Source organism: Scardinius erythrophthalmus (genome assembly GCF_964197995.2).
Source record: "Scardinius erythrophthalmus genome assembly, chromosome: 21".
NCBI lineage: Eukaryota > Metazoa > Chordata > Actinopteri > Cypriniformes > Leuciscidae > Scardinius > Scardinius erythrophthalmus.
The window spans coordinates 35,846,357-35,968,565 of NC_138241.1; the positions used below are offsets into that span (position 1 = coordinate 35,846,357).

Genomic DNA, 122,209 nt, shown 5'->3' on the forward strand with positions numbered 1-122,209 from the left:
CATTGACAGCCACTTAAAAGTAGCCATGTGTTTTGACAAATTGATTTCTTTGCAAGTCACATAATTTGAAATCAGGGCTTTTTGAAGGGCTTTTAACAGCATGAAGCAGACTTGTGTTTTTCCTGATCAGTCACATGGCATTTACAGTACAGAGCAGGTGATTGGCTGTCACATACTTCTTGTGCCAAATGAACAACCGCCAGAAAACTCTCTAGACCTTCATGCTGGTGTGTACCTGTTACTCTTTTACAATCCAATCAACTCCCGGTGGATAAAATCAAGCCCTGACATATTTTTTTCCTCATTGAATATCCTGGTTCACTCAGAAGTGCATCACATTACAGATATACAATGTGTTGAATATGCTGTTTCATGTTGGCTTGGACTGAATTAGATTTAAAACAAACAAAAACTGCAACAGCTCTGATTAATAGAGTGTTTTTTTATATAAAAATTCTCTAATAGTGAATAAAAAGCATGCATTGCAAGTATGGTATTCTTTCTGCTAAGCAAGACAATTAACATCAAAAAGCTAGAGGAATATTTCTGGTTTCTTTTGAAACAAGGCCAAGAATCGCAAAAGAAATGAGTCATTAGACAACACTTAAAGATGAAAACACACACGTCTGCTGAGACCCGTGTTACTATTACAACACCTGTCTCAACCCACACGCCTGACTAACCCGCCCACTCCAGCCGCTTCCAGCCAGTTAAAGGGATCGTTCACCCAAAAATGAAAATTAGCCCATGATTTACTCACCCTCAAGTCATCCTAGATGTATATGACTTTCTTCTTTCAGACAAATACAATCGGAGTTATATTAAAACACGTCCTATCTCTTCCAAGCTTTATAATGGCAGTGAATGGGCGTTTCTGTTTTGAAGTCCATAAAAGTGCATCTATCCATCATTAAAGTGTATCTATCCATCATAAAAGTGCATCTATCCATGATAAAAGTGCATCTATCCATCATAAAAGTGCATCTATCCATCATAAAATTGCATCTATCCATGATAAAAGTGCATCTATCCATCATAAAAGTGCATCTATCCATTATAAAAGTGCATCTATCCATGATAAAAGTGCATCTATCCATTATAAAAGTGCATTTATCCATCATAAAAGTGCATTTATCCATGATAAAAGTGCATCTATCCATCATAAAAGTGCATCTATCCATTATAAAAGTGCATCTATCCATGATAAAAGTGCATCTATCCATTATAAAAGTGCATTTATCCATCATAAAAGTGCATTTATCCATGATAAAAGTGCATCTATCCATCATTAAAGTGCATCTATCCATGATTAAAGTGCATCTATCAATCATAAAGTGCATCTTTCCATGATAAAAGTTCATCTATCCATCATTAAAGTGCATCTATCCATAATGCATCTATCCTATGGGGCGCCGTTTGTAAAGCGGCTCACGCTGAAAATAACAGCAACATTTTGTCACATTTAGCTTCAAACAATGTTTAAAAAACTGGTATGAATTTTTGACGGTCACTTTTTACCACATTTACAACAATATTTGTCAACTTAGAGATATTTTAAATAGTTAAATCTAAATATTAAATGTTACACCTAAATGTTAAATGTTAAATCTAAATGCTAAATCTAAATCTAAATGCTAAATCTAAATCTAAATGTTAAATCTAAATCTAAATGTTAAATATAAATATAAATCTAAATGTTAAATCTAAATATTAAATATAAATCTAAATGTTAAATCTAAATGTTAAATGTTAAATCTAAATCTAAATGTTAAATCTAAATATTAAATCTAAATCTAAATGTTAAATCTAAATGTTAAATCTAAATCTAAATGTTAAATCTAAATGTTAAATCTAAATCTAAATGTTGAATCTAAATCTAAATGTTAAATCTAAATGTTAAATCTAAATCTAAATGTTGAATCTAAATCTAAATGTTAAATCTAAATCTAAATGTTGAAACTAAATGTTTGGGGTGAAACTAAATATTTAACTAATATGCAAATTCAAAATGCCGGTAACAGGAAGTGCCAAAATAAAAGCTCGAGGTGGTCAGTGTGTGTTTATAGCATGGTTTATAGTGTCAAATAACGAATAAAAACCATCTCATCCGAGGAAATGGACTCTTGGACATAGATTATCGTGATAATAACTACCTAAAATAATAAACACGTTTGGAGAAACTGTATTTGAAGAGTAGGCTAGTGTCACTTTTATGAAAAGTGCGGGACTTATGACCTGTAGCCATAATAGCCAGCCACTAGGGGGCTCACTTTGACTGAATGTCATGTCATCGCTCTGTCATCACGAGACTCTACAGTTTCTCCAAACGTGTTTATTATTTTAGGAAGTTATTATCGTTATATTATAGTTATTATTATGAGATGGTTTTTATTCGTTATTTGACACTATAAACCATGCTATAAACACAGACTGACCACCTCGAGCTTTTATTTTGCCACTTCCGGCATTTTGAATTTGCATATTAGTTAAATATTTAGTTTCACCCAAAACATTTAGATTCAACATTTAGATTTAGATTCAACATTTAGATTTAGATTTAGATTTAACATTTAGATTTAACATTTAGATTTAGATTTAACATTTAGATTTAGATTTAACATTTAGATTTAACATTTAGATTTAGATTTAATATTTAGATTTAACATTTAGATTTAGATTTAACATTTAACATTTAGATTTAGATTTAATATTTAGATTTAACATTTAGATTTAGATTTAACATTTAGATTTAACATTTAGATTTAGATTTAATATTTAGATTTAACATTTAGATTTAGATTTAACATTTAACATTTAGATTTAACATTTAGATTTAGATTTAACATTTAGATTTAGCATTTAGATTTAATATTTAACATTTAGGTGTAACATTTAATATTTAGATTTAACTATTTAAAATATCTCTAAGTTGACAAATATTGTTGTAAATGTGGTAAAAAGTGACCGTCAAAAACTCATACCAGTTTTTTAAACATTGTTTGAAGCTAAATGTGACAAAATGTTGCTGTTATTTTCAGCGTGAGCCGCTTTACAAACGGCGCCCCATACTATCCATGATAAAAGTGCACTTTTATCATGGATAAATGCACTTTTATAATGGATAGATGCACTTTTATGATGACAGATGCACTTTTATGATGGATAGATGCACTTTTATGGACATTCACAGCCATTATAAAGCTTGGAAGAGATAGGACATGTTTTAATATAACTCCGATTATATTCGTCTGAAAGAAGAAAGTCATATACACCTAGGATGATTTGAGGGTGAGTAAATCATGGGCTAATTTTCATTTTTGGGTGACCTATCCCTTTAACCAGTCCTGCTTGCGATTGCGGCTCAAAGTTTGTTTTCGACGTGACACAGACCTTCACAAATCCCTACATATCCCGAGCTAAATCTGCAGCTCTGCATCTCATTGTCCTCATCCCTCCCTGGTCTCCCGCTCCTCGAGAAGCTTCAGCTGTACAGGACAAACTCCGGCTTTAACCTGCAGGGAACGAGCTCTTGTGAAGCTCTCGAAGCCAGTCGCATGAAGCGCTTTCTCTCCGCTGTTATTAAGAGGGTCTCGTCTCTGCCGCGAACACTCACAATGAAGAGAATTCATGGCGGGGCGTTTGCTTGTTGAAGCTCGTCGTCATAAACTATAAGCAAATGCCACTTTTTGTCTCACAATTCAGACTTCTTTTCTTAAAACTGTGAGTTTATATCTCGCAATTCAAACTTTTTCCTCATAATTCTGAGTTTACATCTCACAATTCAGACTTTTCCCTTCATAATTCTGAGTTTACATCTCACAATTCAGACTTTTCCCTTCATAATTCTGAGTTTACATCTCACAATTCAGACTTTTTCCCTCATAATTCTGAGTTTACATCTCGCAATTCAGACTTTTCCCTCATAATTCTGAGTTTACATCTCACAATTCAGACTTTTTCCCTCATAATTCTGAGTTTGCATCTCGCAATTCAGACTTTTCCCTTCATAATTCTGAGTTTACATCTCACAATTCAGACTTTTCCCTTCATAATTCTGAGTTTACATCTCACAATTCAGACTTTTCCCTCATAATTCTGAGTTTACATCTCACAATTCAGACTTTTTCCCTCATAATTCTGAGTTTACATCTCACAATTCAGACTTTTTCCCTCATAATTCTGAGTTTACATCTCACAATTCAGACTTTTCCCTCATAATTCTGAGTTTACATCTCACAATTCAGACTTTTTCCCTCATAATTCTGAGTTTACATCTCACAATTCAGACTTTTCCCTTCATAATTCTGAGTTTACATCTCACAATTCAGACTTTTCCCTTCATAATTCTGAGTTTACATCTCACAATTCAGACTTTTTCCCTCATAATTCTGAGTTTACATCTCGCAATTCAGACTTTTCCCTCATAATTCTGAGTTTACATCTCACAATTCAGACTTTTTCCCTCATAATAATTCTGAGTTTGCATCTCGCAATTCAGACTTTTCCCTCATAATTCTGAGTTTACATCTCACAATTCAGACTTTTCCCTTCATAATTCTGAGTTTACATCTCACAATTCAGACTTTTCCCTTCATAATTCTGAGTTTACATCTCACAATTCAGACTTTTCCCTTCATAATTCTGAGTTTACATCTCACAATTCAGACTTTTCCCTTCATAATTCTGAGTTTACATCTCACAATTCAGACTTTTTCCCTCATAATTCTGAGTTTACATCTCACAATTCAGACTTTTTCCCTCATAATTCTGAGTTTACATCTCGCAATTCAGACTTTTTCCCTCATAATTCTGAGTTTGCATCTCGCAATTCAGACTTTTCCCTTCATAATTCTGAGTTTACATCTCACAATTCAGACTTTTCCCTCATAATTCTGAGTTTACATCTCACAATTCAGACTTTTTCCCTCATAATTCTGAGTTTACATCTCACAATTCAGACTTTTCCCTTCATAATTCTGAGTTTACATCTCACAATTCAGACTTTTCCCTTCATAATTCTGAGTTTACATCTCACAATTCAGACTTTTTCCCTCATAATTCTGAGTTTACATCTCGCAATTCAGACTTTTCCCTCATAATTCTGAGTTTACATCTCACAATTCAGACTTTTTCCCTCATAATTCTGAGTTTGCATCTCGCAATTCAGACTTTTTCCTTCATAATTCTGAGTTTACATCTCACAATTCAGACTTTTCCCTCATAATTCTGAGTTTACATCTCACAATTCAGACTTTTCCCTCATAATTCTGAGTTTATATCTCGCAATTCAAACTTTTTCCCTCGTAATTCTGAGTTTACATCTTGCAATTCAGACTTTTCCCTCATAATTCTGAGTTTACATCTCACAATTCAGACTTTTCCCTTCATAATTCTGAGTTTACATCTCACAATTCAGACTTTTCCCTCATAATTCTGAGTTTACATCTCACAATTCAAACTTTTTCCCTCATAATTCTGAGTTTAGCCTACATCTCGCAATTCAAACTTTTCCCTTCATAATTCTGAGTTTACATCTCACAATTCAGACTTTTCCCTTCATAATTCTAAGTTTCTCACAATTCATACTTTTTAATCGGAATTGTTAGTTTACTTCTCAAAATTCGGACTCTTTTTTTCTCGGAATTCTGAGTTTACATCTCGCAATTAAGTTTTTTTTTTTTTTTTTTTTTTTTTTGTCGCTATTACCTTTTTATTTTTCGCCTATTCCATGGCGTAAATAAGGAAGGAAGGATAAACAGCGATGCGTTTTGTTTTGTGATATCATCTCTCCGGCCTCTGCTCTTTCCCATGAGCCTTGTTTGTAATTCTGCTGCAGAACCTTGACTATGACCAGAGGAACTCCATATGCTGTGATGCACTATTCATCAAAAACAAGAACTATGAATTATTCAAAACCTGCAAACAAGTCTCAGCAGCATGTGCATGTACCTGTATGCGCATAAGTGTGTGAGTGTATAATGTTGAGTGTGAATGTGCATTTAATGAATGTATCGTATATCTGCAAGGCCAGTGCAGAAATGTCTTATTATACAGTAAGATGTCCGGATCACATATGAATGCTGAGCAACATGATACTGAAGGAATTCGTAGATTTTTGAGAGACATTTCTCTTTTCTGGTTGTGTTAATACATGAGATTTTCAAATTTGAGGCCATATAGTACTGTACCATGCTTGAATACCATAGTACCATAGTCATGTACCACTGAAGAATATCACGGGACTACCATGTTTTTAGACTTTTACTAGTAGGTCTATGATATTCAGGGTGGTACCATGGGACATGTAAAAAAAAACAAAAAAAAAAAAACATGGTGTTGCTTGGTGTCACATGCCTGTCCTGTCTTGTGCTGCACATGGGTGTTTTTGTTGTTTGCCATGTGTTCTTGTTTATTGTCTAGCCCCTCCCATCTTGTTATCTGATTATTTGGTTAATTTGTCCCACCTGTTGTGTTCGTTACCCTCCTTTGTTTGTTCCCCTATTTAGCCTCCTTGTGTTTGTAGTCTTGTGCTGGCTCGTTGTCCGTGTTACCTGTATTTGATGTTCCTGTGCTGTTGGTATCTGAGTTCTGAGTTTTTGTATTTTGTCTATGTTTGTTTATTAAATCTTCTCTGCACTTGAATCCTCGTCTCTCGTTCAGTGTCCCGTGACAGAACGAGCCAGCCAAGTATGTGGATTCAGCAGAGCGAGATTTTTCCTCCGGGGGAGAACAAGGGAAACTCCATTTCCCTGTTTGAATATTTTGCCAGGTGTGCTCAGAGAACTTTGGAGGAGGAGAGCACCATGTCTGACGGTGATCAGATCGGAGGAGGTGGTTCGGTGGTTTCGGAGCCGGTGGTCAGGAGACGGAGGAGGAGGAGAAAGGCGCCACTTCAACGTCACGTCACATCTGCCCAGCCAGAGACTGTTCACGTCACGTCTGCCCAGCCAGAGACGGTTCACGTCACGTCTGCCCAGCCAGAGACGGTTCACGTCACGTCTGCCCAGCCAGAGACTGTTCACGTCACGTCTGCCCAGCCAGAGACTGTTCACGTCACGTCGGCCCAGCCAGAGACTGTTCCTGAGCCTATGTCTTCGGACAAGATGGTCGTCGCTGCCGCCGAGCCTGTTCAAGTCACGCCTGCCGAGCCTGTGTCCCCTGACAAGATGGCCGCCGTCGAGCCTGTGTCTTCGGACAAGATGGCCGCCGCTGAGCCTGTTCACATCACGCCTGCCGAGCCTGTGTCCCCTGACAAGATGGCCGCCGTCGAGCCTGTGTCTGAGCCGGTGGTGTCTGTTCCTGAGCCTGAGCCCTCTGTGACCGCGACACTGGCCATTATGGCCACAGCCATGTTGTGTGTGTGGGCTACGCACACACTTGAGCCGGTGGTGTCTGTTCCTGAGCCGGAGCCAGTGTCTGTTCCTGAGCCGGAGCCAGTGTCTGTTCCTGAGCCGGAGCCAGTGTCTGTTCCTGAGCCGGAGCCAGTGTCTGTTCCTGAGCCGGAGCCAGTGTCTGTTCCTGAGCCGGAGCCAGTGTCTGTTCCTGAGCCGGAGCCAGTGTCTGTTCCTGAGCCGGAGCCAGTGTCTGTTCCTGAGCCGGAGCCAGTGTCTGTTCCTGAGCCGGAGCCAGTGTCTGTTCCTGAGCCGGAGCCAGTGTCTGTTCCTGAGCCGGAGCCAGTGTCTGTTCCTGAGCCGGAGCCAGTGTCTGTTCCTGAGCCGGAGCCAGTGTCTGTTCCTGAGCCGGAGCCAGTGTCTGTTCCTGAGCCGGAGCCAGTGTCTGTTCCTGAGCCGGAGCCAGTGTCTGTTCCTGAGCCGGAGCCAGTGTCTGTTCCTGAGCCGGAGCCAGTGTCTGTTCCTGAGCCAGTGTCTGTTCCTGAGCCAGTGTCTGTTCCTGAGCCAGTGTCTGTTCCTGAGCCAGTGTCTGTTCCTGAGCCTGTGTCTGTTCCTGAGCCTGTGTCTGTTCCTGAGCCTGTGTCTGTTCCTGAGCCTGTGTCTGTTCCTGAGCCTGTGTCTGTTCCTGAGCCTGTGTCTGTTCCTGAGCCTGTGTCTGTTCCTGAGCCTGTGTCTGTTCCTGAGCCTGTGTCTGTTCCTGAGCCTGTGTCTGTTCCTGAGCCTGTGTCTGTTCCTGAGCCTGTGTCTGTTCCTGAGCCTGTGTCTGTTCCTGAGCCTGTGTCTGTTCCTGAGCCTGAGCCGGTGGTGCCAGTTCCAGTGCCCGAGCCTGTGGTGCCAGTTCCAGTGCCCGAGCCGGTGGTGCCAGTTCCAGTGCCCGAGCCGGTGGTGCCAGTTCCAGTGTCTGTTCCAGTGCCTGAGCCGGTGGGGTCTGTTCCTGAGCCGGTGGTGCCAGTTCCAGTGCCCGAGCCGGTGGTGCCAGTTCCAGTGCCCGAGCCGGTGGTGTCTGTTCCAGTGCCCGAGCCGGTGGTGTCTGTTCCAGTGCCCGAGCCGGTGGTGTCTGTTCCAGTGCCCGAGCCGGTGGTGTCTGTTCCAGTGCCCGAGCCGGTGGTGTCTGTTCCAGTGCCCGAGCCGGTGGTGTCTGTTCCAGTGCCCGAGCCGGTGGGGTCTGTTCCAGTGCCCGAGCCGGTGGGGTCTGTTCCTGAGCCGGTGGGGTCTGTTCCTGAGCCGCCCGAGGGGCCGTCTCCGCCCTGGCCGCCCGAGGGGCCGTCTCCGCCCTGGCCGCCCGAGGGGTCGTCTCCGCCTTGGCCGCCCGAGGGGCCGTCTCCGCCCTGGCCGCCCGAGGGGCCGTCTCCGCCCTGGCCGCCCGAGGGGTCGTCTCCGCCCTGGCCGCCCGAGGGGTCGTCTCCGCCCTGGCCGCCCGAGGGGTCGTCTCCGCCCTGGCCGCCCGAGGGGTCGTCTCCGCCCTGGCCGCCCGAGGGGTCGTCTCCGCCCTGGCCGCCCGAGGGGTCGTCTCCGCCCTGGCCGCCCGAGGGGTCGTCTCCGCCCTGGCCGCCCAAGAGAGAGTCTCCGCCCTGGCCGCCCAAGAGAGAGTCTCCGCCCTGGCCGCCAGATGGACGGTCTGCACCGCCCTGGACTCTCGAACTTTGTGTCCCGCCCTGGTCTGTCCCTCCCGTCCCGCCCTGGTCTGTCCCTCCCGTCCCGCCCTGGTCTGTCCCTCCCGTCCCGCCCTGGTCTGTCCCTCCCGTCCCGCCCTGGTCTGTCCCTCCCGTCCCGCCCTGGTCTGTCCCTCCCGTCCCGCCCTGGTCTGTCCCTCCCGTTCCGTTCGGGTCTTGTGGAGCGTCTGGTAGCCGCTCCGTAGGGAGGGGGTAATGTCACATGCCTGTCCTGTCTTGTGCTGCACATGGGTGTTTTTGTTGTTTGCCATGTGTTCTTGTTTATTGTCTAGCCCCTCCCATCTTGTTATCTGATTATTTGGTTAATTTGTCCCACCTGTTGTGTTCGTTACCCTCCTTTGTTTGTTCCCCTATTTAGCCTCCTTGTGTCTGTAGTCTTGTGCTGGCTCGTTGTCCGTGTTACCTGTATTTGATGTTCCTGTGCTGTTGGTATCTGAGTTCTGAGTTTTTGTATTTTGTCTATGTTTGTTTATTAAATCTTCTCTGCACTTGAATCCTCGTCTCTCGTTCAGTGTCCCGTGACACTTGGTTCATGTACAAAATAACAAAACATGGCATTACCATTACATGTCCAAAGAAATACCATGATGTTACCATAGTATTTACCTAAGAAACATGCCCAAAAAACATGGTATTTATATGGTGCATATCCAAAAACAGAACCTTTTTCTTCCTAAAATTATTATTATTATTTTTTTGTGGTAAAATAATTGACTGGGTATTTATAATAATAGCTTTACTTTTAGTTATTACAATTTAATTGTTTATTTATTTAAAGTGTTATGTTAGTATCGAGTATCATTAATATTTTGAATTTATTCTAATTTTTGCATTTTTTATTATTGACTTTATACTAAAATATGTTAATATACAGTAGTTTTTAGTAATTTTATTTTAATTAGAGTTATATTAGTGCATCAAGTTAAAGGTGCCATTGCATGGCATTTTAGAATGTTTCCTGAGGTGCCCTTATAATGTTAGTATGTTTTTTAGATCAAAATTTGTTATAATTTAGAAATAAAAGGCATTTTTCCTAGCCTGATTTTAGCCTCTGATTTGAACGCTCTGTTTGAAGAGGTGTGTCTGCTGTGAGACTTCAGTGTAAACGCCCACTGCTGTGATTGGCTGCTGTGAGACTTCAGTGTAAGCCTGTTGATCACGTGAATGAAGATCTTATCATTACAACGCAGTTTCTGCACTCTCACTAATGATTTCACCAATGCAAACATGAGGTAAGTACAGTAAGAGCTTCGTTGTGCAGCGTAACAGCGTAGTCGATTTCATAACGAGTTTTGGAAAGTGTCCAGATAAACTCGTGCTGTGTGATTGACAGCTTGGGCGATTGGAAAGGGATTGTTCTTTGATCGCTTTCTGTATATATATTAATCACAGTTTAAGTAAGATTATTTTCATCCTACTAAGAGAAACGACGTGAAGTTGATTGTTTAGTCACTGGCTTGATTTACTGATGCATAAACAGTGTTGACCGACTTTGAGAGAAAGATTATCTGTCTGAACTTGAACAATTACACATCAGACATTCACATAACCCACTGGTTCTTCAGAGGCTCGGATGAAGGAACTAAAAAAATACCTTTGTGTTCATTTGTACATCCAAACACTGAGCAACTGCCATGCTTCGCTCCTTTGCAAGCCATGATGTCTCTCGAAGAAAAATGACTCAGACGATGATTCGGCTGCGCAGTTGCGCCTGGCCTTGAACATGGGCTGGCATATGCAAATTTTTGGAGGCGTACATATTAAAGGGTTAGTTCACCCAAAAATGAAAATTCTGTCAGTAATTACTCTCCCTCATGTTGTTCCAACCCCATAAGACCTTCGTTCATCTTCAGAACACAAATTAAGATATTTTTGATGATATCTGGAGCTGTCTCACTTCTCCATAGGCTTCTAAGACATTATAACTTGCTGGCCCAGAAAATGTATTAAAGACATCGTTAATATAGTCCAAGTGACTACAGTGGCTCCATCTTAAGTTTATAAAGCGACGAGAATACTTTTTGTGCGCAAAAACAAACAAAAACAACGACTTTATTCCACTTTTCATTTCCTTCTCTCTGGGCCTCGAGTTAGTTCACGTAGTGTTTTAGCGCAGCGCTTCTGTGTTGTACGTCACACGCATCACACACATGACCAGCGTCGGCCAATAGTGAGCCTATGTGTGACGTACAACACAGACGCGCTGCGCTAAAACACTACGTGAACTAACTCGAGGCCCAGAGAGAAGGAAATGAAAAGTGGAATAAAGTCGTTATTTTGGGGGGGTTTTTGCGCACAAAAAGTATTCTCGTCGCTTTATAAACTTAAGATGGAGCCACTGTAGTCACTTGGACTATATTAACGATGTCTTTAATACATTTTCTGGGCCAGCAAGTTATAATGTCTTAGAAGCCAATGGAGGAGTGAGCCAGCTCTCAGATATCATCAAAAATATCTTAATTTGTGTTCTGAAGATGATGGAGATTCGCCTATTTTTCAGGGGTGTTTTTCAAAAACGAGATTTAAATAAGAAGGAGAAAACAATGGTGTTTGAGACTCACTGTATGTCATGTCCATGTACTGAACTCTTGTTATTTAACTATGCCAAGATAAATTCAATTTCAAATTCTAGGGCACCTTTAAAGTAAACGAAAATAAGACAAGGCAAGTAGCAAATAGACGTTTTTTATTTATTTAAGTCGTTAAGGTTATAGTTTTAATTTACTTTAATAAGCGTGATTTATTCCTTCTTTCCCGGTAGAGGTCTGCAGGTTGCAGACAGACGATGGACATTGTGACGAAGGATCTGTAATTAAGAACAAATTACTCAGTCTGAGGCCACAAGATCACACTTTATCTTCTCATTTATCCCTCGAGGAAGCATAAAGTTATTTATAGCTCAAAAATGATGAAAATCTATCTGAAAAAAAAGAGAGAGAGAGCCATGATTAGAGTCCTGTTCCCTCCCGAGAGCAAAATGAGCCATTAGTATCTCTTCAGTTCAGTGGTTAATACATGAAGTCCCAAACCTTTGAGAAGAACTCGCTGAAGTTAACACGCTTCCTCCGGCTGCTGCAACAAAAGCTTGAGAGGGAGTTTCTTCCTTCAGCTCGACTCTTAATTGTCACATTACATGAAAGGCTGTAGAGGACAGTGATTAAGACTTTTCCACAGCGAGAGGCTCATCCACCCCCGTCAGATTCTCTCACATGGCAAATTGCAGGCCGGCTGTACCAGAACAAAACGGCCTGAGCAGAAATAGCACAGAGGAGAAGATAACATTCAATTAAAGGGGGGGAACAATCAACTTCTCTGACGACATGCGAAGATGCCGTGATTTGTGAGGGAGGAAAGGAGCTGGGTTGGAAATAGGAAAAGAAAAGCTAAATATTTTTGGCCCATCAGAAGAGTCTGCGATCGAATATTTGTATATGCTTCACCATTAAACGTCATACCTCCAATAGACATCATACCATGAAAGTATGTACTAATAGCTTATAGTTTTATCAATAATTTAAGGTAACACTTTATTTGACAGTGTGCTTGTTACATATGTTACATGTACTTACCATAGTAATAACAGTAAATTATGCATCATTACATGTAACTAACCCTCAACCAAACCCTAATCCCTATAGTAAGTACATGTAGTTGCTTAATATTACTTAGTACTTACATATATAACTACACTGTAACAATGACACCTTAAAATAAAGTGTAATATAATATAATATAATATAATATAATATAATATAATATAATATAATATAATATAATATAATATAATATAATATAATATAATATAATAATTCTTAAACACATTCTTTTAACATTTCTGTTTTTCCAAAGATTTATATTTGGTTTATACTTTTGGCAATATAGTGTATCTTAGCCATTTCAGGGAAAACATCTTAGTTCATCAATTTTAATACATCTTTTCGTTAAGGGAAATGTAATGGGTCAGATGTTGCTCACTCACATCTCGAGAGACTTAAAGGTGACCTATTTATGCCCCTTTTTACAAGATGTGATATAAGTCTCAGGTGTCCGCAGAATGTGTTTAGCTCAAAATACCCCATAGATCAGTTATTATATGTTGCAAATACTCATTTTTGAGTGGAAGGAAAAACTTGATTTTTCCGTGTGTGTACTGTATCTTTAAATGTAAATGAGCTGCTGCTCCCCGCCCCCTTTCCAGAAGAGGGCGGAGCCTGTACAGCTCCTGCCTCGGATACTCTGCCAAAAACAAAAATATCTGTTTGTTTTTTTATTACCATCTCTATGACGTGACATTACAGTTCTTCATCATCATGAAAGTTTATTATCTGCGTGTGTTTTAAAGCCATATCAGTCTAAACTTCTGATATATGTTTTTGAAAACGTGCACACATCCGAGTCTGGAAGCTGGATGACAGATGAAGCTCTCTTTCAAGTCTTATTGCGCTTAAACTGTCAAATACACACAAGGTTATGTCAAAAACACACAAAGTTCACATAAACACAGTTACTACTGTGAAACAGCAGGGGAAGAAATCACATGTGTATATTAGATCTGTGTATTAAAGTGAAAGCAGTGTAAATATACAGTATCTATATATGCTGTTAATATGAATCAAACAACAAAATAAAAACAGAAAATCACTCACTGCTCTTGACTGAATAACTTTAGTAGCTTTAATAAGAGTACTTGATTGCTCTGGCGAGGAGATAAACATGGCGGACTGTGTACAGCTCACTGAGGGGCGGAGCCTATGCTAATAGGGCGGAGTCTGTCAGCAGTCGTGGGCGGGGCCTAAGCATATGTAACATCACAGATGGCAGAATCTCCAAACGGCTTGTTCTGAGACATTATGAGTTATGGAGATTAAAAAAAGAGGAGTGGGGGGATTTTTACCATTACAGAATGGTTGTGCACACACACTGCCAACACACATTTATGTTCAAACACCATGTAAAAGTGAATTTTGCATAACAGGTCCCCTTTAATGAAGTTTGTCTTAAATGTTTTGTCCTAAAATTCTTATAGACAAAGTTTGACAAAGACCGGATGGAGTTTTGGTTCGATGGTTTTGGAAGATGACAGCACGGTTTTCTCCAGAGCGGCTATATATATGTAAATGAACTAAATTAATAACTTTTTTACAACAAAAATGAACCATCACTGACCTTACTTAAGCCAGAATGATGCTATTTTCTTCAAGAAACAAACTTTGTTGCATTATTTTCCTGTTATCTCTGTAAAGCTGCTTTGAAACACTCTGTATTGTAAAAAGCGCTATATAAATAAAGCTGACTTGACTTGACAAAGTCCGAGACATTATTGAGACGTATGTGAGATTGCATATGTTGAAGATCTCTAATGCAGTGTCGTGTGTGTGTGTGTGTCCGGTCTGTCGGGAGAGACTGGCGAATGTAAAGCGAACGCTGATGTAAAATCCTATCAGCTCTTGTGGATGTTCTTGTCTTACATGCACCGATAGCTCAGTTAGATGAATGAGCAACACATCAGCCGCCTCGGCAAAATGGTTTCACACGAGAGTGCAAACACTGATAATGGAATAATGGAGCGTCTCCTGAGTGTGAAGTGCTTATTTCTGTTTGAGGTAAAGGCTTATTTTTCCCCTTTAACCTTCTATTAGGACGAGAAGAAAACGTTTTTGGGTGATTTTTGTTATCTGATTAGAGCGCTATCCTCCTACGTGTATTGATTTGTCTGTCTGTACACATGCCATATCCATTCCCAATTACAGGGAGACCCTTGGGTCCTCTACGCTTTCTACCTTATCGGCGGATATAGAATTGCAGCTTTGTGATGTTTCAGCATCCGCCGAGAGTCAGACGGGGGGAAACAGGAAGAAAACGGCTCTAAAACCAAAACATTTTTATAGTAGAACGAATGTCCTCCAGGGTCTGAAGTCTACGCCGCTTCAATTCGCTTGACATTTTGACAGAGAAACACACAGAACTTTAGGATGAGGCGGTGTTATCATCTGAAAAGTGTCTGTAAAAATACTTTAATCTAATTTAACATTCTAACATCAGACTCTGAATCAACTGAAATATGCATTAGAGAAACATTATGAGATACCTTGTGTTGGCCAAATGAAAGCAGCATCACATGTATCCCATAATGCATTGATGTTCTGTGTATAAAAAAAGTCAAGATAAATATTGGTTATAAATATGCATTGAGTAAAAAAAAAATGTATGAGTAAAAAAAATTGTTATACATAATTGTACTTTGTAACTTTGTGTAAATCTAAAGTTTAATGCAATATAAAAAATGTATTGTGATGATTAAATGGATAAAGGTAAATATTGAAATATGAAAGTAAAAAAAATCAGTAAAATAGTTAAATCAAACAAATATATATATATAAAGTATATATAGATGCAAAATATAAAGAAATATGATTTCAGTTTACTTGATTTTATCTGTTTAATTTTAGCATTTAATTTAGATTTGTCTTAGATTATTTTAATATATTAATAATCATTTATTTATTATTTAAGCCCTAAATATATAACATTAAATTATAAATATTATTGACTTATTGAATTATTTTTAGCCATCCTGTGTCCTAGTTTAGATGTGTTTTCTTGTTCAGCTCCAAAATATACAGTTACATTTCATTTAACTGTGTAAAAATAAAGTTTAATATAAACTATGCATACTTTGATTTTTTCATATCATTAGCTTTGCAAAAGTCAAACTCCATTGGAATCAATTATGAACCAAGTCTTGAGTGCGTTTGACTAGAGTTTCAAATCCGGTCCTATTTCAATCGCTAATCTGCCTATGTAGACGGCAAGGCAGCTCCCTAGGTTAGGAAGCGAGTGTGTGTCTGACGTGACTGAGAGTGTGTGAAGAACCGTGCTTTCAGACGTCAGCTCACAAATTATTCATCTGCATTTGTGAGTGTGTTCTCACACCATTGTCAGGGAGAGTTCATAAGTTCACTTCAGCAGGAGGAGCATCATAACCTACTTTACACACAGCACTACCGAGGCCACATCTGGCTCCCTTCATCTGTGGACGACACGAGCACTGGAATACTACGAGCACAAACATACCTCTGTTTTTGAGGATGTACCTTGGTAAAACAAGCAGGATTCATGGAAAGTTCATGGAAAACCTCAACTTTCTGTTTATATTGTATATATATATATATTTTTATCCAACTTCATCCGCATGCATTATATATATAGCAATTCTCAACTGCCTCATTTTTTTTTATTTTGTTGCATAATGTAACTGTATTATCGCCCAGCTCTGCATATAAACTTTATTCTCACAATTATTCGTGGCACAGATTCAGACACAGTACTGCTGTGCTTTTTATTATTTATTTATGGGATAATTATATAACTTTAAATGATAAATATATTATTATTTAAACACTTAAAAGTATTAAAAGTAGTACTGTCAAATCAATTTAACATAAAAGTTTGTATACATACATATATATGTGTACACACACACAGTGTGTGTGATTTGACTTGTGTGTGTGTGTGTACTGTATGTATATATATATATATATATATATATATATATATATATATATACATACAGTACACACACACACACACACACACACACACACACACACACACACACACACACACACACACAAGCTTTTTTGTTACTGTAGATGTGATTCTTGTTATGACTTGCCTACTTCAGCTCTAAAATAATTGCTCCATGTAAGTGCAATATTTTAAAATCCCATATAATTGATTGGTCAAAAGGGGGTGTGAGCCTCGTGTACCATGTTTTTGGACACATACCATAGTAATACCGTGGTCTTTGGTCATGCAAAATTCCTTGAAAGTATTTGGAGTGCCATGTAAAAACCTGGTACATGAATCATGGTACTTGGTACTTTATACTACTATAATACTGAAAGACATTTAACATGCTATTTACATGATTTTCAAGAATACATGTAAAAAACATGGTAATACTATGGTACTTTGAGATACACCATGCTACTAATATCCATGCACCATTTGTTTTCTTGTCGACAGCATTAATGTAAAAACTCTTTGTGTTTGCAGTTATATCTGCATTAAGCGCTTGTACATTATCAGTGAGAGTGTTTACATTCTTGACAGTTTGACAATTAGCATTTATAATTTAATACACACTTTGAGAAACGGCACTTCCAGACCTGTCACCGCCCTTTACTTTCTCTACCTCACACTCTCTCCAGCTCTTCCCTGGTATGTCTCCAAATGATAGTGTTGATGTCATGTAAAGGGTGTTGCTGATGATTTCCAGTTGGACAGGTGTGTGTGTGTGGTGTGTGTGTGTGTGTGTGTGTGTGTGTGTGTGTGTGTGTGTGTGTGTGTGTGTGTGTGTGTGTGTGTGTGTGTGTGTGTGTGTGTGGACGTCTCCATTCCCTTTGGACATCTGCCATCTGAAAAGCATCTTTCAGTAATTGCTGATTGTACGGATGGGAGGAGCTCGTCTCTGAGACTTCCAGACGCTTCCAACTGAACACGGGCAGATTTGAAGGCTGTGTGTGTCCAGCTCTCCCAGCTGCTGCTCAACAATGACGACTGAATAATTCAAAGCAGCGCAATCGCACAGCTACATCATGCTCTCCATACAGAGACTGAGAGCCTGCATGTCGTGATGTGGTTATGAGGATCGAGGTCGGACCGCAGTGTCACACATGTGGACTTGACTGATGTGATGTGATGTGATGTGAAAAAAGAGCCGTGAAATGTTGGCTTGATCAATCCTGGCCAGAAAGTGACTGAAGTGCTTTGAAAAGCTCAAAGTGTGAATATTTTTAGTCTCTCATTTTAGTCTGAGAATTTCTCAAGACAACATTAAAATGCATATGTTGCATGTGCCATGCTATTGCTCAAGATTGAGAGAATTAATGGACTTATGTATGCATACGAATGTAAACAAATGAGAAAATAGCTGACATAGTGAATACAGAGCTATGAAGTATAAATCATATAAACTTGGACAAATTGAATGAGAAATGTTGAGAACTTTGAAATTGCTAGTGAATTTCACAAATAATTACAAAGACACTGCAAGTAACAAGTAGAAAGACTGAAATATTTTATAATCTTTAATTTTATATTTTATAATAACACCAATAATCATAACTTCAAAATATATATATATATATATATATATATATATATATATATATATATATATATATATATATATATATATATATATATATATATATATATATATATATATATATATATATATTACAGTCAGAGACAACTGAGATATTAATTGTAATTTTTCCTTTCAGACTCAGGGTTAAAAAATAAAACATGCATATCACTTTTCATGTATTTTCTTCTTAGCATGCAATAATAATGACTAATGAATTAAAATAAAACTGTTTACTGAAGTTTCTGAGTTGTATTATATAAGTAGTTTTTCTTCAGTGCGTATTGAATCATTCACTCAGTTCTTAAAGCATTAGGGAAAATTATTCTTAAAGCTGAACAATAATCACAAAGTTGAAGATTCATAATTTCTGCATGCATAACCATAATTTTACTCTTGGCCAACATCACTCTGATGCGATATTCAAATCCCAGCATGCATTAGTGTATAAACTAATGTGTATTTTTAGAGAATTGTGCATGCATCAAGTTTACCAGTAGATCATCAGATCATCATAGTTATCAGATTGATTTCTTCAGTGCATATTTAATCATTCACTCAGTTCTTAAAGCAATAGGGGAAATGATTCTTAAAGCTGAACAATAATCACAAAGTTAAAGATTCATAATTTCTGCATGCATAACCCCCAGCATGCTTTAGTGCATAAACTAAAGTGTATTTTTAGAGAATTGTGCATGCATAAAGTTTAACCAATAGATCATCATATATAGTTTTCGGACACACAAGCAGATTCAAGTCAAGTCAAAGTCAAGTCAAGTCAAGTCAAGTCAAGTCAAGTCAAGTCTTCAAGTCAAGTCAAGTCAAGTCAACTCAAGTCAAGTCAAGTCAAGTCAAGTCTTCAAGTCAAGTCAAGTCAAGTCAACTCAAGTCAAGTCAAGTCAAGTCAAGTCAAGTCAAGTCAAGTCTTCAAGTCAAGTCAAGTCAAGTCAAGTCAAGTCAAGTCTTTAAGTCAAGTCAAGTCAAGTCAAGTCAAGTCAAGTCTTCAAGTCAAAGTCTAAGTCTAAGTCTAAGTCTAAGTCTAAGTCAAGTCAAGTCAAGTCAAGTCAAGTCGTCAAGTCAGATCAAGTCAAGTCAACACTGTAAAAAAATGCTGGGCTGTTTTAACCCAATTTTGGGTCAAATATGGACAAACCCAAACATTTGGTTAAAAATGTAATTTAAAGATTTAACCCAACGGCTGGGTGTGTCAATATTTGACCCAAAATTTGGGTTGAAACAACCCAGCATTTTTTGAAGTGAAGTCAAGTCAACCTTTATTTATATAGTGCTGTTTGCAATACTGATTGTTTCAAAGCAACTTTACAGTGATAACAGGGAAATGTCTGTCAGTCGCTCTGAAGACACACAAGTGATTGTCTCTCAACTCAAACGTGCCTCGTTCCTGCGAACTCTGGGACGCTGTGTGTTCTTTTGTGAGAGTGTTAGCACACAGTGAGAAAGAATAAAAGTTGTCATTTCCAGTGCTTTTGCGATGCCCTAGGCCCCAGAAAACATCAAAAGCCTAGATACGCCAGAAAGGAAACAAAAGACAGACGGTGGAAAATGTAGAAAATGGTCCTCAGCTCCAGAATGAAAGCTTCACGGATGGATCTTTTGTTTTCTGTATAAAGATATCAGTTTGGTGGCATTGCTGAGCGATTGAAAACTATGAAGGTGATCAAAGCGGCCTGGACCGCCGCCAGACACGACCAGATAACATTAGCTGGCAGGAATAATTTAGCATAGCGGCAGAACGCGTTTTGCTATGCAGACATTATTAATTCCATTGTGTGACAGCGTGTGCGTTTGCAGGCGAGAAAGCGGCCGAGCAGAACGAGCAGAAAACATGCGAGACTAAAGCATGCTGGGAGTTGAATATCACATCAAAGAGATGTTTACTGAGAGAGAGAGAAATGATGATTATGCAGAAATGACAACGCTTTAAGTTTTTGTGACGTGAGTGTTTTTAACCAGGAGTCCTAGTAAAGAAAAATCACAATTGAATTGATTTAAAATCTTAGTTGTTTCTCTGATTCGACGGAGACTTTGAAGTCTCAGATGTTTCTGAGCCCAGTAATCTCACACGTGTCTCCTCTACAGTTTCAGGAGAGATCTCAGCAATGTCTCAAACTGTGCACTGAAGTCTGCAATCAAAAGTCAGATATTTAGGCCTGAATTTAAGATTCATGTATTTGAATTGCATATAAACACAGTTTTAACATGAAATAACTAATAATGTGATGCATATTGTCAGTCATTCATAAATTACACATCAGGTCAGATTTCTGCATGACTTGCGTGAATCGGTAGGCGGGGCTAAATAGGCAATGATGTAGAAGTGGGCGTCGACCTTCTTCTGCAGAGGCGGTCTTTTGGCGCACTATGACATCATACTGAGATGAAATCCGAAACAAGTTGTATTGTTTCAATTAACAAGGAAGTTCTGAGTTCTGAAACTTAAAGGATAGTTTTATACTATAATGACCTCTTATATGTCAAAAGATAATTTGATTTCTCAATTCATGGCCCCTTTAAGATTTATGTTGAATTGCATATGAATTTCCCATCTTATTTGGATTACACAGTTTTAACATAAACAAACTAATAAACTTGATGCATACTTGTCAGTCGCTCATTAATAAAACTGCACTCGAAAATCATGGCATAGTTCATTATTAACACATATTTGATTTTATTGAAATTATCCTATTTTCAAAATGCGTATTTACATTGCTTAGAATCAGCACGAATACATTTAATTTACATGAACATGGTTAAAATATGTACAAATGTATGAGATTGAAACAAATTTGTTTATCAATGACTAATATATAAACCTGGTTATTGTGTATTTCAAACACATTCAATTTATTAGTACTATTACAGAAATCAAACCTGCTTCATTTTGGTATATGACTGACAGGGTTAGGGTTAGGGTTAGGGTATATGCATCACATCAAGTTTATTATTTAAAACTCCAAATTGTATGTGCAATTCAAATCTCAAATGATCTGAACATTAATTTAGTTCTGTGTATCTGACAGTTCAAGAACTATTGACTTATTTGTGTCTTTTTAAGTGCTTTATTTGTGCGTCGCGTCTGAGCGCGTTGTTGTCTTTGGAGCTCCATCGATTGATTTATAATTCTTGATTTCTCTTTAAACTCACTTACAACGAACATTTTCTACTTTTCCTCACCTCATAGTTATAACGCGGATTGTTGAGCAGACGCGTCTCAAGCCTTGTGATCCAACGCTGGATACTCTTATAGGTTACGTCCGTGGATCACGGCTGAACGCGTCTTCTCCGCACTCATTTAAGTTACAAACAAACATTTTTCACCTATCGTGCGTCTACTCTACACCCGTACCACTGAAAAGACGGATTATATCCAAGACTTAAGCCATAAATTAGTATTAATATTGATAGCACCACTGGTAGCGTCGTTGCTAACTTAACTTACTGTCCATCTGTTAAAATGGCGAATATATCAAATGTAAGTAGTCTACCTTTTGGTGCAGGTGAGGACACATTTGAGCTGCACGCGGTGCAGTCTGAGCTGGAAGCTGTTGAGAAACAGATCCACGACCTTTTAGTAAGAAAAGCCGAGCTGATAGACCGGCGTTTGGCTCTCGAAACATCGCGCGCCGAGGCACACAAATCAGAGATTAATGTTACTAACCCGCTGACTCCGACCTCGTCTACTCCGTGCGTTCCTCAACATCGGTCCCGAACGTCGAGGTCGCGATCAGCCATGGTCTCGTTCACTCCGGCTCCAACATGCCATCACGAAGCCTGGATTTTTCCGCAGCGGAAGTCGCGAGTCAGGTCTAGACCAAGAAAACTCTCTCCGACCCTCCCGGTTTTCGAGATATCCACACAAAACCGCTTCTCCCCTCTTCGCGAAACAGAACGCGATGCTGTGATCATCGGCGATTCCATCGTTCGACACGTACACGTTACGTTAAATAAAAGTAAGGTGCATAGTCACTGCTTTCCTGGTGCTCGTGTTTCCGAAGTCGCTGCTCACGTTCCCGAGATTCTGAACGAGCGCGTCGGAACCGTTGTCCTGCACGCGGGAGGGGCCGACATCAGACTGCGCCAGACGGAAGTTTTGAAGAAAGACTTCAGGAATCTGATCGATACGGTACGCAGCACATCGCCTGATATAACGATTATTGTGTCAGGACCGCTTCCCACGTACCGACTAGGTCATGAAAAGTTTAGTAGATTATTTGCGCTTAATGAATGGTTAATGTCATGGTGCAATGAGCAGAAACTTCTCTTTGTAAATAATTGGAATCTGTTTTGGGAGCGTCCTAGGCTTTACCGTGCTGATGGCTTACACCCAAACAGATTCGGATCGGATCTTCTGTCAGATAACATCTCCAAAATGTTAAATACCTTTTGACTAGTAAACAAAAGTCCAAATCATAGTCTCTGCTGCACCAATTTAACTGATATAAATAGTGTAGAACATTGCATAGAAACTGTGTCTATTCCTCGTTTAGTGAGATCAAATCATAAATCTACTGCAGGATCTAGAAAAAATCTAATTGTTATTAAACCAGAAAATGTTGCTATTGGTAATCAAAAACAATTTTTAAAGCTAGGTCTTTTAAACATTAGATCACTCACACCTAAGGCAGTTATTGTAAATGAAATAGTCACAGATAATAGCTTCGATGTACTTTGCCTTACTGAAACCTGGCTTAAACCAAATGATTATTTCGGTTTAAATGAGTCTACTCCTCCTGGATACTTCTATAAGCATGAGCCCCGTCTGAATGGTCGTGGCGGCGGTGTTGCAACAATCTATAGAGATTTTCTCAATGTTACTCAGAAAACGGGTTATAAGTTTATTTCATTTGAAGTACTTGTACTAAATGTTACGCTCTTAGATGTTCGAAAAACATCCCTATTATCTCTAGCCTTGGCTACCGTATATAGACCGCCTGGGCCTTACGCTGATTTCCTAAAAGAGTTTGCAGATTTTCTCTCAGACCTATTAGTTAACTTCGATAAAGCATTAATTGTTGGAGACTTTAATATCCATGTAGATAATCAAAATGATGCGTTAGGGGCTGCGTTTACTGATTTATTAAACTCCTTTGGGGTCAAGCAAAACATTACCGGACCGACTCATCGATTTAATCATACACTCGATTTAATTATATCACATGGAACCGATCCAACCGATATAGATATCATTCCACAAAGTGACGATGTCACTGACCATTACATGGTAACTTGCATATTACGTACTCCTGTAATATATCATGCTGCGCCGCGTTATCGATTAGGCAGAACAATCCTTCCATCCACCATAGATAATTTTTCAAACAGCTTATCGGATCTGTCTCAGCTGCTCAGTGAACCCAAACAAACAGATGAACTTGAGGAATTAACTAGCACTATGAGCACCATTCTCTCTGGATCATTGGATATTGTTGCGCCCATTAGATTAAAAAAGGTCAGAGAGAAAAGTAAAGCACCATGGTACAACAGTACTACGCGTGTTCTAAAGAGAGAAACCCGTAATTTAGAGCGTAAATGGAAACAAACCAACTTAGAGGTCTTTAGAATCGCATGGAAAGACAGTATGTCACGTTATAAAAAGGCCCTAAAAGCGGCCAGGGCTGAGCATCTACGCAAACTAATAGAAAACAACCATAACAATCCTAAGTTCTTATTTAACACCGTGGCGAGACTAACAAATAAACAGATGTCTCCTGAACAAAGTATTCCATTACAGTTTAGTAGTAATGATTTCATGAAGTTCTTCACTGAGAAAATAGAAAACATCAGAACCACAATTGTAAACGTTCAATCCTCAATCGCGCCTTATAATTCAGCCTCAATTATCACGCCGCAAGAACAATTACAGTGCTTTTCAACTATAGAACAAAAAGAGTTAAATAAATTTATCATTTCCTCTAAAACAACAACATGTTTATTAGATCCCATACCAACTAAACTATTGAAAGAAGTGTTACCTGTAGTGGAAGAGCCTCTCCTCAATATTATTAACTCGTCTTTATCTTTAGGTCATGTTCCAAGAACATTTAAATTGGCAGTTATAAAACCTCTCATTAAGAAACCACAATTAGATCCGAATAATCTAGTAAATTATAGACCCATTTCAAATCTACCTTTTATGTCTAAAATACTAGAAAAAGTTGTGTCCGCTCAACTGGGCTCTTTCTTACAAGAAAATGACACCTATGAAAAGTTTCAGTCTGGGTTCAGGCCGCATCATAGCACTGAAACTGCGCTCGTTAAAATCACAAATGATTTACTTTTAGCTTCTGACCAAGGCTGTATCTCAATATTAGTTTTACTTGATCTTAGTGCTGCGTTCGATACTATAGATCATACAATACTCTTAGATCGACTACAAAATTATACTGGTGTTCAAGGACAAGCATTAAGCTGGTTTAGATCGTATTTATCTGACCGCTACCATTTTGTTTATTTAAATGGAGAAAAATCTATCATAACTCCAGTAAACTATGGAGTGCCGCAGGGATCTGTGTTAGGCCCTCTATTATTCTCAATATATATGCTGCCACTTGGAAATATTATAAGGAAACATGGAATTAGTTTCCATTGTTATGCTGATGACACTCAAATCTATATTTCATCACGGCCAGATGAAAACGCTAAATTATCCAAATTGACAGAGTGTGTTAAAGATATAAAGGATTGGATGACGCATAATTTTCTTTTATTAAATCCAGACAAGACAGAGGTACTACTTATCGGTTCAAAAAACCACCCACAAAACCTCTCACAATACAACTTTAACATAGTAGGATGTCCTGTTACTTCATCCTCTACAGTAAAAGACCTGGGTGTTATATTAGACTGCAACCTGTCTTTTGAAAATCATATTTCATATGTTACAAGAACAGCCTTTTTCCACCTTAGAAACATTGCTAAGCTACGTAATATGCTATCAGTTTCTGACGCAGAAAAGTTAGTTCATGCATTCATGACCTCGAGACTAGATTACTGTAATGCGTTATTAGCCGGTTGTCCTGCATCCTTAATAAACAAGCTACAGTTAGTCCAAAATGCCGCCGCTAGAGTTCTAACTAGATCAAGAAAATATGATCATATAACACCGATTTTATCATCCCTACATTGGTTACCTATAAAGTCCCGTATTAATTACAAGGTATTGCTACTGACTTATAAAGCCCTAAACGGCTTAGCTCCAGTCTATTTAACCGATCTTCTATCGCCCTATAATCCATCGCGCTCTTTAAGATCACTAAATTCGAGGCTTTTGGTCATACCTAGGATATCCAGATCCACCAAAGGAGGGAGAGCATTTTCACATTTAGCACCAAAACTCTGGAATAGTCTTCCGGATACTGTTCGTTGCTCAGACTCACTCTCCCAGTTTAAAACTAGATTAAAGACGCATCTCTTCAGCCAGGCATTCATATAATACTTTTAATCCTACAGTTAAATCCGACCTCTAGTTCATAAACGCCAGAGGAGAACTGGCCCCCGACTGAGCCCGGGTTCTCCCAAGGTTTTTTTTTTCTCCATTAGGTCACCTGATGGAGTTTTTCGGTTCCTTGCCACTGTTGCCTTTGGCTTGCTCAGTTGGGGATATTTGGGGATATTTGGGGATATTTAATTGAATTAATCAATCAACGATACTATTGATCAGCATTACCGAACATAGACGTTCCACTAGAAACAAACATTGATGTATTGTTCTAATTTATTACTGTGAAGCTGCTTTGATACAACCTGTGTTGTGAAAAGCGCTATATAAATAAACTTGACTTGACTTGACTTGACTTTTTAAGATGTTTTAGGAGAAACGTCTACTGTAAGGAAACATAATAATCTTATTACGTTTCCTGAACTATGAATGAGCATCAGCTGAGCAATGAATCTTTCCTCGTGGAGGTCAGATCTGGAAAATAATCTTCAGCTTGTCATGTTTCTGAAAAAGAACAAAGCATAATAAATGATGAGATGCGATTAAAAAATTATGCAAAATATGTTAATGTTCAAAATGTTTGCTTTAAATGAATGCAGTGTATATTTAAAAGCAGTTTATCACCTCGGCTGCATGTTCTGAATGTGTCTGTGAAATTATTTAAAAAGATGCACATTAAAATATTATGATACATTCAGGGTTGTAAAAATGGCACATCATGAAGCAACTCCCGCACTGCCGGATATGAAAACAGCTGTATTATTATAATCAAGGGCTTGTTCTGTGGCTTATGAACTCAGATGAACCTCACAACTCTTTTTAACTCTTTTTATTTCTTTGCTATAGTTTAAAACTTGATTGAAACAGTGTTTTAAATCCACCGTCAAACCATCTTAAGATGCTTCTTTCATGATCCTCAGAATGAAAACAAAGAAAAATGGAGAAAGATTTAATCAGTTTTTGAGTCTAAATTTTTTGGACTCCATAAAGATTTAAATGCATTATGCAGATTTCCCATAAATCAGAAAAGACAAAGAGAGAGAATGAAAAAAAAAATCTGTGCTTTCATATGAATTCCACTGCCACATAATCTTATATATTCTTATATATTCTAGTATTCAAATGAAATTTGGTTTGGTTGCACTAGTATTGTTTCCCTCGCTTTAATCACTTCTGTTTCTATTAAGTCGCTTTGGATAAAATCATCAGCTGAACGATTAAGTAAATAAATGTAAATGCAGGGATAAAGATGAAACTGATGTGACAGTGAAGAGCTTCCATAACGTCTCATCTTCAGAGTGAAACTCACACAAACGTAGTCATTCAGATGTGCTTTTATGAGGCTGCATTTGTCATTTGTGATTTCAGTCTAGAACATATAAAGAAGTTCAGCTCTGTTCTTTTCCCACTGTGCGGTTTAATGAAATGTTTTTCTTAGAGCAATGATTCAGTCAGTCTTAAAGGGACAGTTGGAGCGCTTCACGGATTTGCGTGTCATCCTTTCGCAGGGGCCATGCTAATCTTTTTAAGTGTGCTGGATCAAGTAGGGGAAAATGTACAATTAATTATCTCAGGAGACTTTAATGCTAGAACAGGTAGTGAATGTGATTATATTGAATGTGATGATTCTGAATATATAGCATGTGGTAGATATTATACCAATGATTATTTTAAATGGAATAGAAAATCAAAAGATAAGGCTATTAATACTTTTGGTCGTTGTCTTTTGGATATGTGTCGTAGCTTAAATATACATTTTGTAAATGGGCGAGTTGGAAAAGATATCGATGGTGATGTTACATTTGTCTCTGCAGCTGGATGCAGTGTGATTGATTATTTCATCATATCTAGTGAACTGTTTGCACATGTCAGGGATTTTGAGATTCTACAGGTGGATATTTCTGATCACTTTCCATTATTGTATAATATGAGAGTAAATAGGGTTGATTCAAGGATTAAAATGAAGAATAACAGTCTCGCTAGACCCTGGATAAGATTTAAATGGGGAACTGATGGTGAGAGGCAATTTCTGCAAAGACTATCTTATTTATTGAATGAAAACTTTTTTAATAACTTTTTTACTGCAGTGGAAGAAAATATTAATGTAACCGTTATGATTTTGACAGATTGTTTACATGAAGCAGGTAGATTTTTGACTAATAAATTTATGTCGAAAATTAAACAACCAAAGTGGTGGGATAAAGACTGTTCATCTCAGAAACTTGTAAAAAATAATGCTTTAAATCAATTCAGAAGAACTGGTAATGTGAGCAATTTGAACAGTTATGTTCTTGAGAGGCAACATTTTAAAAACTTATGTAATAGCAAGAAAAAGCAGTGCAACTCTAATGTTTTAAATAATGTGTTACAGAATGACATGAATACACAACAGTTGTGGAAGAAAATCAAAAGTCATGAAAAATTTAACACAAAGACAAACGATATTAAGGACGGCAGGTGGCTAGAATATTTCACAAGGCTTTTGTCCGATTCAAAATCTAACATGGACAAAGACTTTGAAAATGTTGTAGTAAATTGTTTAAACACTTATGAAAGTTCAACTTTTTATCAAGTTGAAACTTTTAAACAAGTTGAAGTTCTGGAAAGCAACATTACTTATGATGAAATACTTAAAACTATTATGTCTATGAGCAATGGAAAAGCCCCTGGTCCTGATGGAATTATTATTGAGATGATGAAATCAGCATTACACACGTTATGTCCTATCATGCTTTCTCTATATAATAAAATATTAGACACAGGAGACTTCCCTGAGACCTGGTGTGAGGCCGTGATTTGCCCATTATATAAAGGTGGTGATAGAAACAATGTTGAAAACTATAGAGGAATCTCATTGCTTAATGTACTTGGCAAAATCTTTACAAAGATTTTGAATAGAAGATTAACAGTTTTTGTAGAAATAAATAACATGTTTCATGAAGAACAATCAGGTTATAGGTCAGGTTATTCCACAATGGATAATATTTTTATCCTACAGTCAATCGTCCAGAAATATATTACGAAGAGAAAAGGAAGGATGTACTGTATTTTTATCGATTTCTCCAAAGCTTTTGATAGTGTCCAGCATAATCTCTTGTATTTTACACTCATTAGGAATGGTATTGGTGGAAAAGTTTTTGGTGTACTGAAATCTATGTATTCTAAACTTAAATCATGTGTGAAAGGAATTGATGGTTTAACTGAGTATTTTGGATGTACCATTGGTGTACGACAGGGCTGTATGGTGAGTCCTCTTTTGTTTATTCTTTTCCTAAACGAATATATAACTATGATAAAGAAAAGCTGTAAGGGTAAAGGTATACAGATTGAGGATATCACAGAAGTGCAGACCTTGTTGTATGCTGATGATATGGCCAATGTTTCAGATACAATTGGTGGATTGCAGAAGGAAATTGAACAGCTCGAAATATTCTGTAACAGATATGGTATGAGAGTGAATTTGGGTAAAACTAAAGTTATGGTTTTCAGAAGAGGGGGCGTTTTAAATAAGAACGAAAAATGGTATTTTGCAGGGGAACAGATTGAAGTGGTCAATGCTTATAAATATCTGGGTATGTGGTTTACACCAAAATTGTCTTGGTGGAAAACCAGACAACATTTAGCAAACCAAGGAAAGAAGGCAATGCTTTCTTTATTAAGGTTTGTTCGTAAGCAGAAATGTAGCTGTAACCAAGCGCTGTACTTGTTCGACCATATGGTTGCGCCAATCTTATATTATGGATCTGAGATATGGGGCTTTGAGCCTGTGGAATGTATTGAGAATGTTCAGTTGACCTTCTGTAAGAGACTCTTATGTATTAGTTCGAGTGTGAGCAATGTAGCTGTTCTGGGCGATCTGGGTAGATTTGCATTATCCATTACCTATATAAAAAGGTGCATAATGTATTGGATAAAATTAGTGTCCATGCCTAATTACCGGTATCCAAGAAAATGTTATAATATGCTCTTTCAGTTGGATGAAGTAGGTAGAAAAACATGGGTTACCTGCATTCGAGTTCTATTGCATCTCAATGGTTTCTCTAGTGCTTGGGAGGCCCAAAGTGTAGGTGATACAAGAATATTTACATCTATTCTGAACCAACGATTAAGAGAAAGAGCACAGAATGCATGGTACACATCAGTCTTAGATAATAATAAGTTGAATATATATTCACAATGCAAGTCAACGGTGGTACAGGAGAGCTACATTGCATCTGTATATAACATAGAGTTGTTACGATCTCTGTTGTTATTCAGATGCTCTGGACACTGTTTGGCTATTGAAACGGGTAGATGGAGTAATACACCAATGACAGAAAGAATTTGTAGTTATTGTAAACTAGCTAATATCTTTGCGATTGAAGATGAGAAGCATTTTTTGTATGACTGTTCTCTGTATATGGATCTGCGTAAGAAATATCTGAGTGATCTCACACTTGTTGGTGATGTTTGTGTTGATGTGTCACAGGTTTGTGAGTCAAAGCATGCATGGAGATTAGCATTGTACATATATCATGGAATGAAAAAAAGAGCATCTATCATGCTATTGTAACGTTGGAACTATGGGCCGAGAGGCCATGTATTCCTGAAAATAAAATACTATATAAAAAAAAAAAAAAATAAAAAAAAAAATAAAGGGACAGTTCACTCATAAAAGTAAATTATTTCATCGCCCTCATGTCATACTGTGTGATTACTTTTATCAATGAAAGACAACAGAACACTATTGTCCTCCATCGCAGCTCTTGAATATCAATATAATATATATATAGAAGCACTTCTTTGCTTCTGAGTTTGCACACAAAAACACCAACGCTGATCTCCTTAACTTAAGTGAGAGTATTTACTGAGGTTATAAGTAATATTAAACTCCAATGGAAAAATTATTGTTTAGATGTTTAGATGAGATGCTTTAGATGTTTCATGCAGAACTTGTGCTTTTTTCAGATATTTCTCCTAAAACTAATAAATAAATAGACACAAATGAGTCAATAGTTGACGTATTGTTGGAGTTTATAATATGGCAAGACAGAAGCACAGATCAGCATGGAAGAATTTGATGAGAAACATATGAGTTCATATTGAGATCTCAGGCTTGGAAGAGAAACATGAATGATTACTAAAGTTTTAATATAATTTAGTTTAACAGGGAATGTTCTCAGAACGTTCTCTCAAAGTTTCGAACAAATGTTCCTCTAATAGAAAGTGATCTGGTGTTTGATAATGTTCTCAAAAACATAAGCACATTAATTATACGTCATCCTCTAAGCATATTTTTTCTCAAACTTTTTAATTTTTTAAATGTTACAAGTTTTGTTACAATGTTACAAACTTTCAAAAGTTTGAGAATATATATATACACTACAGTATATATATATATATATATTTAAATATATATATATATTTATATATATATATATATATATATATATATATATATATATAGATAGATATATGAGAGAGAGAGAGAGAGAGAGAGAGAGAGAGAGAGAGAGAGAGAGAGAGAGAGAGAGAGATCAGATCTGGAAAAAAATCTTCAGCTTGTCATGTTTCTGAAAAAGAACAAAGCATAATAAATGATGAGATGCGATTAAAGAAATATGCAAAATAGGTTAATGTTCAAAATGTTTGCTTTAAATGAATGCAGTGTACATTTAAAAGCAGTTTATCACCTCATCTGCTTTTTTTTTCTTTCAAAGAAGAACGGTTATTTTGGGGCGTACTGTCCCTTTAAGAAATCATGCGGACAGTTCTGGAATATAACCTTCGAATGAAATCTAATCAAATCAAGAGAAATGAGTAATGCTCATTAATGGTCAATGGAGGATTGTTATTGTGAACTGCTTGCGTTCCTTACATTTTCCTCGAGGATGAGTGCATTATTTCAGCCTGGAACAAATATCTTACATTGCAAAAATACCATTGGATTATTCAGAAGGTCACAATGAATCATTGGTTTATCCAAAGAAACAGCTGCACAAACTAATTGCTAGTTAGTGGAAGCGAAGAGAACTTAATTATCTGTGTTTGAGAGAGTTTCCCTGAGCTCTACTATTAATCAAATCTGGGAAACAGGTCTTAAGGCGGGCGTACACGGTGCGATTTTTGCTGTTTTTACGAGCTCGCAGATGATTTTTTTCACTCGGGAGAAATCGAGTGGAATCGGTGATGCTCGCATGGTCGCGGCTCGCAGCGTGTGAGAGGAATTACGAGCCGAGCCGAGCACGTTATAAGCACCTCCCCGACCTTCCGATCATCTTTAAACATGTTTAAAAAATTCGGGGAGTCGGCCCGATTTTCACCAGCTGTCCCCTATTTCCAAATTATACACAACCACGTGGGGCTATACCTCAGTGGCAGCAACCATACAGCGTGCGCATACACTGTCTCTCTCACACTCTCATACACACACACACACACACACACACACACACACACACACACACACACACACACACACACACACACACACTTCTCTCAATTCAATTCTGTTCAATTCAATAAAGCTTTATTGGCATGACAAAAATACAATTGTATTGCCAAAGCATCAACACAGCATAGAAAATTATTTTGAACATTGTACTACAGAACATAATAATAATAATATTAAATAAAAATAATAAAATAAAAATAATAATTCTCTCTCTCTCTAGTTTTTATGTTGAATGGCTACTGTTCTCTGCTTTACAACAAATCATTTGCACACACATTTCTGTCATTTTTTCTATCTGAAGCTTTGCCTGCATGCAATATTGACGGTCTCTGTGTTTAGCGCGAAAGCTCACGTGATTGCTGATAAAATTCGTGCAGGACAGTCGTGCCGTGTACCAGCTGCATTGACGCGATTATCAGTTAAACTGACTCGCAACGTGTGCAATATCTCACGACCTCCCGAGTGTCCGATCCTGGTCCGAACTCGCACCGTGTACGCCCGCCTTTAGATATTAATGCATAAATGATTCTGAGCCAGTCCTTTTACGCAATACATTTTATTATACCATGGGCTGTTTAAATACTCGATTCTGATTGGCTGAAAGGTGTGCAGTAAAACCGTTTAATGTACAGGTAGTTCCAGTCAGTTTGATTACAGTTCGAAATTAATCCGCTACATTGGTAACCATAGTAACACAGATACACTTGCAAGCAGAGTGAGAGACGCATATGAAAACGTTTAGGTAGGCTAAATGGATGATTTTTGCATATCGTTTAATTTGTATGGTGAATATGGCAACTCTGAGAAATGGGCCCAGAGCCCCAGGCACAAGACGAAATAGAAGACTTGGAGAAGACGTTGAATGACAAAAAGCGGCACAAAGAATTAACAATAAATAAATGACATGATTAGTTCAAATAAAGATTGCCTTGTCACTGTCAGTGTTGCCTGTCATTCATAAATAATTGTAATAAATCCATTAAAGAATCATTAAGTTAGCTATATGCTTAAGCAACGAGGGGACTGTAGCTGCTAGACTTTAAAGAAGAGATCGACACACACAGGTAACGTTAACTCGCGCACGCATCTCTCTCTCTCTCTCTCTCTCTCTCTCTCTCTCTCTCTCTCTCTCTCTCTCTCTCTCTCTCTCTCTCTCTCTCTCTCTGTTCCTTCTCCTTCAGTTCTCTGTCTCTCTCTTTTAATAATGAATTTAAATAAATGTGAATTCATTCAAATAAAAGCAATCCGGTGGCTCTACTTTATTTAAAGCGGACGGAGTGCAAGAACTGACGAGCCTAAACTTAAGAAATAACCGTCATTTCTACACGTCTGTTAAAAAATTACACTGTAAACATCAGTTACAGCTTTAACTTATTTTTAACTTGGCAAATAACCAAGGTATAAGCGGGATAATCCACGGCTAGCCATGCATTAAATAATTTTAATGCACTTCGTAGAGGCAACCACCCGCTTCGCCTCTACGTCGTGCATTAAAATCCTTTAATGCATGGCTAGCCGTGGATTATACCTTACATGTTCCCATCATATATATTTTAATACACTTATAAAATATTCAACAAATGCATAAAAAATGTGTAAACAGTGTTGAATTTAAAATAATAATTGTGCTTCTTTGGTTTGAGTGGATGATACATGTAACAAATGCCTTCCTTTATGACATCATCCTACAGGAAGTGACATCATGTTTGGTGAGAAAATTATCTGTCAGTCATCAAACATAAAACCAAAATCAGTATTTCAAAAGAAGCTTCAAAATATGAAAATGGCCTGTAAAATACTGTAACTTTAGTACTTTGTGTCTACAGGAAAGCCACACCTGTAGAAATGATTTGAATTCTTGTTTTATATTCTGCTGATTTTCCCTCACTGGTCTCACATTATGAACGAGCAAAGGAACATTTCAGCCTCTGCATTTACATATATTTACATATTTAGCATGATCCACTCTCTGTGTTTCTTCTTCACACGTTTTGAAACATACTGTATTAAGAAGATTAACTTTTAAGATTAAGTTTTATCCCCTTCTTCCTCTCCAACACACTTTTAAAGTGCTAATAACTGCATAAAGTTGCACTTCAAACTTCAAACTGCGAGTTTAACTCACTCTCCACTAATTTAAGTTGTTAAAGCAGCTTTCGAGGACATTAGACTCGAGTGTCGAGGAAAAGCTCTTTTTTGCTTCTGAGTTTGCTCACATATAAACACCAACGCTGATGTCCTTAACTTAAGTGAGAGTATTTACTGAGGTTATAAGTAATATTAAACTCCAATGGAAAAATGCATTGTTTAGATGAGATGCTTTAGATGTTTCATGCAGAACTTGTGCTTTTTTCAGATGTTTCTCCTAAAACTAATAAATAGACACAAATGAGTCAATAGTTGACGTATTGTTGGAGTTTATAATATGGCACGACAGAAGCACAGATCAGCATGGAAGAATTTGATGAGAAACATATGAGTTCATATTGAGATCTCAGGATTGGAAGAGAAACATGAATGATTACTAAAGTTTTAATTTAATTTAGTTTAACAGGGAATGTTCTCAGAACGTTCTCTCAAATAGAAAGTGATCTGGTGTTTAATAATGTTCTCAAAAATGTAAGTGCAAAAACATTATTTATACCGAATTAACTGCATCAAGCAGAGGGGCGTGTTTTACTAATAATTTGTTTATTTTTGCACAAGGCACTACATCGTTTTAATTATTTTGGTGTTATCAGAATACATAACACTGTATTTGTGGTTGTATGGAATACTATTTTATAAAGGTTTAGAGGAAATAAAAAAGTCAAATTACTCATAAATAAAAAGTCAATTTATAAATATTGTTATTTTTAAAGTTTAATGTTAACTTATTTCTACTCAGTTTTATTTAATAATGTACCAGATGCTTACTCAGATTTACTACATTTTTTAGAGTGTATCCTCCATCTGTTTGCATCTGTAGATTTCTTCTAAATTCACTAATTTAGATTTCTAAATTTCAGGGGGAAAGACTCATGATGTAAGTCATTAACTGGGGACATTCTGTATGCAAATTAGGCGTTAACAAGTTAAAATACGCACATTTGCATCTAATTGACAGGGCAATGCAGGTAAATAGGATAAACAAAATAACTAAAGCATATCAACTGGTGGTGATATATACTTATTTTATTAACTTATTTTATTACATGGCTTGGTTGAATTCCAATGTAGAATGCGGTCTGTTATTTCTTGATAACAAACTGCTGTGGCTGTGCGGAGTATAAAGGCCCGTTCACACCAAGAACGATAACTAAGAGACCGTTGCCATGAAAAACAGAGCGTTGCTATGGACTCACAGGATTCTAACCGTAGAGACGGAGCGCACTATTTTCTTTAGTGGAAGCAATACAATCGGGTTCAACAATCGGGGGAGAGGGAGAAGGAGCGCTTCAGAACTCCTGAACTGATATTTAGATACTATTCCTCATACTTCAATAAATATATTTGTTTGACAGGGAAGCTGTGCGCAAACAGAAATATATATTATTTTTCAAAAATAAAAAAAAAGCACCCCAGAAAAAAGGGCACTTTCTCTCCAGGAATAAAAAGGGCAGGTGCTCACGCCCCCTTTGATGTCTATGTGTGCACGTGCCTGATTAAAGGGGTGGTGTAATGCCCTTTTCACAAGATGTTGAATAAGTCTCTGATGTCCCCAGAATGTGTGTGTGTGTGAAGTTTTAGCTCTAAATTCCCCACAGATATTTTTATATAGCATGTTAAAGTTGTCCCTTTTTGAGGGTGAGCAAAAACACACCGTTTTGTGTCGGTCTCTTTAAATGCAAATGAGCTGCTGCTCCCGGCGCAGGGGGCGGAGCTTCAAGAGCTTGTGTCCTTTTACCTCACACACACATGCACTGAACAATTCAAAAACGTTTAGCCTTTTATGTTCAAACCGGAGTCAGAAAGATGGAGAGACTCAAGAAGAAGTGACAACATGTAGAAGCAACAGGACATTTCTGAATGGTTTGTTGGTGAATTTATGTAGATGATGTGTAGTTATCTTCTAGTCATTGATTAGCATATTCTGTCTTGATAATCTATAAATCGTGTTCAGGGGGCGGGGTTTATGTAAATTCTAGGGTTGGTGATGTCACTAACCCGGGAGGAATGTGGTGTAGTCTCTACCAGCCGTTTGTTGTAGTCCTTAAAAACAGATTTCTGTAAAAGCAAATATCTCCCTTTGCTTTGAACTTTGAGCGTTGTAACTTTGCAGATGTTGTTTATGCTCAAACAGCAACATTACACACTAACTAAAGTTAGAAAAGTCAAATCATAATCAACCACCCCTTTAAAGATGAAATGCATCAGCGTCACATGTCTGGATTGATTAGCTCACTTCTTGTGTCCTCGAACTGCTTGTTGAAAACATTTTGCGGCTAAAATATCTCACAAAACCAACACAAGAATTCGTCATGTAAAAAATTATTTGGTAACACTTTACAATAAGATCTATTTTGGTTAATGCATTAAACTAACAATGAGCTATATGTCTTTTTTTACAGCATTTATTAACCTTATTTGTTAATGTTAGTTATTAAAAATGTTTAAGTTAGTTCAGATTTGGATCTTAAAAATGTAGTAAATTTTGAGATTAACATTAAGACTAATAAAAGCTGTAGAAGTATTGTTCATTCTTGTTAACTAATGTTCACAAATGAAGCCTTTTTCATTTTATTTTCACCTTCATTTGTGCGTTTTACTAGAAAACACTATTTCAGTCTTTCTACTTCAAAATGTCTCATTTAATTACTTGCCATTTCTTTGTGATTGATTTAGCAATTTCTGACTGAAGATTGTGTCCAAGTGAATCCCACAATTCTTACTAAAGTTGGAAACGAGGAGCGAGACAAGAAAAGTATGAGAAATGAAAGTCCTGAAATGAGGGACAGACAGAAAAATATATATGTAAATATAGTGAGGGACGGAGAAGAGAGGGAAAATGAGGCGCTGATTACATTCCTTCCCTGTCGAGAGCTTGATTCTCAGAGGCGGCCCATTGTTACAGACGAAACTAAATGAGTCTCCCGGGAGAGCAGACATTACCCGACCAAATGACCCTCGATTGAGGCTGTGGGGCTGCGAACGAGAGTCAGATGTGCCGCAGCTCAGGCTTTTATTTACTTATCTCATTTTTAGACCGAACGCTGGTTTATTCTAAGCAGATGTACAGGCCTGGTTTCACAGACAGGGATTAGCTTTAGTTTAATTAGGACATTTAAGAAGCTTTTATAAACGTGCCTTTGAAAAACATTACTACTGTGCATCTTGCATCTCACAATTCTGACTTGTTTTATTGCAATTCTGACTTTTTTTTAAATCACAACTGCAAATTTATATCTCGCAATTCTGACTTTTTTCTTGCAATTCTGACTTTTTTATTGCAATTCTGACTTTTTTTTAAATCACAACTGCAAATTTATATCTCGCAATCCTGACTTTTTTCTCACAGTTCAGACTTTTTTATTGCAATTCTGACTTTTTTTTATCACAATTGCGAATTTATATCTCACAATTCAGACTTTTTTCCTGCAAATCTTACTTTTTTATCACAATTGCGAATTTATATCTCACAATTCTGACTTTTTTCTCACAGTTCAGACTTTTGTATTGCAATTCTGACTTTTTTTTATCACAATTGCAAATTTATATCTCACAATTCAGACTTTTTTCCTGCAAATCTTACTTTTTTATCACAATTGCGAATTTATATCTCACAATTCTGACTTTTTTCTCACAGTTCAGACTTTTTTATTGCAATTCTGACTTTAATCACAATTGCGAATTTGTATCTCGCAATTCTGACTTTTTCTTGCAATTCTGACTTTTTTAATCATAATTGCAAATTTATATCTCGCAATTTTGACTTTTTTCTTGCAAATCGTACTTTTTTATCAACATTGCGAATTTATATCCCACAATTCCGACTTTTTTCTCGCAGTTCGTACTTTTTTATCTCAATTGCAAATTTATATCTCACAATTCTGACTTTTTTTCTCGCAATTCTTACTTTATCACAATTGCGAATTTATATCTCACAATTCTGACTTTTTTTTAATCGCAATTCTTACTTTATCACAATTGCGAATTTATATCTCACAATTCAGACTTTTTTCTCGCAATTCTTACTTTTTATCACAATTTGCGAATTTATATCTCACAATTCTGACCTTTTTTTCTCGCAATTCGTACTTTTTTTTCACAATTGTGAATTTATATCTCACAATTCAAACTTTTTTCTTGCAATTCTGACTTTTTTCCTTGTAATTCTCGAGATGAAAATTTCCAGATGTAAATTCTCAATTGCCTTTTTTTATTTTTTATTCAGTGGCGGAAACAATCTTCCATACAAACCTGATGTGGCCGGCTTGATTTGATCTGAGAGCTGCATGTATTGGAGGAAAACAGTGCAGATTGTTTTAAGGCCTGTTCGCACCAAGGACGATAATTACAACGATTCAGTTCTAAAAGGAGTTCTAGAAGAATAGCAGAGTTCACATCACAACTATGACGATAACGGCACAGAGAAGAACTATCAGAACTATTTTCACAGCTAATGAACGATAAAACATTGACAGCCAATCAGAATCCATCCTGCTCTAAACTAAAGAGCTCAAGGATTTAAAGCGATATTTACAGTTTTTTCCAATTGCTGACACACTAAAATGTCATGCACAGCACAATTATTTAATCTGACACACACAGAGCAAAACCTCTTCTCAAGTCTCCAAAAGTCTTTCCAAAACACATTTTCTGCTTTACACACATTTTGCAATTCAAAATGGCACTTTTTAAACACACTGAACACGGTTCCCTGCATAAGACACAACAATCTGACATAAGGTCGCATGACTGCCATTTCAAAACACTGCCATTCAAAATGACACTCCATGAGCTGATTGGCCGATACATGTGTCACCTGACCAAACACCTCAATGCTTCATTAACACATCACTCTTTTTTTCCAGTTTACTGTTTTTTGTGAGCATATTTTTTTTTCAGTCCAATGTAGGCTAAATATTTCTGCTGTGCATATGTTGCACTGACTTGTTTAGTGAATAATAATAATAATAATAATAATTGTTTCAACAGCATGTGTGTGTATCTGCAAATATTTCTGTGCATGTGAACAATCTGATGAATTTTCTACAATTTGAACTATTTTAGTATTATGGCAAAGCATACTAAAGATGAGAGTACTCTTCATTACGCCCAACAGTGTGTCGTTGATTAGACAAAAATCTGCTAATATGAATGAAGTGTGTGCCATTTCGCGCAAAAGTTTGATTTTGATAATGCTATATGTAGTTTTGGTTGCAGTGCTTCATTTTGCAGGATATATTAGGTATTTTGCAGTTTGGGTGTGTGGTTTTGTGAATTGTGTTAAGTATATTGATAAAACCAGTCTAGTCTGCAAAGTTGTGTGTTAGCAATTGGAAAAAACTGTAACAATGAAGCATTGAGGTGTTTGGTCAGGTGACACATGTATCGGCCAATCAGCTCATGGAGTGTCATTTTGAATGGCAAACATGTGACCTTATGTCAGATTGTTGAGTCTTATGTCGAGAACAGTGTTCAGTGCGTTTAAAAGGTGCCATTTTGAATTGCAAAATGTGTGTAAAGCAGAAAATGTGTTTAGACTTTTGGAGACTTGAGAAGAGGTTTTGCTCTGTGTGTGTCAGATTAAATAATTGTGCTGTGCATGACATTTTAGTGTGTTAGCAATTGGAAAAAACTGTAAGAAGCTTCTAAGTGCCTGGGAAAAAAACATTACAAGTGTGCATCTTGAAACATTGATTTTAAGATATGCATTTTAGACTGAGACTAGACTTATGGGCCTAGGATAATGTTGTAAGATTGTAAGCCCTACGGATGTATTTTTCTCAACAGGTGCATGTCAGAAACACACCGCTGAACTCATTTGCATAGCAAGTGATATTTCCATATGAGGTCGATTGTTTGAATGGCAAAATATCGACTTGCTCTTCATCTGCATTCAGCAGAAGGAACGACTGTCATCTGTAGTCGAAACCAAGACCAGAGTGTGTTGAGACCGAGGCAAGACTAAGGCCAGAGTAAAAACAATTCAATTCAGTTCAATTCACATTTATTTGTATAGCGCTTTTCACAATACACATCGTTTCAGAGCAGCTTTACAGAAAATGCATGAGTCCATATTACAATTTACATTGATCTGTTATCAGAGGAAACTTTTCAAGTTATGCATTTCAGAAATATACATATACAAATCACAGTTAGCTAAACATTTATTAATTTAAACAATGTAATAAGGCAGAAACAGTGAGCTCATTGAAGTAATGAATACTTGTTTGTTATCAACTGATTATGACATATAGAAAATTGTAGCATTGTAGCAAAACAAGACTTTTTTTGCAATCATATCTATTTAGGGTCATTTGTTTTAATTTTAGTGACATTTTTGACAGAATTCCCCGTTATATTCTGACCCGGCAGAACAGTAAAAATAGAAATGAAATTAGATTGCATGTTGAAGCAGGAAGTTTTACATCCAATCACTTTAATGATGTTAACTAATAAATCAGACGATGCATCTGATCGCAAAATCCCACGTCTTCTTAGACAAGACCTTCAAATAATGGTGTCAAGGCCGATCTCGAGTACAACACATCATTTGTTCGGACCGCAGTGTGCGATGTCAGGGATATGTGTGTTTTGCCTTTGTTTTTGGATTTGTCTTCCGTGTTTTCCGTTTGACCCAGTTTTCCTCGTGTTTCATTAGTTAATCCCATTCACTGGTGCCTTGTCAATCACCTCGCTAATTATCTCGTTTGCTCCCTTGTTTGCTGTGTATAAGCCTTTCAGTTTTGTCTTTGTCCTGTATTAATGTTCATGTGTTCCTCTCATGCTTTTGAATTAAAGATTATTGGAATTGGATCCTTCTCTTCAGCCACTTAACTGTGACACACGATGGGTTGAACAGACTTACATTACAGTAACACTTTAGTTTAGAGTCCAATTCTCACTATTATATAGTTGCTTATTAGCATGCATGCTAGGATATTGGGTGTTTATTAGTACTTATAAAGCACATATTAATACCTCATTCTGCATGATCATATTCTACATCCCTTAATCCACCGAATACCTAATTTAACAACTTCCTTACTAACTTTTAATGAGCAGTAATTAGGAGTTTATTGAGGCAAAAGTCATAGTTAATAATGAGAATTGGACCCTAATCTAAAGTGTGACCTAACTTCCAATAAAGGAAAACACATCAAACATTTTAATTATAGAAAGCAAACATGCTGTAAACAGTAAGGTGTATAAAGGGGTGGTTGATTATGATTTGACTTTTCTAACTTTAGTTAGTGTGTAATGTTGCTGTTTGAGCATAAACAACATCTGCAAAGTTACAACGCTCAAAGTTCAAAGCAAAGGGAGATATTTGCTTTTACAGAAATCACTTTTTAAGGACTACAACAAACGGCTGGTAGAGACTACACCACATTCCTCCCGGGTTAGTGACATCACCAACCCTAGAATTTACATAAACCCCGCCCCCGGAACACGATTTATAGATTATCAAGACAGAATATGCTAATCAATGACTAGAAGATAACTACACATCATCTACATAAATTCATCAACTATCCATTCAGAAATGTCCTGTTGCTTCTACATGTTGTCACTTCTTCTAGAGTCTCTCCATCATTGACTCTCGTTTGAACATAAAAGTTTAAGACATTTTCAGTGCATGTGTGTGTGAGGTAAAAGGACACAAGCTCTTGAAGCTCCGCCCTCTGTGCCGGGAGCAGCAGCTCATTTGCATTTAAAGGGAAAGACACAAAAACGGTGCGTTTTTGCTCACCCTCAAAAAGTGACAACTTTAACATGCTATATAAAAATATCTGTGGGGTATTTAGAGCTAAAACTTCACACACACACACTCTGGGGACATCAGAGACTTATTCAACATCTTGTGAAAAGTGCATTATACCCCCCCTTTAAAAGTGAGAAAAGCTTTGTCTAAAAGTGTGAGTGGTGCTTGACCACATTAAACTCACCACCGGTTGTTTGCATGTTTCTCTGGTGCTTTGTGTTGCTAGGTGTTTCTTACTGGTCAGAGTCACAATACGCCCAACCTAGTTTCTTTGAATCTCTGGATTTGAACATGTACATTTATGCATTTAGCTGACGCTTTAATCCAAATCATTCAAGGCATGTGTTTTATCAGTTCATGCATTCCCTCACTCACTTTTAAATGTCCGTATGGCCTTAAGCCATATTCAAGACTCAATATAGCTTTCTAATCAAATCCGACAGAGTTTTTGGCTTGCAAATGAAAATCTCTGTGTGTGATCTGCACTAAGACAAACTTCAAACACGGATCGCAGTGTTTCTGCTCGATTTGCATTTCCATCCTCTCCATCTTCAGCTGAAACTAGACCAATCCATTATCTTTTGTGTTTATCTAGACTCCAGTGTTCATACGAAACGATCTCTGCACGCCGCTGACATTTCATCCAACTCTTTCCTCGCTGCATTTGAGGTTTTCACTGCTTGTCAACTTGCGAGTGCATATTGTTGGCTCTTACGCAGGTGTAAATGGCTCGTGTCTTGTTGCCAGGTGTAAATGGGTCTAGAAATCCCATAAAGATTTTATAGGACAGATTTCATGCCACAAAAACTCTCCTATGAAACCTGGGAATCCTGAGATACTCTTGTGAATATCATTCGAGGTCACTGGATATCCACGAGCAGAGCTTTATACGCCACTTTATGTGTGAAACAATCATTTTAGAACAAGAATCTTCGAGGTTCTGCTAAACATAGAGGTTTGATCACAAAATTATCATTTTTGGATAATGCAATTATTCCTTTAAGCCTCTTGAAAATAAACAAGGTTCCATGAAGAAACTTTAACATCCATTCCATAGAAAAACGTTATTGAAGAATAGTTATTTTACGAAACTGATGCATTTCTTTTTTATGCATTGCTGCGAAAACCTCTTTTTGGAAACTCATAGTTTCTGAATGAAAATACAAATGCCCTAAAGATTAAAATGAAAATTTTTTATCTAAACGTGTGACCCAACAGGGTTGAAACTGCCAACATCAGTGGATTAAATCTGAAGCAGAAGTGAATCTGTTAATGTAGATAAAATATTACTTTCAAGTAGGTTATTATAGTAAACTAAAACCATAAAAAACTAAAACAAAGGTTAACTGGAATAACTATTTTCTAGTAACATTTCTCATTTTCTTTAGTTTAACAATGTAAAAATAATAATAATTTTTTACCTCAAAATATAAAAATCTCCTTATTTTGAACATAAATTCAGCATAACACTGCTTTGAAGGACATTTATATCCCATCTTCACTTCAGAACAGCTCTTTTCTCCTGTTTATGTGGAAGTTTTGTTCTGTTAGACTCTCAGTAGAGACATGATAGCCGTCTGAACGCTTCTTCTGTAACAAGAGGGAGACATAAACACATTCGCCACACTCTCTCAGGTCATTTCATTCCCAAACACAAACTATTAAATAAACATTAAATGTCAGGCATTATCTGAGAGGAGCTTAAAGATAAAAGTTCACTCTGCAAACACCATCCATTTTTAATTGGCTTTTAATTAGACCCATATTTCAATGGCGCTTTACTGCTAAAAAACAAAAGAAGAATAGAAAGTTTACAGATATACGAGCTCACCCTGATCTCTAATCGCATTTTATGGGAATAAAGACAAACTCTCAGTTGATCCGATTATCACAGGTGTTTTTGCATCTGATATCAGCATGGGTTACAGCAAACTGACTGTAAATTAATCTGGACCACTAACCTTTTTTGTTTTAAATGCTACTTTTCTACTCACTCTAAACTTGAAATTACAGAGAAAAAAAAAAAATATATATATAACTATATATTTCTGTAATTTCAAGAATATATATAGTAAAAATATTATATATTTGTAAAAAAATATATATATATATTTATATATATATTTATACACTCGCCTAAAGGATTATTAGGAACACCTGTTCAATTTCTCACTAATTCAATTATCTAATCAACCAATCACATGTCAGTTGCTTCAATGCATTTAGGGGTGTGGTCCTGGTCAAGACAATCTCCTGAACTCCAAACTGAATGTCAGAATGGGAAAGAAAGGTGATTTAAGCAATTTTGAGCGTGGCATGGTTGTTGGTGCCAGACGGGCCGGTCTGAGTATTTCACAATCTGCTCAGTTACTGGGATTTTCACGCACAACCATTTCTAGGGTTTACAAAGAATGGTGTGAAAAGGGAAAAACATCCAGTATGCGGCAGTCCTGTGGCCGAAAATGCCTTGTTGATGCTAGAGGTCAGAGGAGAATGGGCCGACTGATTCAAGCTGATAGAAGAGCAACTTTGACTGAAATAACCACTCATTACAACCGAGGTATGCAGCAAAGCATTTGTGAAGCCACAACACGCACAACCTTGAGGCGGAAGGGCTACAACAGCAGAAGACCCCACCGGGTACCACTCATCTCCACTACAAATAGGAAAAAGAGGCTACAATTTGCACGAGCTCACCAAAATTGGACAGTTGAAGACTGGAAAAATGTTGCCTGGTCTGATGAGTCTCGATTTCTGTCGAGACATTCAGATGGTAGAGTCAGAATTTGGCGTAAACAGAATGAGAACATGGATCCATCATGCCTTGTTACCACTGTGCAGGCTGGTGGTGGTGGTGTAATGGTGTGGGGGATGTTTTCTGGGCACACTTTAGGCCCCTTAGTGCCAATCGGGCATCGTTTAAATGCCACGGCCTACCTGAGCATTGTTTCTGACCATGTCCATCCCTTTATGACCACCATGTACCCATCCTTTGATGGCTACTTCCAGCAGGATAATGCACCATGTCACAAAGCTCGAATCATTTCAAACTGGTTTCTTGAACATGACAATGAGTTCACTGTACTAAAATGGCCCCCACAGTCACCAGATCTCAACCCAATAGAGCATCTTTGGGATGTGGTGGAACGGGAGCTTCGTGCCCTGGATGTGCATCCCACAAATCAACTGCAAGATGCTATCCTATCAATATGGGCCAACATTTCTAAAGAATGCTTTCAGCAGCTTGTTGAATCAATGCCATGTAGAAATAAGGCAGTTCTGAAGGCGAAAGGGGGTCAAACACAGTATTAGTATGGTGTTCCTAATAATCCTTTAGGTGAGTGTATATACATATACATATATTCTTGAAATTACAGAATATTCTGTATGCAATTCAAATACATACATCTTAAATCTTAATATTCTTCTAAATGTTTAATATCAGAGTGTATAGTGGTCAAACTCAGCCGTCTGTAAATACAACCCGTCTCGTCTTTCTTATAACACTATTTTCTATGTATTGTGCCGCTACACTGCTTCTGTCTTCCTTTTCTTTTCTTTATGGTGAGATTTTCATTTCTTGCTGTCATCGTGACTCGCTCTCCGCGTCGGCTGACATCTGTTTACTTCCAGGACATGCAGCGGAGCGCAGGATCAAACTGTTTATTTACGGAGGGGACTGAAATATTACACTAAACAAAGCATGATTTATAGATTCATTATTTTTATGACTCACTTAGATGTAAAATGCATTGATTCAATTATATTCAGTTGTAGGCCCCAGAATCATTCCCACCCTTCATCCCTTCAGCTGCGACCTTGAGACTTCAGTGAGGTCTGAGCATTCATCACAATCGACACCAGCGCATGTTGATATCAGGCATACAGCCAAGATTCAATCAGATGATTAGGTTGTTTTTTAAAGGAATATTTTTAAAATATTTTTCCAAACCTGTGGAATCTTGTTTCCACCACGGAATAAAACAATTTAAAAGATAATTGCAACTTTTTTCCTCACATTTCAGACTTTTTTCTCATATTTCAGACTGTTTTTTAATTTTATTTGTGAATTTTTTATCGTAATTCAGACTTTTTTTATTGCAATTCTGACTTTTTTTATCGTAAATTCAGACTTTTTTATTGCAATTCTGACTTTTTTTCTCACAATTCTGACTTTTTATCGCAATTTCGTGTTTAAATCTCGCAATTCAGAATTTTTTTTATCGCAACTGTCTTTTTATTGCAATTCTGACTTTTTTCTCACAATTGGGACTGTTTTATCACAATTTCGTGTTTATATCTCGCAATTCTGACTTTTTTCTCGCAATTCAGACTTTATTTTCTTGCAAGTCAGACTTTTTTATCTCTCAAGTCAGACTTTTTTTTCCTCCCAATTATGAATTTTGAGATGTAAATTTGCAATTGCCTTTCTTATTTTTTATTTTCTCATAACACTATTTACATTTGCACAACAGTTAATGCAGTTCCCTTTCAAGGGAACTCCCGTTGCGTCGAGAATGACGCTATGGGGAACGCTTTGCGTGATGACGTCTTGAAGCACATGTAAAATCAGTCCAATGGTGTGGCGGAACGTCAGAGGCGGGTGACGTCACGTACCAGGAAGCTATAAAGCCGGCCCGAAACAGAAAACGAAAGCTTTCTGAGTCTTCAGTTGCGCTCTGTGTTGAATCTGTCTGTTTATTTGGTGTTGTCTGTCTATATATATATATATATTATTCAGTATGGCGAGCAAGCAGCAGTTTAGAGTGTGTGTCCATCCCTGCCCGCGTTATTTAACGGGAGGTGACACACACACTCTTTGTGTTGTTTGTTTGGGAGAGGAGCATGCCCAGTCAGCACTCGAGGGTGGTGACTGTGTGCATTGCTGTGCGCTTCCATTGCGGACGCTCCGATCCCGTTTGGCTCGGTTCAATCCCGACCACGTTCCCCAGGGCTCGGGTCCCGCCGCGGCTGAGGCTCGGCGGCGATCTCAGACCTGGGGTTCGCAAATGGATCTGTCAGTGGATGTTGAGACGGGCTCTGCCTTATCTCAGCCTCTTACTGACAGATCCAGTGCCTCTCATCAGGGTGTGGAAGCACGCGCGGCGGTTTCTTCCCCCCCGATGGAGGCACCAGTACTGCAACTTTCCAGCTCTGAGGAGTTGGATGTTGTGAGTATTGATGCTGAGTCTGAGGATTCGCCACCTCAGTCTCATGCGTTTGAAGAATTGCTTGATGTTATTACTAGAGCTGTTGACAGACTTTCTATTGAGTGGCCAGAGGATAGGCAGGACGTTCGTTCGAAAAGTAAGCTCGACGAACGCTTCCTGCCATCTCGTGCGCAGCCCCAGCGCAGGAGCCTGCCGTTTTTCCCCGATCTCCACACCGAGGTGTCGAGATCGTGGGGGAAACCAGTGTCTTACAGAGTTTATACACCACAAACATCACACTACTCCTCAATATATAAATATAAAGAGTATGGTTATGGGGAGATGCCGAAGGTGGAAGAGACGCTTGCGGGCTATCTCTCTCCAGCAACGGCATCTTCCCTGAAGGCTCCTACACTCCCCTCTAAGCCAGTTAAAGTAACATCTTCCCTGGTTCATAAATCATATGCAGCCGCTGGTCAAGCCGCAGCGTGTCTGCATACGATGTCAATCATGCAAGCATATCAGGCTGAGTTATTGGGGGATTTAGAGGAGGGCGGGGGGATTGGTCCTGACACGGTGGCCGAACTACGCAGAGCCACAGATCTGTCTCTCAGGGCCACCAAGGAGACCGCTAAATCTATCGGGCGGTCTATGGCAGCCCTGGTGGCCACTGAGAGGCATCTGTGGCTCAATCTAAGTGATATCAAGGATAAAGAAAAGCATGTCCTCTTAGATGCTCCGGTCTCCACTGTTGGTTTGTTTGGCGATGCAGTTAACGTTGCGGTAGCAAAATCACAAGAAGCCGCTAAACAAGCAGCTGCTCTCCAAAAACTTCTTCCCCGCCGTTCTTTCTTTGAGGCTGCTGAGCGGGAGCAGCCTCACTCCTCTAAAAGAGCGCTGATCATCGTGCCACTCAGAAACAGAGTGTGTCCTCCCGTGCTCCCCCACAAAAATCTCGGGGACACGGAGGGCGCGCTCAAACCCAGCAGTCTTCGAGGGGTAGAGCGGATCTGCGGACCGTTATTACCGCCAAGAAGGCTGCTGGGAAGAAATCCTGATGTCCGAGGGCTCAGGACATATGAGGGTAGTCCCCCCCGAAGCAGAGCGGTTAACACCTCTTTTTACGGTGCCCGTCTCTCTTCGGTACCCTCAGGGGACCGTTCTGCCAACCCTGCCGCCTCCGGTGTTACAGGGCGCAGCGGTCTCCGGCGAGCACATATCTCAAGGACCACCCGGAAACGTAGTGGCCTCGGGATGCCCGCCCCCTCCGAGGAGGGTGTTAGAGCAGTCTGTTCGGTCGTTCCCTGCCGGTGCGCCGTTACAGGGCGACGAATTGACTACTCAACAACAACGAAATCCAGAAACCAGTCTCGAGAGGCTGGTACCTCTAGTAGAATCTTTGACAGCGTGGAAGCTACTGTCGAATGTTTCTCGTTGGGTCCTGCAGACCGTGGAAAAAGGGTATCAGATACAATTCAAAAAACGCCCACCTCGGTTTATGGGGGTCCTGCCCACAGTGGTGGGCCCCGAGCAGGTTCTGGTTATGGAACAGGAAGTAAACACTCTGTTAGAGAAAGGGGCCATAGAATATGTACCTCCCTCCAACAGGGAAACCGGATTTTACAGCCGGTATTTCATAGTTCCGAAAAAGGACGGGGGATTGCGTCCCATTTTAGATCTTCGAGTTCTGAACGAGTCAGTCATGCAGCTCAAGTTCAAAATGTTAACATTGAGACAGATCGTGCCACAGATCAGGTCCGAGGACTGGTTTGTCACGATAGACCTCAAGGACGCATATTTCCATATTTCCATCCGTCCGTGTCATTGGAAGTTCCTGAGGTTTGCTTTCGGGGGGCAAAGCATACCAATATCGTGTTCTTCCATTCGGCCTAGCTTTATCACCCCGCACTTTCACCAAATGCATGGATGCAGCTCTGGCGCCGCTGCGCCTCCAAGGTATTCGCATCATGAACTACATCGACGATTGGTTGATTTTAGCTCAGTCGCATCAGTTGGCGGTTCAACATCGAGATGTTGTTCTCGCCCACATGAAAGAGTTGGGGTTACGGCTGAACGCCAAGAAGAGTGTGCTTTCTCCACTCCAGAGGACCACTTTTTTAGGCGTAGTTTGGGATTCAGTGTCGATGCAGGCGCGCCTGTCACCGCCACGTATAGAGTCCATCCTTGCAGCTGTGAAAAGTGTAAAGCTAGGCCAGCTACTCACTGTCAAACAGTTCCAGAGACTGTTGGGTCTCATGGCAGCAGCGTCCAACGTGATACCTTTTGGACTGCTACACATGAGGCCCCTGCAGTGGTGGCTCAGGACCAGGGGGTTTTCCCCGAGGGGCAACCCATTTCGCACAATCAGGGTCACGCGGCGATGCTTACGTGCCCTGGTTATGTGGAAGAAACCTTGGTTCCTGTCCCAGGGCCCAGTGTTGGGAGCTCCTTGTCGTCGCAAACTGCTAACGACGGATGCTTCCCTCACGGGTTGGGGAGCGATCCTGGAGGGTCGCTCAGCTCAAGGTCTGTGGGAAGACCATCATCGTTCCTGGCATATCAATCGCCTAGAGATGTTAGCTGTCTTCCGGGCTCTGAGGAGCTTTATCACAGATCTCAGGGGACACCATGTGCTAGTACATACGGACAACACGTCGGTAGTCGCCTATATCAACCACCAAGGGGGTTTGCGCTCGCGCCCGTTATCCAACTTGGCACGCCATATCCTCTTGTGGTCCCAGGGGAAGTTACTGTCACTCAGGGCAGCTTACATCCCCGGGGTCCAGAATATAGGAGCAGACACTCTGTCGAGGCAGGGGCCGAGGCCCGGGGAATGGAGGCTCCACCCCGAGGTGGTGGAGCTGATATGGAGGGAGTTCGGCCAAGCACAAGTGGATCTGTTTGCGTCTCGAGAGACTTCTCACTGTCCACTTTGGTTCTCCCTCACGCATCCAGCTCCTCTGGGACTGGATGCTATGGTTCAGACGTGGCCGAGGCTACGTCTGTACGCCTTTCCCCCAGTGGCTCTGCTCCCGGGAGTTCTGGAGAGAGTTCGCAGGGACCGGGTTTGCCTGCTTCTTATAGCCCCGCGTTGGCCGGGCAGAGTATGGTTTCCCGATCTGGTCTCCCTCCTCGACGGGCATCCTCTGGAGTTACCCGTCAGGAGAGACCTTCTGTCCCAGGCAGGGGGCTCAATATTTCACCCCCGCCCAGAACTGTGGAACCTGTGGGCTTGGCCTCTGAGGGGGCCCAGCTCATAGAGTCAGGTCTCTCAACTGAGGTTGTTGAGACCATTCTACAGTCCAGAGCTCCCTCCACGAGGAAACTTTATGCCCTGAAGTGGAGAGTCTTCACTTCTTGGTGTAGTGACCGTCGGTTGGACCCAGTTAACTGCCCAGTTGGTACAGTGCTGGAGTTCCTGCAGGACCGGTTCACAGCAGGTCTAACCCGGTCCATTTTAAAGGTTTATGTGGCGGCCATAGGTGCTTACCACATTCCTTTGGGTGGAATGTCTGTGGGGAAAGACCCTTTGATATCTCGTTTCCTTCGTGGCACTTGGAGGCTGAGGCCTGCAGTTCGCTCTAGGGTGCCACCATGGGACTTGTCCATTGCGTTACAAGGTTTGTCCCTGGCCCCCTTTGAGCCAATTGAGGAGGTTCCTGAGAAGTTTTTAACGCTGAAAGCTCTTTTCCTTCTTGCTATTTCCTCTCTCAAGAGAATAGGGGATCTCCAAGCGTTGTCGGTTGCTCCGTCCTGCTTAGAGTTTGCTCCGGGTATGATCAAAGCATTTCTTCATCCAAGACCGGGCTATATCCCCAAGGTCCCCACTAATGTGGTCAGACCTATTGTTCTGCAGGCCTTCTGTCCTCCTCCCTTTCAAAATGCGGACCAGGAGGCTAATAATTTGCTTTGCCCTGTGCGGGCGTTAGACGCATATGTCCACAGAGCTGCCCTGTGGCGAAAAAGTGATCAATTATTTGTGTGCTTTGGGTCCCCTAACAAAGGAGGTCCAGTGTCTAAGCAAAGGATGAGCAAGTGGGTGGTCGAGGCTATCTCACTTGCTTATGAGGCGGCTGGGCAGCCTTCTCCTTTGGCTGTCCGGTCGCACTCGACGAGGAGTATGGCGGCCTCTAAGGCCCTTATTTCAGGAGTTTCTTTACAGGACGTCTGTGATGCGGCAGGCTGGTCCTCACCGCACACTTTCGTCAGGTTTTACTCTCTGGATCTAGACTCTGCTCCAGGGTCTCATGTTTTGTCTTCCTAGTGCTGCTCTCCAGATTACACACAGGACAGACATTCGTAGCTATGGAGGCGTTGGTATAGACGTTCCCCATAGCGTCATTCTCGACGCAACGGGAGTTCCCTTGAAAGGGAACGCCTCGGTTACGACTGTAACCTCGGTTCCCTGAAGAGGGAACGAGCGTTGCGTCGCCTTGCCATATCTCCTTCATGCCTGTCAGCTCGACTTCAGACTTTTACGAAGCTTTCGTTTTCTGTTTCGGGCCGGCTTTATAGCTTCCTGGTACGTGACGTCACCCGCCTCTGACGTTCCGCCACACCATTGGACTGATTTTACATGTGCTTCAAGACGTCATCACGCAAAGCGTTCCCCATAGCGTCATTCTCGACGCAACGCTCGTTCCCTCTTCAGGGAACCGAGGTTACAGTCGTAACCGAGGCGTTCTCAAAACAATTAGTACAAACTGCAAAACCTAGTTGATAACCTGCAAAAGCGTGTCACTTGCTCAAAATGGATAGCTCACTCCTCAAAAGCAAGTATTTGTGTCAATGAAAGTGTCAGTGTCATCAAAATAAAAAGTCGTGACACCATCATTTATGAACAAGATAGTCAAATGGCTTTGTCATGTTTTCATTATGACAGTTTACTCTGTAAATGTTTTCCAATGATAAAAGTCAGATCTTGGTGACACTACCTGAAAATGCTCAAGACAGCACTATATACTATTTGCACAGCCATTTGAAAAAATACAGTAAAACTACACATTACTGTATTTATGAGGTAACTGAGTACAAGACACTGAATATGTATGTTTCACATTTTTACTGCATATGCTCTTTGCAATTCTAATTTGTTCACAGCATTGTGCAAAATAAAAAATACACCATTATTTACAACGAACATAAACTCCCTGTGCACAACTGTACACAATATTGCAGTAGGCCTATATACTGTATTGGAACTGAACATACAACATACATAGGACTGTAATCATTCATGCACATCCAGACGTTCCTCTCTGTCTGGTCAAATAATTTAATCTACATCACAGCGAATATCATCTCTTGCTCAATTGCAAATTGTTCAATTTAGGAGACTTTTTTAGGATTTTTTTTTTTTTTTTTTTTTTTAATGACAGATTTTGACAACTAGTTCAACATTTTTGTATGTAATGACTCAAGCAATGAAATTAGGACTATTAGTTTTATATGGAATGACTATTCAGCATTCACAAGTATAGTTAATTTTGACTGACATGACATAAGCAAATGATAATGTTATAAAACAGCAGAGAGTTGTATGAAAGTATTTGATGCATTTCCAAAAGCATTTGCAATTTGTTGGAAGGAATGAGAAACTGCTACTATGATGTGCACAAATGACTAAATGTTGTGGAGGTTGAACTAACTGTTGTGCAAATGTAAATAGTGATGTGAGAAATGCACCAAAGCGACTGAGAAAAACTGTAAAAGCTTTCATTGCAGTTTCATGGAACCAGTACATTACACAAAGTCTTTTTATGTTCCATGGAAAACAAAAAAGTCATTCAGGATTGACAACATTTACAGTAAATGATGACAGAATGTGCATTCTTGAGTGAAAAATTTGAGGCATGAGTCAAAAAACAACAACAACAACAACAACGTTGCTTGTAAAATCAGAGTTGCTCTATCTGGGCACAAAATACTCTTGGACCTCTCTTTTACTTTCCCTGACGTTTTTCCGTCAGTATTTCCAAGAAACAGCCATTAGTATGAGCAAATGCATTCCCAAAGGTATTGCCAAACTCTGCCTGCCTGTATTTCCAATGAAAAATTGAGAAGAGCTTTGCGTCTTGAGCGGCTATCGCTCAAGACAGGGCGAATCCTCCTACTGAGACCACTGCGCCACGCAAGATTACGGTCACCAATCCATCCGAATCACTCACATATGTGCACAGTGCGGCCAGTGCATTTCATCAGAGATATCTCTGACAACAGCCTCGGGGATGGAGAGAAGCGTGTTATCAGCCCTGAGCGCTGCTGTCTGATGTGTGAGGCTATTACGGTTATCTGGGGCTTTCTTCATGCATACAGCTGCTGCATTGAGTATTTATGAAGCCTTCAGTGTTTCAGTTCAGAGACTTTTTGTATTCATCTGAGTGAAATATAACAGGTTAACAGTAACTTGATCATTGCAGAATACTGAAATATAATGGGATAGTTCACCCAAAAAATGGAATATACATCATTTATTTTGGTCCAAAAACATTTGACTTTCTTTCTTCTGTGGGACACAAAAGGAGATGTTTAGCTGAATGTTCACGCCGCTCCTTTACATGTCACCGTATCACCGTCAGGAGCTGTCAATCAAACTTCATAAGAATATCAGACCAGTTGAACAAATCAAAAGCAAATGTAAAGTGAACTAATCTAAAAGAAATGTGCATATAAATTAATCTCTAAATTGTTATTTTCTAAATTGTTTAATTTACTGTACAATTGTAATTTACAACAGTAATGTCTTCATTTTTAGAATTAATTAAATCTACTCAGGGCCGGAGTGGGGCCACTTTTCAGCCCGGGACTTTCAAGCCCAAGACCGGCCCACTTTTTCCATGGTGGAATTCCAAATTAGCACTTTTTCTAAATTGGATAAATGAAGCAACAGTTCAGCTCGTACTATTGTGTAGTTTGTATTAATACCATGGGTTAACAAATAATGTAGCCTTATGGTTAAATAATAATTCACTTAGACTTTAAGCAATTGCGACTTTATTTCACACAATTCTGACTTTTATATCTCACAATTCTGACTTTATATCTCACAATTCTGACTTTATATCTCGCAATTCTGACTTTATATCTCACAATTCTGACTTTATATCTCGCAATTCTGACTTTATATCTCACAATTCTGACTTTATAACACACAATTCTGACTATATCTCGCAATTCTGACTTTATATCTCACAATTCTGACTTTATATCTCACAATTCTGACTTTATATCTCGCAATTCTGACTTTATATCTCACAATTCTGACTTTATAACACACAATTCTGACTTTATATCTCGCAATTCTGACTTTATATCTCGCAATTCTGACTTTATATCTCACAATTCTGACTTTATAACACACAATTCTGACTTTATATCTCACAATTCTGACTTTATATCTCACAATTCTGACTTTATAACACACAATTCTGACTTTATATCTCACAATTCTGACTTTATATCTCACAATTATGACTTTATATCTCACAATTATGACTTTATAACACAATTGCGACATTATTTCACGCAGTTCTTACTTTATAACACACAATTGCGACTTTATTTCACGCAATTCTGAGAAATAAAGTCAGAATTGCGAGATGTAAACTCACAATTGTGAGATAAAAAGTCACAATCATCCCGAAAGTGAAGCGGCCCACCGGGAATTCTCCCGATTCTCCTGATTACCCACTCCGGGCCTGAATCTACTACTACTAATAATAATAATAATAGAGACCCTGAAAGAGGTTAGTTTCATTTTCATGTCATATCACAGTTAAATTGCAGTATATGACAAAATAATTGCAATTACATTTTTTTGGGCTAAGTTGTGCAGTCCTAAAAAAATAAATAAACTGCAGTCTCAAAACACGGTTTGAAATCGCTGGTGTTTCTGACGTCACAAACTACCTTGTAACCAATCAGATCAACGTGTGATCGTCAACCAGTGGATCTCTGAGCTGAGTGAGTGAGTGGAGGCGGGGCTCATTTGCATATTCATAGAACCGCGAATACTAAATGAGGCAAGGGTGTCGAGTTACATTCAAGATATTTTAAGGCATGAAGCATTTTTTTTCAAGGAAAAAATATTTGAAATTGTCATTTTGGTGATCAAAGATGAGTTTTAAGAGGTGAAATGACTTTAAAAATCATTCATCTAATATATTTTTCAGATGTATTCTCCTCTGCACTTGACCGCCAAAATGTTCTCTGTTTGCATTCTGTCCGCACTGACCATCCTCAGCTTTACAAACCGCGTTCAGTCTGAAGCAGTCAAAGTCTTCATGATGTTACTTCCCTCACAACAGCAGCGATGTTTTGAAAAATGAATGTGGCCTCCACTTGCCCTCTTCTCTTCCATTCACCGCAGACGTGTTTCATGACACATATTCCTGCTAACTCTGGGAACAGGGTTGAGGATGGGAAACAAGAAAGATTGAATATGTTATGAGATCACTCCTGGGTGCATTTGACCCCATTTGAAAGCTTTATTCATGGTTTCAAAAAAAAGAAAGAAAGAAAAAAAAGATGACTACAAATGCATGCATTCATCTCATATAATATCCCATCCTTCCAGAGGGCATTTACAGTGAGATGGTTTTACTGTATACCTGAATAAATGAATAAAACTACAGCTAAAGGAAGGAAGGAAGGAAGTAAGGAAGTAAGGAAGTAAGGAAGGAAGGAAGGAAGGAAGGGAGGGAGGAAGGAAGGAAGGAAGGAAGGATGGAAGAGAGGAAGGAAGGAAGGAAGGAAGGAAGGAAGGGAGGGAGGAAGGAAGGAAGGAAGGAAGGAAGGAAGGAAGGAAGGAAGGAAGGAAGGAAGGGAGGAAGGAAGGGAGGAAGGAAGGGAGGAAGGAAGGAAGGAAGGAAGGAAGGAAGGAAGGAAGGAAGGGAGGGAGGAAGGAAGGAAGGAAGGAAGGATGGAAGAGAGGAAGGAAGGAAGGAAGGAAGGAAGGAAGGGAGGGAGGAAGGAAGGAAGGAAGGAAGGGAGGAAGGAAGGGAGGAAGGAAGGAAGGAAGGAAGGAAGGAAGGAAGGAAGGAAGGAAGGAAGGGAGGGAGGAAGGAAGGAAGGAAGGAAGGAAGGAAGGATGGAAGAGAGGAAGGAAGGAAGGAAGGAAGGGAGGGAGGGAGGGTGGAAGGAAGTAAGGAAGGAAGGAAGGAAGGATGGAAGGAAGGATGGAAGGATGGAAGGAAGGAAGGAAGGAAGGAAGGAAGGAAGGATGGAAGGAAGGAAGGAAGGAAGGAAGGAAGGATGGAAGGATGGAAGGAAGGAAGGAAGGGAGGAAGGAAGGATGGAAGAGAGGAAGGAAGGAAGGAAGGAAGGAAGGAAGGAGGGAGGAAGGAAGGATGGATAGAAGAAAGAAAGAAAGAAAGAAAGAAAGAAAGAAAGAAAGAAAGAAAGAAAGAAAGAAAGAAAGAAAGAAAGAAGGAAAGAAAGGCTGCTTTGCACTTGTTAGTCATGATCTATGCCAAGGGAGACACATAAAGGATTTGTGATAGTGACTAAATTGGACAGGAAAGATATTGATCAGCCATATTGACTCATTTTGATATACACATAAAGTGTGAGCCTCGGATGTTAGATGAGATCCTGAATCTTGTTTATCTATTTTTACAGTCAACGAGGCCTCACAACTGCTTTACAAATTACAAACCATCCAATAAACGAATGTAAGCAGCTGACAGAATAATTCGCGTATGGATGACGACAGTGAATGGAATCTATATGCACAAGTCTAGTAAGTGTTTATTGCTTAAATCAATAGTTTAAATGACTGATGAATGATCTGTCTGTACTAGGCTGTGCAGCGGATGCCTCACTTCGATGTGTTAATGCATCTATTTTTTTATACTACAACATATTTTCAGCATTTCCTATCAATGCCACTTTTCAGTGTCAGTGTGAGAAGTGTGACATTCAAGTGTGACATTAAAATGTATTATTAACTGCATAGGCTCAATACGAAACAAAATGATTGACATGGCATAGATTGCATATAGGAACGTTTTAGTTTAACAGTCTTTTTAGTTTACTCGATGAATTGAATTTACATGGTTTAATGACCACTTGGCTCCACGGCGCATGCGCAGAGTGTACAGTTCAATGTCCTTACAGTAGTAGTACATTACAGTAGAAGGTATTTTTGTGAAATTTACGAAGATTGTGTTACCAGTGGCTGGATTAAGATTTGTATATATTATTTGCAATTATCTTAAGTTAGGCAAACCCCCCCCCCCCCCCCCCAAAAAAAGAAAACAGTAAGCCCCTTGTGAACTGGGATATGAAGCCCAGTGAAATATTTAATAGTTTACACACTGAGATTGTTTGAGTTGTGCGCGCATCAAAACGACTCCTCCCTCAGACACACACACACACAGACGCGGTCGCGCGCACACACGCACATAGCCAGTGAACTCCGCGCGCGTCTCGCTCGGTGTGCTCGTCAGTCTCGCGCTCAGCGCGTGTGGAGAAACAGCATTGCTGGACCTGAAGGAGTGATGTGATTCAGTTCCGCTCTTCTTTAGGAGGAAACGACACTTCGAGAGGAGACACGACAGTGAGAGAACCGAACCGAACCGAACCTAACCGAAGCTCTATACCAGAACAGTTCCCGTGTGCGCGAGAGAGACGCGCGCCGGACGCGGAGCGATGGATTCCTCAGCTCGACTCACGCGAGGAAACACAGGTGCGTTTCTCTCTCACCTGCAGAACATTCATTAAACACTGACGTGTGCGGGATTTATGGATCATGCTTTACTACGTGAAATAATTGCTTTAAATATTTTATACTAGAACGATGGGTTTTAAAAGTACTGTACCTTGGTACAGTGATGGCATCGCAACACTGTGGTTCTTAGTTGTACATTAAGGTACTGAATGATGTACCATGGTATTTGCATGGTAGGCTACTTCAATTTACGTAAAGAAATTAGAACCATTGTTCAATATCCAAAAACACTGTTAAATTGCTTTCTTGCCGAGGTCATGATTGTTTTGTATTAATACTTATTAGTACTGTAGCAGTATCATGGTACTTTGATATGATTACCATATTCATTTACCCTTGTTTTTGCATGGTGATCATCAATGTACGCAAGGAAATACCATAGTACTACCAATATAACCATGGTACAGTATTCAGAAACACTGTTAAATTGCTTTCTTGCTGAGGTCATTATTGTGTTGTATTAATACTTATTAGTAGAGTGGTAGTATATGGTGCAGTGATGGTAAAAATAACATGGTACTGAATGATTACCATATTTATGTACCATGGTATTTTAATGGTCCTCCTATATGTAAGGAAATACCATATACTATACAAACCATGGTTCAGTATCCGGAAACCATTGCAAATCGATTTCTTGCTGAAGTCATGATTGTTTGGCATTACATTTTCAAAAGATTAGTGTAGATGTACAGTGATGGTAATACCATGGCACTTTAGGATTAATATATTCATATACTATGGTATTTGCATGGTGATCCAAATGATTACATGCACAAGATATTACCAAAACAGCCATAGTCAATTATTGTTTTCTCGTGATTTGTTTATATTCCTCTAAAAAAAAAAAAAGAAATATTTAGGCATTACCATAGTAGAACAGTAAGATTGTTTTATAATGGTATTTTGATGTGTATATGATGGCATTGGATGATTATCATGTTTATGTGCCATGGTACTCCAAAATAATGCAAAAAGCGCCATAGTGGTTTTACTTTTGATAGGGAAGACTATATTATACATTAATTCACAATATTTGCATTACTTTGCATGTTGAATGTTTATAATTGTCTTTCACTCTCATATCTCTATGCAATTCAACTAAACATATTAGGCAACAAACATGGACTTCCTTTTATAAATTATGAATTCACATGGATCCATTCATGTAAACACTCAATTTATGCTTTGTCTTGCCTTGAGGCAATTAAGGGATTTCTAATATGCCAGTTCAGCAAATCCGTTAGTGAAGCAAAAATGCTTCATAAAGTTGAAAGTTTTGCGAGTCATGAGTCATTGAAACCGGTTTGATATTGAGCATTGCGGTTTCAAGTGCATGCATTTCTTTGCTTAATTCTCCTCATTAATGCATCGGGAATTCATCAGCATGTAATTGAAACCTGGATTGTTGTAGCGCTGCTTTGTCTCGGGATGCTATTTAAGGTCTAACAGGAAAACGGGAATGAGCAGACACCGTATTCCCGTGTCAATCCCTCACCAGCTGTCCACGCTTCTGAGCACATTCAATAGTTTACTCAGACCCATTCATCACACAGGTAGAGGCAATACGCACTACATCAATTCTCATTTGCAGGTGCATTCGGTTTAGCCCTGTCTCATTGTTTAAGTCCACCCCGATTAGATGGGCTGAGATGTGACAGGACCCCTGAAGTTTAACGGTTAGTGGCAAGGGTATTGAAAGAACAGATCGAGCCATTCAATAATCTTCTCTAGGCATCCCAAGACTCCTTTCCTGGCCCGTAACCCGCTGTCATCTCGTATTGAACTGTTTAAGAATGGATGATTTGTTTGGAGTTTGGTTCGGGGCGTTTTGCCACAGGCCAACTGATTCACCTTTAATTAAAAGAATGAGTGGCTGTTTATTTTTGGATTTCCTCTGGCTTGTCTTGGGAAGGCTGGCGGCTCCTACAGTTTTACTGAAGCAGGCTTTCACTTAACGGATTAGTTCACTTCAGAATTTAAATTCCCTCCACGTCATCCGAGATGTTCATGTCTTTCTTTCTTCGGTCGGAAAAGAAATTGAAGTTTTTGAGAAAAAAACGTTCCAGGATTTTTCTCCATATAGAGACTTCAATGTGGTCCAAATGTGAGTTTCAGTGCAGCTTCAAAGTCTCGACACGATCCAGCCGAGGAATAAGAGTCTCATCTCATCTTATCTTAGCGTGACGTATAGGAGAAAGAACAGACTCGGTGTTTACAAAGTGAACGTGCAAAGACTAAAGGCCCTTGCACACCGAGTCTGAAATGCGCATCCGAAATTTTTGCACGTTAAAAAATAAATACGACCTCACGTTATGTCAATCACGCCTGCACACTGCCTCTGAAACATTCGTCCGTCATAAAAAAATTCGGATCAGGTTCGAATTTCTGCGTTTTTCACATCCGTAGCATTTCGAATGTTTTTTTGACATTTCAGAGCCACCGAATCACGAATACGAAAAAACGCATGCAAAAATTTCGGACCCAGTGTGCAAAGACCTTCAGTCAAACGCCATTTAGTAAATAAAAGGTAAAACAACAATGTCGGTCGAACTTTTCGCCATACGTCAGGTCACCGCCTGACCTTTCCAACGTGATTACGTTAATGCGTGAAGTCGCAAGACGAGCATTTGTGGTTAAAAAGTATATAAATGTTTATTATTTGTTCTAAAATGTCCGCTGGTTTGTCTAGATAAGACTCTTATTCCTCGGCTGGATCGTGTCGAGACTTTGAAGCTGCACTGAAACTCACATCTGGACCCCATTGACCCCCAAATCCTGGAACGTTTTCCTCAAAAACCTTAATTTCTTTTTTGACTGAAGAAAGAAAGACATGAACATCTTAGATGACGTGGGGGAGAGTAAATTATCAGGAAATTTTAATTCTGAAGTGAACTAATCCAGTAAGTGCAGTAATGCAACCTATGTCTCATTCTGTTTGAAGTACAGTAAATGTAACTGTGCCACATATGATTCATTTTTAATGGCAGTGAAAGCATTGGATTTGATCTGTCTCCAGGGGAATGGTTAAAATAAGCCCGTGTCCCAGCGGCACGCACGAGTGCTGAGATGTCCACGAGTCGCCTAAATGCTTAACGCACGCTGTTGTGAATGCAGTAATGCTTCAGATGTCACAGAGAAACCAAACGTGGATGCGCTTCAGAGTCGTGGACAGCTGCTGAACCCACTAAACGAGACTATTGAGAGAACATAAACACTGTTTTTAGCTAAAGGCAGGGGTTGAGGTTTACTCCAATGGTTATATCGGCTATAAAGTTACATCACTCGCGGTAGATTAAAATTTGGCCAGATGATTATGAATTTCTGAACACAGGGCCAAGACTGTAGTTGTGCGGGCCAAGCGAATGTTCAAGGAAAGAGAAAACTTTACTCATTATTTTCATACTTCACCGAGTGCTGTAAATGCTTCACAGTTTTGGAGACAACCAAATGATTTCTCTCATGCTTTGTGTAGTTGCCGTCATTACAGAGAGAAAGCCAGAGTTGACATGAATCGCATTGGAACGCAAGCATTTCCTTTATTAGATTAAAAGTTTAGAGATTAGAACAGCTAATTACCCAATTACAGAAAGAAATTTGCTGTGTTTAAAAGAACATGCTGTGCTAAATTGAAAACGGCATCAAATGTATTTTTCTGTTAGACATGATTAGGAAAGCAAAATTGCATTGATAATACCAGACCGAACATGAAGATGTAAAGCACTGCGTCCTTGATAAGAGCAAATCTTAGTGAATCATGTTCACGCTCGCTTGGATTCATTTGAACGGAAGCATTTTTAGTTATTTGTTTTATTCCTCCATAATCGTCCTTTCATTTTCTCTTGCATTGCGTTAGAGACGACTCAAGAGCGATATTAATATTTGATGAGATTGTGTTAGTTGAATTAAAAGAGGAAAATTGCTAGCTGAGGGACTGGCACATTGTTAAGCATGTAAATGTATTCTGCTCTTTTTTGGGAGAGAAAATGTAGACGTCTTTCCCCTCAGGAGGTCCGTCGTGGTAACATGCTCGACTTTAATGTGTGCCAGATTCAATCTGCAGGCCTTAATGTCTGCTGATAATTAATATTCTCCTGCTGGAGTCGGGACGCACAGACGTACAGTTGTTCCAGGAGCAGATTGAGTTTGCGCTCCAGATGTCTTGGTGGTTTTTGGGAGAAATCTTGCCAGACAATTTGTATTAAATCTGCTGTTTTAGCTCGAGTCTGTTCTCGGGTGAAGCGCACTGTAAAATGTCCTGGTCGTGTTTCACCCCAAAATCAAAAGAAGAGTGAGCATCAATGGGTAACTTCACAACAAGGTTCCATTAGTTTACATTAGTTAATGCATTAACTAACAATGAGCAATACATTTTTTTTTTTACAGTATTTATTAATCTTTGTTAATGTTAGTTAATAAAAATTCAACTGTTCGTTGTTAGTTCATGTCCATTAAATAATATTGGTAACACTTCACAATAAGGTTAACATTAGTTAATGTATTAACTAACATGAACTAACAATGAGCAATACATTTGTTACTATATTAGTTAATCTTTGTTAAGGTTAGTTGTTAATAAATACAGCTGTTCTTCATGTTAGTTCACAGTGCATTAACTAATGTTAACAAATATAACCTTTGATTTTAATAATGTATTAGCAAATGTTGAAATTAATATCAACTAAGATTAATAAATGCTGTAGAAGTATTGTTCATTCTTAGCTCATGTTAACTAAGGTAGTTAACTAATGAACCTTAGATACAACTTTTGATTTTAATAATGCATCAGCAAATTTCGAAATTAGCAATACTAAAGGCTTTAGAAGTACGTTTCACTATTAGTTCATGAGCTTTATTTTAAAGTGTTATTCAGTGCATTTTTATTTGAAATAATAAATCATTATTTTGCTTGCATTACATGGATGAGAATATTTTTCCAAGAAGAATTAGTGCTTTATTGTAATGCAAGTTGCAAAAAAAAAAAATCTGTTCCTAAAATAGGCTTCATTTTCTTTGTGCATAATACAATATCTTATTTTTTCTTTCGATTCAGGGGGTGAAATATGATCTAGACGTGTTTGTGACAGGATTCGTGAGATTCGCCTCATTTCACTCATTTTGCATTGCAATGAGAGGGACTACACCCTAAATGAATAATACATCAAAATATTTTAGTGCTACAAGAATGAGATGTTCCTGCACCTGGCAGGCTTCTTCAGAGACGGGCAAGAGCATGGTAATATGCCATGACTAGAGGAGTCATTTGTCATGGGTGTGTGAGCTCTTGCTGCTGGCGCTGTGTAACTCATGCGACGCCCTCGGGCCAGACACGTCAGGGCTCTCAGCTGAGTTTTGTTCTGCGACTTATTGAACTCTCTTTTATATGGTTAATGCTGAACTGGGCAAATACAGATTAGCCCCTGAGGGATGCTCTTTGCTTTTCCTCTCAGATCTAACAGTGCTTAAAGGCAGCCTTTGTGTGAGCCCAATTCTCTGACTTATGGACCCTTTCAACATCCAAAAGAAGCTAAGCACACAGTTTCGGCCACAGATGGCGGTGCGTTTTGTGCACCTTGCTGTTTTATAAACAACAAATGCTGCAACAACTGTCGGGCATTGGCTAATCAATCATGGCATACCCAACAACTAGGGATGCTAACGATTAATTGGCGATAATTTAATTGATTTTTAATTTTTTATGTTGTTTATGTGTCTATGTGGTGTTAATATGCTTTAAGACAAACCATGTGTAAATTCATAAGTCGACAGCATTGCTGAGTATTTCCTCCTTAAAACTGCAGTGAACCAAAGACAGTCTCAAAAACACGCTTTGAAATCGCTGGTGTTTCTGACGTCACAAACTACCTTGTAACCAATCAGATCAACGTGTGATCGTCAACCAGTGGATCTCTGAGCTGAGTGAGTGAGTGGAGGCGGGGCTCATTCTAAATGAGGGTGTCGGGATCATTCAAGCTATTTTAAGGCATTAAGACACATTTTTTCAAGGAAAAAACATTTAAATATGTAATTTTGGTGATCAAAGATGAGTTTTAAGGGATACAATTATCGACTGCAGGAGGACTTTAAAATGTCTTCCAGCCATGCAATGGATTAGGTAGGCAAGCCGTTTATTTCGAAACATGGTTAACCAAGCGTCCAAAAAAACATTAAAACAATAAACTAGTGATTTTACTGAACATAAGAATTACTTACTTGTGTAAACGGCACAATAAAAGTACATAACAAGTAATAAGACCCTGGTTGATGAGTGACGATCATCCAGCACAGTAAATCAAGACCTGTCAATGTGGGCAATCGAACCAATCCAAGCGCGCTCCAGCTGTAAAACACTGTCTGATTGGTCTCTACACATCATCCCTAATCCCCCCCCCCCCCCCCCCATATATTGTTAAAAGCGCTATATAAATGAAGGGGACTTGACTTGACTACACCCAAGATCCCGTTTCCATTAGTTAAACTTTCAAATGACGTTGTAAAACACTGCGAGATGATTGCGATGCGATTGGATCCTGGAACCTGTCACTAGCCGCGTTCCATTACCCTTCAAATTGCGCGAATTGAAAATACGCCCAATGGAAACACGTACATTTAGCAAAAACTCCCATTTATCGCAAAAAAGTTTTTACGCTCACATGAGGAGGTTTTTCGGGCAATTTGAAAAAGAAATATTCCGCAAAACTGCAATGGAAACAGTTTTTGCACATTTACAGGTCACCTGACGTATATGACGCGGTGTGTTTGGAAAGAATACGAGATAGAGCTCTTTATTAAATTCATAAGACCAAAAAATTACAGGAATAGTGGATTCTAAACCTCAAAGAAATGCCACAATCAAGCAGAAATGAGGGAGAAACACCCAGAAACACCTCATATGTGCCGCTCACAGTATAAGGGTCTTTCCTTGCCGTTAATGCTTGGATAACACACACATACATCTCCTTCCATTAATAATAATGGCCAGTGCAGTGGCTGGGATATACATACGTCCGTCGCCATGATTTTTGGAATGATTATCGCGAGAGAAACAAATTAAATTTTAGTCGCATAACATCGGTTAATGGAAACACATCATTTCACAATAGTTTTTTGTCAATATTTAGAAACAATCGCGAAAGTTTTGCGCAAATCTGTAATGGAAACGCGCCTACTGTTGCAGTTCAAGCCAAGCGAAGCAGAGCGCGAGTGAACAAGTAAATCCCTTCCTCTTTACTACGTTACAGAATGAAATAAACATGAATGAACATCAAAAATATGTTAAATGTCTCCTTGTGATCCACACATCGTCTTATGTTGCGCTTGGGCTTGTCCGAGACCACCTGCCCTAAATAAAGATATGTGATCTACTATGGATTACTAAAGTTTCATGAAGTTAAAAAGCAACACATAGTGCAAAAGCATCCTGTATTTACATGTGTGCCGGCTCATTCAAATACTTGGTATAGTTTGGTCTCTTAACTGAAACAAATATGCTTGTTTTATTCTGTTTTTCAATTTTCATTTTTCATGTACATATTTTTATTTTTCCACACTATGAAAATAGAGCACTTCTAATATGTCAGTGATTTTAAAAGCCCTTGTTAAGTGATGATCATATTCACTGTAAAGCCAAGCTTTTAGGCTTTAAAATGACACCTACTTTGTGTTGGTTAAGCAAGTTATTGTGGTTAATTTAAACAACGATCAATGGAAATGTATGTAAATTGACATCGCTACCAACACCAGTGCTTTGGGACTAAGTTTTACCATTGTAACACACAAACATTGACATGTATTAATAATTACCATGAACTGCATATGGCCAATAATATGCACGATTATTAACATTTTAGTTTCTTATATCTCTTTATTTCTAATGTTTTCATGCTCTCAGCAGCCTGTAATTCTCTGCTGGGAACTGAAAGTTGCTGAACACTTGCATCTGCTCGTGAAAATGTTCGTGCTTTTGCATGTTAAACATTTTTCCTCCACAGCCCACATATTAACTTAGCCATACATGTCTTTAAAAGTTTGGCCTAGATTCAGCTCATTTGGTGCCCGCTGAGACTCCTCGTGAACTCTTTCTGTTAAATTGCTTCAGATGTAGATGGATGGGATCAGTCGGAGCAGATTCCTGATTAGCCCTGTAGGGAAAATGGAAGGATTAGCTACAGTGCTATGCTTCGCCTCAGTCCATCTCACAAGCCTCCCAAACCTAACAACATCATTGTCTTTAATAGCTGCAAGACATATCCACGTACTACTAGCTAATTCTCACAGGATGTCATTTATTAGTCAAGTAGGCATTAGCATTTTGGAGCTGGATCACAAGTTATCCAGCATCTTTAGCTCTGCGAGGGTGTGCGTGGGGACCCGGTGAAGTTATAGCTGCCAACGGGTCGTCCATTCCAACTCTCATTCATATATAATAGATAACGTACTGTAAGTTACGGCGTGGAGCATAACTAGGCTAATACATAGATTTGCATAATTTTAGCCTAACTGAATTATTCATGAGAGTACTAAGGCCTTTTCTTTACCACCTTCACCTTAAGTACAGATTTTAAAAAATACCAAAAGTGAATTATTTTGATGCTGTCTTGTGCTAAAATGAAAATTATGTGAGTGTGAGATTAGATTGAATGTGGTTAGAGCGAAAACAAGACGACAAAAACGCATCTGTCTTTTGCATTTTTCCCACTGTCCCAACTCTTATTAGCTGGTCATTTTGCAATGAATTGGTCAAAAAGGGCCTGTCAAACTTCAGAAGTATATATATATATATACCAGTCTTCTGAAGCTGTTCAGTATCTTTGTCTATGGAACAGACCCAATTTTAAGTCGTTACTCAATGAAAATCTACTGTATAATGTACATATTCAAAGGTTACACTTTATTTCGACAGTGCACTTTAGTCATTCTACTCACTATAAGTAACTTTGCAACTACATGTCAACTAACTCTCATTAGAGTATTAGTAGCCTTTCAGCAAACTGTTAGGTTAGGGGTTTGGGTTAGTAGAATAAGTTGATATGTACTTGCAAAGATACTTATAGTCAGTAAAATGTGTTGGGGAGAAGCAAAATAAAAGTGTTAGCAGATATAGGTGGCCCTATTTTAATGATCTGAAACGCAAGTATCAAGCGCGAAACGCAAGTAACTTTGTGGGAGGATCTCGGACGTTGTTGCTGTTATACCGGCGGGATAAATGACTCTTGCGCCCGACGCAAATCTAAAATGTGTTGGTCTGAAGTCGCTTCATTACTCATAGGTGTGGTTTGGGCGTAACGTGAAATAAACCAATCAGAGCGACATCTCACATTCCCTTTAAGAGCAGGCGCGCTTGTTCCATGGCGGATTGCTATTATAACGGCGGATTTGCCAGGAGCGGTTCACAGTCGAGGAGACCGACGTTCTCGTCAGGGCCGTAAAACACAGAGAAGTGACATTGGGGATGGAGAAACACACACAGATTAGCTTCGGTTAAACAGGCGTATAATAATTTGGGTAAATGTGTAAGCTAGATTTATGCCTATTTTTTCACATCTTCATGGACACAACAATGATTCCCCTCGTGTGGTAATATTTTTACTTGTAATAATGTATGATTTGCAAAAATGAAAACTGCTGCTTCTGTGTGTAGATGAGAGAAGCAAAGTGTATGCGCATTGTGCTCACGCTACATTATGGCCAAGCATGCGCCCTTAAAATAGCATCTGAATAACATGCGCAACGCGCCACTGACTTTAGACGAGGTTTCTCCTGGTCTGTGTTGGAATTGTTTTCTGAAACTGCAAAATAGCACCAGGGAACGTTTGCGCCGGAACACGCCTCCTCTTTTCGCTGAACCGCCCCCGGGAGCGCAAGTTCATTCCCTAGTTTACCGGCGTGCGTCTGTGGAGGGAAAAGTCTGCTGTGCGTCGGGTGCAAAAGAGGAATGAATGATACATGCGTCAGTGTACAAAGTCAATTGTACTGGGTGCAAGATAGGGCCCATACAGTCTTTGCAAAGTTACTTATAGTTAGTAGCATGTCTAAGTGGACTATTGAAATAAAGTGTTACCCGTATCTAGGGCTTGACATTAATTTTCTTTTGCTCATCAGTCACTCTGGCTAGTGGTTTTCCAAAGTTACAAGCCACAATGTTGACATCGATGCCATGGGGAAAAACTGCCAAATAGATATTTTTAATATCATCTCATAATTTGACTTTTTAACCTTTAAGACCTGGCTGACACACGGATCCATTATACCGTTACATGCGTTTTATTTCTCAACTGTTTACATTCAATTAAAACCGAATTGACTGTGTTTACATCAATACTCACCAAAACCAGCATGTGACATTATTTTTTGCAGTATTTTACGCATTAGCAGTGAAAATTCAAGCCCTGTGACTGCAACAATCTTCATCCGGAGTAAATGAAGCGAGTGAGTGAGCGGAGGCGGGTTTGTGTGTAACTCGCTGTCCGAGAGATGAGCGAGAGAGCTGGTATTGTGAATCTATTCTGCGGAAAATGAGTATTGAAAGCATTTCAGATGTTTCAGTATCGATGTGCATCGAAAATGTTTTGACAACAATACATTGCACTTAGTTAATTATTTTCAGATTACTTTTTTTAAAGACTACAATTGAAAAATGTATCTATATATCTATATATATACAGTATATATGAAGAGTTCAGATGCAAAAGCCTCTAAAATCTGAAATTTTCTTCTAGAATGATCATTTTTATCAAGCTTGTATATTTAAATTCAGTAATTTCACTTAAATGACAATTCATAGGTAATTTTAATTGCCATTTAAGCGAAATTACTGAACTTAAATATACGAACTTGATAAAAATGATCATTCTAGAAGAAAATTTCAGATTGAACTTAGAGGATTTTGCATCTGAACTCTTCATATATATATATATATATATACAGTATATATATATTTATATTTGATTACTGTATGTATTGATTATACTGTATGTAAACATGAATATGATCCGAGAGCAAAAATATCAATGAATAATGGCTCAGACTTTGGTGTGCTGTTTATACAAAGCTATTTGTGGAGCTTCCGGTTATTGCATGTTAGAGAGCAGCGTGAACATTCTGCTCAACATCTCCTTCAGAAGAAATCAAGTCATACGGGTTTATAATGACACAAGGGCGAGTAAAGGATGTCAGAATGTTTATTCCTGGGTGAACTATCCTTTTAAAGAACCAGAACTGAAATCAGAACCAGAATAATGATTCCCGTCACCAGTCTTACGATGGCTGTGCAGTGCATCTGGATAAGTGTATTGATTGTGTTTCCTCGCATAAACTCGCACAGCATCCGATGATCTCACATGAGCCGCGCTGATGGGACAGACTCATTAATGGTATATGTATTCCGATGGGGCTTCCTGGATGTGAGCCTCGGGATGACGGCTTTGTGCTTTCTTCTGTTCAATTTGCTGTCATTTTCAAATAATTGGACGAAAGCGCGTTTGGAGTGCAGTTTGAGAGGGAGTTGTTGAGTATGAGGCTTTTGACACCTAATTTAAAATATTTTTTCATCACGAATTCTGCGGCAGATGCATTATGGGGGGAATTTATCATTCCACTTGATGAGCGAAAAGACTTTTATTCTTCGGATAAGAGAGAAAGCCTCCTTTACCGCATGTTGGGTTGTTCTTTATCTCTTTATTCCACATGTTGTTATTCTGCTACACAATTAAACAATAGATGTGTGTTTAATGGCTCCGTTTCTCAAATACCTGCGAGAAGCAGGAGCCAAAATATTGTTCTAGTGTTGCAGTGTTTAGTACTGTGTTGTGTGAAATGAAATTACCCAGAGATTAAAGCTCATAGAAACAGCAGTCATTTGATTTCGCAGCTTATTTTATTATGCTGCACGTCTTGGATTTTCCATTCTGTTACTGGATTCATTATTTATTATTTTTTGTTTTCAGGCTTTCATAAAAGGCTTTTTCATGGAACAGTGGAGAAGGTAAAGCTGGAAGACTCCAGCGAAACTGCCGCATAGCAGAGAGAAAACCTTTAAAGTACTCTAGTAAACACTAATAAGGCTGTGCTTGAGCAGCGGCACGAGGGTCACAGTATTATTAGGGGTGCTTATGCTTAGGGTTAGAGATTTGAAGAAACCCTTCAGTATTACATTTTTGTAACGTGCAATTCAATCTTGTACTGCTCCGTTTGTACTGCAGACATCTGTGGCAAGGTTCAAATATTCAACTTTTAAAGATTCTGTTGTAGTTTGTTGTGCTGTTTTTAAAGGGATAGTTCACTTTGAAATTAAATTTTGGTATGTTTTAGCTTACCTCAAGGGCATCCAAGATGTAGGTGTCTTTGTTTCCGCAGTAGTTTCAATTTTGATATTTTTAAGTCAAACCGTTTTTGTCTGTCAGTCATATAATGCAGGTCTATGGTCACCACTTCAAATAGCATGCACAAAGAAGTCCAAATTAAACAATTCCCCATCATAAGTTCACATTGATGGCCTGTGCATGCTCTTTGAGCCGGTGACCATAGACCTGCATTATACGACTGACAGACAAGAACGGTTTGACTTAAAAATATCAAAATTGAAACTACTGCGGAAACAAAGACACCTACATCTTGGATGCCCTTGAGGTAAGCTAAAACATACCAAAATTTAATTTCAAAGTGAACTATCCCTTTAAAGGAGTGGTATAATGCACTTTTCACAGAATGTAAAATAATGTCCCCAGAGTGTGCATGTGAAGTTTTAGCTAAAAAGCACCACAGATATTTTTATATAGCATGTTCAAATTGTCACTTTTTGAGGGTGAGCAAAAACGCACCGTTTTGTGTCTGTTCCTTTAAATGCAAATGAGCTGCTGCTCCCGGCGCAGAGGGTGGAGCTTCAACAGCTTGTGTTCTTTTACCTCACACACACATGCACTGACAATTTTCAAAAACTTTTAGCCTTTTATGTTCAAGTCAGACAATAATGAGTCAGACAATGATGGAGAGACTCTAGAGCAGGGGTGCCCAACCCTGCTCCTGCCGATCGACTGTCCTGCACAGTTTATCTCCAACCCTAATCAAACACACCTGAAGCAACCAATAAACGTCTTCAGGATCGCTTGAAAATTAAAGACAGGTGTGTTTGATTAGGGTTGGAGATGAACTGTGCAGGACAGTCGATCGGCAGGAGCAGGGTTGGGCACCCCTGCTCTAGAAGAAGTGACAACATGTAGAAGCAACAGGACATTTCTGAATGGTTAGTTGATGAATTTATGTAGATGATGTGTAGTTATCTTCTAGTCATTGATTAGCATATTCTGTCTTGATAATCTATAAATCGTGTTCCGGGGCTTATGCAAATTCTAGGGTTGGTGATGTCACTAACCCGGGAGGAATGTGGTGTAGTCTCTACCAGCCGTTTGTTGTAGTCCTTAAAAAGCGATTTCTTTAAAAGCAAATATCTCCCTTTGCTTTGAACTTTGAGCGTTGTAACTTTGCAGATGTTGTTTATGCTCAAATAGCAACATTACACACTAACTAAAGTTAGAAAAGTCAAATCATAATCAACCACCCCTTTAATACAGGAACATATGATATGTGAACACCCTCAATAACTGTATCTGATTGGCTCAGACAAACTCTAAACCAGCTTACACAGAGCTTCCTAAATAATATTAAATGATTATTTGAGTAGTTTTTCAAGCAAACATCTATTTGAATTCCTCGTTATTCTTTATATAGCCCTCAGTAGCTAATAGGGTAGTTCTCTCAAAGTTATGAACAAACGTTCCTCCAGTAACGTTCGTTTAAAGTTATCTGGTCTTTAATTATGTTCTCAAAACAGTGGCACATCGCCTGAAGTATTTTAATTAGACGTTCATCCTATTTTTTTTTTTTTTTTTTTTAAATGTAGCTATTTGTTTTGAATGTTCAGAGAACATTTTAGAAATAACCTTTTAATAACTAAATGGGAACATTAAAACATATTTGCTGGGTAATAGTTATTTGTTGTTTTGGCCTTTTATTAAAACTTGTGATTTATGATTTTTAATTACTTACTCCAACTTAGACCTGCATAGGATCATTGAAACAGTGAGCCATGACCCCTTGACAAATGAAAGTTTCTGAACTTTAAAAGTTTACTTTACTCTTGATTTTGACATGTTTTTCAAGTATGCCCTGATTCTGCCTCTGTCCCCTGGAGTGGAATATATTAGGGTTTAATTTAGATTTAAATTTATTTCATTGAAATGAGACGCTGTGCAAAGATCTTATTTTTTTGTCCTTAGAGATTTTAAGATAATGAAGGAGGTTGCTTGTCTGGCGCTTTGACAGCGTGATGTGTAAAGGACACAAAAATATGGTAGATATGAAATACCAACTGATGAAGGCCTCTGATTAAGGAGCCTCAAGCCTTTTATAAGCATTGCCCTTATGAAACAACCGTCAGACACGCTGCAAATATCACAGGGTGGCGAAAGCATAAAACGCATATTAATGCATATATCTGAATGGTCAACCTTTCAGGAGTCAGAGTGCATGTGTTTAGAAATTATTTCCTGCTTCATTTGCAGTCACGAATAGTGCGTCTAATGGTGATTCAGAGTCAACAACAGGTAAATCATCCACGTTGGTCAGATTAAGCCATTAGCTCCCCGGCTGGAATGTTTAAATGTAGAGAAATGACTCATTTAATGTCTGATTACCAAATAATAGAGTGCCATAAACAATGGCCGACGCTCTGCACCACATGCTAATTCACCTCGCGTTCCCGAGATAACTGCCTCTATCTTCACGGATAGGCTCTTAACGCATGCAAACGTGAAGTTTTTTATCAAAGCGTGCACAATACAGTGAAACAGTCTGTTTTGTTATTAAAAGACTCTTTGCTCTCGAGATGCGTCTTCATTATACTCAAGCACGCTTCGTGCAGATAACGCTGCCTCATTTGCTCACAAACCCCTCAATTTTTCCCGCACACGATAATGCAGAATCTTTCTTGCAGCCACTCGGATGACAAGAGCACGCCGTCTTCCATGTGCTTGCTGGATTGCAAAGGTTAATCATTAATTTGAGGCTTATTATGGCAAAATAGTAGCAAGACTGCTCGAACAGAATTGGAGTTGCCGGTAGATGGAACAGATATAATCGACCGGGCTGAGAACACGCAGTCCAGTGTAAATTGAAGTCCCTGTTGCATGATGATTAGAAGGTGTTTGATGGCTTAAACACATCTCTGTTGGATCATTGAAAATACACAGAGCAATCACGAGTCACTGGGCCGTATTGATCGCGTTTTGCTCCGACAGGAGGACTCTAGTGAATTCTGTAGTAGCTTGGCAGAGAGAGAGAGAGAGAGAGCTGCACTGTGGGACTGAATTTTAGATTCTTGAAGATGGTACCACTATTACTAATGCGATTATTCCGGTTTAGTTTAATGGACTGCATAAATGTTATCTTGTTCTTACATTGTGTTATTTACTATTTTCTGGTGCTCTTAAGTGAGAATCTTGTTGGTGGTGTTTGCTGTCAACACTGTTCAGAACATAAGCCCTGGCAACACCATAGCAACCACATAGCAACATTCTAAACACAACTCAGGACATCTTAGAGATAAGCCCTAGCAACCACATAGCAACATTTTAAACACCACTCAGGACATCTTAGAGATAAGCCCTAGCAACACCATGGCAACACCATATCAACATTCTAAATACAACTCAGGACATCTTAGAGATAAGCCCTAGCAACCACATAGCAACATTTTAAACACCACTCAGGACATCTTAGAGATAAGCCCTAGCAACACCATGGCAACACCATATCAACATTCTAAACACCACTTAGGACATCTTAGACATAAGCCCTAGCAACCACATAGCAACATTCTAAACACCACTCAGGACATCTTAGAGATAAGCCCTAGCAACCACATAGCAACATTCTAAATACAACTCAGGACATCTTAGAGATAAGCCCTAGCAACCACATAGCAACATTCTAAACACCACTCAGGACATCTTAGAGATAAGCCCTAGCAACCACATAGCAACATTCTAAATACAACTCAGGACATCTTAGAGATAAGCCCTAGCAACCACACAGCAACATTCTAAACACCACTCAGGACATCTTAGATATAAGCCCTAGCAACACCATAGCAACCAGACAGCAACACTCTAAACACCACTCATAGCATCTTAGAGGTAAGCCCTGGCAACACTATAGCAACATTCTAAACACCACTCAGGACATCTTAGAGATAAGCCCTAGCAACAACACAGCAACCACTTAAAAACTTTCTAAATAGAGGTAAGCCCTGGCAACACCATAGCAACCACATAGCAACATTCTAAACACCACTCAGGACATCTTAGAGATAATCCCTGGCAACGCCATAGCAACACCCTAGCAACATGGCGGCAATGAACAGCATCACGTTGCTGGTGATAATGCTGGTCAGAGATGATTGAGAGCACATGCTGGTCTCTCAGCAGGGAATGTGCTTTGCATTAATTTCATCCGCTGTGACTCGCAGTGCATTCATGGTTTACTTTTGATCAGTATGTGTGTGTTTTGTGTGAATCAAACCCATGACCTTGACATTAGTGCTGTGTTTTTATCTCTGAATAACTTCCAGTCAGTGCTGTGCATCTCCAAGATCTGCTGCCTGTAAATCTGCCCTGTGTTTCAGCACAAAGTGGCCAATGCAAGCGCTTGCTCATGGAAATGTAGTGGTTTAATCTGACGGATGTCAGAGTTGGCGTTATGAAGAGAGCTCAGCTGGAGGCAGACGTTTGCGGTGCACATGGACACCTGTGTTCATTACATAAGAGTCTGAAGCGTTTCATCAGAAAGCCGATGGAAAGTGGATGCAGCTGTTTTTCCCGCCAGTCTTCCTTCACTGAGCCCAAGACCTCTGACAGTGATTTCCAGTCACATTTTCCACAGCGAGAAGAGCTTTTAAAGTGAGTATGTGAGTGGCACACTGTGGCTTTCTAGATCTTTCTAGGTGAAGGAGAGCTTTGTTTTATGCCTGGCATTGTTGGTCACAGCGATTGTCTTATCCTCGATTGTCTTTCCAGATGGTTTAGTCATTGTTTGTTCACGATGTGTTACTAATAAAGCAAAGGTTTATAATGGTTGATTAAAGATGTGCAAATCTATACGACACTGCAAAAGGTTTTGCAAAATGGCATCTTTTTTTTTCTGAAAAATGTGTCAAAATTATGAGTTTAAACATATTTAAATAACTTATTTTGGACCCCATTGGCAGATATTTTTACATTTTGTTTAACATTTTTCCGACCACAGAACATCCCATATTATGTAATTTTTCATCTCAAGAAAATGTATCTTGATTTGAAAATTCTTTAAAAATGTTTTTATTGGAGTGAAACTATTAATTTATTTCATCTAGTTATTACTGGTAGATGCTGTTACTATTTGGTAGTAAAATGCATTTTTTTTTTTTTTTTTTTTTAATGTTGATGGCCATTTAAAAGTAGCCCTGTATTTAGAATTTTTGCAAGCAAAATATTAATCAAAAATATCACATTTATAAAACAGATTTCTTCTGAATTTACATTGTCAAGTGAAATAGTTATAGTGAAATACAGTATATATACACATACATACTACATATTACATATTTTATATACATAAACATCACAACAACTTAAAAAAAAGACCAATTGGTCACACAGACTAAACATATTTATTGAAAGGGAAAAATTGCCTGTATATGATTTTTGTAAGTCTTACTCGACTGTAAAGCATCTTGGATTTTCTGCTTTAAATATTAAGCAATGTCTTTATTCATAAAGTACATTAACTTTTTTTAAGTTTCTTTTAAAGTTAAATATTCAAATTTTTTATCAAATATCAAATTGAAAGATTTTGTATAACTGTTATTACTATTGTTATTTTTATCTATTTTTGTTTTGTTTATGGAGATAATATTGGTAAATAATGTCAAATGTAAACAATGAAGTGAAATATAATTGTTATTATGCTTATTTTTGCCATAAATCTAGCCTTTTGATGCAGATACAGCGTTAAATGATAAATAAATAAAGCAGAATGTGTTGACCTCCGTCCATGCGTGTCTAATCGCTGTCGAGCTCAGTTTTGCACATCCCCTGTCTTGACATCAGAACGTAAACAGAGAGCCGATCGAGGTGTTTACATGCCTGTGTTTATGACCTTTCCCTGATAAAAGACACGTTTAAGGTATATACGTGACTTTGCACATTATCAGCTTTTTAGCATAATACATTCAAAACCACTACTAAAGTGACTATATTGAAGCGTATTCATTTTGGTGCCGTAAGCAGTGGCGTTTGGCACAATGGATCCATGTTGTGTGTGAAGTGCCTCAGTATAATGATGTTTGAGCTGAGATGTGTGCGCTGGCCTATTTATCCTGTCAGAGTCTGACTGATGAAGTCTTTGGGTGGAACTGCTGCTTCTCCGAGTCTAGTAGTTCAGAAAGTGAGTTGCTGTTGCAGAGGTTACGGGTTTAATTCCATGGACGGGTGACCGGGAACTGGAGAGTTACTGAGATCAAAATCTCCTGCTCCATCACTGCCGGCCCTCCTGCAAAACGCTTAACCACAAAAATAAAATAAAATGAGGGCTGTTTTTGGCACGTTTGCATGTAGGCTAGCTGGGTTTTCATCATTGTGAAATGTTTTGAAGTTGATTGGTTAAAGGGATTATATATGTAAAAAATGTCCATGTGTTGAAGCTGAACGATTCTGGATAAATTGAGAATCACGTTTTTGTTGTTGTTTCAAACCGAGATCACGATTCTCCCACGATTCTGAAGACAAATGTTCTGACAAATGTTAATTGCTGCAGTCTATTTAAAATTAGTGCTGGGCAACTATTGATCTCATCCAAAATAAAAGTTTGTGTTGACATAATATATGTTATATAAATACACACAAATGCATGTATATATTTAAGAAAAATGTGTTATTTGTATATAAAATATTTATATATATTATAAATTGTGTGTGTGTGTGTGTGTGTGTCTATATATATATATATATATAATATGCAAATATTAAATACACAGTACACACATATATATTATGTAAACAAACTTTTATTTTCGATGCGATTAATCGTTGCCCAGCACTAATTAAAATGTTTAATTATTCTGAAGGAATTATTTTTAAAAAAACTTTGAGTGAATGATTCAATTACTAATTTTTTCATTACTGGATAATTCATCATATCATAAAATTAATTAATAAATATATTTATACATCATCATCATAATTTTTATGTTCTGACTTTAACCAATTATATAATTAATCATTGCAATATTGTATTTCTACTGGAATAAATAATACTTACAGTAATGAGAATTTTGCATGAAATTCAAGTCATCAAAATAATGCAAAGAAAAGATTCTAGCTTCATTTTCTTTATTAAACTGTAACGGCTGCAGTTCACTCAACGGCCACCGGTGCCGCTAATAACAAGCCGTTTTAAAGCTGTCGTTTCCAAATACTGCTAAAGTAATAGGCCTAAGGGGTGTTTTGTTGAATTAGATGATCGCATTCACTCTGCTAGATGTCTATGTGATGTCTATGTTGTTAAGATGTTGATTTTGATTCTCCATCCTCGAAAGAGAAATGAAATCTCAAGGTTCTGACCGTCTCTCGGTCGCTCAGCGCTGTCATTTTTATGTACCTGTTGTTCCCATAGAGCAAAGCAAATAATAGAAGTCCAGTCTGTTCTGAGATTCGCTCTCGATTACTGCTAATGGGTTTGTGTTCTCATTGTCTTCCCTGTACTTCTCCAGCTCGACCTTAAGACATCGGTGTCTTTACAGTTATAGCTCCTCTTTGCAGAATAAAGGTTAGTCTTTCCTTTGTGCCGCAGTGCTTTTACTGTATATCATACTTAAATGTCAGAATCATACTTGGGGCTTTCTCTGGAAATGGTGCTGTTTGTGTGTCTTAAAGGAGTAGTTTACTTCAGAATTAAAATTTCCTGATAATTGACTCCTCCTAACATCATCCGAGATATCCATGTCTTTCTTTCTTCAGTCGAAAAGAAATTAAGGTTTTTAAGGAAAACATGCAGGATTTGTCTACATATAGAGACGTCAATGGGGTCCAAATGTGAGTTTCAGGGGAGAGTGACATGGGGGAGAGTAAATTAATTCTGAAGTGAACTAATCCTTTATCGTTTCGTCTCTTTTAGGCCATCTTGAGTGTGTGAATATAGTACTTTATTTGTAATTTCTGGTGCTGTTTAAGTAGCAATGCATGTTCTGTATTAGGTTATGATATGACACTAATACTCCACCTCTGAATTAGAGTCGCACACTACTTTTAAAGGTCATCACTGAGAATAGAAAAACAAACGAGTGTGTCTGAAGCTGTTTTTGAGGAAGGAGCGATGAGCAAAGCTAAATGTCATCATGTTTAAGGGATGTCTGTAGTGCATCATCTCGAACCCGAGGGCTTCTACACAACAACACAATGAGTCACTCCACATCTGAAGTGGTTCACGATAACAAGAGGTTGTTTGTCTATAATACAGCTATTGGCAGTTTGATAGAAAGTGTCATTTTGGTGTATTCGCAGCAGATGTCTGGCTTCAAACGGGTCCTCTCAGCAGCAATCAGCGAAGACCCAGAAACCGGCGCCGCTAATTTGCGACAGCTGAGTCGGGATGATTACGCTGTTTGGGTTTTGGAGGTCAGTCTATTCAATCACAGGCCGCAACTTCCCTCCATCGCTGAAAACTGAGGAATTAATGAGCACTTCTCCGTTCTCAGTCTGCGTCTGTAGTTAGTGGACTTATTAGTAATTGTTGAAACTCATGCAACGTCCTGACTGTTGCTTTTCATGATTTGGGACTTTTAAAGGAATGTTTCAGGTTCAAAATAACTTGTAATGTAATGTAAAACCAACTGTGAAATGCTGTTCAATGCATAAATTCTTCCTCGTCTGTAAAAACAAACAAAGATCATGTTTACAGTAATGCACTTACAATGGAAGTTTTGAAAAACAGACTTTTTACATTATTTTATTTATGCACTATTAGAGTATTCATTAATATGTTTAATTAGCTTTCATTTAAATTTTAGTTTTTGGAAATACAAAATATTTTTTTTTTTAGCCAAAGATAATGAACCATTTTTCCCCCAAGAAATTGATAAACACACATATATATATATATATATATATATTATATTATATATATATATATATATATATACACTTTATTATAAAAAATGTTTAATAATTACAAATATTAAATCTACAAAATATATTCTATGTCTTATCTTAATGATATAATGTATCTTAATGAATTATAATATATATGTGTCTATGTTTTTTGTTTATTTAAAATTTTGAATGCTATCATATAAAGATATGAATAAAATATTTTATAATATTTATAACTTTTTTATTAATTTAAGTTTTATAAAATAAGAGATAGTATATCAGAATATATATATATATATATATATATTTTTAGTTTGTCGTTTTAGTATTTCAACTCTTATTTGTTATTTTTTTAATTGTAATTTTTTTTTTCTAATATTTATATTTCATTTAATCCCTGACTTATTACATTCACAATTAATCGTTTTGATTTTATTTCTAGTTAACAGCCACAACACGAACAATCATTCCCAGAGTGTTCCTTTAAATCTGAGCTCGCGTCGTGTGAATCGTGTCTGTGTGCTTGCAAACACAAAAAAAGTGTGTGTTTTAGTGTGTCGGTTCATGTCGCTTCTTTTGTTTGAGGTCCAGCGGTCAAGAAGGAAACTATCCCGAGATCATTCGGTCCATCGATCGTCTGAGTCTGACAGGAACTGATCAATACGTTTTCCCAGATCAATTGACGGTTTTAAGTTTCTGGTCCTGACGAAAACCTCATCAGATAGGATGAAATCAAGCACTCATTTATATTTAACACGACTGCAGTGTTTAGCGGTGGGTGTTAAGCGCTAATGTCTCCCCGAATGACGCCGTGTCGCAGAGAGCAGAACCGAAGGGGTGTGTTGTTTGGGCTCTTCTATCATGTCGACTCCACTAACTCCTCTAATTATCCATTCTGCTGCCGTGGGTTTGCGTCGTAAAAGTCGATGCTCGGGGAGGACAAGGAGTGATAAAAAGCGTTATTGGGAAGGCAACCTCTCTGGCTCTTATCTCCCATAAACACTTCTCTGTGTTTTACAGCGCACGTTGCTCCGAGCCGAAGGGGGTACGGCCTTTATGATTTATTCATAAGATCAGTGGAACAAGTGCAGAAGATGAAAGTCACGGGAAGAGAAGTTTGTTGTCTGATAAGCCCTTGTTATGCTGATAAGACCTCTTTTCTTTTTGCCTTTTTAAAGTTGAAAAGCCATTGGTCCGTTCGGCGGTTCACGGTCCGTCTCGCTCTGGTGTCATGATGTCGTTTTGATGAAGGTGGAGCGTAATTAGTTCCGCTTTTAGCGTTTCGGGGGTTAATGAATGAGCTTTATTTTGCTCGCCTGGTAAAACGTGATAATGATCTGAGTCTCACGAGATGATCATCGCTCCAGAACGTGCCTGACTCGTGTTTCACCCCCAAAATCACACCACGGAAATATCAAATTATGTTTTGCACAAAGATAATGACGCTTTCTTTGTTCAGGACCATTACGATGTTTTGAATTTTTGCTCGTTTGTCGTGCCTATAACATGAAAACGTGATAAATTAAGTCAATGTCTATGGTGGTTCACAACCCATTTTACTTTTTAATGTGATGTAAATATGGAAGTATAAAGTATATTCAATATATATGTGTGTGTGTATGTGTGTGTGTGTGTGTGTTTTTATTTATTTATATATTTCATCAATTGAAATGTTTATTTTATTAAAATATTTAGAATAAAATATATCATCCATCCATCCATCCATCCATCCATCCATCTATCCATCCTCCATCCATCCATCTATCCATGATCCATCCATCCATCCATCCATCCATCCATCCATCCATGATCCATCCATCCATCCATCCATCCATGATCCATCCATCCATCATCCATCCATGATCCATCCATCCATCCATCCATCTATCCATCCATCCATCCATCCATCCATCCATCCATCCATCTATCCATCCTCCATCCATCCATCTATCCATGATCCATCCATCCATCCATCCATCCATCCATCCATCCATCCATCCATCCATGATCCATCCATCCATCATCCATCCATGATCCATCCATCCATCCATCATCCATCCATCTATCCATCATCCATCCATCCATCCATCCATCCATCCATGATCCATCCATCCATCCATCATCCATCCATCTATCCATCATCCATCCATCCATCCATCCATCCATCCATCCATCCATCATCCATCCATCTATCCATCATCCATCCATCTATCCATCATCCATCCATCCATCCATCCATCCATCCATCCATCCATCCATGATCCATCCATCTATCCATGATCCATCCATCCATCTATCCATCATCCATCATCCATCCATCCATCCATCCATCATCCATCATCCATCCATGATCCATCCATCATCCATCCATCCATCCATCCATCCATCTGATGTTTCGTGACATTCACCCATAAGCTCATGATCTCAGTCGTTCATTTAGTGATGAATGAACACTTGCTTTTCTTCCGATTTGGTTTTGAATAGAAACTTCATTGTCGATTTAAATCTTATTTGAATTCTGTCATTATGAATTTGAATGTGAAGCGCTGGACACATATCGGCGTCAGCAGGCTCTGTGATTGCGAGTCGATCTGGAGTGTGTGTGTGTGTTTTGCTGAGAGAGCTTCATCTCTGTGAGGATCAACGGCCTGACGCTCTCAATTCTCTTTTCGTCAAGGGACGTCGCCGATGCTTTCCAGGCATTTATGCAAATGTGCAACAGCAGTCTCTCTCTCTCTCGTTTTGTCAGCTTCTTTTAGTATTTCTGCTTTCCCTCCACTCTCATGTTCTCCATCTGGCCTTATTCCGTTTTTTATTAGCAATGTTTTGCTAAGGCATGCATCTCACTGAATGTTACTCATACTGAAGGGATATTTAAAACCCTTACTGTAAGTTTTAAACATCAGTGTGTAACCAATCCCTACAGACATGCAGGATACCTCAAATCACAAGGCTCGTTGAGGAGATGTGGACTATTAAAAAAAAATCCTACAGATTTACAATGCAAGAGCGACCCGAGCCATAAAGAGACCAAAAGATTACAGAGACCGGCGGGTGCTGGAGAGAAAGAGATGCTTTTCACGTGGAAATCACCAAGAAACTACTCAAAACAATTGGCAACCACATAGCAACACCCTAGCAACCACCCAGAAGACCATAGCAACCCCTTGGCGATCCCCCAGATCAGCACAGCAATCGCATAGCAATGCCTTGGCAACAAATTCTGAATAGACAATTAATCACTTGAATAATAAATAATAATAATAATAATACTCTTAAATAATAATAATTAATAATTCTTAATGAATAAATAATATCGACTTCACTTATTTTATCATTGGATGAATCAGAATTTTTGAACAAATCTCTTGAATGAATGATTCAATGACAAAAAAAATAAATAAAAAAGTCACTTGTCGCCACCTACTGGTGCATCGATGTAATTGATAAATACAATCTTTATTTGAAGCACATTTTCAAAATGTGATTTACTCTATTTTGATTGCTATCGTAGACATCAGTGTTTATATCGGACTATAAATGTTTATCCCAGGAATTCTGTGATAATCAATATTATTGTTAGACAGTGAAGACTAAGAATGTTACTTTTTTTCCATCCATCTTTATTCATTTTCATAATAATTTCATAATGTATTTTATGAGTCAGAGTATGTTGTACATGTGTGCTGAGCAGAGCGCTGGGAGAGCTATGTATTTTGTTAAGAGGTATGTGTGCAATGCAACGCGTTCACTGAGCAGAGATGTGTCATGACGCACTGGAAAAAGGAAGCAAATGCAGGCGATCTCAAGAATGTATGTTTATTAAACACTTAAACACAGAAGTTCAGATGCAGGCAGATGGTGAGGGTCAGACGGCTGAAGCAGGGTGGCACAGGGACTAGATGGTCGCGATGAATCCGGCGGTGAAACGGCGTGAAGGTGAAGACAGGATCCAGACACGAAGAACACACAGCACAGGACTCCAGGAAGAAACCAACTCACGGGAAACAGGAAACACAGCACAAACATCGACCAACGATCTGACAATGAGAGAAGAATTCAGTGAGTCTTTAAAGGAACTGGAGATGAGTGGCAGCTGGCGCCGAGCTGATTACAGATGAGATGATTGATAATTGATACGGTGATACCCACACACACACGCACATGGCACACAGACAACAATAACAAATGCACGAGACAAGCAGGAAGCAGCGCACTCATGAACCGTGACAGTACCCCCCCCTCCTAGGGACGCCTCCTGGCGTCCCCAGACTCCCTTACCTGTCGATGGAATTCATCAATAAGGGAGTGATCTAGTATGTCTCTCGCAGGAACCCAACTTCTCGCCTCCGGACCGTAACCTTCCCAGTCCACCAAGTACTGGAATCCTCGTCCCCTCCGCCTGGTGTCCAGAATACGGTTAACCGAATACGTCGGTTCCCCATCTACAAGATGCGGCGGTGGGGGAACCGGTACAGGCGGGTTAATTGCTGATCGAAACACAGGCTTAATTTTGGAGACATGGAACACGGGGTGTATCCTCCTGTACGCTGGAGGAAGATTGAGGCGGACTGCCACCGGACTAATAATCTTGGTGACAGTGAACGGGCCAATGAATTTGGGTGCTAACTTATTCGAGACGGAACGGAGAGGAATGTTCTTAGTAGAAAGCCACACTTTTTGACCGACGACGTAAACGGGAGGCTTAGACCGGTGGCGATCGGCGTTAGCCTTGGTGCGCGCCCCCACCTGGAGTAGAGTCTCACGGGCTCTAGTCCAGGTGCGGTGGCACCTCTGGAAAAAAGCGTGTGCAGAGGGAACCGCGACTTCGGATTCCAGACTGGGAAAAACAGGTGGCTGGTATCCTACACTACCTTCAAACGGAGAAAGGCCCGTGGATGACACTGGTAACGTATTGTGGGCGTACTCCACCATAGACAGTTGTTGACACCAGGAAGTCGGATTCTTGGAAACCAAACACCGTAACATTCTCTCTAAATCCTGGTTGGCTCTCTCGGTCTGGCCATTGCTCTGAGGGTGAAAACCAGAGGAAAGGCTAACAGTTGCGCCCAGTAATTTACAGAATTCTTGCCAGAATTTGGACACAAACTGGGGACCCCTGTCAGAGACCACGTCAATCGGAAGGCCATGTAAACGAAAGACGTGGTCTATGACGGCAACCGCTGTCTCCTTGGCTGACGGCAATTTGGGCAAGGGAATGAAATGAGCCGCCTTCGAGAACCGGTCCACCACGGTCAAAACAACCGTGTTGCCCTGGGAGGGCGGGAGGGCGGTAATAAAATCTAGAGCGATGTGGGACCAGGGTCTCGAAGGGACTGGCAGCGGTTGGAGTAACCCATCTGGCGCGCGATTGGAAGTCTTACCAGTGGCACATACCGAGCAAGCCAATACAAAATCGTGAATGTCGCGGGCCATCCGTGGCCACCAGAATCGCTGCTTAACCAAAAACCTTGTGCGATTGATTCCTGGGTGACAGGCTATGTTGGAACAATGACCCCACTGAATAACCTCAGACCGTAGTTCCTCCGGCACGAATAAACGGTTCGGTGGGCACCCGACCGGGGGCGTTACCCCTTCTAAGGTCTTCTTGACCTTCGATTCGACCTCCCATACGAGTGTGGAGACAAATAGACTCTCCGGTAAAATGCACTCGGGAGTAACCAGGCGTTCGGAACGATCAAAATGACGCGATAAAGAATCGGGTTTAATATTCTTGGAACCCGGGCGGTACGAGAGAGTAAAATCAAAACGACCGAAAAAAAGTGCCCACCGAGCCTGCCTGGAGTTTAACCTTTTAGCAGTACGAATGTATTCCAGATTCTTATGATCGGTCCAGACAATAAAAGGTACCCCCGACCCTTCCAACCAGTGGCGCCACTCCTCCAACGCTAGTTTGACGGCCAACAACTCTCTGTTACCAATGTCATAATTACGTTCGGCAGGAGACAGACGGTGTGAAAAATACGCGCAAGGATGCATCCTCTCGTCCGTGGGGGAACGCTGGGACAACACTGCTCCTACCCCCACCTCTGACGCGTCGACCTCCACCATGAACTGACGTGAGGAATCAGGGGCGATGAGAATTGGGGCCGAAACAAAGCGGTCCTTGAGTTTGGCAAACGCGGAGCCAGCCGCGTCTGTCCACCTGAACGTAGTTCGGGAGGAGGTCAAGGCGGTCAGAGGTGCGGCTAGTTGGCTGAAATTACGGATGAAACGTCTGTAGAAGTTGGCGAATCCCAGAAACCTCTGCAGGGCCTTGCGGGAATCTGGAATTGGCCACTCTATCACAGCCTTAACCTTGTCAGGGTCCATGCGAATCCCCTCGGACGAGATAACGTACCCCAAAAATTGAACCGACTGTGCGTGGAATTCGCATTTCTCCGCCTTGACAAAAAGCCCATTCTCTAGCAACCGCCGAAGCACTCGTCGGAGGTGCTGCACGTGTTCCTGGAGAGATGAAGAAAAAATCAATATGTCATCCAGGTAAACATATATGAACTGATCTACCATTTCTCGCAGCACGTCGTTGACGAGTGCCTGGAAGACCGCTGGACTGTTGGAAAGCCCGAAGGGCATAACCAAATATTCAAAGTGTCCCCGGGGGGTATTAAAGGCGGTCTTCCATTCATCACCCTCCCTGATGCGGACCAAATGATAAGCATTGCGTAAATCCAGTTTCGTGAAGAGAGTCGCTCCCTGCAACCTCTCGAAGGCTGAAGACATCAACGGCAAAGGATAAGTATTCTTTACCGTGATGTTGTTCAGTCCCCGGTAATCAATGCAAGGTCGCAGGGATCCGTCCTTCTTCCCCACGAAAAAGAACCCCGCCCCTGCAGGAGAAGAGGAAGGGCGAATGAACTTGGTTGCCAGAGAATCAGAAATATATTTCTCCATGGCCTCCCTTTCTGGAGCAGAAAGTGAATACAACTTGCCCTTCGGCGGAGATTTACCTGGCAGTAGATCTATAGAACAGTCGTAGGGACGATGAGGAGGAAGAGAAGCAGCTCGAGACTTACTAAACACCTCCTTCAGGTCGTGGTACTCCTCGGGCACGGTTGACAAGTCCGCTGCTTTCTCCTGTAAGACAGACACGGAAACAGACGAACAGGCAGACAAAAGACAAGACTTATGACATTCAGTGCTCCACTCATTGATAGTTCTGTGTTGCCAGTCTATTTTGGGATTGTGTTGAGTGAGCCAGGGGTGTCCAAGTACTATGGGGGCCAGGGGGGAGTCCATGATGTAGAAGGTGATGGTTTCAGTGTGGTTTCCGGAGGTGGTGAGTGTGAGAGGAGCAGTGGACAGGGTGATAACAGGGAGGTCTTGGCCGTTGAGTGCGTGGACAGAGATGCGTTGGGTGAGTGGTTGTAGAGGAATGTGGTGTTTGATGGCGAAGTGATGATCCAGAAAATTACCTTCGGCCCCTGAGTCCAAGAGTGCATGACAGTGGTGTTGGTGATGCGACCATCTAAGTCTAACCGGGAGGAGAGTAGATGTCGCTGATGGTATTCCTGAGGTCTTAGCAGCGGAGATCCCACCCGACAGTAGCCTCATAGTTACTGCCGGGCTGGGCCTTTTAATGGACACGTGTTCAGAAAATGTCCAGATCCTCCACAGTACAAACAAAGGCCCAGGGATCTCCGCCTCTCCTTCTCCTCCCGGGAAAGCCGAGCTCTTCCCACCTGCATGGGTTCGGTGTCGTGGATGGGGCTGACCGCGTCGGTGCCGCTGGACCTCGGGAAGTCAAGGAAGTGGACTGGACGTTCGGTTGGCGCGCGTCGACTCATCCGGCCAAGCCTGGAGTCCACCCGCAACGCCAGCTCTATCAGACCATGGAGGGTCGTCTGGAGGTCCAGGGCGTAGATCTCCTGATGTACGCGGTCAGCCAGCCCATGCAGGAACATGTCCCACTGCGCCGTGTCGTTCCATTGGCACTCGGCGGCCAGGGTGCGGAACTCAATGGCGTAGTCTGATACAGAGTGATTACCCTGTCTGAGTTCCGCCAGCCTCCTAGCAGCCTCCTTCCCGGCCGCCGCGCGGTCGAAGACGCTCTTCATGGCTTCCGCGAGTGCCTGGAACGACGTGCAGCAAGGGTCTCTATTCGCCCACACCGCCGTGCCCCAAAGGGCCGCCCTCCCAGTCAGGAGAGTGAGGACAAATGCCACCTTAGAAGTTTCCGTGGCAAACGTGCGTGGCTGTAGGGCGAAATGCATCTCACAACGGGTAATGAAAGCACGACAATAATCAGGTTCTCCAGCATACCTCTCAGGAACTGGCATACGAGGCTCGGACTGGGAGAGCGGATCAGCAGGAACGGGGGGCACGAACGGCGTGGGTGGTGCAGTGGGCATGCGCAGATGTTGAATTTGCTGGGTTAGCTCGGACACCTGCGCCACCAGTGCCTGTATGGCACGTCCGTTGTTGTTAAGCCCCTCCTCTTGAGCGTCCATTCGTTGAATGCTCGTGCCGATGAAAGCTTCCATCGATATCTGGGTCTCGCCTGCTGCTCCCATCGATTGGTCAGATCGTTCTGTCATGACGCACTGGAAAAAGGAAGCAAATGCAGGCGATCTCAAGAATGTATGTTTATTAAACACTTAAACACAGAAGTTCAGATGCAGGCAGATGGTGAGGGTCAGACGGCTGAAGCAGGGTGGCACAGGGACTAGATGGTCGCGATGAATCCGGCGGTGAAACGGCGTGAAGGTGAAGACAGGATCCAGACACGAAGAACACACAGCACAGGACTCCAGGAAGAAACCAACTCACGGGAAACAGGAAACACAGCACAAACATCGACCAACGATCTGACAATGAGAGAAGAATTCAGTGAGTCTTTAAAGGAACTGGAGATGAGTGGCAGCTGGCGCCGAGCTGATTACAGATGAGATGATTGATAATTGATACGGTGACACCCACACACACACGCACATGGCACACAGACAACAATAACAAATGCACGAGACAAGCAGGAAGCAGCGCACTCATGAACCGTGACAAGATGTTCATCTAATGATGATCCTTCAGTTGGCATGTTCTTTACAAGGATAGAAATGCTTTTCAACTGATGCAAATGTACCACTATTGTATACACTGAGAAATAGTTTCTTAATATGGAAAGTGTACGTACCATGTGTAAGCATGAGGTATACGTTCCATTTTTAAACATAAGCAACATGTTTTTGTACCTTACAAGGAAGTTGAAAGTCCCTCAGTGGTGTATATAAGCTCAATCTTACTGTACCGCCTTAGAGAAACATAGAAGCATGATGGTGAGAGGAAGGAGAAAACCATTTACAGCTGGCATGATGGGGTGAGGGCATAGACTAGAGAAATGGGGAACAGAGAAATCTGGAATGAAGACCTCCTCACCTATAGCCTTATTCTGCTATGCCCATTTCTCTCTGTCTGATACAGGTATAAAATTATAAATAGAAATCTCTTGGCAAAAGTAACTGGTGTAGCTTCCGTGATTCAACAATAATGGGGAAAAGCATGATTTTCAATGCCTGTGTGGTTGTAAACACTGTTTGTGAAGCTGTTTCATGACAACGGCTCTCTCTGATCTCTCTGAATCGCTGACATTCAGGAATAAGATTCCGTGGGTTTTTGAATCATGTCTTTTAATGATTAGTTTTGCAGTTCTACAGCACACCATAGCAACGCCCTGACAACAACCCATAAAACCCTCTCTCTCTCTCTCTCTCTCTCTCGTTCTTCATAACCTCAGTATCACCTCCACCAGGAAGCAGAAGTGCAGTATTCCTGATCTTCATTATAGATAAGGCTTCTGGCTGCGATCTGCTTCACTCTCAGGCGTAATATTACAGTGATTCTCGTGAAGGTTAGTTACCGCTCGGATGCTTTGCTCTCTCGGGACGAGAGGTGTCCCGTAAACATTCACACACGCTCACACACACACACACACACACACACACACACACGCTCACACACACACTCTCACTCTCTCGCACACACTCTCACACACATACACACACTCTCTGACTCACACACATATTCTATTCTATTCTATTCTATTATGGTAATTTTAGAATATATATATATATATATAATGTATTTATTATTATTACTATTGTATATATTTTATATTATATTTTTTATAATATAAATAATAATTTCATATTTTTATAAAACGTGCAGTATAATCATATTACTGTTATTATTATTATTTGTATTGTTGTTTTATTGTGTGTGTGTGTATATATATATATATATATATATATTATGTATGTATTTTATATCATATATTAATCATCATCATTGTTGTTGTTGTTTATTTTTATATTATATATTAATTTATAATCATTCCTTAAAAAACAAACAAAAATGTATATGTATTTATTATTCTCATTCTATATATTTTATATTACATTTTATAATGCAAATAAGAATTTTATTTTATTTCTAAGATATATATACAGTACAATATGTATGCAAAATACTTTTTTCTTTTTCTTTTTTTTTTTGCATGAAATATGTCTATCCTGTAGATTCTGTCCCCACTTGCAGGTGTAACAAACTGAATTTGGTGTTTGCTCTCCCTCACAGCTGAAATATTGAATACATCCCGTCTCTTTTCCTCCAAGCTAAAGCTTTGTTTACAGCCCTGATGAATTCAGAGTTTCTCCTCCAGCTTTAGTGATGGAAACGTCCCATCAGTTGGCAGTCAGTCTCCACACACAGACGGCTCAGTCTCTGCCCACCCTTATCTGTAGCATTTACTGAGTACATATTTACACACACACACACACACACACACACACACACACACACACACACACACACACACACACACACACACACACACACACACGCAAACAACTCCTGTTAGAATAGAGGTGGGTTTGGAAGAGGGGAATGAAGCCTGAACAAACACAGGCGGCAGAAACTGGATTATAACACATTAATGCCTGTATCTGTGTGATCCCAGCTGCAGATGTGCACAATATCAAACAATCACGTCTCACGGGGACTCGAAACAACACACACTGAAAACACATTCAACCTCCCCTAATACTGTGTGTTCAGTTAAGTGTAATTGTGCCCTCTGAGCAAATACTTTACACGTTTATATGACTTCATTTGCCAGTTGAAATGTTACACTTTTAATTGTCTTTCTGACGGTGAATGTAAACATGTCTCGATATCTGCCGAAAACTTGTCTTTTGTCATTAAGCGTGTGTATTATCACCCTCATTAACGATCTGATGGGCCTCATCAAACATTTACACCCTCTGAAGAAGCTCTAGTTTTCATTCAATTAAGTCATTCATTCATTATGTATGTGTGCGTCTCGGGCTGAAGCTGAGAAATGAGGAAGAGTCGAGTGACGAAGTGACGTTGAAGCGTTTAAAGAGTTGATGAGAAAGCATTTGTGTCTCAAAGGCGGCGAGATGCTAAATGTGCATTTTCTGAAGATAATGTGAGCAGCGCTCTCCTAAAATCTCTCAGAGACACACACACACACACACACACACACACACACACACACACACACACACACACACACACACACACACACAAGATTAACTTTATCCTCAGATCAATGAGGCCTACGATCAATCAGTTGCAAAAAAAAAACCTAACTGAAAGAAAACAAGTTGACAAAAAATATTGAATCCAGTATTTGGTGATATATATCATAACGAGCGATTTACAAGCCGAGGTGAGTGAGTGAGTGAGTGAGTGAGTGAGTGAGTGAGTGAGTGAGTGAGTGAGTGAGTGAGTGAACATTCATGTTGAGGGCTTGTTCATATCACTAACAGTAACTATGAGTCAAGTCAGCTTTATTTATACAGAGTGTTTCAAAGCAGCTTTACAGAGATAACAGGAAAATAATGCAAAAGTTTGTTTGGCTGTTCAGCAGTTTGATGAGCGATAGTGATGTTTGCGCACTGAGGGGGGAGAGTGTCACTTCCTAGTGCACATCAGGTAATTAAAAGACAGGGAACATCATGACTGTGAGATATTGACCAGTGAACAGGCCGTCTGGAAGAGAGAGAGCTTTAAATCTTAAAGCAAAGAGCACAGGCCTTTTCTGTTTGCAGACGCTGGCGTTTGTCTTTCCTCAGATAATCGTTTAGCTCTCGTCCTTTTGATCAAGGTTTTCCTGTTTGCCAGTTAAATGAGCAGTAATATGTGGAGGATATGGAAATGTTGGATTGATTCGTCTGTGTTTGATTGCGCGGCTGTATGGAGTCGAGTGGAGGAGGATCTCGAGGTGTTTTGTTTGTGTGTTTTCACTTTACTTCCCTGTGGGAAAACGTGCCGTCGCTCAGGATTAGCCTCATGTGCAGTGTGTCGGAAACCATGCGGAACTGATGGAATAGTTCTGTTCCCAAACCTCGCTGTCTCACACCTTCACAGAAGCCATCATAACCTTTATATCAATATTTTAATATTTAAGGTTTAGTAGATTCACCACAGGTGAATAGGGTAAAAAAAAACACCATACTTCACCATTTGATTGATTACATTAATAATTGCAAAAAAAAATTGTGTTACAAGTTTTTCGAAATGTTATGTTTAAATATGGAAATGAGGTGTTGTATGCATATTTAATTAGATAATGCCTCATTTGCATATTTAAACAACATTTCAAAAAATGTTGCAATTATTAATAATTTGCATACATTTCTAGAATAAAAATCTGAACATTGGATGAAGTCAGGTTCAAAATTCTTTGAATATATATATATATATATATATATATATAAATCCCCATTTTCTTAGGAATAAAATGTTGTATAAAATCAGGAAAATTATATATGAACAAACCCCTCTGTAAAAACCTTCAGAATATAGATAAAGTTTGGTGTATGAAGAAGTGGAGATTTGCACTGTAATTGAAATCTACATACACAAATAGATAGAGTGCTCTAAAAGATACAGTTAAACGTGTTTTTTGGATGTTTTCTGTCCACTAGTCTGAAAAAACACTTTATAAAATGCCCAAAATCTCAAAATTAACAGATGCATGAAAAAACACTGCTTTTGCCTGTAGTGTCTCGCCTTAATTGATATAAGTATATTGTAACCACAATGGAACCTCATAAGCGTCTGATTTGAAATACCTACACTGGCATAATCAAATTTTAACCTTATATTAATAAAAAAAATATATATTGAATGAAGTACAATCAACATATTTTCTGATAAATCTTTTCTAATTTCCTTCTCTTGAAGGATATACCATTCAAAAGATGCTCTTCTGCTCACCAGGGCTGCATTTATTTGATCAAAAATACAGTTAAAAATTGTGAAATATTATTATAATGTAAAGCATCTGTTTTCTATGTGAATATACAGTAAAGTGTAATTTATTCCTGTGATCAAAGCTGAATGTTCAGCATCATTACTCCAGTCTTCAGTGTCACATGATCCTTCAGAAATCACTCTAATATGATGATTTGATGCTCAAGAAACATTTATGATTATTATCAATGTTGAAAACAGTTGTGCTGATTCATATTTTTGATATGTGATGCATTTTATTTTTCCGGATTCTTGGATGGAAAGTTCAAAAGAACAGCATTTATTTGAAATAGAATCTTATCTTTTGTAATATCATAAATGTCTTTACTTTTGATCAGTTTAATGCATCCTTGCTGAACAAAGTATTAATCTTACTGACCCTAAGGCCGTGTGTCCACCAAAGCGTTTTTAGCCTAGCTGTGGGCGCTTGAGAGCGTTTTGGTGGCGTTGCGTTTTTTTCAGTTGAGACATTTTGCTTGTTATGATACGGAATATCCGCGAAAGTGTTACTAGTATCTCATTTCACACATATTTTGTTTCTGTGTTGATTCTATATTAAAATGTTGATACAATGTAATGTATTTTTTCTGGCTCTTGTTTTAAATGATTTTGTTCCGTTATTATGCTTGTTGTTGTCGTCTGTTGATTTTGTACAAGCATGAATGTGGCGGTTGGTCGGTGTGGTATTAGTCCCGCCCCTCCTCCACTGTGATTGGTTGGTTGGGTAAAAAGTGACAGTGATGAGAGCAGCGTTTTACCCAAAGTTGAACATTCTTCAACTCTCGGCGACTTGTAAAAAACGCAGAGCGCTCGGCGCTTCAGTGTGAAAAAAACGCTCAGCGCCTCGCTACGTTCATGGCATTTAAAAACGCGGCGCTCCCATTGAAAACAATTGAAAAAACACGCCAGCCGCATGAAAAAATGCTTTGGTGGACACGGCTTAAACGCTTAAATGTTATTATATCTTAAAGTTTACAGGGAACATTCTTCCAATAGCATTAATAACTTCCAATAAACATTAATAACTTTCATTCAAAGTTATCTGGTCTTTGATAATGTTCTCAAAACTTTGTCTGGCCATTTTTAAATGTTACTCTGTGTTTCGGAATGTTCAGAGCATAGGCGCCGATACCGTGGGTGCTCCGGGGCTCGAGCACCCACGGAAAATACCGAGCACCCACGGAAAATACCGAGCACCCACGTGTGCCAGACTGCCAGTAGGCGCTCTGTCTACATTCATTTAAAATTAATCATTGCAGTCGGTGATATGTGAAGCGTCTGTCACACTGTGATTTGTTATGTCGCAGTCAGTCGAGTAGTATCGCCCATAGATATCTATGGTATCGCCTGCTCCATATCCTATCCACCAATCACAGCGTTTCTCGGATGAAAAGCCTCTTTAGTGACCCTGCTCTGTACGCAGCTGCAGCGCAGTCAGGGCCGGATTAACCATTAGGGCAACTGGGCACTTGCCCAGGGGCCCATGACATCTAGGGGGCCCTGACAGGTAGGAAATACACAGAAATTTAATAAAGTTATCAAACTCTTTACGATCTTCTTCACTGCATAAAGTGCATCTACGCGGGTTCACGCGACTTTCCTGCCTCCCAGCTGAACGCCAGCGACGCTGGTTGAGCGCGGTAAAGTTCGTTTCAGTTTCGATATTAGCCGGACATTTGTTCTATAGGGTCGGTAGTCTAACAAAGATATCAATAGCAAGATTAGTTTTAACATTATGTCACCATTGTATATCGACATGATGAAATATTCGTTCAAAATCATTCGTGCATTAATGCTGCATAATTATACCTGAGAATGCTTTGACGCGTTAGAGCGCACGATGCTTAAGGGAACATCTGCCAAATCCACCAACTGCGGTAATCGTAGTCTATAATTTGTATTATTTAAAATTACTTTTAACATTTAAAAACAGACGTTTTCAAATTCCAAAGCTTGCAGAAGGTTCCTAATGTCAATACTGACTTTACAGCTATACAGCTTTCCTGGTAGCCTTGAGTAAATTAACATGTCTAAGAAAATGATTCATAAAACGTATAAATATCAGTTGAGCCTATGTTTATTTTCGTCATTGACACAGACGAAAATGAAAAGACTATCAGTCAAAGTTCAGCTTTAGGAGAGGTAGAAGTAGGCCTATAAGAATACTGAGAGAATAAGAAATATGAAGATAAGGAGAGAGCAGACAAATAATCTAATGACAAGGTTTTAAAGAGAGCCTATTTCTTATAATTTTTTGGCCTTCAAAAGTCCTAAATTGCACATATGTAGGTCAGAGAAATCCAAATTTTCTCGGGGGAGCATGCCCCCGAACCCCCCTAACTACGGGGGGCCTTGAGTCTTGTTGCCCAGGGCACAGGAAATTGTTAATCCGGCCGTGAGCGCAGTTCTTTTAATTCTGTTCCTTCTGAAGAATTAACCGCAATGGTGAGTTAACAAATCTAATTTTTACTGTGTGGACTTGTGTGACAGAGTCCTGCGCGGGTTCGGGTAGCCTACCCGCAAATTTTGCTCAAACGGGTGCGGGTCGGGTCGGACACGGGGGAAACACGGGTCTAAACATGGGTTTAAAACAATCATGTGCAAACGTACAAATATATGCACATCTTTAGGAACACATCTACAAAAATATGCCCGTATTTCAAGTTAAAAAAATAATAATTTAAAATCCACATCAGTTTATTTGTGCCCACGCCCTCCCAACTTTTAAAAAGTCATCATAACCGCGCGCGCACGCGATCTGCTTGCAGTCGTCGAGATGGATGCTGAGGAGTTGAAGAAAAGAATAGCTAGATGGTAAAGTTGTCGACAAAACTGAAGAAAACAATGTTGTGAAAGGCTTTGCTGCATGCATTTTCGTGTTGGATAGCCGCAAATGCGGAACTTTATCGCGGAGGAAGAACGCAGATAACTGTTTCTGTGGTAACAAACCAAGCAGTTCTATCGAACAGTATTTTTCAAATTTAACACTGTTAAGTGTCGGCCGCTGTCCATTTCCTAAGGTTCTGAAGTGCAAAAAAATTGATTTTTTTTTTTTAAAGGGCGTACGCCCATGAGCACCCACGGAGGAAAACATAAATCGGCGCCTATGGTTCAGAGAACATTCAAAAGTAACAGTTGTGGCACATAATGTTTGAAGAATGATGAAATGGAATGTTTCCTCAATGTTCAAATAACTAAGAAAACAAAAGGACATTTTGAATGTTCATAGAACATTAAGAAATAACATTTTCAAAATATTTGAGTAAATGATGACGGAATTTTGATTTTTAAGTGAACTATTCATTTAATAGATACATTAGCAAAATGTTCTTAAAACATATTTTTGTTTGCTGACCATGTTATAGTGCCAAACATATGCTTTCTAAACATTCTTTGTATCAGGAGTGCACCTATGATGTCTTGAAATGCTGTCTAGATAGGGAGCTCATGGGTTTTGACAGTGTATATCACATTAGTTGTATAGTTGCACATGCACAGATTCTGACACACAGCCCTCGCGGTGGAGTTACTGGGTTTTAACGCTGAAGTTTTCAGATTATGTCATGCCACATCCTGTGTGTGTGTGTGTGTGTGTGTGTGTGTGTGTGTGTGTGTGTGTGTGTGTGTGTGTGTGTGTGTGTGTGTGTGTGTGTGTGTGTGTGTGTGTGTCCTGCTGGGTTGATGACTGTCATGACACACAGGAGATGTGTGAACACACAGGCGTATTGCTGGAGTCGCAGAGGGAGGTTTATTAAGAGAACTGTCCTCGTGTTCAGGTCTGATGATAATCCTGACAAACACAGACACACACTTTATCAGCATGAGAGATTTACGGTCAGAAACATTACAAGCAGGGTCGAAGGTTAACACCGTCCACATGCAAGAGAAAAACTCTAATTTGAATGAAAAAGTAATTTGACACAGACAAAAATATATTTATCTTTTAATTAATTAAAATCCATGATTAATTGTATGAATAATAATAATTATTATTTATTTTATGTAATAATATAATATAATAATTATTACGGCACAGTATAGTTTCATGGTCAGTAATGTGGCCAGTATTTATTAATGTATTTAAATTAAATAAATTAAAATAATAATAATAATAATAATAACAAATATGTAAAATACAGTTTCATGGTCAGTAATAAATAATTATGGCCAGTATTATTTATTTATTTTAAATAAATAAATACATAAGTAAAAAAAAATACAAAATACAGTTCATGGTCTGTAATAAATATTTATGGGCAATATTATTTAGTCATTTATTTTAAATAATAATAATAAATATGGTTTCATGGTCCATGATAAATATTTATGGCCATATTATTATTATTTTTTAAATAAAACAACAACAACGGCAATAATAATAATAACAAATATGCAAAATTCTGTTTAATGGCCAGCATAAATAATCATTCATTCATTCATTCATTCATTCATTCATTCATTCATTCATTCATTCATTCATTCATTCATTCATTCATTCATTCATTCATTCATTCATTCATTCATTCATTCATTCATTCATTCATTCATTCATTCATTCATTCATTCATTCATTCATTCATTCATTCATTCATTCATTCTTAGTATTAAACATTTATGACCAGTATTATTTGTTTATTTTAAATAATAATAATAAATATGCTAAAAACTATGGAAGCTTGTTTCCGCCACAAAATAAAACATTTTAAAAGTTAATTGCGACTTTTTATCTCACAATTGCGAGTTTACATCTCGCAATTGCGACTTTATTTCTCAGAATTGCGACTTCATATCTTGCAATTGTGAGAAAAAAAGTCAGAATTGTAAGATAAAAAGTCGCAATTATTATTTATTTATTATTCAGTGGCGGAAACAAGCTTCTATAAAATACAGTTTCATGGTCAGTAATGTTTTTTTGGTGTGTGTCCCAATTCACCTGCCATTGATAAGTGTGGTAAAATATATATATATATTTTTTGTACCCTGATTTTAAAGTAGTGATAAAACCCTCACAAGGGCTGATATATTTTGCCATTTTGAGATTATCATCGCTGATAGCATTTGATTGTGGGTGTTTCGCACCAGACTGGATAAATAATTAACAATAAGGGCAGGAATATGAGTTACGAAAGTAATATAGGCCTGTTTTGATGCATTTAAAGCTTATAACAAAACCAGTTCAAGAAACTTTTAATGTCTGACTTTTAATGCTTCATATTATGTCCCTGTTTGTCTCTTTTACTCACTCATCCCTAAAATAGCTGAAGATGTCTTTTCTCCATCGCTAACTTTCACACATCTTCTGGCTCACACCTGATCCTCCATCAGCGCTCGCTGACTCATCGAGAGCAGATCCGGCCGAGAAACAGCCTTATTACTCGCAGATAGTGTGCGTTTCTTTTTATAAACATGTTTAGGCCCACGTGAGCCTGATAACTGGTTGTGTGAGATGACACACTCTTTGTATCATTCTGACACGTCGCTCTTTCTTTCTCCCAATTCTAAAGTAATTGATTTGCCTCCTAAAAAAGCATGCAAAGAGTTTCATAAATGTGGTGTGTGTATATATATGCACATATATTGTCTCGGCAGGTGCATGAATGTTTGTGTGTGGCATGCGAGATGTTTCTTTATATATTACGTGTAATACTGAGGCTTGAACCCGTCCGCCACCTGGGGGCGTCACAATGGCAGGAATTAAACCGGCGTTGAGATGAAAACGCTCTTGTGAAGCTTGCTAACAGGTCTCACACTCCCGAGCCACACACACTCCTGCACATTTTAATACGTTTCGTCCCTCCCGAGCGAGGCAATGCAGAATAGACGGTTTGCAATTCAAATGAAAAATGCTATTTTCAACACAGAGCTGAGTTTTATATTCACCCTCAAACCATTTCAGCGCAGGGAAAACCAATTACATGAGCTGCTGAAAAATAATGCAAAACCTAATAAAAAATGCTAATTCATTTGGCAGGTTTGCCGCCTAAGTGGAGCTTTTCCCTGTTAAAAGATTTCCGTTTTCTCTTGTACGTTTTCCTCGTGAAGCTCTGAGGCGCTGTTGCGGTTGCTGTGATTGAAATCAAACACTTGCAGGAATAATACACACGTTTCCAACACAAAGGTAGGCAACAACGTAATGTGTTTAATGCTGCATGTGTTCACTCTCAGAAAAAAAGGTAGAAAAGCTGTCACTGTGGCGGTACCTTTTCAAAAGGTACACCTTTGTACCCAAAGAGTGCATATTAGTCCCTCAAAGGTACATATTAGTACCAAAAGTGTACATATTAGTACTGGTACATATTAGAACCCTTTTGAAAGGAACTGTCCCAGTGACAGCTTTTCTACCTTTTTTTCTTAGAGTGTTGGAATCACCATAAGTGTGCATTTACATGAATGCATTTAGCAAATCATTTGTATTAAATTATTGCATTCCCTGCGAATCACAATCTCCGATGAGCGTCTCTCTGTGCTCTGTTTGAGCTCAGGAATGCCACATGAAATCATAAATCTAAGATAGAACTTTTATTACATAGATATTTTAGTTTTATCTCATCTAAAATGGACTGTTTACCCAGTTTTTGTGCATGCAATCTATTGCATGTTGAAATTGTGGTGTTATCAAAGGTTAGCAATCCCAGAATGCACTACGATGATGACAATATTCTTTCAAGAGAGAGAGAGAGAGAGAGAGAGAGAGTGAGTATAAATGTGATTATATTTTATTCAATACTGAAAAAAGTCTATAAATTTAATAATCTAATTACAAATGTACTATTTTACTCAATATGTCTGTCTACCACACTTTAAAAGAAATTTATTACCACAACAAATGCATGCTTGCAAGTTAAAAATTATAATTTATTTAAAAGTTGCAAACGCTATTTTGATGAGTAATATTAACATAATAATGTTGATCATTATATCAGCTTAATATGGTGTGTCATTTAAACTAAAATTTCAGCAAAAAATATATATATTTAATGAAATGTTTTAATAATTTTTTTTATTGGGCAGTGGATTTCTAGTTCCTGATACTTTGCAGGACTGGATAAAGAGAATAAATATTAGAATTAAGTGTTATTTTATACAAATGTTGTTATTTTTCCAGCAAAGGGAAAGACAGTGTTTAATGCTGTTATATTTGCCATTTAAAAGAGTTTCTGTTATGTTGAAGTTTTTGATCACATGAACAATGAGCAGTAATATCTCACTCGTTTAATAATGCTAAAGTTAAACATCTAGCATCCAAGTCAAGTCAAGTCATCTTCATTTATATAGCGCTTTTAACAATGTAGATTGTTTCAAAGCAGCTTTACAGAGATAAGCGTATAATTTAAGGTAACAGAGATTGTTTTGGCTTTATAGCAGTTCTTTAATAAAGTTATTTTCCAGCTAAAGTTAGTTTTGATTGATTCGCTTCCGTCGCAACGATCATTTGTTATTAAATTAGGGACCGCTAAGACGATACCATTACAATGTCTAATGATCCACTATAATGTCTGTTAATTTGAGCTGGAAATTATTTACAGCGCCACCAATCAACTAGTTTGGTACAACCTTTTCTTTTTCTTCTTTTTTGAGCAACAATTTTTTAATTTGATGTTCATGCTACATATTAAGTTCTTCTAACTCAATGTAGTTTGCTGGTTGAACATAATTTCATTAGAAGTTGTCAACTAAAAATTATTGATGCAAGCATTTGGTTTTAGAGTGTCTTTGCTTATTTAACTTGTTGAATTGCGATAGATTTCTGATTTCGGCCATATTTTAAAGCAACATCTCATTTATCTTTTTGTTTAAGACAATCATATGCATTGCAATAATGGATAAGTCGCACTTTACACTGGTTTATGTGTGCAACTTTGCAACACACTTAGGGCCCTATTTTAACGATCTGAAACGCAAGTATCAAGCGCGAAACACAAGTAACTTTGAGGGCGGATCTCGGGCGCTGTTGCTATTATACCGGCGGGATAAATGACTCTTGCGCCCGACGCAAATCTAAAATGTGTTGGTCTGAAGTCGCTTCATTACTCATAGGTGTGGTTTGGGCGTAACGTGAAATAAACCAATCAGAGCGTCATCTCACATTCCCTTTAAGAGCAGGCGCGCTTGTTCCATGGCGGATCGTTATTATAATGGCGGATTTGCCAGGAGCGGTTCACAGCCGAGGAGACCGACGTTCTCATCAGGGCCGTAAAACACAGAGAAGTGACATTGGGGACGGAGAAACACACCCAGATTAGCTTCGGTTAAACAGGCGTATGATAATTTGGGTAAATGTGTAAGATAGATTTATGCCTATTTTTTCACATCTTCATGGACACAACAATGATTTCCCTCGTGTGGAATATTTGTCCTTGTAATAATGTATGGTTTGCAAAAATGTGAACTGCTGCGTCTGTGTGTAGATGAGAGAAGCAAAGTGTGTGTGCGTTGTGCACACGCTACATTATGGCCAAGCATGCGCCCTTAAAACAGCATCTGAACGCGCCGCTGACTTTAGACGAGGTTTCTCCTGGTCTGTGGAGGAATTGTTTTCTGAAACTGCAAAATAGCACCAGGGAACGTTTGCGCTGGAACACGCCTCCTCTTTTCACTGATCCGCCCCCGGGAGCGCAAGTTCATTCCCTAATTTACCGACATGTGTCTGTGGAGGGAAAAGTCTGCTGTGCGTCGGGTGCAAAAGAGGAATGATACATGCGTCGCTGTACAAAGTCAAATGCACTGAGTGCGAGATAGGGCCCTCAAGCTCTATCAGAAGCAATAGTTTGAACTTGATGTGCGCTGTTGTGATGTTTATTGTGAGGAAGTTCACTAGACTTCGACACACAGCTGTAGTCTGTACTAAAGCCCCCCCGATGGTCTATCTTTGGGGAATGTTTGAAAGAGTGTTTCCCTAAAGATGAACCAACACACGTGTGCAATGCTCTCTCAGGTAACCTACAAACACTTCAGCATTGCACAGACCTTTCTGAAACGGCTTTTTCTCGTTGTGTTTTCAAGGTGAGCTGGGAATTGTTGTGGTGATGGTTTCATGCTGGCATATTTGCGTTATGAATGAGACATTTCATTACATGCTCTAACTGGCCTTCTGTGTTGGTGGATGTTTCTTCTGTGTTGTGATCCGAGAAACGAGTGAGAGAGAAAGAGAAAGAGAAACGTTGTCTTCTGAGGGGAAGATGCGCCATGGGAAGCTTTTGAAGGCTGTGAAAGTGTCCAAGACGACAAAGAAGAGGATAAAAACGTGTCTGTGTGTGTGTGTGTGAGAATCTCATGAAGCCTGACTCACATTCACCCCGAAATCAAAGAAGAAAGTTGCTGTTTTTTATCATAAAGAGAAAGAAATGTGGCCTACGGGGATTAAAGTACTTTCTGACGATGCTGTGAGACATTGATAAGTGATCATCTGTATGACTAAAAAGTGTCAAGCGTTGCATATCAGTTTTATTTCATAGATTAAAAACTGCTTTTAAATCACACAAACTGGCTAAAGATAAGCTGTTCTGAAACATATTACATATCTTAAATATTTAAATAAAGTGATATTCACGTTAAAGAAATATGACACAATTTTCAGTCAAAACGTTTTTTAATATATGATGTTTTATTTAACAAAGTTCGGGAGGAGCAGGTTCAGATAATTAACCAAATTATGCACAGCTGGAGATTAATCAGTAATCAACTCAATGACAGAGTATAAATTCACAGCAGACCTATCTCTGTTCATTGAAAGTTTGTCAGCATCCCCCCTCCACCCCATCTCCTCACTTCCAGTTCCATCTACACTTACCAACTGGGGGGAGTACTCTGGGTTCGGGCCTAACTCCGGGCTCGGAGCCCTCCCCCCGGACAGCACGCCAAATACGCATAAACTTATTGTACTAATTATATGTAGATGTGAACTCGTGAAGGACCATTAAGATCTTTTTTTTGTTGTTGTTGTGAAATTATTCTCATATTAAAGGTATGCTGTGTAACTTTTGGCCCTCTAGTGGTTAAATAACACAACTGAATATGACTGTTACAGTAGATCAGCTTTACAGTGAACTCTGTTATAGAGAAACATCATAGTTTATCTGATCAATAAAACACTCTCTCTCCTGTTGAGGGATAAAAGACCATCATCTCTGCGTCGCTTTTACAACATTTCAGATCCCTCAGTTCGTCATCTCCGTAAGCTGAGCTGATGTTGGTTCTTGTTTTATTACGAGCTCTGTCTCACACACAAGCACACACACACACACACACACGCACACACACACGCACACACACACACACACACAGTCACCCTCACACCAGACACGTGCACACACACAGTGCTCAAACACAAACTAACCTCAGACACACATACACACACACACACACACACACACACACACACACACACACACACACACACACACACACACAACTAACCCCAGACACACACACACACACACACACACACACACACACACACACACACACACACACACACACACACACACACACACACACACACACACACACACACACACACACACACATAGTCACACTCACACACACTCAACTAACCCCAGACACACACACACACACACACACACACACATACACACACACACACACACACACATACACACACACACACACACACACACACACACACACACACACACACACACACACACACACACACAGTCACACTCACACACACTCAACTAACCCCAGACACACACACACACACACACACACACACACAGTCACCCTCACACCAGACACGTGCACGCACACACACACAAACACACACACAGTCACACTCACACCAGATACGTACACACACACACACACACAGAGTCGCACTCACACACAGTCACACTCAACTAACCCCTGCTACTCCCACACCAGACAGACACACACACACATATATATATATATTTAAATATGTATATATGAAGAGTTCACAGTGCCATCTGAAATCTTCTTCTAGAATGATCATTTTTATCAAGCTCGTATATTTAAGTTCAGTAATTTCACTTAAATTACAATTTTAACTACTTTTAATGAATACTTTACTTTCTAAAACAATGTTAAGGAAAAGTATAAAAATATAACAGGCGCTTGATTAGTGTGAGTGACAGAAAGAGTGCAGGAGTAAACAGGGATCAGAGTAGAGAGAGAGAGAGAGAGAGAGAGAGAGAGAGAGAGAGAGAGAGAGAGAGAGAGAGAGAGAGAGAGAGAGAGAGAGAGAGAGAGAGAGAGAGAGAGAGAGAGAGAGAGAGAGAGAGAGAGAGAGAGAGAGAGAGAGAGAGAGAGAGAGAGAGAGAGAGAGAGAGAGAGAGAGAGAGAGAGAGAGAGAGAGAGAGAGAGAGAGAGAGAGAGAGAGAGAGAGAGAGAGAGAGAGAGAGAGGTTTTTTTTAATTTTACAAAAACTTTAATACACTTTTCAAGAATTAAATTACAATCATAAACATTTATCAATCAGATCATAACAAAGTTCACAAAAAGAAAAATTCTACTTCATTTTCAAACAGACAACACAGGGCACTATTGCAACACCAAATATTAACAAAGGTATCGAGATCATCAACAAATTTATAATAGTTAAAATCAATCAAGATTCTTGCCTGTACCATATTAAAAAGAAGCTCAACTACATTTTGTTCTACATTATCTTCAATTTTTTTCTTTCTACTCAGATAAATTGCTAGTTTAGCCTTGCCTATGATAAAATTCAACAACTGACAATGAAATCTTTTCTCTCTAGCATATTTAAAACCAAAAATAAACAATTCCACAGAAAAGGTTTCACCACATCTTTCAAAAATATTGCTTAATGACAAAAATAGAGGTTTTAACCTGTAACACTTTGCAAAAGCATGGAAGACAGTTTCTCTTTCATTACAAAAAGGACATTTGTCACTACTTTCAGGGTTTATAACAGATACAAAGGAATTAACCGCAATGGCACCATAAAGGATTTTCCATTGCAAATGGAGAGAGAGAGAGAGAGAGAGAGAGAGAGAGAGAGAGAGAGAGAGAGAGAGAGAGAGAGAGAGAGAGTGAGAGTGTGTGTGGATGGAGGATTGACCCGGGAGAAGATTTCCCATCATCCCTTCTGATCCCGATACACACTCTTCCTCCCATGATCCTTCAGCTCCTCCCCACCGCAGGGCATTGTGTGTGTGTGTGTGTGTGTGTGTGTGTGTGTGTGTGTGTGTGTGTGTGTGTGTGTGTGTGTGTGTTTACAGCTCGTGTGAGAATGAACATGCACCAGTTGGGCTGGGAATGGGGGAAAACGGTCCGGAATCCCGGAATCCAATCAAAAAAAATTAATTTATAACATGAAATGTCACTAAATTTGGTAAATTTTGGATATAGACTACTGTCTGTGAATATTCACTAAGCCTCTTATATTTTTTTACTTTTTCTTAACATTTCTGGTCATATTTTTAGGTCATATTTCACTGAAAAACAACAACAACAAAATATAGTAAATAGTAAGAAAAATATTTTTTGTACAGAATTTCTTTTTTGTGAACATATGTATACGTGTGTGTGTGTGTTGGTAAATAAAGCTCAAAAAAGTCTGCATGTTATAATAATAAATTATAATTTTGTTTCTTCCGTGTTTTAATTTTAACAGTAAACCATAAATCCAGAAAAAAAAAAAGATTTCGTAAAAAAGAAAAAAAAATTATACATTTGTTATTTGTAAAGATTCTAAGAATTCAATGTATCAGATGTGCATTTTTTTATTTATTATTATTTTTTATTTTTTATTTAATCAAACCATTAAAACGAAATCCAGAAAGATTAGCACAGACGTTGTGAAAAAAAAAAAATATTTATATATATATATAATTATAGGGGCCTAAAAATGCCACTTTTATTAAATAAAATGTTAATAAATTGATGTTAAATTGTATAAGTAATTATTTTAGATTACTAAAATTTAATGGGGCGGGACAAATTTAATCCAGAAACATTTAAACAATAAAAATTGAATGAAAAACACAATGATATTTGGGGGAAAATAAACCTGATTTCACATAGGGCCCTTCATAAAGAACATTTGAATCATCTAAAGATCTTTTTTCCACTATAACGAACCTTGTGTGCAATAGAAAGATTCCGTGGATGTTGAAGGTTCCTCAGCCTTTATTTTTTAAGAGTGTAAAATGACATTTATGATTATTAGAATATTGTTCTTTCATCTTCACGTGTCCTCGCCTGGCCTTACAGTGAGAGAAGTGTGACGTTTCACCTCGTCTCGTGTGTTATCTCACTCCGATAGCGTCTCCACAAATCCTCCTTATCGGCTGTGAAAACAGTTGTGATATTGTGGGAAAAGAGCACTGTAACATCAGGCTTCATTGGATTAATTATTGTTTTATGCTAATCGCTCTGAAACGAGGCTCTGCTAAGCATCACACTCCCTGCTGTTTGCATCTCGTCTTGAGGAAAGCCTGAGACTCAGACACAGGCGTTTGGGTAATTAGTGGCTCTCTGTGTCCCGTGGAGAGACTTGTAGCTCAGAACACACGTGTGTGAATGCGTGAACCAACACATTTATCATCTGAGCTGTAGTCGGAGACTCGTAGTGTGCGCAGACAGAGGAATATATCAAGAGCCGCTAACATATTGCTTCTGTAAATAGATCCAGCTGACAGAAGCAGAGACGTGAGCAACTGTGAAGAAGGGAAGGAATTATGTGATGTTAGGACTGTAATGGCATGTTTAGCACTCAATATCTGTAAATGTAATTGTATTAAGTTTAAAGAGCCCCTATTATGCTATTTTAAAGGTTCCTAATGTTGTTTAGTTTCTCCTACAACACGTTCACACGCATCCAATGTCAAAAACACTGTAATGTCCTCATAATCTCCACTGCACATCAGCTCTCTTCTCTCAGAGTCTGAAACGCTTCGTTTGAAGATTCAGTCTAAGCTCCGCCTCTCTGAGAGCTGCTCTGCTGTGATTGGTCAGATGTCCCAGTCTGCTGTGATTGGTCAGAAACCAAATGCTCATTAGCATATATAAATCTTCCTCAGCACTTGATGCACAGTGATGCGAACAGTAACGATTTGACTATTTTACCGTTTCAATCTCATCAATTTATTATCTATGATTTTTTTTCATTATATACCACTGACGTTACATGATAAAGTAGTTTTTATTAACTTTATTTATTATATACTTATGACCATTACTTGCTTGTGATGTTATTTTACTTATTTGTTTTTGTTAATTAATTAATTAATTACATTTATTTTATTTTTGGAGGCTGTTTATTTATATACCAATGACCATAATATGATAGTCAGCATGTGATATTGTGTATATATATATATATATGTGTGTGTGTGTGTGTGTGTGTGTGTGTATATATATATATATATATATATATATATATATATATATATATATATATATATATATATATATATATATATATATATATATATATATACACTGTAAAAAAAAACTGTAAATTTACAGGAAACGGTCTGTATTTTTTAACAGAATTTTGTCGTTTTGTCATTATACAGTGAATACCTGTTATTTTACAGATATTTGTTGTAATTTAAAGGTCCACTATTAAATTTACAGGTAATTGCTTTTATTTTGGTTTTACATTAATTTTACGTTTTTAAAAGGAAATTCTCTGTAATTTTATAGGGTTATGTGTAATTTTACATAAAAAATTAAGTAATATTTTACAGATTATTTCTGTGGAATTAGAAAACAAAGAAAATAAGGTATAACTGCAGAAATCAGCAGTCACTAAACATGTTTTCCTTAAAGATTATTAAGCATGTGGGGGTTAAAGTGAGTTTTAAGATTTGTACACACATTAGGCAAGCCTATTTAATTATTTATAGTCTTTTAATTTTGTCTTGCAAATAGATGTTCATTTTGATCATCATTTGTAGGCTATTTGCCCGAAAATTTCATTTAGGCCTATATTTTATGTCTTTTATGAATCGTTTTTCCAAATCTGCGTGGCTTTGTGTGCGTTTGTATGTATGTGTGTGTGTGTGTGTGTGTGTGTGCCCGCGCGCGCGCGCAGATTCAAATTATCCGCCATTACGTTTCGTTGCTGCTAGTCCCGCCCACAACAGTTAGCTACAGGTCTCTGTCGTCGATCTGTGTCAAGGGCAAGCGGGAGATTTGAAGTTTCAGTCTACGCTCGTGAAGTAGTCGTGGATTGTGATCACAGTGGTTCAAAGCTATAATCGTATTCGACAGAAGCAACCAGCCGTGAGCAGGAGCGCTGAACACATATTAGTTGTTTGTAGTCTGTCAGTCAGTCCAGAAATAATGCGCCCTTTTTCAGTGAGCCTGGTTCGTCGTCACAGCGGACCTCATCCCGACCGATCAACGGCTGAGGTAAGAGTCTCATACTACATGTGTGTACGATATTTTATATTACATTTGTGTTAAGTGGTTAGACAGTTTCCATGCTAACGTTAGCATTCTTAAATGATGTTCAGTTATAACTGGGTCAGGGCAAAACACTGAAAATGCAGCATGCGTTTTTAATTATCGATCTGTGTTAAGAAAGATCAGTTGAACCCAACCCACATCTCTACTTATTAACTTAAAGACCTAAAACAATCTTTAGTAGACTTGTTATTCATATTAAAGTCCATAATTGTGTATAAAATCTTCGTTATGATAGTCAGTAACATTAAATCAATAAATGGCGGGATATTTTGAAACACTGTCTGGAAGCTGAAAACTTTTCTCTTAAAAAAATACTTTATTTTATTATAATAAAATTGTAGTAAACACGTTTTTAGCTGATTTTTTACCATTGTAATAGCCACAGTTTTACTAAAAATAGGCCTACCGTGTTTCTTTTGTTTATTTCGTAATAGTTAACATGACTAACTTTATTAAGACCGTTAAGAAATCAAAATACTGTAACTTAAGGTACTTGTTGATGATACAGGAAAGCCTAGAACAGGAATACTAGAATATGAATACAACATGATGAACCCCTAGGACCTAGGTGTGCAGCTAGGTCACAGTAAATCATATTCATTTAACTTTACTTTCTATAAATGTAACTTAGCTAAAATCACACGGCAGCTCAAAATATTACTGTTAGCCTTTCCAGCTCAGCTTCAAGATCATAGTCATTTGAGTTTTTGCATTGTCCCAATGGAACATATTCTGACATGTGTAAATCTAATACTGAGTTTTAAAATAACTTGTGTGTGTGTGTGTGTGTGTGTGTGTGTGTGTGTGTGTGATTTCAGGTCACGTGGAAAGCAGATGATCATGGCAAACAAGGTATGGGAAGAATTCATTAAAACATAAAAATCATAACGGTTCTGATTCCATATGTTCATAACAGTCTTCTGATTCCATATGATTGCACTAAAAGTATGCAGAAGGTTTGGATTTGCTACAGCAAGATTACGATTGTGTTAGATTCCACCCATCTTTCTTTATTTTTTTATTTTTTTTTTAACTACCCACTAAGCAAAATTATGTCCGAAAGACTTCTTTTCAATGTCTTTGTTACAAAAATCAGACGTTGAAATGCCGTCCACTGAGGAGCCAGAATGAAAGTTATGACGTCTTTTTTTGACGTTTTCTGCACGTCCGATATAGACGTTCATCGAACCTTCGTACAAGGTTAAAACTAGTTCAGATGTGGCCATTGTGGACATATTTCAACATCATTTATGGTCTCATTTAGACATAATTACTTTGACTATTGCTGTCAGATGATCTTAGTGAGAATTAACAGAGGTTTAGATGTTGATATTAGTTTAATTTGAAGTGTCACCATTGTGGCGATCCGTGTTTGCTTTAGTTGGGCTCTTGGTCCCCGTTCCTTTTACTTTAACTTTTCTTTGGCTGCTGTAACAGTGTGTTTGTGTAACACAATTGTTGTGGCAGGGAAAGCCTAGAAAAAGTATGAGGTGTTATCAGTTCAATGTTGATGATGACATAATTATCACAAAATGAGCCTTTAATATTGTGTTTAAAGTTTTGTGTTTATATTTGCCGTTAATAACCACCAACCTTTTGGAACTGCATTATTGGTGAAGGTGTATTTATTTGAAGGTGTGTAAAAAGCATGTGCACATTATGTTTTGAGCAAGAGTATCATACAGTCACACACAGACATCAAGATTTTGGATATGAATCACAACAACGGTGACAACCAAAAAAAGCTTGGGAATTAAGGATGAGTTTTGTACTATGAAAGCTACCCATCATGCATTGCAGCATGAAGCTTTTTTTTTAATTGTCACCATTGTTGGAAATCATATGCACAATCTTGATGTCTGTGTGTGACTGTATGATACTCTTGCTCAAAACATCATGTGCACATGCTTTTTACACACCTTCAAATAAATACACCTTCACCAATAATGCAGTTCCACAAGGTTGGTGGTTATTAACGGCAAATATAAACACAAAACTTTAAACACAATATTAAAGGCCCATTTTTGTGATAATTATGTCATCATCAACATTGAACTGATAACACCTCAAACTTTTTCTAGGCTTTCTCTGCCACAACAATTGTGTTACACAAACACACTGTTACAGCAGCCAAAGAAAAGCTCAAATAAAAGGAACGGGGACCAAGAGCCCAACTAAAGCAAACACGGATCGCCACAATGGTGACACTTCAAATTAAACGAATATCAACATCTAAACCTCTGTTAATTCTCACTAAGATCATCTGACAGCAATAGTCAAAGTAATTATGTCTAAATGAGACCATAAATGATGTTGAAATATGTCCACAATGGCCACATTTTAACTAGTTTTAACCTTGTACGAAGGTTCGATGAACGTCTATATCGGACGTGCAGAACACGTCAAAAAAAGACTTCATAACTTTCATTCTGGCTCCTCAGTGGACGGCATTTCAACCTTTGATTTTTGTAACAAAGACATTGAAAAGACGTCTTTCGGACATCATTTTGCTTAGTGGGGCTCTGTCATTTAGAAACATGACTTTTCCTATCACTACTATCTTAATGACACATATCTTTTAATCCAGCTAGATGATCTGACGGTTGCTGCTCGCATCTCAGCCTACCTGATGGAAAATTCTTGCTGGATGAATGACCTTCACCTTTAAATCAGCCTTGCCAAGACAGAACTGCTTATGGTTCAGCTTTCAGCCAAAACATACTTGCTGTGATCCTGCTGATTTGCCTTATCATTAGGAGGATCAGGCCCTTCCTATCGGAGCTACACAACTCTCTTGTTCTATCCAGACTGGGCTATTGTAATGCCCTCCTGGCAGCTCTTCCAGTGTCAGTCAAACCTCTGCAACTGATCCAGATGCTGCAGCAAGAGTTGTCTTTAAAGGTAGCCCTATGCCTAAACTCACTACTTCAGATCTGTGTGTCTCCAGAAGCATGTGCTCTGCAAGTGAACGGCGCCTTGTGGTGCCATCATCCCAAAGAGACACAAAACCACTTTCACTGACATTTACCTGGACTGTTTCCTGGTGGTGGAATGACCGGCGCAACGCAACACATTTTCAAGAAACTGCTAAAGATCCATCTTTTTCATAAACACTTCACCCAATAATACTTAATCTTTGTTACAAAAAAAAAAAAAACACCTTTCTATGTGTACTGTACTAGACTAACTGGGACTTGTCACTGCACTTGTTGCTTTTTATTATCTTTAATTATTATCTTAATTGGTTAGTCACTTTGGATAAAATGTAATTGTAAATGTTAAAATAAGTTATACTGTAAAGGTATACGGTAATTGCTTTTTATTGTGGATATTTTTACATGTTCTAAATTATATACTAAGCTTCTATTTCCTATCAATCACTTATCTTGATGTTTAGTGTTTGTTCAATTACTAATACTTTAAATATGCAGGTAATTTGTACTCATACATTTAGTTAATTTAAAAGAAATTGACTGTACATTTGCTATTATTAAGAACGTAATTAGAGATGTTGTGAAATTGGATCTGTACAAATAAAAAATAAAACTAAATTTACAAACATTTGTATTTGAATTTATGTACTTGTGTGCATTTTTTATACATAATTTCATTGTTATTTTACACATAAAAACTATATTAAAAGAAAATTACTGTAGATAGACAGCATTATTATATAAAATAATTTTATAAAACCTTAAATTTACAGTATTTAATTGTTTTAAAGGTGTATATGACTTTTTAAAACATTAAAAATACCAGTAATTACATAAGATTTAATGTAATATTAAAGATATAATCTGTTATTTAATTATGGAAAATTACTGTATTTTAACGTGATTGTTTTTTGCCGTTATTTTACGGTAATTTTCTGGCGCCCCAGCTGCCGGAATAATACCGTTTTTTTACAGGTTTTTTTTTTACAGTGTATATATATATATCAGTGATGCGCGGGTTGATCCGAAATGAGCGGGTGCCTGCGGTCACCCGCGGTCACCCGCGGTTACGAGTCATCCAAAAATATTTTTAATGATATTCGGGTCGCGGTCGGTCGGGTCGTTTGAAATTAATAATTTAATAAATTAAAAACGTTAAATAAAAAAAATAAAAAACGTTATCCAATCACTGCTTAACTTAATTAAAAAAATATTGACTAATATAGCTGTTATTATCTGTGCGTGCGTATACATAATATAGATTATAATAGCTTGATGCTCTTTAAATATTTAGTTGCATTGTTAAAAGTTTCGGTGTATAGGACGGACCTATCCGCGATCGCTCTCCGTGGTTCTGACCAAAGAAGAGCGCTTTGGAATCTCCATTACACATCATACGCATCATACCTGGGCTGCATTTTCCGAAAATATTGTCTATTAGCGCGCTACGAAGACTCTTAAGGTATAACTTAACTAAAGGTATACTACCACTAATGTATAGGCTATCATTGCTAGGCGTCTTCAGGGCTATCATCATCCACTTGCGAGGCAGAGGCGTTAAGAGGCAGAGGCGCTGGCGCCCTCCTAGCAACGGCGCTGTTTTTGGTAAAACATGATTTTGACGACGTTTTGTTTTATTTAAAACTATTTTTAAAAGATTTTCGTTTTGTATAAATTGTATCTTAATTTTGATCAATGTTTTATCAATCAATTGTCTACTTTTAAACAAAAATATTCAAACCAAAATAAATAGGCTATAGCCTATACTCTCTGATTATGTAGGCTAATCCAAATGAAATGTGCATTTCTCTCTGGCGTTCATGGCGAGTCCGAATTGTCAACTTCATCTTTGCAGCGACACAGAAAACACCAGTTTATTACTAAACAATTAAATGTCTCCTTGCTAATTTAGACACATTCATAATCATTACTTTAACCGGTTCTTTGTGGCAAGCTTTATGCGTGCGGTCATAACGCTTATTATCCATAGGCTATAGCCTATTTAAGTAGGCTAATAAATTAAAGGGGTGATTTGTCCACGAATGGTTCAAATTAAAAACTACTAGTCGACTAGAAAAAAAAAAATTAGACGGAGGTAGGCTACCCCTTATTCCACATATTTTCGAACCAGCAGGCCATTCTGGGTTGAGCGAGCGACCCTGCGGAATGAGTGAGCGGAGCGGAATAGGTTCAGCTCTCCGCTCACGAGCTCTGATCGGAACAAACCCGAACCTCACTGTCTGCTGAACTTGCACAGAAACATCAAAATAGACATAGCCAGCTTTTTAAAATTGTTGTTAAAACTAACATTTAGACTATTTACAAATTATGAGCTTATTGACGATTTTTTATAATTCTTGACAAAATAAGAATAGCCTAGGCTATAGGCCTATACTTTTTTTTTCCCAACGACGCAACGATGAGCATTTACTACTTTTAAAAAATGCGGGTCAGGAAGCGGGTCGGGTACAATATTTTCTTTTTCTTTTTTTGCGGTCCGAGTTGCGGGCGGGTTAGTTTAAAACGTCGGTCGGGTGCGGGTTGTTTATACATTGACCCGCGCATCACTGATATATATATATATTATACTTCTGACCATTAACAGTCAGCTTGTGATGTTATTTATTTGTATATTTATTTATTTTCATTTTATTTAGTTTTTGGGGTGGGCTATAAATTGTATTTATTATATACTTATGACCATAATATGATAGTCAGCTTGTGTTTTTTTTTTTTTTTTTTTTACTTATTTAGCTATGAATTATTTTTATATTCTTCTGACCATTACAGTTAACTCTTGTTTTTTGTCTTAGGCCTATACTCACTTGGTTCTAAACATATTTTATACATAATATTATAGCTGTATGTATACATGTTTATGGCCATGCAATGCACATCTCATACTTTTATAATGCACATTTACATTTATGCATTTGGCAGACGCTCTTATCCATATTTGCATTGCATTAAAGCTTTTCATTTTATCAGCTCATGCTTTCCCTGGGAATGTATTTGCATTGAAAGTAAAGTGCAAATGAAAAGAAATGTTGTTTTTTCTTTGCATCTTATGCACATGTATAGTGTAATTTTGTTGCTGAATCACCCAGAAACGCTTGCGACCGGCCGTTTGAGTGGCTCCTGTGAGCCTGATTGGTTTGGACAGTAAACTCGTCCTGGCGTCTCGCTGTCAGCGTCAGGCCTTCAGCTCTTCTGCTGTTTCAGACGTCACCGCGCATCCGAGACATCAGTTCCTCTCGGCTTGCGGGAAGAAGAAGGGAATAAGAGAGAGAGAGAGTTTGTGGAAGGAGGAAATAAAGTTTTCATTGCTGAGCTACTTTTGGTGAGAGTCATGAAAACACGCTTAGGACTCGATTGCAACAAACCTGTGACATCTCTTTCATTTTTTCCCCAATTCCATGTTTTTTGCTTTAATTTTTCTGGATTCCATTCTTAAGGGTTCAATTAAATGTTAATAATCAAAAAGGATGTCTAATCCATTGACTTCATAAATCTTTAACAATGTAAAAATGTATAATTTTTTTTAACAATGATAGAGTGCTGTGAATTTTTCCCAAATTCCATGTTTACCATTCAAATTTTTTAGGATTCCGTTTTAATGGCTTAATATAATAACTTATTAAAATGTTATCAGTAATAGAGCAATTAAATGCATTTTATTTCTAACCCAAAATCCATTTTTTTCTGTTTTCATTTTCTGGATTAAATTGTATTTGTTTATTTAAATGTTAATACTCAAAAAAAGATGTATAATCAATTTTAATTAGTAAAACTTGAAAAAAATGTTCAAGAAATCAAAGAAATATGTTTTATTTTTTTCAGAAATTCTGTATTTTTCTGGATTATTTGTTATGATTTAATACAAATCTATTATCAAAAATTACATCAAACAAATGCATAAATCTTTGAAAATTTAATCTTTAAAAAATTGTGTAACCTTTGAACAATTTCTGTCATTTTTTGGCAGAAAAACAGAAGTTAACTTTTTAAAGTAAAACATGGAAGAAAAATAGTGTGATATTCCTTAAAATTATATACAGTAATATTTGTATAATATTATTGTTGTTAGTACTTTGAGACAAAAGTAATTTCTCTCACAATTTCAAGTTGTTATTTTGGTGAAGAGCTTGTCGTGAAGAGCTTTATTAATTTAAATTTAACTTTTATTAATCCAAAATTGACCAAATTCCATGACATTATACAGTAAACCCATTTGTATGACAGGATTCTGTCAGTCACTCAAAAAAATAAGCTGTTGAACGAACTTGATTAAATTAAGGAAAACTTTTCCACGAAAATGAAGTACATTTTTCAATCAAAATCTTAATTTGTTTGAAATGGTTTGTTGTATGAACTTCAATTCATTTAGACATTCCTGCTAGATAAAGTTTTGTCAGGTTGACTACATTTAATTTTTGCCCTGCCTAAAATCGCCAACATTATAATTTTAGCTAATTTGACTCTACAAGTTATTTTCAATGATAGAAGATATTAGTGTTATTTAAAACCACTTTTTACAGAGTAATATTGAATATTACTTACGCAGGTCTGCGAGTGAGGTTTAATGCATGTATAGTGTATACCGAGGCCCACAGCCCTAAACTAAACACACTCTTCTGCATAATGGTAACCACAAAATTCAAAAGCATTACAGAAAGTCCTCTAAGTTTCTAACATAACTGAATATTAAACACTAACATTAACATCTTTCCATTTACAGAAAAACACATAAAATAACACTTTAATCCCGAAATTTACACTCCTAATGCAGTCCCTTGCAAAGCATGCTGGGAACTACAGATCCACTGCCCAGTTAGTTGTCAACAAAAATGATTCATGTAGTTTTCACACAAATTAAGTAAGTAAACTTCAGTTTTAAATACATTAGGTCGATTGAACACAATTAAGTTGTGACAAAATATTAAACAATTTGTGTTACTTTTGCTTATTTTAATAAATTAAATTTAACAAGAGGCAAAAATTCGTTTTTTGAGTGAGTGTTTTCCACATCGCAGGGCCTAGAAACCCTCGTTTGTAATTATAAGGTGTTTTTTCCTTCATTTAAGCGGTTTGTTGCAAGCGCTGCTGGTCACATGTGACAGTAAACCAGCTTGACCAGTGAGCGTCCAAGGACTCAATCGGTGATAGTGGTTTGAAGTGGCAATTCATTAAAAAAAACATGATTAATACACGATTAATATCTACTTGACTTGACCGAAGTGTAGTTTGGATAATGTGTTCTCAGAGCTGAAATCAAGTGATCGTGTCTCTATGAAAGAGTGCAGATGGCTGTAATCTGTAATAGAGTTACAAGGTTTAATCAGTTTCGAGAGCGGCGGGTAAATGCCATGGAAGTGACCTTTCCCTGCCGGAATATTTTGACTGGAGGCTTGCACTGTTTGGTCTGTGTGAGAGGGTCTGGTAACTGTGTCTCTGTTTGCCACGCTTTGAGATTTGATGAAGCGTAAAGGTCAGAAGATGTTTGTGATTTCGCACATTTGCATGGGATACTTGAAGATCCTTTGAACTCAATCAGCGAGTCCTTCAGAGGATTTTTTTCGCTCTCATATTCCTCCTCATTTCACTGCGCTCCTGTGATTCTGACCTTGGCTTTTCTTCAAGTCCACTGAAGCGACACAAGTGAAAAGAAACACGTCTACGCCGTCGGTTAGTGCTTGTTCGGTCTCTTATAACACTAACCGTAGACTTTAAATGTGACCTGTTAAAAAAGACTGTGGAGTGATTGGCTGATCTTGAGGAAGGACTAAACTGATTGAATCCTCTGAGGAATGCTGGGTAATCTTGTGCCAAGTGTTTTACTGAGTAGAACTGCAATGCATTTTTATAAACATAGCAACACTTCACATATAATCAAATTGCTTTCTGAGTTATAAGGGTTTCTTTTTTGTGTGTGTGTTATAGTGGATTTATTTGTGATATTGCATGAGTGTCTATTTGATCTAAGTTGCAAATCAGATCAAAACAATTTAACTGGCTTGAATATAGGATCTATTTGGAGGAAATCTGAATAATGTTGGTCACGTTTTCTCAGGAGGGTCTTTTAGATGGTAATACCCATCTTTGTGGATCAGCATGACATTGACTGTGAAATTGATGAAAACTATAATGATATCTAAAATAACACTGATTCAGCGCTAAGTAGAGCATTTGAATTAGCAAATTACCAAAAAAATCAGTAATACTTTATTTTACAGTGTCATTGTTACATATGTAACATGTAATTACTATAGTAATAACTATAAATTATGCATAATTACATGCAACTAAGCCTAAACCAAACCCTCATCCTAATCCTAACCCTATAGTAAGTACATGCAGTTAATTATTATTACTCAGTACTTAAATATATAATTACACTGTAATACTGACACCTTAAATCTACACTGTGTAATTTTTTAAGTTGATTCTTAGCAAAAAACACTTTGTTCTTTCAAAAGTATATGTGCTCATTAATGTGTAATTACTTCTACCAACTAATCAAGTATTCTCGTAAGCGTAGAATCTGCCATTTAGAACGAGCGAGTCGCTCGAATGGCGGCAGCCATGTTGCGCCTCCATCTTGAAAATACATTAGCCAAAGAGGGACATACCTGGAAATTCAAGCTTCGCCTTTCGCGTTTTTACACTCAGTGGCGCCGTGACGAATGCGAGGGGGAGATTACTCGCGACTGCCGGCAGATTTGAAGTAATACGGCCACCGTAGGAGTTAAAACGCACTCGGAATGGGAGGGGCTAGAACGTAATATTCAGTTGGTAGTCATAAACAGTTTCACCGCTAGATGGGAGAAAATCCTACACAGTGTAGCTTTAAAATAAAGTGTAACCAAAAATTCTTTACAAATATAGATTTGAGTGGCCATGATCTGTAAGTGAAGAGAGGAAAACATCAACAGATCCTGGTCAACATTGCAGACAATAGCAAAGTTTTCCATTTAAAGTTGCTAATTTAACTTGTGCACAAAATTGTAATATTGCATAAATCGTTTGTGAATGAAGCAGCGTTTCCATCCCATGTGTATCCCATGTGTTCAAGAGAACAAAATGGTCACTTCCTAGGTAATTGGTGCAAAATATCAGTAATAAAAGTGTACGTTTCTGCAATCGGGCTCTTTTCCCTCCATCATAAATAACTCGGGTGTTTCAGAACCAACATTAGAGATGCTGCGATGCCATTGGTCCGCTGGTTACTCCAGTTATCCAATCACAGCCTCTGCTGAGGAAAAGTCACATGTGGTTTTGAGGGATGTTTCTATCATTATTATTATTATTAAGTCACGTTAACTCATCTTTACTTCTTTGTGTTTTCCAGATGCGCTTCGGACTGGTGGCCACACCTCGTCCCTGAACGCCCGACGGGAGGAATCCGCCATCGCTTGACTCGCTATCGTGACTGAACACAAACCGTTGCATTTCAACACCAACCCGCCGTTTATCTCCTCAGTCTCTTCAACTCTCTCCATGGCTAATCTTCTGAGTTACGTGTTGTTCCTGGTTCTCCGGACGTATGCCGCTCCTCCAGAGTTCATCCAAGTGACTCCGGCCCCGGAAAACCCTGGAAACGAGACTCTCACCCCTTCTTTGATCCCGCCTCCAGGAACCAGCAAACACACTCCTCACAGCATCATCATCGGCGTCCGGAAAGGAGGAACGAGAGCGTTGCTGGAAATGCTGGATATTCATCCGGAAGTGGCAGCGGCCGCCACTGAAGTCCACTTCTTCGACTGGGACGAGAACTACGCCAAAGGCTTCGATTGGTATCGCGAGCAAATGCCGTATTCGTTCCCGCATCAGATCACAGTGGAGAAGACGCCGGGGTATTTCACGTCTCCGGTTGCTCCCGCGCGGATTCACAGCATGAACTCGTCCATCAGACTCTTGCTGATCCTCAGAGACCCTACGGAGAGAGTCATCTCGGATTACACGCAAGTCTACTTCAACCGGCTGGAGAACCACAAGCCCGTTCAGGCCATCGAGAACATGCTGGTGAAGAACGGCGCGCTGAACACGCGTTACAAAGCGATCCAGCGAAGCCTCTACGACGTGCACATGAGGAACTGGCTCCAGCACTTTCCCCTGGAGCAGATTCACATCGTGGACGGAGACACGCTGATCCACGACCCGCTGCCGGAGCTCCAGCGGGTCGAGCGATTCCTCGATCTCCCGCCTCGAATCGTGGCGTCCAATTTCTACTTCAACCAAACCAAAGGCTTCTATTGCATTCGTAGCGATGGACACGAGCGATGCCTTCACGAGTCCAAAGGACGTCCTCATCCTCCGGTTAACAACTCTGTTCTCCGTCAGCTGCGTTTGTATTTACGCCAACACAATCTGAACTTCTACCGGCTTATAGGACGGAGCTTTAACTGGCAGTAGTGGGAGGAGCCAGAACTCGCATTCCGACCAATCAGCATGGCCGAGTTGCTGATTGACAGCTGTACAAACTCCTCCTCCTCAGCCTTTGCTCATGAGAACGATCACGAACAATCTGACGAATATGATATTAAAACAGTGACTGTGAGGGGAAGATCTTTGCTGTCGAGTGTCTTTGTCCAGACGAATCTGGTTCTCTGTTCGTTTGATATTCTTGTACTTGATGATAATAAATGGTTTTGCTTCTTGAATATCGTGTCCGTTTCTTTAACACATGCATTGAGATGGTCAGTGCAAGCTCTAATACTAAACTCTCAAACTAAAGCTGAACTGATTGAGAACAGAAACCACGACTGGCTCGTCTTTTATCCCTGAAAAGCTTGATTCTGTGACAGAGACTGTCTAAATGTAAATTACTCTTATTCTTATTACATTTGGCTGTACTTGCCCAATAGATAAATGCACATAATATGTTGATTCAGGTTGAAATTATTTTATTATGCGAGAAGAAAGAGTTTAATTTGGGGGCTCATTGTGTAAATACAGTGAGGAAAATAAGTATTTGAACACCCTGCTATTTTGCAAGTTCTCCCACTTAGAAATCATGGAGGGGTCTGAAATTGTCATAGGTGCATGTCCACTGTGAGAGACATAATCTAAAAAAAAAAATCCAGAAATCACAATGTATGATTTTTTAACTATTTATTTGTATGATACAGCTGCAAATAAGTATTTGAACACCTGAGAAAATCAATGTTAATATTTGGTACAGTAGCCTTTGTTTGCAATTCCAGAGGTCAAGCGTTTCCTGTAGTTTTTCACCAGGTTTGCACACACTGCATTAGGGATTTTGGCCCACTCCTCCACACAGATCTTCTCTAGATCAGTCAGGTTTCTGGGCTGTCGCTGAGAAACACGGAGTTTGAGCTCCCTCCAAAGATTCTCTATTGGGTTTAGGTCTGGAGACTGGCTAGGCCATGACAGAACCTTGATATGCTTCTTACAGAGCCACTCCTTGGTTATCCTGGCTGTGTGCTTCGGGTCATTGTCATGTTGGAAGAACCAGCCTCGACCCATCTTCAATGCTCTAACTGAGGGAAGGAGGTTGTTCCCCAAAATCTCGCAATACATGGCCCCGGTCATCCTCTCCTTAATACAGTGCAGTCGCCCTGTCCCATGTGCAGAAAAACACCCCCAAAGCATGATGCTACCACCCCCATGCTTCACAGTAGGGATGGTGTTCTTGGGATGGTACTCATCATTCTTCTTCCTCCAAACACGTTTAGTGGAATTATGACCAAAAAGTTCTATTTTGGTCTCATCTGACCACATGACTTTCTCCCATGACTCCTCTGGATCATCCAAATGGTCATTGGCAAACTTAAGACGGGCCTTGACATGTGCTGGTTTAAGCAGGGGAACCTTATATAGTTAAAAAATCATATATAGTGATTTCTGGATTTTTTTTTTTAGATTATGTCTCTCACAGTGGACATGCACCTACGATGACAATTTCAGACCCCTCCATGATTTCCAAGTGGGAGAACTTGCAAAATAGCAGGGTGTTCAAATACTTATTTTCCTCACTGTATATTGATGATTGTATCGATAATTTTAATATCTGGTATTTATAAGCACACCACAATAAAAATAAATAAATGATGCTGCAGTAATAATAATTCAAAAAGAAAAAAACTGAAATAAATATATATATAATGTTTTATTATTATTTATTTATTTTTGTTATTTTAGTTTTCAGTTTAAATTTTGTTAAATTTTTACTACTTTTGTTGTATGCTTTTCTCACGTTTATTACTTTTAGGTTGTTAAAAATATTTCTAACTGGTTTTAATTTATTTTTAATTCAGTTTTAGTATTATTATTATTATTATTATGAGTTAATCTTTTTAGTTATTTTCTCTCAATTCTCACTTTTGTCTCGCTGTTGTGAGTTTATATCTCACAATTCTGACTTTAGTTCTCGCAATTCTCTCTTTTTCTTCAACTTAAATATTTCAAATAACACTTAAATATTGCGCCATTTTAATTTGTATTCATCTAATATTTATTCTATTTCAGCTTTATTTCAATTAACACAAATGTTTTTTAATAGTTTTAGTTAATAGTTAACCCCTGCAGTGCAGAATATATGGTCAGAAGTTGTGTTGCCCAAAGGTAAAAGGCATCGAGTGTCCTATACTAAGTGCTGTACAAATGGTAATTTCAGCAGAACTTTTAATGTTTGCATGTAACAAACTCCCGACGGTCGGAGACACAAACTCTGAATCTGAACCTGAAACTTGTCCTGAGAGTCAGCAGTTACACTGAAGATTAAGACCGTGGATTAGCCTACCAGTATTGGAGAGATCAGGAAATTGGAGTAAGAAAACAGCATCCGCTCTTTATCTTCTTCTTCATCCATTCCCTTCTCCTCTGACATCCTATCTATCGCTGTTTCCAATCTCCACTTCCTTCTAACTCATCATCTTCCCCGTTTTCCTGATGTTTGAACCCCGCAGTTTAGCGTGTGTGTGTGCAGCAGTTTAGCGTGTGTGTGTATGTGTACACAGCAGTTTAGCATGTGTGTGTGTGCAGCAGTTTAGCGTGTGTATGTGTACACAGCAGTTTAGCATGTGTGTGTGTGTGTGCGCGTGTGCAGCAGTTTAGCATGTGTGTGTGTGTGTGTGTGTGTGTGTGTGTGTGTGTGTGCAGCAGTTTAGTGTGTGTGTGTGTGTGTGTGTGTGTGTCTGTGTGTGTGTGTGTGTGTGTGTGTGTGTGTGTGCATCAGTTTAGCGTGTGTGTGTTTGTGCAGCAGTTTAGTGTGTGTGTGTGTGTGTGTGTGTGTGTGTGTGTGTGTGCGTGTGCAGCAGTTTAGCGTGTGTGTGTGTGCAGCAGTTTAGTGTGTGTGTGTGTGTGTGTGTGTGTGTGTGTGTGTGTGTGTGCGTGTGCAGCAGTTTAGCGTGTGTGTGTGTGCAGCAGTTTAGTGTGTGTGTGTGTGTGTGTGTGTGTGTGTGTGTGTGTGTGTGCGTGTGCAGCAGTTTAGCGTGTGTGTGTGTGCAGCAGTTTA

At 38.8% G+C, this 122,209-nt stretch overlaps 1 protein-coding gene across 5 annotated transcripts; it reads left to right on the forward strand.

Moving 5' to 3' along the window:
- Window positions 1-57,541: 57,541 nt before the first annotated feature.
- hs3st1l1 (heparan sulfate (glucosamine) 3-O-sulfotransferase 1-like1) lies at window positions 57,542-119,391 on the forward strand. 5 transcript variants are annotated; one of them, XM_081350691.1, is made up of 3 exons: window positions 57,542-57,857; window positions 77,701-77,756; window positions 118,082-119,391. In XM_081350691.1, exon 3 carries the CDS (start codon window positions 118,231-118,233, stop codon window positions 119,143-119,145), a length of 915 nt encoding a protein of 304 aa, XP_081206817.1. In that variant the 5' UTR covers window positions 57,542-57,857; window positions 77,701-77,756; window positions 118,082-118,230; the 3' UTR covers window positions 119,146-119,391. The 5 variants fall into 5 exon arrangements, with proteins under 5 accessions (XP_081206817.1, XP_081206815.1, XP_081206814.1 ...); XM_081350689.1 differs by lacking the exon at window positions 77,701-77,756 and adding an exon at window positions 88,830-88,943; XM_081350690.1 differs by lacking the exons at window positions 57,542-57,857; window positions 77,701-77,756 and adding exons at window positions 74,652-74,851; window positions 88,830-88,943.
- The last annotated feature ends 2,818 nt before the right edge of the window (window positions 119,392-122,209 follow it).

Bases quoted from the DNA above. Each gene is read 5' to 3' on its own strand.
- hs3st1l1 (XM_081350691.1), top strand. From the start codon at position 118,231: ATGGCTAATCTTCTGAGTTACGTGTTGTTCCTGGTTCTCCGGACGTAT.